This window comes from Hakea prostrata, chromosome 7 (genome assembly GCF_041222555.1).
Source record: "Hakea prostrata isolate BN-2017 chromosome 7, UWA_Hpros_2, whole genome shotgun sequence".
Classification (NCBI taxonomy): Eukaryota; Viridiplantae; Streptophyta; class Magnoliopsida; order Proteales; family Proteaceae; genus Hakea; species Hakea prostrata.
The window spans coordinates 66,930,040-67,072,022 of record NC_142606.1 but is presented as its reverse complement, the minus strand read 5'-3'; the positions used below and the strand labels follow the sequence as shown (position 1 = coordinate 67,072,022).

The following is a 141,983-nucleotide window of genomic DNA, read 5'->3' as shown; positions in this document are numbered from 1 at the left end:
CCATACAGACAAAAGAAAAAAGATAGAACAAAGCTCTAAAGCTTCTCTTTTATCTTCTGAGTTGATTTGCAACACTGGACATGGAGGGAGACTCACCCCTGAATACTGAAGAGTTCCCATCCAGTGACCAGTCTGGTCGGAGAATATTGGCAGAGCCCGAAGAGCCTAAAGCCCTGTACTCAGCAGGAAGCTCTTGACCAGAAACATCCTCATCTAAGGAAGGATGAGGATCATTCTCCGAGCTCTTCTTACTGGCCACCCTTTTGGTTGGTCGGGGAGGAAGTCAGAAGGGGTATCTTTCCGAATGCGGGAAGATGACTTTTCTTTGGCAGCAGTCTTCTTGTCCTTAGATGGAGACGCCCGATCAACTTGTATCTTACTGGGTTTGGTCGGATGATATGCCTCCACCTCTAGCATGGCACTAGCAACATCAGCAAGATCATCCTCACCGAGCAACACTGCATCATCTCCTGAGTAAGTTAACTTGGCAAAATAAGGATGAATTAAAGCAAAAAAGTAAAAACATACATCTTACCAGTCAAAAAACCCCAATGATGAAGAATAATGGGATATTCCGGACAAAATCCATTTACAGCAAGCAAGTTCCGATCTTTAGTAGGGATCATCCGAATATGATCCCTTGCTTCCTGCTCGGATGATGAAAGGGGAGGAGGAGTATTTGAACCTTCCCTAGGACTTGTTGGCCAGAAGGTCGGAAAATCAGAAGGAGAAGAAGGGCGAACAAAGAAGTATCTAGACCTCCAACCCTTAGTATTTAAGGGAAGAGTTCCTGTTCCAACAAAGTTACCCTCCCATCCAGACTGAAGGGAAGTTTGTTTGGAAAGATAGAACCAATGATCCTGCTCCTGTTTCTTATACATAAAAAACTGAAGAAACAAATTTAAGGTCGGAATCACACCGACCTCTTTTTGTTTACAAAAGCACCAGAAACAGATGATGTTGCGCCAACTATTTGGCGCTAACATCCCTGGGCACATCCCGAACTGGTTGAGGGTTTCAACAAAGACTGGGTGCACGGGAAGCCTAAAGCCACTGATAAAGGCATCCTCATACATAGCGAATTCACCTTGAGGGGGTAAATGAGCACGTTCATAAAACCCTGGAGCCCTAATCACAAAATTATCAGGAATAGCATATCTGGCTCGAATAAGCTCCAGGTCACTTTCAGTGAGCTCGGAAGGGAAGAAGCAGGGACCAGAACTGCTAGGATCAAAGTCTACATGTTCGGAAGTCTTAGGTCGAGTTCTCTCAAAGGCAAGTTCAGATGAAGAAAGACTGTCTAACCATCTTGTCCTATTGGTACTAAACCGAGCTCGAATACTTAATGACCTAAACTCATCGTCACTAAGGAAGTTCGGACGAGTACCAGGAGATAAGCTCGGATCAACAGAGGTGCCACTCTCAGTATTACTATACCCAGAGGAAGAAGCCTCACCATCCCCAGGTCGAACAGGCTCAGTCTCAGAAGACGAAGGGGCAGAAGAAGTCATAGAAGGTCTAAAAGCTCTCTTTTTAACACCCATTAATAAGAGAAAGCTACGGTTACAGTGGCTTGAAGGGGAGAAATGAAAAACAGAGTTCAAAGAGAAGAAAAAAAGAAAATACTCTCAGAATATAACACCAAGCAGAGAATAAAGTTGATAAAAATCACCAGAGGAGAAAAATGAACTTACTTGCAACAATAAGCAGGGTCAGAGTTCCTTGGAAGCTAGAAAAGAAGTCTAACAAAGCCTCTGCAACCGTCGTCTTCTCCACAGAAAAAATATGAAATCCAAAGGAAAGTAAAGTGAAAGAGGAATAGTGGGTTATTAAACCATTTTTGAGATCCTAATCTAAGGGCCCAGATTGCAACCTTTGAACTTCAACAAATGATTTCAATCTAACCGTCCCTTAAGGAGGTCTCATCTGGGCTGTTAATCATGGATCTTCACTCATGAACTCCCAAGATTCTAATCTAGAGGAGGAAGAAATGAAGCAGAAAAAACGATTAGAATTCGTGAAATATCGAAATCCGAAAAGCCATCATGACAGGCCACGTGTCCAAAAATCTTCTTATCAAAGACCGCGCGCCGTCGTTTCAGTTCAAAAACGGCTCAGCTTCAAATCAAATGACGTTAGCCAAATAAGGCTTTAATTTCTCAAATTATGAAGTCTTTGTGATCGGCAATTCGAGCATATAATCTCCAAAGACCGAACAGGTTACTATTCAGTCTTCGGAGACTAGGGGGCTTATGATAATGGAAAATATGAACCATACTAAACCAGTTCGGTTTAACCCGATCTAGTTCGGAAAGATCAACCTGATCGGGTAGACCAACCAGGTCGGTCAAATACGAACCAGACCAAGTAAGGTCGGTAAGGCAATAAATCGTACTCAGGAAGATTCGCCTCTATATCGACTTATTAAAGTTTGAGTTCCACTCAATCATTAAGAGTCGTATTACCACCGACTTACTAAAGTTTGAGTTCCACTCAATTACTAAGAGTCGTATTACCACCGACTTACTAAGGTTTTAGTTCCATCCAAACTCATACATAGAAAATCTATAAAACGGTAAAGGAGCACAGGAGAAAGGTACGCCGTATAGAATTATCACTATTCATATTATCATTGTTCATTACTTTCTTGCCTTCCTTAGTCGGATTTCTAACTAGATCGTCGGAGGTGAAAACTCGACCTCCACGGTCGAGCTCATCTTTGCAGGTTCAACCGGCTGAAGGGACGAACAGGATTGTGCAACAACAATTACAAAGTGTCATCTGGCATTCAAAGAATTCTATTAAATTCTCTTTAACACTTAACACTGACCAAACAATCTTGTGATGGTAGTTTGCATAATTGTCGTTACTCCCTTACATTGGTATTGTATGTTAAACACTCTCTTTAGGTTTTAAGAGGACAATCAGCCAGTGCCATGATTCCCCAGCGTTAGATTCTAGAAAGGCCATGGTTAACTCCGCAAGTTAGAGCAAATTTGTCAGTAATTTTCTTTATTGGAAAAGAGGGGTTGCAGGTGCTCCACACTATGTCTCCATCGTGGCAAACCAGAGACAACTCCTGATCACATATTGATCAATTGTTAGCTAGCACATGAAGTGTGGGACCACCTAAAGTTTCCTATCTTAGCACAACCAGGTAATCTTGTGGACAAAGTCATTACACTTATCACACAATGGAGACAGGATCAACATACACAAGAGCCACTGACAATTCTCACAATACTATGGCTAATGTGGAAGGCTTATACTAGTCTCTTTGATAGCCAGGAAAGACCGTCGCTTGAAAGTGTAACCTTCCGTATATGAAAAAGTTTGCAATTCTACAATCAGGGAAACATACAAAATGAGAGTACCAAGGTAGTACCATCCATCATAAGATGGGAACCACTGCAGCCAAACTTCATTAAGTTAAATGTAGATGGCTCTTTTCTTGAAAAACACAAACTGGGAGGCATAGGTGGCATAGCGAGAGATGAACAAGGGAAGATTGTTTTTTGTTTTGGAAGAGGAACACAGGTTCAAGGTATTAGCAGTACGTCAAGCGCTACAATGGGCCTGTAACTTTAATTTGACGAACATCCAAGTGAAGACTGACAACCTTGCATTAGCCAATATTTTGAATCAACACTCAACCACAGCACTTTGGAAACTCTTTCCCATAATGGTTGACATCCAGGATATCTCACCATCCTTCACTGTAATTAATTTTTGACACGTTTATCGGGAAGCAAATATGGTAGCAGATGATTTGGCAAAAGAAAGCGCCCTCACTCAAGAAGCCTTTCTTAATATTGCAACCCCACCCCCTAATATCCGTTGGTTACTTTTGTTTGATCAATTAGCTAGCAGTAGGGTGTAATAGAGGCTTTTCCTATTAGTATATAGAAATAACTTTATACCAAAAAAAAAAAAAAAAAATCTGTCAGTAATTTTACCAAAATTTACAAGGTATTAGCTATTGTACTAATTGACAGTGTTACTTTATGAAAATATAAGTTTTGTAAATTATTTTAAAAATGATAATGGATCCAGATTCAGCACTTATGCACTGCATAATTTAAACTTAGGTCCTTTGCCAATACAATAAAGATCTCTTTTACCTAATTTATATTTTTGTTTTTTTATCTACAGATGAGAAATGATTTATAGTGATTATTTATGGGTTATAATTAATAATTGAATAAGTATTGAATATAAATTATCCCCTAGGTTTACAAACTATTCTGTACACATTTCTTAGAATTTATTCTATTATGTTTATATCTTGATGTTTCAAATTATATGTCAGGTCAGACTCACAATCTGTTCTATTTTTAAAATTTTCATACTATCTTGTTTATCTTCAAATCTAATTTGATTTCAAAAGAATAAAAAATTAAAAAAAGGAAAAATAGAAAAAGGAAACGTGCAAGTATGATGGACTTTGAAGTGTTTTTTTATTTTATTTATTTATTTATTTTCTCACTGTTGAGTATATTTAGCAAGGGTACGTGCATCTTTGTTCTATTTGTTAAGGGAATATCTTAGTAATAGTTGTATGCCACTTGGCATTTTATTATTGGTTGATATGTTGTATCTTGATCTATAAATAAGAGTAAACTCCTTCAGATTTACAACTAATCTGAAGATTCTAACATGGTATCATCGAGCCGTTCCGGTTTATTGGGTTTATTGGGTTCTGTTTTCAGCCATATTCTTGAAAGTTCTTGAACTTTCTCTTTCTATCTTGTTTTTTGTCTCTGTTTTCTTGAACTCACCGTCTGCAACAAGGGTTTTCTGGTTGTGAATAGCGTCTGCAGATCCCATAGAAATCTGGTTTTTCCCATAATCAACAGAGATCTGACCTATTTCGAAGAGGTTTTTTTTTTTGATTTTCTTCAAGATCTATCAACAGAGAGTTGTGAATGGCGTCTACTTCTTCTTCCACCAATGTTTCGTCTTCTCCTTTGCTGGCATCCTCTGTCCACCATTTTTTACCCATTAAACTCTCTTCTTCGAACTATCTTCTATGGAGGTCTCAATTTATTCCTCTCTTGCATAGTTCTGGTTTAATGTTTTTAATCAATGGATCTTCACCTAAACCACCGGAGTTTCTCTCAGACTCTTCTTGTGATTTTCCCTCTGTTAATTCTGCATTTGTTGCTTGGCATCATCATGATCAAACTCTCTTGAGTTGGATTCTGTCGTCTTTAACAGAGGATGTTCACGCTCAAGTGGTTGGTTTGTCCTCGGCTTCTGAGGTTTGGAAATTTCTTGAAACCACATATGCGTCTCATTCTCAGGCGCGCGTGATGCAACTTCGCCTATCCCTTCATAATTTGCGGAAAGGATCAGATTCCATAGAGGTCTATCTCCTCCGCATGAAGAAGATTTTTGATCAACTTTCTCTGGTTGGGAAGCCTGTATCTGATGATGAGATGGTTCTGTTTACCCTTGGTGGTCTCGGTTCTGAGTATTCTTCTTTTGTAACTTCTATTACTACTCGGGAATCTCCTGTTCGCATGCGTGATCTTCATGGTCTGTTGCTTAGTGAAGAGATCCGTAATTCCACTGTTTTACAAGAATTGACCAATGTTATGGCTCATGTCGGTGTTCAAGAATCGTCTTCTGCTTCCACTACTCGTTCGAGCTCTTCACGCCCATTTTTCCATGGATCGAATGCTTCTTTTTCTACTCACGGTACTAGTTCTTACAGGGGTCGATCTGGACATTTTCGTGGTCGTTTTGGAGTTTTTAGAGGATCTGGAAATTATCCGCATAGTCGTGGTGCTGGTTCTGTAGCTCGTTTTGAAAAAAATTATGGGAATGTTTGTCAACTTTGTGGTCGCAGTGGTCATTTTGCCCAATCTTGTTTTCAGCCAGCATCATCTCCTCAAGCGAATTATGCTTCTTCCTCTCATGAATGGTTTCCTGACACTGGGGCTACCCACCACATGACTCCTAATATTGCCTCTATTCAGACTCCTGCTGGGCATGATGGTTCTTCTTCTGTTCGTATTGGAAATGGGGCAGGTTTGAAGATTCTTAACTCTGGCTCTTCTCTTGTTCACAGTCATGGTGGTTCTTTTATTCTAGATAAGATGCTGCATGTTTCTTCATTACAATTCAATCTTTTATCTGTTCGTCAGTTTGCTGAAGATAATTCTGTCTTCTTTGAATTTCATGATACTTGCTTTTATGTTAAGGATCGATTCTCGGGGAGTATCCTTCTCACGGGCCCTGTTGAAGGTGGTCTCTATCGATTGGATCTTTCTTCACTTTCTGGATCTTGTACTGCTTTGTCTGCTGTTCGAGCTTCCTCATTGCTTTGGCATGCACGTTTTGGTCATACATCTGATGCAGTTGTTAGATGTATTTTACAGCAAACTAAACTTTCTGTTACTTCAGACTCTAATACTTGTATTAACAGGACTGTTTGTAATTCTTGTCAACTTGGCAAGGCTCATCAACAGCCTTTTAGTTCTTCTGTTTCTTCTACTTCTACTCCTTTACAGTTGATTCATTCAGATCTTTGGGGTCCTTCACCAATTTTGTCTCTCACTGGACATCGCTACTATGTACTTTTCATTGATGATTTTACTAGATACACGTGGTTTTATGGTTTGGCAAGAAAGTCTGATGCGCTTACTGCTTTTCAATTGTTTAAAAGTTTAGTGGAAAATCAGTTTGGTACAACTATAAAAAGTTTTCAATCTGATTGGGGAGGAGAATATAGAAGTTTTTCTCGTTTCTTATCTTCTTGTGGTGTTCATCATAGACTGTCATGTCCACATACTTCTGCTCAAAATGGCATTGCTGAAAGGAAACATCGTCATATTGTTGATATGGGTCTTACTTTGCTTGCTGATAGTCATTTACCTTTTGAATTCTGGACTGATGCCTTCATGACTGCTGTACATATTATCAATCGTTTACCAAGTTCTGTTTTGTCTTTTCAGTCTCCTTTTAACTGTCTTTATCATAGTTCTCCTGATTACTCTTCTTTTAGGGTCTTTGGGTGTGTTTGTTATCCTTTACTTCAGCCTTTTAATTCTCATAAGTTTAGTTTTCGCACTTCTAAGTGTTTGTTTCTTGGTTATAGTCCTAATCATAAGGGTTTCCGCTGTTATAATCCAGAAACTCGAAAAGTTATTGTTTCTCGCAATGTCACTTTTGATGAGTCTCAATTTCCTGGTTTATCTTCTTCTGGTTCCTCTGTTTGTTCTTCTGATTTTTTCTGCTTTTCCCCCTTTGTTTGCTTCTGTTTCTTCTTTTCCTTCTTCCTCTGTTCTCCTTTTTCCCAAAACACTGTTGTTCCTATTAGATCTTCTATGACTAGGTCAGCAGCTCCTTCTCCTGCGGATGTTTTGCTACCTGAAACAGCAACTAAGTTTAGTGAGCCAACACATACTTTGCATAGTGATGGGCCAGATGATATGTTGTATGCTAATGGGTCAGCTCTTTTATTGGATACTACTGCATCTACTGCTTCTGCTTTTTCACCAAATGGGTCAGCTTCTTTAATGCATTCAAATACAGATGGGCCAGCTTCTTTACTAAATACAGATGGGCCAGCTTCTTTAATAAATAAAGATGGGTCAGCTTCTTTAAAAAATACAAACGGGCCAACTTCTTTAGTGGATGCAGATGAGCCTGCTTCTTCTACTTGTGTGTCTATGTCTTCAACTGTTTTGGATCGTTCACACTCTATGATTACTCGTAGTATGGATGGTACTCGTGTTCCTACTAGTCTTTGTACTACAAAATACCCTCTTCCTATGGCTCCTTTATCATCTCTTGATAGTGAGCCCAGTTGTTATTCACAGGCTGTTAAGCATCATGAGTGGAGGTGTGCTATGGATGTGGAATTTAATGCTTTACTTGGTAATGACACATGGGATCTTACCCCATTACCTTCTACTCGTCATCCTATTGGATGTAAATGGATTTATCGACTCAAGAGAAATTCTGATGGTAGTGTTGAGCGCTACAAGGCTCGGTTGGTTGCTAAAGGTTTTGCTCAAGAATATGGAGTTGACTATTCTGAAACTTTTAGTCTGGTTGTTAAAACCACTACCATCCGTTTACTTCTTTCTTTGGCTGTTTCCCGTGGTTGGGTGATTCGTCAACTTGATGTTACTAATGCCTTTTTGCATGGGTCCATTAGTGAGGATATATATATGGTACAGCCCATTGGTTATGTTAATCCTCAATATCCCGATTATGTATGCAAGCTGAAGAAATCCCTATACGGTTTGAAACAGGCTCCGCGGGCCTGGTTTCATCGTCTCAGCTCCTTTTTAGAATCGTTGGATTTTTGTGGCTCTAATACCGATTCTTCTCTTTTTTATCGGATTGATTCCTTTGGCCCTATCTACATTTTGATCTACGTTGATGATATTTTAGTCCTTGGGCCTAGTAGTGTTGCTGTTGATACTCTTTTGGCCCAGCTTGCTCATGAGTTTGCCATTAAGGACTTGGGTCCAGCCCGCTATTTTCTTGGTATTGATCTCACACCAAATGCTGATGGGCTTTTGTTGTCTCAACGAAAATATTTGCTTGGGCTTCTCCAACGTACAAATATGGTTGATTGTAAACCAATTGGTTCTCCCATGGTTTCTTCTTCATCTTTGTCTCGCTGTAATGGTGTGCCTTTATCCAATCCAACTGAATATCGAAGTATTGTTGGTGCTTTACAATATGCTACTCTCACTAGACCCGATCTTGCTTATTCGGTTAATAAACTCTGCCAATTTTTGTCTTGTCCGTCTGATGTTCATTGGGCTGCTCTCAAGCGTGTCTTACGCGACATCAAAGGCACCTTGTTTCATGGGTTACAACTCTATCGGACTTCTACTATGGACTTACATGCCTATTCAGATGCCGACTGGGCTGGTTGTGTTGATGACCGCAAATCCACTGGTGGATTTCTTATATTCTTGGGCTCCAATCTTATATCTTGGTAGTCTCGTAAGCAGTCTGTTGTTGCTCGATCTAGTACTGAGAGTGAGTTTCGAGCTCTTGCCTTGGCTACGGCCGAAATTGTTTGGCTTCAGTCTTTGTTGAGCGAACTACAACTTTCATTGTCTTCTCCTCCTGTGTTGTGGTGTGATAATATTGGGGCTGCTTACTTGTCTTCTAATCCAGTTTTTCACGCTCGCACCAAACACGTTGAAATTGATTTTCATTTTGTTCGCGACAAAGTTGCTCAAGGGGATCTTCTTGTTCATTTTCTATCTACCTCTGTGCAGTTGGCTGATGTCCTGACCAAGGCTCTCCCTACTCCTCGTTTTCTTCTCCTACGTGCCAAACTCAACCTTTTTGATGGTTGCTTGAGTTTGCGGGGGGGGGGGTGTTAAGGGAATATCTTAGTAATACTTGTATGCCACTTGGCATTTTATTATTGGTTGATATGTTGTATCTTGATCTATAAATAAGAGTAAACTCCTTCAGATTTACAACTAATCTGAAGATTCTAACACTATTTAACACTAGGCAGAGGGGGGGGGGACATTTGTAATATAGAATAAAATTTTGAGGGGTGTAAACATAATAGTTTGCAAAGGTGTATATGTATTTGACGAAAATAATTCCTAGCTTAATTATAGAAATTAATTAGTATGTTTAAATTAGAATACATGATGTAACCATGACACGAAAATAATTCTTAGCTTAATTACAGAAATTAATTAGTATGTTTAAATTAGAATACATGATGTAACCATGACACTTCATTAAAAGTCAATGATCTTGTGTCAATTAATTTATTACGGAGAGGGAAAGAAAAGAAAGTCTCTTTGTGTGAAACATGGCCCTAACCTTAACCTAGAAACTCTATTGTTTGTGGGTCCAAAGACCCAAAGTAGAAGTAGAAGTCAACTATGGGCCATATCAGTAGAAGACATGGTGTTCGACTCTGAACCCATGGAGATTGACGATGATGCCCTATACTTGAAGACCTTGATGGGATTAGAAAAGAAACTACACCTTGATGAAGAGAAGTTTGGTTGATGACCTTAGAGCTTGGTTGGACATGATTTGAAGGCATTCCTCCATGCTAGGTGAGTTATAGTTTATGTTGTGAGAAGCCCATTTGGTTTCGATAAGAGTTAGGCCCCCAATTCCATGTTTCAAGCTTTGCTGACAGCCTGGGTCGACTGGGCCAATCGACCCACAGAGATAGAATCTGTGCAAGATCCTCTATTTAGGTTTACGTTGCTATATTTATTTAGGACTTCGTATTTTTAGTTTGCCTTGCTTCCAAAACACCTAGAGAATGAAGGGAACTCCTCTCAAAGCCTCCATTAGTGTGGAAGAAGATCAACTCTTGCAATTCTCAAGTTTCCTCTTTTGTTCTTCAATCAAGGGTTAGTAATCACTTTTGTATGGTATTGATCTACTCTTACTATGATTTATTCTCTGTACTGAGATTATGAAGAAGATGTTGAATCCTTGCAAACATTTCTTGTACAATCTCCAGTCATTCTTTTATGCTATGATCTTCATATTCAATCTTAACCATGATTTTTATGTTTTCTTCATGAAACTATGATCATACTCTTGTTATGAATTCTCTAGCATTATGGATGCATCTTCATGATTATTCATATCCATGATTTACTGGGTTAATCTACTAGAATGAGATCTCATCATCTCCAGGGATTCATAGTTTGTATTCATTGAAAACTATGATTTTATCAAATTAGAAAGTATGATTCTGAATTAGAAGTATTGGTTTTTATCGTTGTTTGATGTTTAATCTATGCTAGTTAGTCTTAGATTATTGTTTTAGAGATTCCCTCCGAGTTTCGTAACGTTTCGAATCTTGTAGATAGGTTTCGGGTAAAAAAAATTAGTTTTTGGATGCGTACTGTTCACTGGGTCGACTGGACCAATCGACCCAGCCAGTCTTCCCAGCATGACAGCAAGGGATTTCTTCGTCCTTTTCGATCCGTTTGATGTCTATTCTTTTAAGACTACTTCCTAATGATTCTTTAATGCTTGTTTAGGGTTTGTTTGCTAACTTTGGATTCATTCTTTTGTCCGTCTGGAATATCTTCGAATCGATTTAAGGTAAGAACTGTTGTTTCCATATTAACATAGATTGCATGAATCCTAATTTCTAAATTGGGAACACCTAAAATTGCTATTGATATTGTAGTTTCTAATTATGATATGACCGCTGTAAGTACAGTAGGATCTTACTTTTATATACTTGATCATGTATGACTCTTACTCATATATGTTGCATATTCAGTTGATCTTGTCTTAATGTATTCTTTCATATGATGAGGTATCAGTTATGTATGTTATGACTGAATTGGGAATGTGATTGATTAGGTATGATTTGGGATTCGGGAATGTCCTTTTGACATTTCTGTCCTTGGACATCAGTGGGAATAGTATGTGATATTTCCGATAGTGCCCTTTGACACTTTCCCAGATTATTGATTGTCATATCTAGGACTTGTCTAGCAGTGTTTGGTTAGGATTCCTTATTATATTAGACCCGATTCGGAAGGGTATTGAGACCGAGTAACCCGTGGTAGCAATGGGGATTCATGGGCTCTCAAGACCGGTGAGTCATATCTGTGAGAGAACATAAGTCACATTGTGGATACTCGTAAGAGGCCATTCATTGGTAGGGTCGCATTTAGTAGACTTGGCTCATGGGCGCTCAAGATCGGTAGCCAACCTGTGAGAGGACATGAGAGCTTCCCGTCTATTATTTGTGGATGATCACCAATAGGGTTAATGAGTCCGTAGTCCGAGTTGATTGTAGCCATAGGATACGCTGACTCTAGTGTGAAGGATACCGGAAAGGATCGCCTGGGGTGAGGAATGGACATATTTGGATTTGAGTTGATATAACCAAGTAGATGAGTTGCATTTGGCTAGGCTTTATCTTGATATGCGCTAATACTTAAACCAATGGTGATGTGAGAGAGCGGTGACCTAAACCCTAGCCATGGAATGTCCGAGAAGGAAGTAGGACCCAATTATCATCGGGGAACCCAAGATACCGAGATGGTTGAAGGAGAGTGATTTGAGACCTACCCAAAGAAGTATGGTGCTATGACTTAAAGCATGTCTGCCTATAGAGACCAACATACATAGAGTTAGACTCATACATGCATTGTCTGTCTTATATCATATTGCATCATGCTTGTTTATTTTATCATGTTATTTATGTTGTTATGGAATAACTTGCCTTGTTGAGTTATCTTGAACTCACTCATTTCGTGCAAATATCTTTTGTTAGATTATTCTACAGGTATTGATGACTATGACGGCTAGTACGAGGAAGCACAAGCTGAAGAAGCATACTTCACGCAAGGTGTTGGCAATTACAAAGATCTCGGTGATGATCCCTCGTGTGATCATGCTACGTACCATGATTAGCCCTACCGTGGAGTGGAAGCGGCCGTGCTTAATTTCTGAAGTTTATGTTTATGTAGACGTTCTTTATAAAGTAGAATAAACTCTAGCGTAGTTTGATTACTTCTTTCTTTCCTTTCTTTTGGAATCGGTTGTAAACTTGTAATCTTATTCTTGACTTTCGAGCTACATTTCCGATGTAATCGTGGAGTGAGATTCCGCCTCACTCTACCTTTTGATTATATATATATTGATATTATTTCCGCACTCTGATGTTTTACATTGCTTGGTTTTCTAAATAATATTGATAATTTTGATTTAATCTTTTTCTTGATTATATTATTGTGAATGTGGGAAGTTGATTTCCTCGATACTGATCTTCGGGGTTGTGAATCACACACTCAGGTATGCCAGATAGGGTACTGGCTGGGTGGATGTGACACTTTGTATCGTAGAGTAGGTTGTGGCCAAACACATGAGGATGATATAATCGTTTCTCTTGCCTTGTTTGTTCTAGACATAGCCTTCACCTCTAGCATGGAGAATATTTTTCCTTTATAATGATTCACTATTTCTTACATGGTTAGTCCATATAATAGAGGACGAAGCAATCATCTTATTGGTATAAAGTAAGTTGAAACAACTGTAGAAATAGCGAAAAAGAAAAGTTTTTTTTTCATGGTGCCCCCTTAAGTAGGGGCTAAATACTTGACAGTCCCTTTACATGCAAAATAGTCCACAGAGACCCCCAAGATATAACCCAATATTCCAAGTTACTCCTCTTAACAGCCAAGCCTTTTGATTGTCAAGTAAGGGTTGGAAAAGACGAATATACCATTTTGTGTGCGTAAAGACAAAAATACCCCTCTGTTAATTTCTCTTCCCTCCATTTACCTTTGTCTACTCCAAGAAGCTTTTTAGAGCTCCACCGTATCCTCCTCCTCTGGCAACTGTATGGTGACATACTACCACCCCATCTTCTCTCTGTATCGAAATCGAGTTTCTAAGTTGAACTCTACACTTCAAAACTGAGATCTCTACAGCTAGCTAGATTTTTTTTTTTTTTTTTTTGGAGTTTCATATCAGCAACTTGAACTGAAAGAAATAAAATCTGCAACTTTCAGACTTCTCTCTATATTCTTTCTTGTCAGATTCTAGTTAATTATCTAGTTTTGTATCCAAAGTTGTCTAATTTGAGTTTGGAAATAGATGCTGCTGATAATTTGTAGTTTTTTAGAATTTGGCCAAAGGGAAAGGCTTAAGGAATAAGAAAACTAAACCAACAGTAAGAATTAGTTTGGGTTTACTAGGAAAGCAAGAGAAAATATGTGAAAGTAATTCAAGAAACAGAAAAGATAAAGCGGGGAAATCTTTGTCCCTCTGCTCTTTTTTTGTGTTAACGGAATTGATAGACATCAAGCAAGTTCATTGTTTGTTTGTAGATTTTCATTTGTTTGTTCAAAGAAAATGGCAAAAACGGGAGTAATTGAGACGGACTCAGGAGCAATGGCAAAGGCATCGGAGTTAAAGAAGGAGCTACAAATTGTGAAAAAGATTGTGAACGAAGATGATTCGACGACTGAAACTATTGATCAAGTCGTTAAAACTGTTTTAGCCTTTAAAGATTTGAAGTTCAAGAAGCTGCACCCTCTCAAGTTCGGTGGTCTACTTTCTTGCCCTGATCAATTTCATTGCCCTCCTCTCTAAAGAGCTCATGCATGATCTTGTCATCATTTCTACATGACAGCTGAATTCTCTTCTCATTGCTTTTCTTTTAGGGTTTGTTTATGAAGAGGAAGAGGCAATGATGAAACTTCTTCGTGAAGTTAGGGATAAATGGAGGTAATGTTAATTTTGCAAGAGAGATATTTTGGTCTTTACACACACATGAGGGTATATTCGTCTTTTTCAACCTTCATTTGACGGTCATAAGGCTTGACCCTCGAGATGGGTATGCCTTGAGAGGCGCTATAAAATATATTTTGCATATGAGGGGGGGGGGGGGGGGGGAGTCAACATTTTAGCCCCCACTTCAGGGGGCTGCATGAAAAAAACTCAAAAGAAAAAAATATAGAAGATTCATTGCATGCCAAAATCTAAAAGCGAGGTTTGCAGGGATAAAAGATCTGTTAGTACGGATGTTTTCCCTGCTCCAATTCCAAGCATGCATGTCTTTAAGATTATATAAGCTGTTCTTATCATCACTGGTTCTTTTCCTTTCTCCAAATTAATATCATTTCATGCTTTCTGTTGGATGAAGAGAGGTTTATTCTCTGCAACTGTCCCTGCCTTCCATGAACCCTATCCTCATGCGTCTTTCCTTCTCTGCAGTAACCCATAATGAATATATATAAAAACTTCTCTTCTGGAAGTACAGCTAGCTCCTCTATTCTCCTCTGCTTTCTTCTGTTCTCTTCTCCTCTTCTTCGCTACGTATGACGTGATTTGCACCGTCCTCACTCAGATCTCCTCTATTCTATTATTTTTTTGGGGTATTTTTTTTTAAGTATGACATGATCTGACACTAATTTGGCCCCAACCCCATGTTCACCTTGAAATACGTACCTTACAAGTATATTTTTTCAAGGCATCAGTTGCAAATTATTGCATCACTATTGGTAAATAGTTAATTAGCCGGCCAGAGATAAAGATGAAACATAAATAAGTATTGCATTATAGTAGTCTTTTTCAACTGATCAAGCATATGTACAAGAATTAAGATGAAACAAAAAAAAGATCAATCATTATCTTGTAATTAAAGGGTGGGAAGGAAAAATGGTATGGAATGAAGCTGCTTGATGATGTCTTCAAACATATTTTCAAGCTCCCAAGTCCATTTCTGATAGCATCAAAGGAGGGCAAGACATTAGATCGATGTGAGCATGGTTGACAGCAAAACCATCTTAGCTATTGCACCAATAGAGTCACCACCTTACTAACTTCAACCCGTTATGCTTCATTCAAGACAGTTGTGATCCTTTTCTGCTCTCTGAACATAAGGCCCTAATTTCCTTCCAAAATGAAGCATTAAAGAAACAATAGGAAAATAGAAAAGCATATCAGAGTGTTCAATGTTCTACCATGCAAATTATAGAGGAAATATATAAAATCGTATTATATGGGTTTCGTTATATGTTTCAGTTTCTTTCTCAGAGTAATGCTTTTATTGTAGTAATTTCAGTGAGGAACTTCAACTCTTGCTTTGAGAATACTGATTTGGTGGGCCAAATCTAAGATAGGGCATAACACAAAAAGCTTGAATGGATGAATGGGGTGGAGGATCTTTATTCTCTTCTTGACTGATTCAAAATCTAATTACTACACTTAGTAATAATTTACTGCAAAGTGACAGCAAGGGCAAACAGTGGTTATCAAACATAATTTGAAGATTATAATAATTTAGGGCAAAGGTGATAGCTAGGCAAACAGTCAATTCAATTAATTAAGAAGTGGGAAAAATAAAGCTTCAAATGTTAGTTGTTCTTAGAGAAGGGGGAAAAAATGCCAAAGCTGATCTTGCATGGAGGGTAAACCTATCTTAGAATGGTGTAAACAGCATATTTATCAAAATTGGGAGGACTTGAGAGATACCTTCAGAGCCAGCCTGCTACATCTTCACTGAAGATGATGGGATGGGTCACACTTAAATGAATCCTTCACGATCCAAGCCACACATGAACCCTTACTAGGTACATCTGTGTGTGTGTGTGTGTGTGAGAGAGAGAGAGAGAGAGAGAGAGAGAGAGAGAGAGAGAGAGAGGGAACCAAGTTGATGGTGGGGTGACAGACAGAGAGTGAGCACGCAGTGCTTGCAGCACGAACCTTCATGCCAGAAAAACCATGTGTGCTCACTCTCTTCTGTCACCTCCCTTGGTAAACTAGGTTAAGAAAAAGGATCCATCACCTATATATGCACCAATACAAAGAACTGAAACCATCTTTTCGTCGTCTTCCTTCTCATCATGCAAGCTTAACACACCATGAACGAGCTAGCTAGAGCTAGATGATCTGATGTGATTTTCTGAGGAACTAAGTGAAGGTTTCATGGGGTTTTATATTAGACGGTAAGAGTAATGGTGGTGGTGGTGGTGTTGGGGATCTCATCACGTTTGGAATAAATTTGTGTTTATCTCCTATTGGTTTCTATTTTAATAGTTTAATATTAAAAGATGAAAAGAAGCATTAGAAAAAGAAAACATATCTTCTGCAGCTCTGCTCTCCCTCCCGATAAAGCCTCAACCATCCTCATTTACTCTTATTCCTTTTCCCAATGTGTCTTGTAATTCTAAAACTCCATTGTCCATGCTTCTCTCACTTTCACCTCCCAAATCTACCTCTTGCATGCTCTGCATCTCTGCCTATTCAATTCAATATCTTACACACCACATGTTTTCCAGAGTCAACAATACAGTTAGCTAGCCTTTATCCTTTATCATGCACACAGAGAGAGAGAGAGAGAGAGAGAGAGAGAGAGAGAGAGAGAGAGGTCATAGATCTCATCGACGAAGAAGGTTATAGAAATGGCTGGTGACCTCGATCTAGGAGGTTATAGAACAAGAGCTAAAGTGATCTGGCCTTGCTCTCATGTGGTAAGTATATACGCTATAAGAACATAGAAGGATTAAAATTCACGTTCTCCCCACATATAAAATGGTAACAAATGTGTTTTGAATGCTAAGGTTGGATAAGAAAGAGCTGAGTCTTTCTTTAACGGCAATGAATTCATACATGAATGGTAAATCCATTCATTGTGAAGTTTCACAGCACGTTAAAAGGTATTAAAATGATATTTTAGAAAACAATACTAAAACCTTAGGGTTTCTGAACCCTAAAATGGTGCGGTCGATCTCCACCAATTGGTGTGTATCGGGTGTTACTTTTAACAGAAAAAAAGAACATTGCATAAATGCCAAATGTGGGTTTTCCTCTTAAATATATGACGGAAGAGTTGAGAGGAACACATCTTAGATCTCAACTTATTTAAGGACATTTTTTTTTAATGGAACTGAGGTGTTCAAGAATTTACATGCACCTTGATAATCCTTGGGGGTGGCTTTATATATAAGAGGAAGGGGAGCGGTAAATAACATTTTACATGTACAAAGGAAATTCAAAATTCTTGACCTCCTACTTATGAGCAGCAAATTTTCTAAACCATATAGAAAATGAAGTAGGAATTCTTTCGTTGATGACTATTGGTTCACTTGGATGAACAAAGACACTAAAAACAATTTCAACTTCCATCATATGTAAGAAAAGGACTGCAATCATCGAAGAGTTGCTTAGTTGGTAATGACCGAAACTCTTAATGTAGAGGTCATGCATTCAACGCTCCTTGTGATATATATAATAGTGGCCATCCCATAATATAAAGCGACCAATTTCCCCTTCCCAAAAAAGTAAAAAAGAAAAAAAAAAAAAAGAAAGAACTTCAAATAGTACTTACACCTTTTATTGACATCAAAAGAACTAATTGGAGAATTAATAAAGATTCATGTAACCAACTCACTTAGAATTATTCACATTATATGAATGGAAAAGAAAAACTTAGTGAAATTAATGGACAAATAGATCCACAAAAAAAGAGTTCACTTTAGAATCATTACCCTAACAAACAATAACTAAAAAGAACTGAAAAGAATATTAATATCAATATGGCTGCTGATGTCAAAGGAAGAAAACGTGATTTTTTTTTCCATAACCAAGAGAATATGAAAGAATCAGCCAACTAGAGAAGAACACACCCTTGGTAATATATGCTAATTGCCCACAAAGATTTTCACGGGCTAAAAAGTGACTTTAAAGCATATATGCTAGCTTTGTTTAAAATCGCTACAAAATTCAATTACTCCAAGAACCATTAGAATTGTAGATTGCAATCACAATATAAAGTTCTATTGTTTCTCTTTTAAAAATTAGAGATTCCATCCCTTTTATTTGGTTAATATAATAAAAAAATGTTCTAATTGTCAAAACTATTTTAAAGATGCATCTACCCATATAATATAATGGTTTGATGATGTTAATTAAACTACTCAATTATATTGTAAGATGCTTTAAGAGGTGGTAAATTTATAATCTTTAAAACACTATTGCTTTTAGATCCTCTACTTACGCATGCATGATTCATGCTTCAGAGGGATAGTTTAATTGGGTTATCCACCGCCTTGAATTCTCTATTCTTATAAGCCCAAAAATGTTAGCAATCCAATGTGAATCAACAGATAAAAGGCCTACAAAAAGCTAGTTCAGATCAACTGGTCAAACCTTGGTTTGAAAAAACTTGTTATATCAATTATACGTGTATGATTTTACTGTGAGGATTCCCTTTTCTTGTTTAGACATCAACTTCACAAAGAATCTATCTAGTTGGATACTCATAGTTTGTAAAAAGTGAGGTAAAATTTTTGCCGGATTTTAGGTAAGGATTAATGTGTTGTAAGGATTCCATTTTTCCTTTTTGGGTTATTTACTGAAAACTAGCATCACAACTGTGTATGTATGAATCTTAAATTTGTATCCTTTTAGATAACATTTAATTAAATTTAAATAATAATAGTAATAGTATCATTAGGTGTTGGCCACAATCTTCTTATCGAATGAAGGTTCAAATAACAAAGTATAAAAGTATCATTATAAGAAATTAGGGTTTTAGAGTGGAAAAATTCATCACAAGAACCCCACAATCATCAGAAAGTTATGTGTGTTTTTGTTTTCAATTTTATTTTGTGGGAAGTTATGATTGGTTAAGAATTTTCTATTAAAAATTTTGGCTCATAAATATCTTTTTGACTAATTTGTTTAATGAGAGTAATTATTGGGAATAGATTAGCATTCAGTAATCTAGAAAAAAAATATTAATAAAATAGATAAAAATGTAATGGTGTTTATATAACTTGAATAGATTTGTTTCCATCACTTGCCTATACAAATACAGAACTTTTACCAATATGTTAAAGAAAATGCCATTGCATTTGATATAGTTTATTGTACCCAAATATTGCATTTCAGATCAAATATCAAATCAAATATTACAATGTTGAACAAATGGTGAATATAGCATAACAAAAATATTTCAAATGTTCTGGAGCTACATTTCATCAACAACTATATTTATATTACAAAGTAGTTAATGCATCCATTAAAAATAAATTCTCCAAGTGTCTGAAAACCTAAGTTTTGAAAGATATAATAGAAAAACATTTCAATGATGGGCTTGTAGGTTAGTTTTGAATTTCAAAATAAGTGATTGTTGGATTTTGTTTTTGTTTTTATTTTTGAACATATGGCACTATTTTGAGTGATGAACAAAAAAATTATCAAGGGTTGTCAAACAGTAGAGGATTCAAGTCTCTTTCCTCCTCCTTTCCACTAAATTCTTAGCAATCATTGCACTTTATTAAACATAGATATTTGTCATATATATCCTCATAAAATGGGGGAGAAAATTTACTCAAGCATATATAATGCCTTACTTTAACCCACATATACCACTCCCTAGATCATATATTCAAGGGGGAATTCACAATGTAAGTATTTAGAGATGATCCCTTTATGAATTTATGATGAAGAGGACATCAGGATAATAACTATCATATACCTTTGAGAGTGGAGACTCATGATTCGATGAGTTGAGGAGGTTGGTCTAAAATATAGTCTGATCGCATATTAAAAGAATAGATGAGGCATGATGTTAGATATAAGTTGTTATTAATCATTTTAATAATTTTCTTTTGGTAATAAGTAATCTTATTAAGAAAACAGGCAAGAAAGACACATGCATCTTAGTTACTGAGATCCAGGAGCCAAGGATTAGATGTTGGCCACATTGTCTTTTGGCCAAATTGTAGGTATACAAAAGGGAAATAAAGAATTAACGAAAATTTGGAAGACGTGTTGGTGCAACCTTGAGAGGGGTGAATCGGTTGCAACTAGTGGATTGTCTCAAATTTTCGGTTTGATTGCAAATACAAGATAAATTATAAATTTCAATGAAATTAAACAATAACAATCAACTACAAGACAAATATTTTATAGTGGTTCGACTTTGCAAGTTTACGTCCACTTCTCTCCTGGCCTCAATAGAGTATTCCATTAGTGATTCTCTTTCAATACAATGGGTAGAGATTAAACAATTTACAATCTTTGTTACAGGGCAAGAGCACCCTTTACAATATTTGTTTATCTTAGAGCAAGAGCATCTTCTTTAATCTTTGTTCACGGGTAAGAACACCCACTTCAATCTTTGTTCCCGGACAAGAGCACCCAGCAAAACCAATTCTAGTCTACCTAGACTTAGAATTGAAGACAAGCAATTACAATGGATGGTTAGCGATTACCAAACAAGGGGGTGTAACACTTTACCCCTTGTGTGAGTATGATGTAATTAGAGTTATATGCCCAAATGATATGATTTGCACCACTAACGCCTTCAATCACTTCAAGCTTGGTTTCTAAAAGCTTGCTTAACACCTTGGTATGTTCTTCAAAGTTGAGTGAAGATGAGAGGCAAAACCCAATTGATTTCTTGTTATTTGAGAGCTTGAGAATACTTGGGAGTAGTTGATCAATTGACAAAGTTCAAGGTCTTAAATGGAATGAATTGGGCTTATATATATATGGCATTTGTGTGCCTTAGCCCAACCCCCAACAGATAGAAAACGTACAGATTTTAGTCCAGACTGATGTCCTTTTGAATCAGACGGAGCTCCGTTTGGGAAGTAACCGTTTAAAAAATAGCCGTTGAGGCTTAAGTTAGAACCAGATGGACATTTGTGTGGCTTGCTGTAGCCAGACGAAATTCTGTCTTGTGTTTGGCTCTCTGTGATCAGACGAAATTCTGTCTGGTGTTTGGCTCTTTGTGACTAGACGAAATTCCGTCTGAAGCACATATTACATAGTTAGGTGCAAATAGGGACTTGATTAGACTTTTGGTATTTCTAGCCAACCCTAAGCCTCATACTCTCCTAACATGTTCTAGGTCAATCTAATGACATGATATGTGTATAATTAAATGCAATTACATATGAGTACTTGTGGAAGTGTCCTAAGTTCTTAAATTATCTAAGTCTTGATCTTAATTTGATTTTTGCATCTTCTTGTGCTTTAACCTTGATGCTCATCTTGACTAAGGTTTTTTGTCCAATTTGACTTGACCTTGACTTGGGCTTGAGCATCCGGCTTTGAATTGGAGTTTGGTCCTTGCTCTCATATTGAACTAAACAAACATAACTCAATATAGCCATTAGTAAATCATGTTTGTTATCATCAAAACCAATGGAGACTGATGTGGCAATGTTGACATGACATTTCCCACCTGAGCCAATAAGAGAAGAATACGAAAAGTATAGAAGCAATAAGGAAAAAGGGGAAGAATTGTCGAGGCACATCAGTTGCTTTTCTTAAAACATATTCGTCTCCTTTGGAGTGTGCTTGAGGATTCAATGGATGTCTATTTTTCGAGATTCATTGACGAATATCGGTATACCTAGAACAAAGTAGACCGTTACGACGAACTTTATGTGCCTTCCTTCTATCACCGTAATCCTAATCGACAAGATTCTCAAACCATTAAGAATACTCTCAAAGCAAACTTAGTGCAACTCTTAAATCAAAAGAGAGAGAGAGAGAGAGAGGAAGAAAAAAAAAACCCAAAAAGAAAAACTTATCTTAATCAAGGGGAATCCCAATTTATAGTTGAGGTTTTTGTTATGAACATACCATATTACCATTAATGTCTCATTAACAAGCTTGGGAAAACAAAAAGATATTGTCATTTACAAATAAACTTGAAAAATGAAGAGCTTCGGTTATTAATGAATCAAGTTTGAGAATGAAAAGCTTCAATCATTTATTAACCAAGCTTGGGAAATGACAGTCCCATAACACTCTATTCATGAACTTTGTCTGGGAAATGTAAAGCCCAAATGTTTATTAACTTTCATGCATGAATCATCCTTGAGATTTGAAACGTTTCCCAATCAACCATAATTATTTCATGCACTCATTTCTACAAAACTCCTCTTAATGAACAAAATCGTTCACATATGTTCATTTTCTAACACTGTCTAACTTACCACAAACAAGATTCACTTGCCTAGGGCATCAGCAATTGAATTCACTATCCTAGGGATTTTACTTACAACCATAACATCCAACAGGGACATCAAGGCCCGAATATCAAGGTTTAAAGTATCTCATGATACCATACGATACTAGCCAATACGTATCCATATTTGACCTAACCGATATGATGCATCTCGATATGTCTCTCCATTGAATTACACTAAAATACAGTAGTCAGAGCGATACAATACTTGATACAGGATGATACGTTTCTTAAAATCACTTGACCGATACGAGACTCGGTACTGATACTTTAAACATTGCCGAATATCATGAAGAGAATGGGAAAGGCATGTGAATCCAAACCACGGAATGTAGCTCAGCAGAATCAGTTTCCACTTCCTTTCTAATCATAGATCCTTTCCCCTGGGCTTTGGATACCACTTTCCATCATTCTATAATGATTTAGCAAATGAGAGCACATTGAAATGAAGGGGGTGCTTCCACGCAACCCTTGGTTAATTTGATTCCTCTAGCTTTACTTTCATGGCGGTCCCCAGCTAATAATATTTCATTAGAATCTTGATTTTTGGGTCTACAATAATGCTAGGCATCTTCTGTTGGTTGTGTGACCATAAGCAACAACTAGTTGAAAATACAAATGCTATTCGATTTTTATCCATATCCATTTATGTTTATTTACTTGTATGATTGGAAGGAATTCGTATTTGAATTCAATTAATCCTGAAGATAACATATCCTATTAGAATAAATATCTAACTAATAATTAAAACAAATTAAATAACTAATGATCCTTTGAATAAAGTTCTTGAAGACTTTACAGGTTATTGAGAATGGGGAGAACAGTCCATCGTTAATTCAAATACATAGATTGAGAGTGAATAATATGGTCAACCACTATTTGTTGTTGCTTTTACTTTCTAGAAACAAAAATGGAACTCATGTTTGGTTTAAGTGAAACTGCTTTAAAAGGACTATTTATGAAATTTAGCACTCCAAACATAACAGTCTGCTTGCAGGAGGAGGACAAGGAAGGTTTAAAGTATCGGTATCGAGTATCGTATCGGTCAGGTGATTTTAAAAGACGTATTGTCTTGTATCTAGTATTGTATCGCTTTGGCTAATGTACTTTAGTGTAATTTAATGGAGAGACGTATCGAGATGTATCGTATCGGTTTGGTCAAATATGGATACGTATCGGCTAATATCGTGGGATACTTTAAACCTTGAGGACGAAAGTTGGAACTGAAGTCGGATTTGGAATTAGAGTTGTATGTAGAAGTAGTATGAGAGATTCAAACGCCTATAGATGTTGTTTTTACTTTTAGAATCAAGTTTTATCAAATGCCTAAAACATTGTTTCTACTTTTAAAAACACTTGGAGCTTTTTTTGGTGTTTCGCAAAGCAAAAACACTTGGTGGGTTATCAAAAGGGTCCCAAGTACCATTGACTTTAGGTGTAATATGTTGTCAATCAATCTTGAAGTTGCTTTCCACTGTTCTCTGTGATAGAAGGTTCTATATGGGGTTCTGACGGCAACATGCTATTAAGTGGTAGTCCCCTCAATACATACGTTGAAGAAATATTATTGTATATTTGTATCAATCTTATCAGTATCGCCGATGTCATAAGTATCATATCAAATCTCATCACTCGAATCACTTTTTCGAGAAATAGAGACAACCCAAACATGTAATTCTTATGTTAATTAAACCCCATATAACTCCAAATACATGGAGATCTACTCCTTTTTCTTAGCACATTGAAAAACACTCTCTGAAATAAAATCTTATTTCATTTAAAAAAATTAACTTCCATCAAACGCCATACAGACAAAAGTTGTATAACTTGACTATAACCCATTTCTCTCTCTTGTTTGATGGAATAGATGAACCCTTGTTTTTAATTATTTCTTTGCCAAATCCACCGACTTATAGAGCTTTTCTACTCGTGTTTGATGTGCATTTGATGAGATTAAAGAGCATTGCAGAGATGGACATCCTTTTTCTTTTATAAACTACAACCCACTCTAGGGAAGTAAAAACTTGGTAGCAATCAATGGAAAAACCACTTTAATGGCGGCTAATGCTACAAAAGTCATGGAGAAAAAGGGAGGGGAAAAAAAAAAAGTTACAGGAGATTCGTTCTTCAGTGGTCACACATGTTTTAAGCTTTTTCCTTATGTTGCTAGTTTATAGTTTATAAGAGGGAAATTAATCACAAAACAAAGAAAAGAATTACAATTTTAAGTGATTCCAGTATAAGTGAATGGATTACCACAACCTCATCACTCATCTTTCTTACCTATTATGCGATTCTGTCACTCTCCTTTCTCCACTTTTGTCTCTTTTGTTCTTTTTCCTTCTTCCTTCTTTGGGGGGATTAAAGCTAATGCTTTCTCCTCTTTACATTAGAGAACTTTTAGAAAATTTTACCACACTTTCTTTGGGATTAAAGCTTAGTCAAGCATAGAATTATTTTATTTACTCAGTTAACCTTTAATAATAATGATTTCGAAAAACGAATAAGGACCGAGGAATTAGCCAATCCAAACAATTGTTCTTCAATTTTATGCTGTTGCCATTTTTCTCTCTTTCAAATGATTAAAATAGAGATAGTAATCCATGATAATCTAAACTGTTGTAGCAATATCTTGTCCTTTGAAAGAACTTTTCTTTTTTTTTTTGGTAAACTCCTTTGAAAGAACTCACCAAACATAGATTGTTTTTATTCCCCTTTTCAGAATTTCAATTATGCTCCCACATACCTAAGGATGTTAAATGTCAGATATTAATGCAAAAAGTCCATTATGATATTTATTTTTCTAATTATAAAATTTTAGATTACACAAATACCATTTAAATTGTAAGGAATTAAAAAGAAAAAAAGAAAAACCTCTATATATCACAAATCCCCCCCCCCCCAAGTTGGACCATCCATTTATGTTCCCTTTTTGGGACCTAAAACACGGATTCTAAAAATGAATTTCTAGATCTGAAATCTCTCCACAAATATGTGCTAAACTGTAATGAGAAGCAAAACTAGCACAACAGATTTCTAGATTACTTGAAGAATAGGTAGCTCAAACATAATCCTCACAAATAAAATGATAAAAATGTCAGCAAATAGACAAAAACTTATATTCAATCTGTACCAATGAAGAAGAATTTGTTTCAAAAGTAAACTACTCCAATATTATCCAAATCCGATTAAATCCGTCCAAAAACTGATGGAACATTATCCAAAACCAGGCCAAATATAATAATAGAATACGGATAATGCTATTACCACCTCACCGATCTATGTTACTGAGATACCACATCACTGATGTCAAGAATTTACTCTGGGCTGCATGTTTTAAGTCAGTTATATATGGGCATAAGCTGCCAGTGTGTTTATGGGAAGGTTTTTCTTCTATTTCAAGAAGAACAGATTTGCTGACATTTGATTATCAACCTGCATTTTTCAGTTATGTACACAAAAAATCTTGGCACAAAATAATCGCAGTAAAGCCAGACAGACTCCAGAACAGCAGAAACTCTTACTGAACCTAATGATGAATAATTTGATTCAACTTCCACCAAGCAAATATTAAAAAAAAAAAAAAATTACACTAAAGTACAAACTGTTCACCAAATAAAAGATGTAACTTAGTTTTTGCTTTTCTTGGAGGAGATGGGTTGGGGGGTTTCAATCATACACTTTACAAGACAACAAAAAAATGGCTTATTATCATCAGGACCTAATGCCTCAGTCCTCATTCATCCTCGGGCATTAAAGCCTACAACCTAATTCTCTGGGGAAAGCTCGGTTAGACCAACTGGTGATCAATGCCATGCCAGACCAAGATGAAACTCGGGTAAAGAATCACGCTCAGGAACTTGCATAGTTCCTTATTCATGTCGCTAACAAAATTGTTCACCAAACCATAAAACTTAGAGCAACATTGACTCTGGATTCTCAATGTAGCCTTTGAATGCTTTTAGCCATTCTGCACCAATCGCACCTAACCAAGAATGACATAGCATTTAAGATTAAACATTTCCATGCATGACCAAAACTCTTGAACATGAAATAAAACTTTTAAATGTCAGACATACCATCAATTACGCGATGATCACAGCTTAGTGTCACCGTCATAAAGGAAGCGAAATCAAATTGATCAGGACCGGCCCCAGGAATGACCCTCTTCTCAGCTGCTCAAGAACCAAATTACACAGGATGAATATAAAACTAATATTTGGCCCAAACAAGCTTAACTCAAGTGTGCCAAAAATGAGCTGTAAGGTTTGCAGCTTACCAGACCCAACGGCAAGAATGCCTGATTGGGGAGGATTGATAATGGCACAGAACTGCTTAATTCCAAAAGGCCCTCCCAAATTTGACACGGTAAATGTGCCTCCCTGTAAGTAGAAACAAATAAAAAATTAGACACCGAACTGCAGAGCAACCACGCACAAAGGATTAAAGTATTGCGTATCGGTAATGTATCAATTGGGTGAATTAAGAGACGTTTCGGTTAGTATCGTATCGTATCGAAGATACATATCGATGGGTGAATAGAAATTATCATGAAAATAATCTAATTTAAATAGAAAACATTAGACTCTATCTTGAGAAAGAAAGAAAATGGCCATAAGAACAAAAAATCATTTTTAAATTGAGAGGCTTGTACGTCCAACCTATTATCTTGCCATTGCTAGTCTCACATGGCTTGCAAATTGCCCTGAAGGAGTTCGTGCCTTCAAAGATTCAAGGTTTCACCTCACATTTTTGTTCGAATGGGTGTCAAACGCATCTTCTAGTGTATGTTTAAGGCCTAAGTAGTTGTTCTCTTAGATGATTCAGTGTTATCAGTAGTGTATTTACACAAGGTAATCAACAGAATGGATTGAAACACGATATGCAACCGAATGGATTGAAAAAGAGAGCAGAGTGATAATTGGAGATTTATTCAATAAAAAGCCTAGGCTTAATAGAACAGAAGTTGAGGCAAAAAACAAGTAGAAATTAGCAAAAGAAGAATGGACAAAGGAAGACATAAGAAATGAGTAGAGGGAGATGAGTAAAGAGCAAGAGATAAAAGAAAAAAAGAAAATGAGGGAAATTCATGCTTCCAACTTGTTGCATATTCAAGAACACTGGCTTCCACATTTGATTGAGATCGTCCTTTTATACTTCCATCTAACAAAGTTGAATAGGGCTCCAAGTCTACCAATTTTTTATATTACTGAAAAGGGGTCTTGAAACATAAGACAGATTACATCATTGATCCATTTACAGCAATCAAACATCGCTTAATGTGGGATAACTAAGCGGGAACTAATACATATTTTGAGAATAGATCCTTATTTTCCAGCTCTGTGCACTGAAGACCATCTAATAGTCTTCGATACAACACATTCTTCAGTCTGAACATTAAGTTCCCCTGAGTTTTGGGGATGTGCAAATACAGGAAATTTCTCCCCATGTACAAGATTCAATGTCAATGGGCGAGCTGGTCTACTATCTGCACAAATAGTAAGAAATGCAAGAGTCTGCAACTCGTCACAAGACCAGGTTTTTTCGTCTTTTAAGCTGGATCGATACTTATGGGTATGTATCATTATGTATCACGTTGTATCGTTATGTATTGGCACATATCGGCCGATACATTAAGAGACGCGAGAGACGATTCGGAAAAACAAAAGTTCAGATACGTATCGGCATGTATCGTATCACAAGCTTGCAATACCGATACATATCAGTCAACAAAGATACTATACGATACGGATTGATACTTTAAATCTTGCGCACAACTACCACTAGTTGACGACGGCAAGATACTCTACGAGAAGGGGGTGGGGAATCACCTCATAATCATTAGGTTTCAAGCTGTTGTCCTTCGCTTTTTGGGCCAGCTGCTTGACTTCGTCAGAAATTGTGGATAACCCTTTCTTGTCAGCATCCTGCAAATACAGAGAATTGGTGTCTCAAACGTCAAGAGCAAATGAAAAAAAGAGGCATTTAAATCTGCTGAACAGTTTCCACAACCCACCCTAATTACAGGCACAAAAAGACCATTATCCGTCTGCACAGCCACGTTGACATTGACGCTGTGATACCTAGATCAGTAGCCATAGCCAGCCAATATTAAATATTAAATAAATAAGTATAATAAAGGATAAAAATGCAATGCCTCATGTTATACTCACTGCCGGATGTAATCATTGGTCCAAGAACTATTGCACTGAGGAACTTTGCGAAGGGCCATAGCAGCAGCCTGAAGGGTCAGCCCCAGAGAAGTTAAACTTATCAGGAAGTAGGACAGAAAAATACACTTGAACAAAATGAAGTAACTAAGTCGAGTAATAAAGGGGGATTTTTAGCCTATCAGACATTTACTGTTTTCATTGAGAATAATAGTTTTAGGCTTAAAGACTTTATTATTGATTGAGGATGATTATTGTTCAGTACCTATTGCATTAAGGGATTTCCTGTTGTCATTCTTGTGAACAAAAAAAAGTTCCAGGACAAACAACGCCAAGAGACCATACAAAGAGGTAACAAATGCTTCAATAACAAAGATTCTACACCAGAAAATATATTGGCAAATTAAAAGAAAACAAGGTACTCAATCTTTTAAAAAGGCCATGAGAGCTGCCTGTGATTACACCTCAACTTAATTTGAACATATCCTGGGAGTCCTTCAAGTGAAGGTATTCTTCAAAATTGACATGCTGTGAAGAAACAATCTAAACAGAAAAAAAATTTACAGATTTGTAACAATTGTATAACAAGGACACAAAGACAGGCAACCCAATAAAGGAACAATAATCATTTCTTTAATGCATGACATTCAATGGCTTTGTTTTCTGATGCATCATAAAGATCAAAACTAATGTCACTGCACGAGATCCTAATGGTAAACAATCCCAATGTGTTGAATGGCCAGACCTTTATTACGAGATCATTAATAGAAATTCGCTTTCCACCAGAAGCTTCTTGTAGGTGGTTAAGCCGGCTGCGCAAACTGTAGGAGACAAATGATGGACATCAATAATGGCTAACACCTCAGATCACAATACACACACACACACACACACACACACACACACACACATATATATATATATATATATATATATATACATATATATATATATATATAGAAGAAGCAAATACTCACTCTATAAGTTTGTCAACACAGGTGTCTACTGACAGATAATAATGAGGAATAGTTTGTTTTGACTGCAATAAGCGCAAAGCTGTGATCTGCAAAGAAAGCATAGTCAGACACTATATTTCAAAATTAACACAATAGCATGTATGACAGGGATGCTTTAAAATTCACCTTTCTTATCTGGGAATGTGGTATGTCACTGTAATCTAGTCCTGCAATGGTAGTATCCTTTGCCTTGGAAACTGATGCAGGGACACCCATTTTGCTAGAAGCTACATTATCCAAAATTAATTATAAATAGAAAAGTTGGTGGTTAAATAACAGCTAAAAAGTTCCAGAAAAGAAAAAAAGAAAGAAAATTGGAAGTGAAAATATGATCTGGTTTGATGCAAAATATTCAATAATCAATTGAAAAGAATCCATGTTCAACCAGACCTATTGAAGTGAAAGAAATAGAAGTCTCATTTAAGTCCGATTGTCACAAACTAAATGAGGCCATAAATCCTGAAAATCCATTAGTAATCAGAAAACAAATGGAGAAACTACCTAAATAATCTTCAATATCAGCTTTCACGATACTTCCATCAGGACCAGTTCCTTTGATGTTTGAAAGAGGAACCTGTTTCAGAAAGGAAGAATGTCTTAGTGAAGAAGTTGGGAAAAAAGAAGCAAATATCAAACAATATCCCCTTCAAATAAGTCGACAGGTTAAGAACCAACTGTTTAAAAGTAAGGATTAGGGATTAAATCTTCCAGTTATTGCTAAAGAAAAGAAAAAATGACCAACCTTGTGCTCTTCCGCCAAACTTTTTGCAAGAGGGCTTGCGAAAATACGATCTTTTGCAGAAGGCGCTTCAGTAGGCATAGCAATCTTCTGATCAGCTTGTCTAACAGGCTCCTCCACTGCCTCCTTTGGTGGGGGAGAATCAGATACAGCAGAGCTGGATGTTGAGGGTTTGTATTCTTTAAATTTTCCAATATCATCCTCCTCTTCTACAGTAATGGCAATCACCTAATTAAACACAAATCAGATACCCATGGTCAAAAACACAACATTAGATCTCAAAGTTATATATAAAATAATTCAAATAAACAAAAATGAACTTAAGGTCAACCACTAGGTGACCAATTACACGTAGTCTTCATTCAAACTCGTAACTTATAATTTAGGACCCCAACCACGACTATTTTTCTTTTTAAACAGTCAGACAAAGAGGGACATGATTCAGGATTCCATATGAGATCATATGGTAGAGTTTTTTTTCTCCCTCCAGGAAAAGACTAATACAATGAAGTGTTTGTTGGTTTGTCTACGAAAAATGTACTAATAAACCATTAATTTTACTGCAATGCTTTTGATGGTTGTGAGGCTTTTACATAATTTTATGTGTGCAGACTGGTGCATGGGTATGTATACGTGGGCCTCATCAGATCACAAAGCAAGGTACAATGACTTGGACTGATACAAACCCAGTTGGGTGTCAAGAAGAAGATAGACCAAGTCCAGTTTGAGTCATGGGTCTATTAGGAGACTAGGAATTTATTTTTAGGAAAAAATATACTATTCATTCAACTTTTGAAAGTGGGGTATTGAGTACGAACCTTAGGGGATTATTTCCTTGTTAAAGTTTGTTTCCAAGTTTACTAGGTTTCCTTTGTTAGTTGGATTTCTTATTTTAAATTTCAGATTCAACAGAATGGAATGAATTTATTGTTTGAATAGCTGGAGGGGCTGTTTATGCACGCTGCCCCCCAACCCACCCCCCTTGTTCTTTTTGTCCTAAGCATCTTCCTTCCCTATAACTCTGGTTGCTTTCAGGTCCTCCCTTTCTCCTAACTAGTTCTTCCCCCACAAACTTATGTACTTGAAGGTCCCATGTAAATGGATCTATGAGATGCCTAATTCAAATTTGTTACAGCAACTTATCATCTTAAGAGCAACTTACTTGGTCCTCCTCTGTAATGTGGTCTAAATCCGTCCAATTACAAGCATCCCTTGTGTTTTGAATAGTGACATCAACACCCCTGAAGGTCAACAATGTTAGCGAGGTGTTAGTTTTAAAAGACAATTTTGCCCCTTCTTCCTCCTGCTTCAAACCTTTTCCTGCAACTCCAATGCATACCACCCCTGCTGCTGGTCCCACCTCCCACCCGATGTAAATCACTTCCAGGGCAGCATAGTGCCTAGGGTTGCTCCCTCAAACCCTATGACCCCCAATCCCACCAGGGGTATTTTAGTCATTTTAGTAAACTTTGTGGAGTCCAAGTTAGGGTGTCATTGGCTCCGTGTCATTGGCTCCAGCATGTTTATAGGACCCTAAATCTACTTTTGTTCTTGAATTTAAGTCATTATTTTGCAAGTTAGTAAAGAGTCCTTGTTAGGGTAGGATTCCTAAGTTGTAAAAAAGAGTTCCCCTCAGTAAACTTCTTGTAGGTATTCCATATCTACTCTTAGTTTCCAAGTTTCATCCTTCTAGAGTGAGATATGACAGAATCCTTGTATGAGTCAGAGTCTTTAATCAAGTTTAATCAAGTAAGCATCTTAATTAGAATTGAATTCTTTAATCAAGTAAGAGTCTTAATAAGAATTGAAATGCAAGTTACAAACCGAGTTGGTTTCCCAAGTTGAGTGCTAGTCCGTTTTCCTTTTAGAGGCTATAAATAAGCAAGTGGAATTGATTAATAAAATTGAAATTGAGAGTTTGAGGCAAGCGAAGTCGTGGGTTTCCTTTGGCAAAGCTTGTGGCAGCTTAAGAGTGTGATTTTTCTGCAATCTTCTTCAAGTTCCAGCAACAGCCTTCAACTCCAACAGCACTAGTCCATCTCCAAGTGTAGAACACCTACAGCCCCTTCCCAACCCCCTTCTTCATCTTCCCTACTACCCCCAGCCCTCCCCCATCCTCTCCCACCTTCTCTACAGTAGCAATAGCACCCCTCCCCTCTAAATTCCCTAATTCCCACCCCATTACTTCCCCTTTCACTTCTCGTTGGATCGGCAGCCTCCCCTCTCCCTTCTCTTAGTTTCACCATTGAGCCTTCCTCCATCAGGTTTTGAAAATTCCTGCACTTCATCTTCAACCTCTAAAAACCCTAAATCCTAGTTTTACTAAAACTCCTATAATTCCCAAACCCTCAAGGCCTCAAACCAAAACCTCAAAACTCTTTTAGGATTAGCTTCTCCTACACTCTCTATACCTTCCCCTTCAAACCCTAACCCTTTCAGATCAAATCTGAAATTATGAAATAAATACAACAGCATAAACCCCAGAAATCTTCAAAACCTTATCAACCCTAGAATTCAGACCTTAAACTATAAGATTCAGTACTAAAATCCCAATTAAAGGAAGGTTTCAAGCTTTAAATCCAGTCTGTCAACCTTAAGCCTGGCCAAATCCTACTAGACCTACCCCAACCCTTGTCAGCCCTAAACTTCCAAAACTCAATCACTGAGGGTATTTACAGCCCTGATAGACTGCCGATTCTCAAGGAAGAGGATCCTGGAGCAAGCTTGATTCTAGGGCATTACTCCACCAACTAAACACTAAAATTATTATCATATTTGCAGGAGATATGAGCAGCTGCTAGACATGGTATTACAATTACTTTCAATCAAGCAGGAACAGGTTCACCAAGTAGTGGGGGTTCTACCATTGTATCTCAAACTGATGGGTCTAATGAATGGCAAACAGATTAGAGACTGTTGATTGCAGTCAGTTTCACATCTCAACAACCGCTAGAATGAAGAGCGGACTCTTGCATATCGCTAGAGATGACAGGAAAATGTGTATGCAAGTCACCAGAGAAGAAAGAGGTGAGATGAAGTTGAGGTTGGAACAACAGAAGGTTGAGGAAATGGGTTTGGATTTTGTAATGTAAGAGAAAAAGACTGAAGCTACAATGATGAAGAATAATGTCATTTATGAACGAGTTTGCTTTAGCAGTTTCAACTTAACAGAAGGTTGAGGAGAGGGGTTTTGGATTTTGCAATGCAAGAGTAAAAGACTGAAGCTACAGTGATGAAGAAAAATAAGGTCATTTATGAACGAGTTTGCTTTAAAAGTTTAACTTAACAGACTGAGGTACTTATAACCCCCCCCCCCCCAACATAGTCTTGGGTATGTAGAAGTAGTTGTTTACAACAGCCGGGATGCTTATAATTGGACTAAAGTACAGGAGGCCATGTAATTTAGTCATATTTTAATTAATTTCACCATGTAGAATAAATGCCATAACAATTGGAACCACAGTACTGTACATTGTGTTCTACTTTCCACGGCAAACATTGAAAAATGTGAATATGGAAAATTTACATGTAAATTTTATATGTTAAAATCTGATCTACGAAGATTTTAGGCCAAAACAGATGAAGCCATAGGTGTAGTAGTTGTGGCATTGTGGGGAATAGATGCATAAGTTAAGTAACTTAAATTCATTGACCTTGGAAAACCAGAAGACTCACCAGTTATAGAATGAGAGGAAGAGACCACATAAAGGATGGGAAATCAAATTATGTTCATTTTGAGAATGTTTTCATCCTTTATGACTTCAGCCCCCCCCCCCCCCCCAAAAAAAAAAAAAAAAAGAGGAATCACAATTCACAAGTGCCTGAAACCAACAGTTTGTTTTAGCTAGAGCTTCAACCACTAAGTACAATGCTCCATGAATCACAAGACAAGTGCCACATGAAAGATAACTATCCCACTAATGGTAATAAATGTGTTATTTCTAAAGATGACACCAAAAAAAAAAGGAACCAAAAACCAATTAAAACTCACAACACAGGTAAGAAATAAACAACAGTTGCCAGCAAATAGTTCCTTCTAGCAGTAAACTGAATACCTCCCCAACTTTAATTTCTTTTGACCCATCTCCATGAATAATTCTAGCAAGATAACCCTCCTCCATGCACTCCATCTCAACTGTAGCTTTGTCCTTTGGAGGGATACAGAAACCAAAGTAAGGTATCCAGGAAACAAAATAACCACATCAATTGTAAAATTTCTACTAGAAGGCAGCAATGAGGACTATACAGTTTCCACTTCACATAATACTTCACCAGTTGAAACTTTTTCACCTTCCTTCTTCAACCACCGTGCAATGTTACCCTACATGTCAAATGGCATTTTAATTAGGATAGAATAGCATGAAAAAAGAAATATAACAAGGAATTGCAAGCTTAAAAAGGGAACACGAAAGTTGCACACCTCTGTCATGGTAGGAGACAGTGAAGGCATTCCGATCTCCTGGTGTGGAGGAAGCCCTGAAACCAGATCCCTATGAGTTACAGCAGTCTTTTCTTGAAACTAGTACAGAAATTATTAAGGGCAATCCATTTCATTTGGAAAAACTTCCAAAGCCAGACGACAAAGCAATATGTAAAAACGCAAAGAAGCTCTTTTTGGAGCTCTAGGTCTGGAAGTTATTCAGCAGGGAGCATTCAGATTATCCAGGAGAAGCTCTATTCGTACTCCTTGCATGGAGATTGCGGATGTCATAGACTGCCTTGTACAAAATAAAGCTACTGTTTTTGACAAGGACATAAATTGTACGCTTGCTTGGCAAGGAACATATTCCTCTAACAATGATTTATATGAACTAGACCAAGTTTAATCGCAACCCAAATGCTTATGTTCTGTGGAGTTTATTTCCGCAAGGTATAGAGAACAATAACTTTCAAGAACAAAGTTCAAGTTAACCCGGTATGATTATGATTATCAGAAGAGAACACTGGTTGGACAGTAACATAGATCCACATCTTCTCTTTACTTTTTCAAAATTAAAAAGAGCTTCTTGTCTTCTCTACCCCCCCCCCCCCCCAACACACACACACACAAACACCTACACTCTGCAAAATGCCCAAAAAAATACTAAGCTGGATATTTATTTCTTCATGGTGGCTAGTGGGTAGGGGAGAAACTGAATCAGCAAATGTCAGAGTAGAGTAATTGAGAAAACATCAACATTTTCAATCCCTTCAATTGTTCACATACGCTTGAGTATATCAAAAGGAATACAGAAAATACATATCAGAATGCAATCAGGCATCTATAATCTATATCACATCTTATGTACTACAAATCCCAAGATCATACCTGAATCTGCTGCATAACCTCTTACTGAGTGTGTTTGTGAACTGATTACGGAAAACAGAAGAAAAACAAATTAAGTAGTCAAACATTTGCGGAAATAATCACAAAGAAAGGGTATGAATATATGATGAGGTCACACCATACCATGAGGAACCCAGTTTAAGAGCTGAACCAGCCACTGGGATACTCTTTCTCATTGATATTGTTGAAAATTTTCCCTTTGCTCCCCCAAACAAAGATACCTAAAAACAAAAAGATATGGTACTTTTGAGCCATACATCTACAGACTCCTACAGGCCTAGTCCAGAAAATTCAACAGAATTTAGAATAACTGAATAAAAAGGATGAGAAGAGAGTAAAACTCGGAAAAGCAAAAGGGCTTCAATCACCATGAAGAAGTTGGGATGCTGAGCTCTGCAACTGTGGTTGAATCTGTTGATTGTACTGGGACTTACACCAATAGACAAGTTACCGTCCTTCTTCCCAGACAGACAATCATGCCGTTGAGTCTTTTGAATACCTGGAAGAGGAAGATACATTAAGTAAAACGATTATATATCACAATAAAAATCTTAAAGGGAATCCAGATTCTTATTAGTAGAAAAACACATCAAGCTGATGAGAATGAAAATGTAATCATTACAAATTAATGAACGTGAGAAATAGCTTTCTGGTTCAGTTAGGACATGAGATTTCATATTAACTGCAATAATAAGAAGGCAGCAATCCACTGCACAAGATTACCATGGCCTGGAACTTGGCCCCTGTAATGTGTTCAAAGACAGGATCATGTATGAAGTTAAGAGTAATTAATAAACAAGCATGTGTAAGAAGCCCCTATCATGCAATCTCCAAGTAAGAATATCCCATTCGTTCTGTATGGGCCCCACCCAAATGCCAAATATCCAAGTTGCAGAGGAAGGAATGTCAAATTTGTAATCAAGAATCAATTATCAAAGGGAAGCACAAATTTGAAAGGGCTACTGGGTAATAAATAGGAAAAGATACAAGTGGGGATATGCAATTGCATCAATTAAAAGTCTAACAGAGACTAACCAAGGAAAGGAGGGGGATAAGAAGGAAGTAATCACAAAAGATGTAATATCATGGGGAAGGGGGTAATCTTCAACCTGCAGCACAATCAAAACTAGTAGTGAAAAATCAATCCCAATTTGGAGAAGAGAAAAAAGTTTGGGCTTTCCAACAAGTTTGCCCAATCCAACTTGCGTCTGTTTATCAATCGGGCTTTCCAACAAGATTGAACCAGTCCAATAGAGTGCTCCTGCATCACCTGGCATTCATCTATGCACTCAGAAATGCAAGCACGATGTGCAGAATGACATGCAACACTAAACACTTGCAATTGGACTGCACACACACAACTGTGTGCAAAACTACACTACAATATTCAGTTCATTCAGTTAGAATTTTAAACAAAATAGCAAATCATCACAAAATCCAAATGACGTGCAATTCTGAGAACAGCTCCTAGAAGTTGCGCAATGTTGATACTACATCTCAATAGACTGCAATCAGCTACTTACCATCTCTTTGACCAGTAGAAGGCAAAGTATCTTTAGAAAAGCAACGGACAATAATAGTGGAATCATTCCGTAGTACGCCTGAAGCATTGCGTAACTGTAAAATTCAAATTACAAGACTTAATAACGAAATAACTCAGTTCCCAAATAATTGAAAGCATCTTTCAGTGATGTGAAAAATGTTGCACATGTATCACATCAAGTTGGGGGGGGGGGGGAATTAAATAATTATATACCTATGAAAATTTTACAACTATAAATAATAAGATGAAAATTTTAAAGGCTTCAAAAGGAAAACTAGTATGAGAAAAGGTTTTAATGTCAGACATAGAAAGCGTGTTTTCACTGAAACAGTTTCCCTTCAATGATGATAACAGGGAACACTTGGAAGCAGCTTCTTTTATAGGCTAAAGCAGGTTAGAAATCCACCAGTTTATGGTAACTCCATGGTAATAGAATCCAGTTTCACAAACACGATAACAATAGAATAGAGGGAAGTGATCATTATCAGATACAAATAATGTACACAAACTACACTTCCTAGTTATGAGAATCCAAGCATATGTAAGTCCAGGAACAGAGTACGCAAGATGTAATATTAGTAATATGATTTCTTCATTAGACAAGAAACCTGTAAGACGCTACAATGAGCAAAAGCAATTGATGGAGTTGATACATGAAGCTCTGAAGAAGTTCCAAGAATGACTTAATTCCAAAAGGGTCAAAAGACCACATTGATTTCTAAGAAGCCAATTCCAAAAGAGGCATTGCTTGGACGTTGACCACTGGATGAAAAAATGTGGACTGCACATGCTCCATGAATGCCATCTATCATGAGGTAAACACAATCCCTTTATGTCCATTTGGTCATCATTCATATCTTCTTGACAAGCGTTTTGCAATACTAAAGTTTCAAAATTAACATCGAAATTTGATTGCAGTTCCTCCAAGAGATTAATCCCAAATCTAGTTAAGGCAGGCATTTCTTGGAGAGTAATAATCCGAATTTTGAATTGTTAAGGGTGGATCGAAAAATGAAACCTCACTGACAACAGCTTGGATCCTTCCAATTAGACAGATAAACTCCAAATATTTTGGATCAGACAAATGATTCTGGATTACAACGTCCATGGCGAATCAAAGGATTTCACATTAAAAGAAAAAAAAATCTCAAGATGACTACCACATCATTTTTGATTAGCTATAATTCACCCAAAAAAGAAGAAATTTGGTTTGATTAGCTCTACCTTTCTGGAGTGATTGAGAAGATGAGCTGCGTAAGTCATGTTTTAGGATCGTATACGCAGAGATTCTTCCTCAACTAAGGAGCGGGAGGAGGGAAAGAGGAAGAGAGAGACCTTGAGACGTCCAAAGGCTCTGTCTTTAGCAGACTAGGAATTTTATTTTTGACCGTCTCGAACCCTATTTTTTCTGCTCGTCCATTTTGACATTTCTTTGAGTGCTCGTTGTTTGCTCAAGACTCGACTCGACCCGACCCAACTCCATTTTTAGTGAGTCGACCAGGTCGAACCGAGTGAAGCCAAAAGGCTGTCGATGGAAGTCCTGTATGTATTCGAAACCTCACCTATATGATTAATTAATTATATAATTATTCTTTTGATAATGTTTTTTTTTTTTATTATTAGTTTTTTTAACAATGATAAATTTATATAAAGGAGCTCCAGAAGATCCATCTAGTCAGAACAAGAGACTGATCCTCAATGAAACGAGGTGGGGATGACCCCAGACACGTAAAATATGAAGTCGTTTAGCACCTGATACGAGGAAAATTGCACCGAACGTATTGAACCGAGTTCACGTCCTTCGTTTTGGTTGGACCACAATCGGGACCCACCTTAATCTAAGCTAAAACGATCGAGAGGGTGCCGCACTTGTGTTACCAGTCACGAACGACTTCCCGAATCTTGCGGTAAGTGAAGCTGACTCGTAGGAAGCAACTATTGTGTTACCAACACCCCCGAATATCTAGAGTAAAACCCTATGATCGGACAGCCACCTAAAGAGATCGAGAATTCACCCAACGGTCAAGAATTGGAGGTAAAGTCTATATAAGCTAGTGATCTACTCATTCCAGAAGTATCTGAATCGTTTCCCTACAATTCGTATTCATTTTAGACTCTGCATCTAACCAGAACATTGTGATCAGTTCATTGACGTCATTAAGCTTAGGAGGTGGCCTCCCGACCCTAGCGGTCGGGCCATGTCTAACCCTATTTTGCAGATTATCTTCATAATCCGGAGGCTTACTATTTTTTGGACGCATCAGCACCCAACGCTAAAAAATCTATTAAGCAAATAAACTGTCTATTTACATGCGTAATCTGAAAATGTTCAAAAAAATGACTGAAAATTAAAATTTCTTGAAAAAAACCCTCACGAAGTCATTCCATAGTGTTGTTCTCTCCTAAGAAGGCAAGAACCACTGGTTTGTAATCAGTGTGGAGACAGATCTGCTAGATCCTAAGAGACAAAGTGAGTTTTAAAGCATCCTGTATTGCTTCTAGCTCGAGAGCAACTACAAAAAAACTGAGGCTTGCAACAAATTTGGCCGCCAAATAATCCTCAGTTTCCATATAATACAACCACATTCTCCTTCGATGAAAGTGCATCTCAAGCCGCATCACTGTATTTGAGAATGTAGTTCAGGAACACGTAAGATAGTCTTCATCAACCTCAATCCCCAAGAATCAAATTGATACAAATTCCTTAAAGCCAGTGAATCCAATCATACTATAAACCAATTTTATGTTTAAAAAAAATGGTTACTCGCATAAGTCATGGCCTATGATTTTGACTTTGGGTTAGGTGAATGGCTCTGCGTCATGAGTCATGACTTCTTAATATGATGTTGGACGAGTAGATGGTTCCAAGTTCCAACCCCCCTGGCTACCCCTACTCCGTAGTTGGGTGAGATACCAGAAGATACACGTGTTTTCTCTTTTCTTTCCCAAGTTTACAACTGTGACTGAGATACCAGAAGATGCACATGATTTCTTTTTATTTCCTAACTTTACAACTCTGACTGGTAATTGGAAAAGTTTCAGTTTTTTTTTTTTGAATGAAGTTCATTTGGGCCAGTTTGAGCGCACCACCACTACATTTTCAAGGTGTTTTTTATATAATTAATATAGGCGAGGCTTCGCCCTTGGCCCCGAGGGGATTTGAACTCTGACTTCCTACGTGGAAGCGTTTGGGCTTTGTCAATTGAGCCACCCCTCGGGGTTAAAAGTTTCAGTTCCATGCATTAACTTTGAAGCAAAATTCTGGATCCTTAGAATTTCAACGGTCAAGACCGAAATTTTTAAATTGAATGGTTCAAAATACTTTATCGCTTGATGATCATTCACATGACTAAAGCAAGATCCCTGGTAACCACCTTTCTGCCCCTAGGCAGCTTGACAGCTCCACTTATCTTCTATCTGTGAGGTTGAGGTGTGCTCTCTTCACTCTTGTGTGCTCTCTTCACTCTTTCCACCTCTCAGCCGTAAATCTCACATTTGAGATTTATTGTAAAATTTGTCCCTTATTCATTTTATCAACATTTAAAAGTTGACTTCTCTCTGTATGATGTGATAGAAAAATATGACCAAAGCACAGACCTTAGATAGCAAATCCAAACTCGCCAGCGACACACTGGTCGCTTGTGCCATAGTTGTACTTTTTGTCACCAATACGAAGCATAGTGGCACCATCTCAGCTGATTCATTGGATCCGGACAGGTGGTCCAGAATCCAGATGGAGCGGTTGGGTTTGTTTTTTATTCGGTCAGAGTTCATGTCAAAATGACAAACTGGAAGACAGATCACAGCGATCTAAAAACCTAAACCTGTCATCAGGTCATAATATTCAACAAAGAACCAATTTGTCATTTTGCCTCCCCAAAGAAGGCTGTGTGAGTCTTGCCGTATACATGTATTCGTAATCTTCCGTTGACTTTTTGCCTTTAATTAATTTGTTAGTTGAAACTCAATGAATTTAAAATAAGAAAAATAATAATTAATTTGCCGCCTGTTAAAGAATGTTTTCAACAGACCTAACTACGTGAGGCCTGAATATCTTTAACTTCTCACTTTTCTATTTCCCTGTCAGTGTTATTCTCCTCTTGTTCGAGCCCACTAGAACTGTTCCTGTGTAGAGTGGAATTTCACAAGTGGATCAAGAGCATATCTTCCTTCATTGCAATATAAGGAACTATGGGAATTTAATGCATGATCTGTTGTGGGAGAACAGAGGGCATTAACACTCAAATCCGTATGGTTAGATCAAGTAAAAAGCAAAATGCAGAGAAGAAGCATAATCTTTTGTTACACCTGAATGCATTATGGTTATTGTGGGTTAATTTAACAGACTCTGTACATGGGAATCCGTAGTTGCTTGGCAGATATACAAAATTGCTGTTCAGAAGACTTAAGATTACAACAAGAAAGCCTCCCATAATGGGTCAGATGTCATCCTCTAAAACAAATCAGATGGCTAACCCCAGAGATTGGGTATAAGAATCAATGTTGATGGGTCAAGTTTGAAGAATCCAAAGCAAGAGGGATATGGAGGAACAGGGAGAGGTCACATGGGGAGAATGATTTTTCTATTTTGCTGAAGGATGTGTTATCCAAAATGCTATTGTGGCAGAAAGCACTTGCTGTTAGAAAAGCTATTATCTGGGCCAAAGAGAACCATCTCTCAAGTAATCATAATAGATAAGCGGCAAACGTTGATATTATAGAATTGCTTCAACAACAGTGAGAGAAATCATCTTGGAGGATCAGACACATCATTCAAGACATTCTGGATATAGCTACATCCTGCAAATTCCCAAGGCTTCAACACACACTAGGGGAAGCTAACAATGTTGCAAACACTCTGGCATCATTTGCAGTCAATAGTTCTACAACGATGATTCCCCCCCCCCCCCACTTCCTTTATTCCTTTATTGGCCTATTCTTGTAGACAATCAAGGTTGTTATTTCATCCACCACTTCATTCCTCCATTAAACCATCAGCTCAAACATGCAACAGTACATCATCTCCATTAATACCTCATTCAACCCATGTTTGGAGACAATCTAGTAGTTGGTCATCAGTCCACAGGACACAAGTTTTTTATTTCAGTGATCATTTTCATACATCTCAATCCAATAACTGGATTCAAGATAAAGTTGCAGCAGTTTTCCACCTAGATGCAGGCATCACTTAACCAGGTATTATCAGAATTCTTGTGACTAGATTGACTTAAAGGCCCTATATTCCTAATTTCTATCCTTTGCTTCTATTTTTTATTGTAGGTTATTTTGGGGCTAAGCTGTTCCTAATCCTAGATCTTCATTAACTGGTGCCATAACAAATTACCTAAGCAGAATTTCCCATAATACCAGTTTTCAGATTTCAAATGCTAATATCTAGTAATTGTTTCACAACAGCAATTCTGTCCATGAAAAACTATCAAGCCTCCCTTAGAGGCTTTTAGTTTCTTTCCTTAGTCACTAGACTCAAGGGTAAGTGTCACCAGAAAATTCCAAGGGGCAACTGCTCTTCTATAATCATTAGCTGAAATCTAAAAGATTTATAAACCAATAAAATTTTGTAAAGTGTATATACAATGACCTTTCAAGAGGGTTTTATCATGTCCCCACTCTAAAACTAAAATAAAGCAGAAATTTGTGCTGAAATATGGACAACTTATAATGCAAGATATGTTCTTATCATAATTGCTCCTGTGGGATCAGAAAATAGATGCCTGATTAGGCACATTCTCATGCGGCTTGGTGCAATAACAAACATATAAAATGCAAACATTATGAGGTCGACAGATGAAAGTGTGGAACCAAGAAAGCCCTGCCACATCCTGCAAGACACAAATCCATTCATCATTGTTCGAACATAGCATCTAGCAGTACATCTATCAGCAGTTTCAATTTCTATCATTTAGGAGCCTTTTAACTCATATTGCAACTCCATATTCATGGAAAGTTAATTATTAGTATCAAGACTTGGGGTGACAACATATCATCCATCCAGGAGTTGCAATGGGTCAATAAGTTGGTAGTTGTTTAACCCTGACAGAGGGAAAAGCAAGCAATCTTATCAGCTGAGAATTATTCGGAAAAAAAAAGGCATTTCCTCCAAACAATAAATCGAATGCTTACAGGAAATCAATATGTAGATCCCTCCAACTTCAATATAATCACCATAAATAACATTATAAGCACCACTAGCCAAAGCTATACCCATTGCTGCCAGGTCGTGATACCACTGGCAAGGTTACTACCAACAATCCACATATGCCACTAATAATAATACAGTCAATAAATCAGGAAAATCCATTAGGGACCGACACTCTACCAGCCTATCAACAAGCATAGTGCCATCCTCGACCTCTAATAAACTAGCAGGGTAGTGAACCATGTACTATGATAGAATTCCAGCAGAGCACATCTTAGAAGTCACTAACTAAAAAGAATCTGGAAAATGGTCCTCAAATGAACTGTCTGGTGCTTTCCCGATGACTGAGGGATCTAGAAACAACATATACATGAGTAAATATAAAGTATCAGACGCTGATACTTTAGATGTTCAGATGTTCAGATGTTCAAGGATCGAAATAATGTATGATTTCAAATCATGATGTGTCTATGCATCTCCAACACAGACCATTATCATTCTCATGTATCCTTTACCAAAGACTAAATACAGGGGCCAACCTGTGCCATAACTGGGTCAATATCATTTCCCTTTTTCCTTTGTCTTTTCAGTTTCCAGTACCTTGATGAACATCTAAGTCCACATAAACTGATCCGTATGTAGGTCTAGCTCAAGAGTCAAGACAAAATTATATGAGAAACACCAATGAGGAACAGTATCTGATCAGACATGATTTCCCCATGTTCCTCAGTAAAGTCTTAAAGGAGATGGACAACTAGAAGATCAATGATCAATTTCATGCAACCCAAAGCTGACCAGATCTCATGCAAGATAAAGGGATAACAATAAAGTGGACTGCGATCAGTGGTGTCAAAAAAGCCATTACTTTTTTACACCACTGACTAACCATGTTCAACTACTTGAATCCTGCTTAGGCTTTCAATTTATCTGGTCCAACGTATTCTACCAGACAAAAGTCACACAACTCCCATGTCTTTCCTCATCAAGGAAACCGATGTACTCCCTCTTCTCTTCTTTGCAAACTTCAAATTGCGTACCATATGATGAGCACATTTATGTGTGAAATCTTAGGGCAAAAAACATGCATTCTACACACTTAAGAGTGGAGATACCTTGGGTTTTATGTTGTTTTGGCAGATTTTAGGATTTTCCAGGATTTGAGCAAATATTTGGAGTTTTGAGTATGAAACATGCAATTTTACACATCAAGAAGTCCGTTCAAATTCTCAAGTGCAAAAATGCCTGATTTGGAGCATGATGGGCTAGAGATGCAATTATGGGCCAACTCCAAAATATCTTAGAAATACATAAGCCAATTTTGATCTATGGTTGAGGTTAGTTAGGATTTTTATTTTATTTTACTTTATTGTAATTGAAAAATGTATGGGCCCACAAGTAGTCAAACATTAGGATTTTCTATTTTGTTTTATAGATTTTCTAGAAGATTTTATTTATTTTCCTAATTATTTTTCTCTCTCTTTCTCTCTCCCCACTTTCTATTTTGTTTACTTTATTATTTCCTTAATAACCAACTTATGTTTTTGTTAACAAAATATATGTATTTTATTTTCTTTTTTTTTCCTTTCTTTCCTCTTTACTCTCCATGTCTAACTCAAAGAATATAATTTTTTTATTTTCTTTCCCTCCATTCATTCTCTCTCTCTCTCTATTCCTTTGATTTCCAACGAAATTAGGTTCTTTATTTTTTTCTTTTCCTATTTCTCTCTTTATTATTATTATTATTATTATTATTATTATTATTATTATTATTATTATTATTATTATTATTTATTTATTTTTCTTATTTGTAAATCATTCACCATCTCCTATAAATATCCCCTCCTCTCTTAGACCTAGTTTACACTTTATTCCTCTTTAGTTTATTTAAGTCTTGCACCTTCTATTATCTTTAGCTTGTTCTAGGTTTTCTATAAATCTTTGATTGCTTTGTGGGATTTTAGTTTCTAGATTAAATGTTTAGATTCAATTTTTATATGTAATGCAATGAATATTCAAGTTATTTAGTTTATTTTATACAAGTGTAGTTTATTTCTTTTTATCAATGCAATTTCAATTTCAATTTCAATTTTGAGTTCAAGTTTCAATTTTCAAGAGGATTTGTTTTTCTCTGGGTTTACCAATTGCAGATTTGGATCATTCCAGATCTGGTTGTTAGGGTTGGTTGAGATTCGAATCGATTGTTCAAGGTTTATTTTTGTCATTGGAGATTCAAAGATGCAAGTAGTCTTCGTTAATAATCTTCTCTCCCCCCCCCCATTCCCGCTTCTGTCTACCCCTCCATATTCTTAACTTAGGATTTATTTTTGTTTCCCTTTCCCCTTGGGTCCTTGATCAAAGATGCCCACATTCATGCCTCTCTTTGGTTAAGATTTTCCTTTTCCATTTATTGCTTTGTTATTTGTTATATTATTTACTTTTTGCATTTTTTTCTTTAATATCCGTTCCCCTGATCGGTAGACTGTAAGCTGCAACAAAGGGTCCACAGTCAAAGTCATCCTAGTTATACTCCCCTTCCCTCGATCCAGAGCTGACATTCAGATCATTTCCCATTTATTTTATTTGTTGTTTGCATATTTTATTCCTGTTTTTATTTATGTATTTATTTATTTATTTATTAGATGATGAATGGTTAGGTTATGTCCGTTTTATTTTCTCATCTCAATTCGATCGCATTAGATGTATGTGTTAGGACCGCTCAATTAGTTTAATTAATTAATTAATATTTTTGAATCATTGCACTCTCGCGTTACCATTAAGAGGATAAATTCTAAGGGGGAATATCTCCCTGAGATTGACTAGTTAGCTACACGATACCGTGCGCTTGCGATTATTTTTATTTTGCAAACACCATATCACCTTTAGTATTGGTACTCATTGATTTCTCACACAACTGAGGCACCTTCATCAATTTTGCCTTGTGTGCTTCCAAAAGCTCAGTGAATGTAAGCTTGGATACATATGTCACATAAAGGCCAGGAACCTCATCAATGTGGCGTGTCAATTTTTTTTTCTAGGTTGGGGTTGGGGGGGGGGGAGGGATCTCAAGATTTTGGGCACTTTGAGTTGAACATCTCAAACGAGGCATACCTTTATCACGGCTGATTCTCAGAGTGTTAACCATAACCCTTATCATTTTGCCTCTAGCCCCCCCCCCCCCCCCAAGAAAATTAGGACATGATATATGTTTTTGGAATACATTATTCCATTAGGTATAGATTTTAATTGCTGTATATTTCACCTCGGGTTGATGTACCATGGATCTGGGGTTAGGGGTGAAGCTGTAAACACCCTGGATTTGTGGCTGCCAAGGAAATTCCAGCAAAGAGGGATGGGATTTCTAGGGTTTCAGAGTGTAATTTTCACACTTTCAATTCAGTACAGTGTGAACAGGGTTTGAGATAATTGCAGAATTCTGGATTTAGGGTTTAGGAAGGTTCAGCAATGGTGGATTAGGGTTCTTAGTTCTAACTATGCTGGTTTTCTGATTCAGAACTAGGGTTCAATGGTTCATAGGATTTAGGGGGTCAGAGCAGTCTAAAATTAGGATTTCAGACACTCTTAAAATTCTGCAGAATCCTTCCCACAAAGAAGATGAATTGCAGGAAATTTTTGGATCAGAAAAGCAGGGCTGTAAGGGGAACTTAGTGGGTGGGTTTACTCCTAGGGGAATTGCGATCCTACTAGAGGTAGAAGGGTGGGTTTAAGGGCTGGGAATGGGGTTTTCATAATGGGATTAGGATCTTGTCACCGTGGGGAAGAGCAGAAAAGGGGGAAGGTCTCGGTGACTGTAGGAGGGCTGGGGTTTGAAGGACCCAAGGGAGAAGGGGCTTATTTGTTATGGGGTGGCAATGGTTTCCTAGGTCAAACAAGAGGGGGAGGGGCTGGGGATGCCACGGTTGCTAGGGAGGGCTTCTAGGGTTTGCGCAAGAGAGGGGGAAGGGTGGAAGGCTGTTGCTTGTTGGAATGGTTGCTTGGATGCTTTGATGATCTCTTGAGAGCTGCTGAATTGAAGAAGATAATGAAGAACATGAAAGATTTTTCACTCAACCAGGGCCTACCCACACAGGAGACCGTGATCCTCAAACAATCAATTCATTGTTTCATCCAAGACTGAATATTACATTAATCAACTATGCCATTTATAGCCTTAAACAAAAGGCTCTGTCTCAAACTTGGAATTCCTTAACTGATAAGGATCCTATTACATCTTGGACTGGACTCTTAAGAATAAAAGATAACTTCAAAACAAACTCCTAATAGATAGGATCTCCTTTGGATAAGGAACCTTATCTAAACTAACTTGGGACTCTTCAAAACAACTTTAACTCAAACTAGACTACTCCAAACATAACCAAACTCAACTCAAATTGCAAAATTGGACTCAATTAAAATTCTGGAAAATTCTAAAATTAATTTCGGAACTAAACTAAACTAAGGGCTAAAATGCCCAAAATACACCTCTAAAGAGGTTCCGCCAGGGGGTTCATGTGTTCACATCATGGGTACTATATGATATAAGGTACATATGCATACTATCAATAAAAAAGAAGATTGCAACATGAAAATCATAAATTTTATCTCACCACACACACGTACAAGAGAACATAAACATATCCAAATGTAACATGAACACATCTCATGAATGCACATGACACATCTTGAGTCTTACACAGTAACACCTCAACCATTTGACAAGTGAAACACCTCAGGAAATGCCTTGGCATTTAAAGAACTATTTGGTTGTCAGCTATTGCCACTTCCCAATTTCTAGCTATTGCACTCATGCACATCCATATTCTTTTTACTCATTCCACTGATCTATCTTAACATCCTCACCTCAACTATACACTTCTGCATTATTTTTAAATGAAAAAAAAAATCCAAATAAAAGGTTCAGAAAATCAGAAACTAACAAAAATTACGACCAAACATGTTAAATGATGGAAAGTAAGGATGCTGGCATTGTATGTGAACGTATATTTCCATGCACAGTCAAATCTGTAGTCTTTCTACCCGAAAAAAAATCCTGTAGTCAGTTTGTCAGAGGCACTAGAACAAAAGGTGGATTTACAACATAATAGTTTAAGTCATGATACTAATGATGCATTTGAATTTTTTTTTTCTTTTTTAGGAAACATAATGCATTTGAAATTTAAGTTTATATCTTCTGTCAACGGAAAATATTTGGATAAAACTTTTACAATGAACTTGAGGAACTGGCGAATTCAGAATTCTTCAAGCACTAACATAAAAGTAGAGGAACTGGCAAATTCAGAATTCTTTCAAGCACTGACATAAAAGCATTCTCATTCTTGACTTAGATAAATTACCCCTTCCATCTCATTATTTCATCTGATGTACTCTTGTACATCAGAAAATAATATGAATTCAAGAATTCTCTTCTTAACTGATTTGCAAGTTTTTTTTGCCAGGCAATTTTTCCCACGAAACCATAAATTTGCAGACAAATTTACAACCACTGCATAGAAACCAACATCTACAATTTCAGAGAAGATAACCCATGTAAGGTGTGAAAAGCTATATACAATTACAAATGTAAAAATGAAGAGCCAAACTTCAAACATACCGAGTAGGCAACCGAAAGAAAGTGTGGAAGAAAGTTCTGATGCCATCAATGTCAAACTGTAAAATTAGAGCCAATCCGAAAAGAAAGAATGCTCTCTGACGCTTCCTTTCTTGTGGCCAAAGTGCATTCCAAGCTGATGTAGAAGAAAATAATAATAATAAGGAAAGTCAAAAAAAAAAATATAATTAGTTGAAACGGAATCAACAACCAGAAACAGAAACGGCAACAAATCCCATCAAGAGTCTAACATTTTGACATACATAAGACTTTATGGATCTTTATCCTCCAATCAAGCTAGACGTGAGGTCAAACTTGATACAAGACCTAAGCTATACATGAGTTTTCTCACCAATTCCCTTATGTTTGTCCGAGCCTACCTTTTACTTAAGTTTCATCAAGTTGTATTAAATCAGTCCTCCAGAATGAAGCATATAAGTATCTCTGTTGGACTTGTCCATGCTACCTAAAATAACTTTCTCATAATTTATCATTTATTGGAGCTACTCCCATTATCCCATACAACTCTACAATCATACCTAATTTTGTCCTTCCTATTTTTGGCACTCTTCCATCTCAACATCCTTGTCAAATATCTAGCAGTGACACTTCCTAGTGTTGTGGGTTTTGGTTAGTAGGTTTAGACCTTTTAATTATTATGTCGCACTTGTGTTTCTGCGGCAAAATGTTCAGGGGTAAAATGGTCCTTTGATTATAAGAATGAGGGCTGAGATTGGGGACCTAATCGCATGCTCTCTCTTGTGGCTTCTCTTTTCTCTTCTCAGATTCTCTCTTTTCTCTGCCCTTAAGCAGGTTACAAAGTCTTGGATTCTAACATGATATCTGAGCCTCTCTAATTAGCTTGAGGAAACCCTAAATCTCTCATCTCTGCTCAGTTTTCAGTTTTGTTGGAATCTACTAGGAGTTCAATTAGAGTTTGTATATGAGTTAAATTAGAATTTGTATTCATGTAAAATTTTGTTCCTTGTAATAGTGTACTTTCCACTTAATTATAAATAGAGGGCTTGAGATCATTGATCAATAAGCCATTCTACCAATATCGTGTTTCTCAACAAATGTATTTTACTTTAGTTTCCAGCCACCTATTGCTGCCTTACCAATGTAATTTAGGTCCTTCTTAAACAATTTATGAAGTATTCTCTACCTACCTAACACTGCTACAGAAGACGCAGAGACTGTGAAGGATCTTTGGCCTATTATCTACTTCAGGTTGAGTGCTCCTCAGCCAACAGATTCTGCATGAGTCAGCACTTTATTTCTGAGGTTCAATCTGCCTTATCTTGGATTTCTGGGATGCCCTATTAGTCTTGCCAGTGTGTGGGCTTTATCTGGTTCCCAAGTACACCTTCTGCTGCCAGTAGTGCTAAGATATTTTTTGTCATTTGTTTTACACTGCTGGTGCTATTACCGCTGCTGCTATGGTTTTCTTTTTGGACAATAAATCTGTGGGTGCTACTGCTGTTATACCTTACTGCTGTCCTATTTCTTAGAATGGACACCAGCCCTTTTTCTTCTGGTAAATAGGAAACTATTACGTTGAATTGTTTCACTACTGCTGCCTTCTTACTGCTGTTCTACACTTTTTGGTTCTGAATCTCATTGTAATGGCCACTGACACTGCTGCTGCCTCTCTCGAAAACCCTACACCTACCCTCTTTTCTGGGCAACTTAATTTTCAGATTACTTCTATTAAACTTAAGGGCAGTTCCAACTACCTTTGTGGGGCCCAAGCTGTCTGAGTATATATCCTGACCAAAGGTAAAGTCTCCTTTATTGACACTAGAGCACCTTTTACTAAAGACAAAAAATATGATACCTGAACTAAGGAAAATGCAATTATTATGATCCATAATAGAATAGCATGGTACCTAATGTTGCCACCAATGTTACGTTTCATTCTACAGCTAAGGGAACATGAGATCACTTGAAGGAAACATATTCCTAGCTTCCTAGGAGAAAAATGAGTCGTAGCTACAACATTTATGAGAGACTTTTCCAGTTTCAGCAGAGAGGAAAACCTTTCTAGGATTACCATTTAAACAAATGATGGAAGAATTGAACATTTTTCAGCCCATTACTACAAACCCTGAGAAACTTAGGACTCAGCGTAATGAGTTTTTTGTTTCCAAATTCCTTGCTGGACTCTACCATGAACTTAAGCATATAAAACATTTGTTGACTGGACCCTGGAGAAAGTTTGCTCCCTCTTGCCTCTAGCGCATTGTCTCTTCCGGTGACTCTACCCCATCAGCTACATCCAAAATGAAGAAATTTAGCATTTACTACCTCCTGTGGTTGCAGTTGTAGTCGTGGCTCAGGGGGACGTCGTCCATCTACTGGCTATGCTGGACAGGACAGCATATTGATCGTGCCTCACAATAGTGCACATTTTGTGGCAAATCTTGTCATTTGGTGGGAGCTTGTTGGGCCAAACAATGGTAAACTTGAATGGACACATCAATTAGCTAATCATTTGGTGTATGATAGCAGTTCTAATGAAGTTCACTCTACTGATGCTGCACCAACTACTTGTTCAGGAGATCAATTCAGAACTCTTACATGATTATGTAAGCCAACTCATGCGATGCTTACAAAATATCATAGCATCTACGTACCACTTCATATGAAGTCTCTATATCCACTGCTACCTTATCCCATGCATGTACTCCTGCATTCTCATCTTCTGCATCCTCCACTCGGATCATCAATTCCAAGGCTTCCACTCACATGACAGTTATGTCATCACCGTTTACTTCATTTTCTGCATCCAACCATCCTTCCTTTGTTATTATCGCCAACTCCTACTTTTGGAAATGGTAAAATGTCTCCCACTCCATTGATCAGTTTCCATTAAATTTATTATTTGTCAGCCAACTAACTAAACCCTTAAACTGTGTTATATCCTTTACTCCCATGTCTTGTACTTTTCAGGACCTTCACACAAAGAGGACAACTGGTGGAGGGTATGAGAAGGATGGACTGTACTACCTAGACTATACTTTCTCCGCTGCTGTTGTTTCTGCTAAAGGAGTCCTGTCTTTTCAGCGGCATTGTGGACTAGGACATTTATCTCTTATTTGTTTACAATTGTTATTTCTTTCTTTTAGTTGTTTCTCTAGACTGAACTGTGAGGCTTGTGGGTTAAGCAAACACCACCATGTTTCCTATCCCGCTCGTTTTGTTAATCGCATTCTTCATTATTAGATTTAGTTCAATCTGATATTTGAGGTCCCTGTCATGTTACTAATAGGCATGACTTTCAGTGTTGTCCCTTTGTTGACAATTATTCTCGCCTCACCTGGTTGCACTTGTTAAAAGATAAATCATATTTTTTGCCTACTTCTCATAACTTTGTTAGTGAAATTAAAACTCTTTTTTTTTTTTTTTGCCTATTAAAGTTTTCCATTCTAACAATGCCTATTTTTTTGTGATGAAAAATGAGATAATTCATCAAACTAGCTTTATCTATACCCCACAACAAAATGGAGTTGCTTAACTAAAAAACTGCCACCTTCTTGAAGAGACCCTTGCTCTAATGTCTATATGCATGATCTTAAACACTATTGGTGTGATGGGGGTTTTGACTACCTATTATCTCATTAACAGGATGCCCTCTATTGTGGTCTCCAATTAGTCCCCTTTTTCCAAAGTTGTCCCCACCTTATCGCTATTTCCTTTACAGGCTACAGTTTTTTATTGTGTTTGCTTTGTCAGCAATCTACATCTAGTCATTGACAAACTTACCCCCCCCCCCCTGTCCGCCAAGTGTATTTTCTTAGGACACTCCCACACTCAAAAATGTTATCGGTGCACAGCCACGACAATGTCGGCGAGGACCCAAAACCGTTAGGCAAGAACCTCCCTCTGCTGAAACCCAGATTTGGGCCCGCCAACCCGTGGCGCACGCGGGCTGGCTGCCCACTCAGGTTTCCCTTTTTTGTTATTTTTTTCCGTACTTTGTCTTATTTTGGGCGTCGTTTCTTCTTGTTTGGAGGGGCCGGAGTGATGCCGAACCGTAACAATTCCTTTGGAAGCTTTCGTTTTTTTTGGTTGTTTTGGTGGGGGACCGCAAGACCCTATTGGTCTTTTTTCCGTGGCAGTCTTTCCCCTTGTGGCCTTCCCCCCCCGGGCTGTTGGAACTTTGTGGTGGTTGGGCCAGTTTTAGGGTTAGGGTTTGCAATGGAATTTCCCTAAAACTAAGGGCTGCCCAGGAATTCCAACAAAAGAGGAAGGTTATTCTAGATTGTTTTGGGTGTTCTATAGCTTTAAAAGCCCAGCTGTAATGCTTAACTCAGACTGAATTTTGACAAAATCTGAAAAACTAGGGTTTGGGAGGGCTTCAGCTAGGGCAGGAGAGAGGCTATTCTTGCTGCCCTGACTGTTCAGACCTTGTTTTAATGATTCTGATATACAGGGAGGGTCTGAATTGCAGCAGGTCTAGGTTTCAGAAGTTTAAAATTAAGTTGAAGAAAATTTAGAGGGAGGAGATGAAGTGCAGGAAGATCTCAGACCTGAGGAAACAAAGCTTAATTGAGGGGCCAACAATAGAGTTAACACCTAGAGGATGGTGCGATCCTAAGGGGAGAAAGGAGGTTATGGGCTGGGAATTTGGAAATTGCAGGGGGAGCGGTTCTAGGGCTGCCGTGGTTAAGAAGGAGGGGTGGGGGAGGCCTGCAGGTTCTATGGGAGGTGAAGAATAGGCTGGGGGGAATTGTAGGGGTAAAGTAGGCCTAAGGGGTGTTGTAAGGGAATTGGGGGCTGCTGCTGTGTTGCTGCAGCAAGGGGGAGGGAATTATGCAGGACGGGGGAGGGAATTACGCAGGACAGGGGAGGGCTGGTGATGAAGGGGCGGAGGTAGGGGATGCTTGAGTGGGTAGGGAAGAAGGGGGAATGGGGCTGGAGGTTTACTTACTTGATAGGAGCTTCTGAGAGGACTAATGGCTGCTGTGAATTGAGATCAGCTGCTGATTGTAGTTGAAGAACCCTTCAAAATCCACTGTGGCCCTCCCAAAGAAAACCACAAAGTCTTGTGTCTCACAAATACTCTTAATTTTATTCAGTCAAACTTGAGATTACAAAGGAACAATAGGCTTATTTATATCCTACTAAAAGACTATTAACATTGTGTGGGATTCCTCAACAGACAAGGATCCCACCATGGTAGAAGATCTTGCTCTTGAGGGAGATCTTGCCACCCTAAAAAACCAAGATCTCGACCGAGAGGAGATATGCCATTTTTTTGCTTCAACTCGGTGGCCCATCTCGGTGGGTTTCAAGGTCCTGGATGGGCTAAAACTTGGTATTTAGCTTATTTAAGGCCCTTTGAACACACTTGTGACCTTGAATTTGTGAGACAACAACCTCAAGTATGATTTCTAAGTCTACCCATAGTGTGAAACCGAAATGCTATAGGATTAGGGAATGCAAGGTTATACAACATGTAATACATAAACTTTAAGGCAAATAAATGAAAAGCAATTGTATCAAATACATCAAATAACTTAAAAGTCATCAAATTCCATCCATATGAGTATCACAATCTCGACTTTCAAGAATAGAATGATAAAATTATACAACCATTAGAAGTTCTATATAAGTGATTAACACATAAGCTCATAAGACAAGAAGAGAATGATTGATCTTCCTTTGATGTTTTAGATGTGCTAAGAGTAGTTACAAGTCAAAATCCAGCTGAAATCTGCAAAAAAATGGGGCAGAAATTGGGAGTTCTAATGAGATATAGGTGAGATATCCCATTTCATATGAAAAAACCAAGATATCTTGCGAGATCTCGCCGAGATCTCCCACTATGGATCCCACCACATGATGTGGTGTCTCGAATTGGAATCTAAACAATTAAAGACACATGATAAAAATAAAAGACTAATTAACTTAAGACTCTTATCTAAGGAAGTTCACTTGAAAAAGAACTCCTTGGGACACTTAACCACCAACTACTTGAAGGACAACTTCTAATTGAAAGTAAACTTCTAAAAGATGAGAACCCTCCTAAAAGATAGGAACCCTATTTTTACAACAATCTTATCTTATCCACAACCTAACCAATTCAAACACAACTCAAATTAAGAAGAAAAACTCAAATTAAACTCTAGAAATAAATCTGGAAATAATACCAGCAATATAAGAGGGCTGAAAATGCCCTAAATACCCCCACTAGGGTGTTTGGCCAACTCATGGGGCTTCTTGGAGCCATCTTGGGAGTCCCATTAAGGATTTCAGCCAGGGGGGTCACCCTAATCATGTCACATGGTCTTCTTGAGAGGGCCACGGCAGGTTTTGAGCGCATCTTCTTCAAAGTTCCAACAATTTCTTCCAATCTCCAGCATCAATTCAAGAAGCCAGCAGATCCAAGTAACTAAAGCAGCCCTAAACCCCCTAGTACTTGAGACCCTTCCCCCTCCCTTCTTCTTCCTTGTACAACCTCCCACACCTGACTTAGGTCATGTTCAACAAAACTTTTCTTGATCATACAGCTATTTTCTACGTCCAACTTAAACTGATAAAAAGAAAGTCTGTGAAGTTGACTTTCATACTCACTTTTTAGATTGTGATTCCAACAATGGATGAAGGAGTTATAACATTTCTCGTGAGGGTGCACAGAATAGAAGCAAATCAGGGAAGTTTGAAAGTTTACAAAGAAAATCTCAATTTTGGTCTTTGTGATTCACAGCAACTATTTTTGTCACACGGTTAATCTATAAATTTGAAAACTTTGGGGGCCTTTTTTTTCTAAGAAGAGTTGAGTCTTAGGGGTTGTTTACAATTCTAGAAAGTTACTTTTGTTATTCTATGGTTGAATGATGCAAATCCAAGGGTTGTGAGGAAGCCAAGCAGCAAGGTCTGATAAGGGCTCACATTGGCATGCTCCTGGTTTAAGTGCTTAAAGTGAAAAAGATCCCATCACGAGCTCTCTAGACGGTCGAGTGTATGAAGATTCCATGCATTGAAGCATGGTGGAAATGATTTGGTGTAGTGCGGTTTTAAAGATTGATCGTAGAAGATTTAGTTTAATATAGTTATATGCATTGTACGTCAATATGATGTGACCTAACAAATCTAACGGTCTATATTGTACTTGTACCCACCTCTTTAGGGGCTAATCTAAAAACTCTAGGAGCTTCTAAAGGCCATGCACTCTATCTTTGAGAATTAGATTCCATTCGGGCTTCATCCAGAGATTCTACTTTAATCTAATCAGACAGTCCCTGTACTATCCTTGCTGTGAAATCCCCCGGATTTCTACCCCTTTAACCCGTGGCTTCAAAATCGAGAAAACCGGGCCTCGAGTTGACGACAAATGTGGGCCATTCAAGTGGAGCCCGAAGGGTTGGAAATGGAAACAATGTAGGTGGATGACCCTTGTGATGACTCATCAACTCTCCTAAAGTTTAAGTGAAGAAAAAGATTAATCTCGATGGTGTAAAAAGGGTGATTTTGGAACGTCCGTAGATCGGCGATGGAGAATCCAATTGACGCAATGGTACCAAATCGAGATCGTCGGCCTTTCCAACAAGCCAAATCACCAAATCGGAGTCCATTTGAGGGTCACTTGGCCGGTTGACTGCCGGTCTACCTTTTCCGCTGGGGCGCGGGTTTTTCATGTTTAAAACCCTATTTTGAGTTTCTAACCTCTCATACTCGCATTTTAGAAGGCTAGTACGCTGAGGCTAGGAGAGAGAACCAGGGAGTAGGTTTCTAACCATTTTGACGCTGCTAACACCCGGATCATTGCGGACGTTAGGAGGTAAGAATCATCAACCGTCTTCTTTGGGGTTTGTTTTGGAGTAGTTATTCGCTATAAATGTTGGATTTGAGTAATTGTACATGATAGGTGTTTTGAATGCTTGCAAATAGTTTCATTTATGTTTCACTTTGGTTTGTAGTGATTTGTGCGAGTTGTTGCAAACAATTTTGCATTTTGGCTCTCGGACCCGTGAGAGCACTCGCGGCCGTTGGGGCTTTTTGATTGAGATGGATTAGATCATTGAAGGTATAATTAACCCTATTGCTGCCAATTAGACATTCCCGTTTCGTTTCGATTCGACTTTGAATCGATGGTGAAGTTTGATTTTTTGCCGAAACTAGGTTGAGAAAAGTGGGTTCGAAACTAGTTGGCAAATTAGGCTTTCGTTGGGTGATTTTGGAAACTTTATTAAAACCCAATTGACTTCTAATTTATATCTAATTATCCTCTTACATGGTTAGGTTTATTTTGATTATAATCACCAACTCGTAAGTGTGACTTTATGGAACTTTGAAGAGCTTATGCTAACTAAAAAGGTGAGGAATATACTCAACCTTATCTTGCATGTTTAATTATATAATTAAATTTCATTATTGATAATATTGCCTTGTTTTAATATTTATTATCTTGTGAATATGTGTGGGACTTTGCACGAATGAAAGGTAGCAGTATATTTGCTTCTATTTTCAATATTCTTTGAAAACAATATGAGAATGTATGGGATGGATGAGATTGAATGGATTGAGTGTTTCTTTTACTTTCAAATTCTAAATCATTGATATGAAGATATATGGATGATGTTGAATTAAATTACTCTTTTTATTTTATGTTTAAAACTAGGGTTGTGGGTTCGCCCATTACCCTAGTGAACTTACATGAGTATGCATCTAGACTTAAGTACATGAATGCTAAGTGTCTGAGTGTTTGGCTAGGTAACCTCACGTCTACTACCCTTCCGGGGGTGGTTGAAGCGGTTAACCCGTGATGTTGTGGTGGGTCTGGCGGGGCCCGCTATCATCATAGAGGGTAGGGTTGCATATAATGGATAAGGGCTCTGGGCGCTCGGCCGGTGAAATGATCCGTGAGAGGACATGGAGAGCATCCTGTCCATTATATGTGGCGACCACTGGGTTAAGGAATGGGATCCAACGGATGCCTCCCGTTGAGGATTCCATTCATAGGTGGAGGTATTGAACCAAGGACACTAGGCATGAGGGGAGATATCCGGACCATATGTGTCGAGGCTGTTGCTTTGCACTAGGCTAAGATTATCCTTGACACGCGCCAATCTCTTCCCGGTGATGTGGGAGTGGTGACCTATACCCCAACCATGGCTTGACGGGACTTTACCCAACAACCTCGGAGACCCAATAGATGTCTCTTGTTGAGGGAGAGTGGCGAGACCGCCCAAAGGAGATTGGTGTACAAACTTAATGCGTGTTTACCATGGAGACCTCCTGATAGAGTTAGGAGCATAATATCATAATCATTCGTACATCATATCACTATCATTAATTACATTATCGGTCTCGCTATGTGTGTGGTGTGGGATCTTGTGTACGAATGCATGATATGATATGGAAATCTTGTGGACAAATGTATGATAAGATGTTGAGTTGACCTCACTGAGTTCTGTTGTACTCATTTTATATTTTTGTTTCTATTAGAATATGCTGCATGTTATGAGGACTCCTTCCAAGTGAAGGATTCGTCATCGGCAGGCTTTCTTGAAGGAGTAACTAAAAGAGATGTAGACTTGCATGGAGCTTCATGCCCGTGCAAAGACTATTCTTATGAGGTTGGATTCCATTAGGGAATCAATTTAGTTTAATTTCCGCTGCAACAAACTATGCTTCCTTCAAACTCTGATGTCCATTTTGATTAACTTTAGATAATGGATGACTGTAACCTTTTGATCAATCAAGTTTGATAACTTTATACTTGAACTTGATTTATTCTTGTCCTTTTAATTATACTATATCATGTGTTGTATGGAATTGTCACTGAACCTAGGTCTTGTAGTGTATCACCCCCACGGGTATTCGGGTATGGCCGGATCCGGCTGGGTGGGGTGGGGTGTGACACTTGCCATCTCTGATAAAATAGTCTTTTACGGAAAAGAAGGGCTTCATGATTTTGGCTCATAGGAATGATAGAAAAACGTGGAGAAAAAAAGGCCAGAGGCATGATTTGATGAAAAGTTGGAGAAGTAGATGAAGCAACCAAAATCGGTCAGTTTTTTTGTTGAAAATTTCTTTATTCAATCTGTATTACCTTTCCAGTGGGTGCTTGTTTAATATAACTTGTTAGGGGTTGTAGCCTCATTCTCTTGTGGGTGCAAGGGTTTATATCGGAGTTGGTGTTCCATGACTTGATTGTATTAAGAGTGGGTGCTCTTTGATCGTAGTAGTGATCATCTATTAGTCGAATTGTCTGGAGTAAACCAAAGCTCCATGAGGGCATTACTCCATCAACATAAATAGTCACTCATTATGTTGTTGAACCACGTAAATCCTGCGTCTCCTATGTGGTTATTCTTTTTTGTGAAACTTTTGGAGTGCTTCTGTTTTGTAGGGTTGGTGTACACCAAAAGACCTTGCTAGGTGTATCTCTATTTTGCACGTAGTAGAGAGTTACACTATTGCACATTACTGTGTGATAGATTACTTGCAGGAATTGCAAGAAAACATTGCGGTCACTCCAACCCCCCCCCCCCCCCCCCTCAATGGCGTCTACGGACCTACAAATTCAATCCAGTAACAACAGTTTTATCTCAGCAGTAAACCAGACAAAACTATCCCTTATCTAAGTTTGGGGTTGATAATACAAATGACACAAGTGTGGAATAATCGTGATGTAAATATCTCTCTCTATATTTCACTGCCAAATTGCATGTCCATCCAAAGCCGCAAACTAGTAATCCCTCTCAAGCATTCTAGAAACCCTTCGACCCCCCCCCCCCCCCCCCTCTTTCCCCTTTCCCCCCCCCCCCCCCTCTCCTTTTTCCCTCCTTTCCCCTCTTTCGGCCCCCCTTCCTTCGACTTTCTATTTCCATGCTGTTTGTTTTGTGTAGTCAATCAAGTAAATAAACGGCAAACCTGGTGCCAAAAGCTTCCACACAAGCAGAGTTCCAGGGGGGGGGCGTCAGTTTCAATGCCTTGACCTCAGGATACAACTGCAGTTAACCAACCATTGCACCAAGGCTCACCCCTCATGTAGACAAGCAAGTGAACCACAAAACTGGAATCATGAGTCCGATGAAGAAACTGGCCAGTGAGGGCTTCTAATGTTTTACTTTGTATTTAAGAAACACATATTCCAAGTAGTTTACATGGATTGTGAAAAGATGTGGTAGAAATTGCATATTTGCAACACAAATATTACTGTTTTAGTTGGCTTCTCCCATGACAAAATGCATGCAGTACTAAGATATTGAATGCTTTCTCCGGGCAGGTAATAGAAGCCAGAATTACTAATTCTCTTTCAAGTCAGAGGTTTGAGTTTGCTCTGGGAACAGCCTTTCTGTGAAAGCAGGGTAAGCCTGCATACATTATAACCATCCCTAGACCTCACATCAGCGGGAGCCTTACACACTGGGTACACCATATTAATGATTTGAGTATCGTCATTAAAATTACGGTGGTGTAATCAAGGATCTCTATATACTCGCCAGTTGCAATAGAACAAACAGCAATTAATAGAGCTTAAAACCATTCCAATGTAACCATACCTTGCATTGAAATATTCCCAATACTCCTCCCATAAGCAACAGTGCTTTTGGAATCAATACCTTCCTTCAAAGTTCTTGCAATAACAGAAGCATAATTTGGCGCCTCTGACAAAGATCGTACAACAGAATAGCCTGATGATGATATTAAAAAACAAAAGCAACACTTATAAGATTTTCTTTAAGGGAAAAAAAAATAAAGAAACATCAGGAAAACTTGATACTTTTTACCTGTAGCTGGATGCACCATACTAGCTGCAGCACCAAATGCTAGGTTCTTTTGCTGTGTATTTGGTAGGGATCCACCGACAGGTATATAGGACCACTCCTACAAACAATGTTTACATCCATCCATTCAATCCAACTCTCAAAATTATTGTTAATAAAATGTTCTACAAATACAAACTAATATCTTTGACACATATCATCATCGGCTAGAACTAAAAAATCCTAACATCCAATTTTCTTTAAGAAATACAATTACTCTTGATAGTTTATTTAAAATGCATGCAAAAAGTACTGGTTAATAGTCAAAGATGGTGCTCCAGACCAACATCCATGACACCCAATAATTAAAACTAATTAATTATACACAGTTGAACAAGACATTGATTTCCTACCCATACACCCTCAGCAGCTAACATTCAATATTTTCTCAAAGCCATGTGAATACTCAAAACTAGAAGGAAGTGAAACATACAAAATATAGACTGCCACAAATGCATGGTGATCACCATTATAAATGCCTGGTATGCTCTGCACACGTTTAAATAATGCTAACAACACCAAAGATTTATAAAAATAAAAATATAAAATATAAAAAAAAGGCATTTATAAATTGAGACCACTTTGAAGTTTGATATAAACTGAGAAAGGAATAGCATGCCAGCAGATTCCCAGCTGCCAATGGTACATCCACTTTTTGTAAGTTAAAACAGCTTCCCCTTCTCATATTTAGGTCTCAGACAGATATCCTTCCATTGCATAATGTTGGTCCCCAACTCCCAGCGGTCTCCATATTCCATGATCTAAGACTAGACCCTTGACAGGCTCATAGCCATATAAGACTTCAATGGGAAAATTGTCTTTTGTTAGCATGATCTCAGATATAATTTAGTGACCACAACTAGGAAGATATTTGAAATGCTTTGCCTGGTGGGGACAGGTAGGATGAGCTGTAGGTTCAAAATCACACACCCCTGTAACAAGATCACAATTCACAAGTAAAACCAAAAAAGAACTTTAGTGGTTTCAAAGTAAACCAACATGGACGAAGGTCATAGTTTGACTACAGTGATGTTCTAGTGGTTAGAGTGTAAATAATAGGTGTTTCTGGTGTTTCCAGAATTAGCAAGTAAGGGCCTGTGCAATAGTACATCTATTTCTATGTTGTTTATCAATTCCAGAGGTAAATTTTTCTATTTGTATTACTCGATCAAATTTCTTAAAACATTTTTGGTAGCGTAGTAAAATCTATTCAGGGCCAAAGAATAAATGCAAGTGCATTTGTTATGCACAGTGTTGTGAGAGTGGAGATATTCCCCTCTAATTGGCACTAACACGAGAGGAGTCCTAAATGGATTATGATTTCACTTTAAGTAGTCCTATATTCTCTAATTGGGTTAGGACTTCCACTTTAAGTCCTTTTTGGCGTCTTTAGTTATGTTTTCCTATTTAGATTTGTACTCCTCTTCCTTCTCTGAGTTGGTTCTAGCTTATGTTTGTAAACCTTTAAATACCCTAATGGAGCAATAATGATATCAGCCTTTCTCAGAGCAATTTTCTCTCATCCTTGACATGGTATAAGAGCCTAGTCCAAATTTTGATCTCTATTGCTGAGCATGTAGTGTGAAATCAATAGTGGTGAAGTTTCTCCTCACATCCCAAATCGCAAAAGCTGTTTTCTCTCCTTTTTCTCTTCAATTGCGGGCTGGATCCATCTCCAACTCACTTAAAACACTCGAAGCCTCTAAAGCCCATAAAATTCAAAGTTGTTAAAATAAACACCACGAAATAGAAACAAAACGAAAATACACAGAGATTTAACATGGTTTACACAACAATGCAGTTTGCTACGACAACGGGCGAAGAAGAAGAGTTTTTCACTTTGTAGAAGAAGAATTGAAAGAGATCTCACAATCAATCATCAAGAACGGAGTTACAAGAACTCTCAGCCAAAACTCCTAATTGGAAAATCCCATATCTCTCAATAATGTGGTAGGTGAACATAAGATACACATATATAGACTCAAATCGGGTAAACGGGTCACCCACCAAAATATGTTAGTGCAGGTCCATCTTCCAAATCGGGTATAAGAATTCGAGTCAAAACATAATACAAGTTGTTACATTTTTTAGATAGAACCTAGCTGCAGAGCTTATATTACCCCCAATAATTGGGAATAGCAAAAGGGGAAAGAATGGAACACCTATTGCTGCCTTCTCTCTTCTTCTTCTTCTTCTTCTTCTTCTTCTTCTTCCATGTTCTAAAAGGGACAAAAATGTACCTGTTCAGCCCTGAACCTTTTCTACCCATACCCTAAATCTTTTGTTAGAAAATTTTCATCTATCAAAGACCTAAACTGAGGTAGATCTGGGGTTCTTTCTCTTCTGTACAGTGGCAATGTTTTACCTCATTTTACAATCACATTTAGCATTTTAATTCGTAAACACTTCAAGAATCTCTGCTTTTAATTTTTTTCTTTTCTTTTAGAAATTTGTTCTTAGGGTTATATTCTGAACTGAAGTTAGTAAAAAGTTGAGATTTATAAGTTTGTAATTTTCTCCTCATTTTGCCCCAAGTTGTGTCCTAAACTGGTTATACCTCTGCCCCAGTTGCTACCCATATACTTCTATGTTTGAAACCCTAGAATTGTGAAGAAGATGACTACATCAGAATCAACTCCTAACACAGAACCTATTTCTACTGCAACTGAAAATTCTGACAAGACTGATTAGCAGACCCATGGTCCACTTAAAATCTTAGATGGTTCAAACCATTTAATGTAGTCAAGATCTGCCTATATTACTCTTGCTGGCCAAGGACTTCTAGGACATTTTACAAGAGCTACTGCAGACTCAAAAAAACCCAGGATCAGCATAGGATCGATGGCTTGCACATGATTCTCTGGTGGTAGCACGCTCAATTAGATGAAGATCTAATCAACTAGAGTTAAACCTAACTTTTATTCTACTAGACACTGCAAGGGGGAAGACGGGGCCAACAACTAGCAATCAAGAGGGAGGCTGGAGAGAGGAACCTAAACCCCAAGTAACAACAATGAGCCTGTTCCTTGGGGTATCCAAAATAGGGGGTGGCGGATATGCTGAAGTCTAGCAAAAACATCAAAACAAATGGCTTTCCAAATCATGGCCAAGGACCTAGATTTGGGAGTCCATCTCCTAAGGTTCCACTCACACCACAGATGGTGGATAGTAGCACCAAAAACTAACTTACCAACCCAATCATGGAGGAGCCAATGAAGGCTCTCAAAATCCAAGGCCATAGCAAAACCAAAGGGGCGTCTGGAACAGGACCAAAAGGAGGGGAGGGCTTCCCCCTAAAGAGAACAAGAAAAGGGGCAAGTGAAGAAAAGGTGGTCAAGGTCCTCTGAACCACTCCAACAAAGGATGCAGTTGAGGGTAAGGAGGATGTGGCAACTAATAAGAAAGGACTGGGTGGGGAGGCCTAGATTGAGAGCTTTCTAAAGGGTGAGTGAGTGATGCGGTATATGACCTTTGAACCAAACCAAGGAAGACCAAGGAACTGGGGGGGGGGGGGGAGGGTAAGGTTCTAAGTTGAGGAGGAGGAGAAGATTTTGGAGATGGAAGCGAGCCAAATAGTGAGTTCACAAAGGGGGTTGAGGAGAGGGGGAAGGGAAGTCCAAATTTGTGTGAGACACTAGCAAGGCAAAGGGGACCAAGAATCGTTAATAATGAAGGTGGAAAGCGAGGTGAACTTAGGGATACGGGAATCATACACAGTAAGGGGACCAAGGAGGGTGTAGAGAATGGCCATCAGATGCCACGGATCTAGCCAAAAGGAGATAGAAGAACCAAAGGAGACGTGGGAGGTGATAGCAAAGAGAGCAACTATCTCAAGAAGAGGAGCTTCCTCCAGACCTAGGAAGGGTTACAGGGTGTGGGGGCAGTCCAAATGGAGTCGGACTAAAGGAGATAAGAGTAAACCCAGAAACCCAAATGGAGTCATGCTTTGAAGCAATCTCTAGATGAGTTTGAGAAGGTAGGCCATATTGATGTCCTGGATGCGGCAGGTACCCAAACTATGGAAAAAAAAAAATTCAAAGAAAACTCAAGTTTTGACTTATGAAAACAAAGAAATTTCGTGGAAACTTGGGACTTTTTCCTGCAAGTTCGATAGGCTTTAGGGGGTATTTTGAGGTGGGACTCTGCATAAAAGCTAATTAGAGTTTAAATAACACATTAACAAATTCATTTTGCTAAAAATGTCAATATAGATATGTCATTCAAAGTACATAACATCTGTTGAAGTATACATAAATTAGGAGTTTTACTGTTCACGTTCTTGTTCACGTGAACAGTAAAAACAGCTTTTACTATTCACGTGAACAGTATAAATAGCTTTTATTGTTCACGTGAACAGTATTTTGCTGTTGTTTTGATTATATTTTCTATTTCTAATGTGGGAATCTTGCTACATAAGTTTTGGGAGCTTTTTAGAAAGCATAGTTTCTATTTTAGTGGTAGTTTCTATTTTCTGAACTTTCTATTTAGAAGTTAGGAAGTTACTAAAGCTGTAATATTTTGTTTCCTTCTTCTAGAGGACAATTACTTGTCTCTCAAGTTGTATTAGATTCATTAGAAGCTATAAATAAAAGTGCTCTATGATTCTAGACTCTTTAGCTAAGAATCACAGGTCTTTTCTACTGGTTCTTCATCTCTCTTCTCTTCTTCTTCTTCTCTCTTTTCTCTGTTCAAGTTCAACTGCTATTTTGATTGTTTAAAGCTTGTTTTCTAACATGGTATCAGAGCTTTTTTGAATCAAAATAGTGTTGTTCTCAATATTCTCTTCTGAAAAAAAAAAAATTTCTTCTGTTTCCTTGGTGTGCAGCCACCTAATGCTGTATATTATGGACTGTTAGATCAGATATTCATGTGAACTGATCTTCTCTACCTATTACCTTACTCTTACACGTTTCAAAACTTGAATACCTATGTTACCTCTTTTTTTTTCTCTTATTCTGTCCTAAGGTTGCAGAATTTTTTTGTGTTCTTTCTACTTTAAGTTTTGGAAAACTTATTTGAGTGATATCTACCTCAGTTTCATGTCTTCACTTACACGTGACTCAATCATGAGTACGGCTGAATCAAAAGGATCTCAAGGAGATCATGTAAATGTTCAAATTACATCTATCAAGCTCAAAGGTAGTTCTAATTACTTGTTGTGGTCACAAGCGGTTCGGGTGTACATACTTGCAAAAGGTAAGCCTAAGTTCATTGAGGATGAACCTCCTGCTGAGACTGACAAATCTTATTTTAGTTGGATCCAAGATGATGCAATCATCAAAATTTGGATGTGGAATAGTATGGAACCGGATATTGCAGCGAATGTTATGTTCCATAAAACTGCAAAGGGAATATGGGATGATTTGCAAGAGAGTTATTCCCAAGCTAAAAATATGACTCGAATTTTTAGTATTTATGAAAAGCTATTTCAATTTCAGCAAGCTGACAAGTCTTTGCAGGATTATTACAACTCCTTTAAAGGCATGATGGAGGAGTTGAATGTCTTTCAACCTCTCACCACTGATATAGAGAAGCTTAAGGCCCAACGGAATGAATTTTTGTGTCTAAGTTTCTTGCAGGATTGAACCCTGAACTGAAATCTGTCAAAGGACATCTTCTTGCTGGTGAGCATGTCCCTAATCTAAGTGAAGCATATTCTAGACTTCAACGTATTGCCTTGCCTGAAGGGAGTTCTAAAAAAAAAGTTTTAAAGGAGAAAATCAGCCTTCACTACCTCTTATGGAAGGGGACGTGGTTGTGGTTCAGGGGGAGTTAGTAGGTCTTCTGGAGGTCGTGGTGTTCAACTGTCTGATAAGACATCTCGACTTTGTACTCATTGCGGCAAATCAGGGAACTTAGTGGAAGCTTGTTGGGCCAAACATGGAAAACCAGAGTGGGCCAAGCACCTTGCCAATCATGCCGTTTCTGATGGTGATACTGATACTGTAGCAAACAACGATAGTGGTTCTGGATCTTCTTCAGGGGACTTGTCTAAGACTCTAAGAGATGATGTAAGCCAAATCCTTCGCCGATTGCAAAATATTGAAACTGGCGCTTCCACATCCACTAGTACTTCTGTTGCCACACTTTCTCATGCAAGTAACACAACACTTCTCACTTCTACTCCCACCCCTTGGATCATCGATTCAGGGGCCTCTTCCCATATAACCGGTAAGTCATCACTTTTTAGCTCTTTTTCTAAATCTACCACTAAAAATTCTGTTGTTATAGCTAATGGGACTTCCACACCTATTCTAGGCTTTGGAAGTGTTTCTCCTACACCTTCTCTTACTTTATCATCCGTACTTCATGTTGCTAACTTTCCTTTTAACTTATTATCTGTTAGTCAATTAACTAAAGCACTAAAATGCTCTGTGACTTTTACTCCCACTTATTGTGTTTTCCAGGACCTTCACATGAGGAAGACGATTGGTAGAGGGTGTGAAAGGAACGGACTCTACTATTTGGACTATGCTACACCTATTGCGGCTCTTTCTGATGATTATGTAGATGCTCTTCAGTGGCACTGTCGTTTAGGCCATCTGTCTTTACCTAGATTAAAAATTTTATTTCCTTCTTTCAACTCAGTGTCTAGATTAAATTGTGAAGCGTGTGAGTTAGGCATCGTGCCACCTATCCTCCACGCTCTATCTCTCGTAGTGAGTCCTTATTATCTCTTGTTCATTCCGATATTTGGGGCCCTTGTAGAATTAGTAATAGGCATGGTTTTCGATATTTTGTTACTTTTGTGGACGATTTCTCCCGTCTTAATGGTTGTATCTTTTAAAGGATCGGACAGAGTTCTTAACTACATTTAAAAGTTTTATTCATGAAATTCGGACTCAATTTTCTCTTCCTATTAAAATTTTTCGGTCTGATAATGCTTTAGAATATGTGCAACATGATATATCTAACTTGCGTGATTCTCTTGGAATGATTCATCAAACCAGTTGTTCATTCACTCCCCCAACAAAATGGAGTGGCTAAACGCAAAAATCGTCACCTCTTGGAGGTTGCACGTGCTATTTTGATTCAGAAGAATGTTCCAAAGAGTTACTGGTGTGATGCAATTTTGACTGCTGGTCATTTAATTAACCGCATGCCTATGCCTTTGCTTTCTGAAAAATCTCCTTTTTCAATTGTTTTTCCCAATAGAGAACCGTTTTCAGTTCCACCCAAAATTTTTGGTTGTGTGTGTTTTGTTCATATACCACATCCTTTGGATAAACTTTCCCCCCGTTCTATTAAGTGTATTTTTCTTGGGTACTCACGCACTCAAAAAGGTTTCCGTTGTTATGATCCGGTTCTTCGCAAACAATTTACAAGCGCGGATGTGACCTTTTTTTAAGACACTCCTTATTATCTAAGTCAATCTGTGTCTGTTGAAAATGTTTTGGATGATACTCCTCCGATTCCCTCTTTAGTTCCTTCCACTAGCAATGTTCCTCTACAGGTTTATTAGCGAAGACATAAGTTGCTAGAACATATTGTGGATAGTAGAGTTCCTCCTAACAATATTAGCGGCTCTCCTTTAGTGGAGCCTGAAGCTGGCCCTACGGATGTTCCTTCTTCATCCTCTCCACCGGTGGATTCTTCTAGTGGAGATCCCACTCTGCCTTCAGATGACTTACCAATTGCTTTAAGGAAAGGTACTCGTACTTGCACTTTACACTCTAACATTGTTTATCCTGTTTCCAATTTTATTTCTACCTCTCATCTCCCTCCTAGCTTTCATTGCCTTGCTTTGTCTATGTCTGCCGTTCATATTCCAACCCATCATACCGAAGCTCTTAAAATTCATGGCTGGAAAGCTGCTATGGATGTGGAAATGGATGCTTTACAATCTCGTCATACATGTTCTTTAGTCAACTTGCCTCCTGGGAAAGATGTGGTCCGCTGTCGGTGGGTGTATACAATTAAGTACCATTCTAACAGTACGGTTGAAAGGCTTAAGGCCCGCTTGGTGGCTAAGGGCTATACACAAACATATGGTGTAGATTATTTTGAGACTTTTTCTCCCGTGGCAAGACTTAATTCCATCCGTGTCTTGATATCTTTGGTCTGTGAATTATGATTGGACTCTTTTTCAGCTTGACATAAAAAATGCATTCTTATATGGTGATCTTCATGAAGAAGTTTACATGGAGCAACCTCCAGGGTATGTTGCTCAGGGGGAGGACAGTGTTCGTGTTTGTAGGCTTCATAAAGCGATTTATGGACTCAAACAGTCTCCACAGCTTGTTTGAGAAATTTAGCAAGCGTAGTCTTTTGGTTTTGTCAGTGTTATTCGATCACTCTATGTTTGTTAGACGGCTGATTGTGTTGTCATTATGGCAGTTTATGTTGATGATATTGTCCTTTCGGGCAATGATGTTGATGCAATCCATACGGTTAAGCACACTTACAAAAATCTTTCCAAACCAAAGATTTAGGTGATCTACAATATTTCTTGGGAATTGAAGTGATCCGCATAAAAAAAGAGTAAGTTTGTCACAAAGAAGTATGTGTTAGATCTTTTGGCCGAGGCTGCATGCTTACTTCTAAACCTAGCGACATTCCCATGGATCCTCGGTTAAGTTAGGACGTGATGATGGTGATTTGTTAGATGATGTCCATCGTTATAGAGTCTTATTGGGAAACTTATTTATCTTACTGTTACTCGTCTTGATATTTCTTATTCTTTGGTGTGTTAAGTCGTTTATGCAGTCTCCTAGGAAGGCTCATTGGGATGCCGATGGGTGCTTCGGTACCTCAAGAGTGCACCCGGAAAAGGGCTCATCTATCAACCAAATCGGGTATGGACTTGGTTGCCTTTTCGATGCTTGGGCTAGATCCGTCATTGATCGCCGGTCAACCACGGGTTATTGTACTTTTCTTGGAGGAAATCTTGTGACTGGAAGAGTAAGAAACAGTCCACCATTGCTCGATCTAGTGCTGGCTGGTATGGGCTATGGCCCACACCGCTGCTGAATTGATGTGGCTTCGTCATTGTTAGAGGAAATAGGATTCCGTTCCCCCTATGAAAATGTTTTGTGATAATCAGGCAGCCACTTATATTGCTAGTAATCCAGTGTTCCATGAGAGAACGAAGCATATAGAGGTAGATTGTCACTTTGTGCGTGATGCTGAAGAAGAGCTTATAACAACTCCTTTTGTGAGCTCTCTGACCAACTAGCTGATTTGTTCACCAAAGCTCGTTTAGACCAAGTTTCGGTCTATCTCTTGCGTGGGCATGGGAGATTTGTATGCTCCAGCGAGGGGGAGTGTTGAAGTATACATAAATTAGGAGTTTCTTGTTCACGTTACATTCACGTGAACGGTGTTTTTCTGTTCACGTGAACGTATTTGCTGTTGTTTTGATTATATTTTCTATTTCTAATGTGGGAATCTTGCTACATAAGTTTTGGGAGCTTTTTAGAAAGCATAGTTTCTATTTTGGTGGTAGTTTCTATTTTCAGAACTTTCTATTTAGAAGTTAGGAAGTTACTAAAGCTGTAATATTTTGTTTCCTTCTTCTAGAGGACAATTACTTGTCTCTCAAGTTGTATTAGATTCATTAGAAGCTATAAATAAAAGTGCTCTGTGATTCTAGACTCTTTAGCTAAGAATCACAGGTCTTTTCTACTGGTTCTTCATCTCTCTTCTCTTCTTCTTCTTCTTCTTCTCTCTTTTCTCTGTTCAAGTTCAACTGCTATTTTGATTGTTTAAAGCTTGTTTTCTAACAACATCAATGTAGAGTTTTCCGACAAATACACTATAAACTTAACGACTTAAGTACATAACATTCAATATATAACTTCTAGGTTCAAACAACAAATACAAAGTAACTGACAATAAAAGGGAAGTACAACTAAATGCTAATAGGAGTGCCTCGGTGGATCCATCTTGTGAGTCGAGTAACATTGTGCATGTAACATCCTCTCCTCCTACCAATTTACATAGACATCCCATGACATGTTATGCCTATAGTTTGCATCTTTTTAAGTCAAGTCATCAACATGCCTAAGATAACCAGTCTAAGGAAATACACAATTTGTCGAAAAACTCTACATTCATGTAATGTACTTTGAATGACATATCTAAATTGATTTTTTAGCAAAATGAATGTGCCAATGTGTTATTTATACTCTATTTAGATTATATGCAGCGTCCCACCCAAAAATACCCCCCTAAAACCTGTCAAAACTTGATGTCGAAACTTGCAAGAAAAAGTCCTAGGTTTCAACAAAATTTCCCAGATTCCACTAAATTCCCATTTTCACAAGGTCAAACTTGAATTTCCCTCGAATTTTTTCTCATGAACCAACAGATCCAGCTATGTTTCGACCCAATTGGGGTGGGGGAATTTCCTAGTTTCGTCGAATTCTCCCAAGTTTCGAGGGAAACTTGGGACTTTTTTCGTTCCCCTATAGTTTTGTTTCTCATTTCCAGAAATGGGAAATTTCGCGAGAAAATTTTCAGGTTTCACGCGAATTTTTGTTCCATGACCCAAACTACCCTCAGCTTTAGGATGACAAGTATCAAGTACATATATTCTACCTTATTCTGCACACCAGCACGGTAAAACATGGGGTATATATATCCCAAACTGAATTTAAGCCAAACTTTGTTTCAATTAAGCCAGACTTCTAAAAATAACGTTCTTGAGAACTCCAAAGTAAAAAACGACTTCTAATTAGGAATTAGATCCCCTAGAGTGCAATATCCAAAAATAATCCTTTTCTATGTATAGTCGTAAGATGATTCCACAAGCCATTCAACCTAAATTTTAGAATTTCTGAAACGTTTTTAACATGATCTGGTCCCAATTTAGATCATATCCAGAAAGCTTCAAAAAAGATAATGTATAATCTAGTTATTATTTTTACCAAACTGGGTTTTGAGTGTGATTCCAATCTGTTAGTCTTACTTCTAGTATCTTATTACTCTCCCAAACAAGATCAAAATAGTCTAGAATTTAGTGGAGAAATTCCTCCATAAGTCATTTGAAACCCCATAAATATTCAAATGAAAACTCTACGCAGAAAAGGAGATATATTCATTTTCCCATTATTCAACAGAATCGATTCACAAATAGATGAAAGACCTGACGCTAACTCAATAAGGATATGGTATCTTTATCAATTCCAATAGGTAATAAAATGATGAAAAGGATAATAATTCATCTTGTAATCCCTCCTATGGTCACATGGGGTCCATCTAAGACCATTCAATAATCCCTTTAAATTTTCCATCATGGTCATAGGCTAAGAATAAAGATCATAGGATTTTACCATAGGGTTTAACCATCATCCAAGAGAGGTTAAGGAACAATTATCAATTAGGTTTCACCAAACTTGACACCATAGAACAAAGTTCCCTCGAAACTTGCAAAATTTCAACCGAAATATCTAATTTTGGGAACCTCAAAATGAAAAACTAGGGGACCGAAAAAATCCCAAGTTTTGACCAAATTTTGAAAAGTTTCGATCGAAACCGTCGAAATTTGGTCGAAACTTGTCGAAACCTGGTTGAACCCAACTAGACCAGCTGGTTCATAAGAAAAAAAATTCCCAAATTTCTTGAGAAACATGGGAAATTTCGTGGAAACTTGGACTTTTTCCCGCAAGTTTTGTAGCTTTCCCATATTTTCAATTTTTTTTGTTTCTTTCATGTTTCCCCAAATACCCCCTCCATCAAGACTTCCCTATTCAAATTGCGTATTCCCTTAGACTGGTTATCTTAGGCATGTTGATGACTAGACTTATAAAGTTACAGTTGTCGATTACCTTGACAACTATAAGCATAAAATGTAATGGAATGTCTATGTTCGTTGGTTGGAGGAGAGGATGTTACAGGCATAGTACTACTTGACTCACATGATGGATCCACCGAGGCACTCCTCTTGACACTGAGTTGTACTTTCCTTTTATTGTTAGTTACTTTGTATTTGATGTTCTGAAGTTAGAAATTATATATTGAATGTTATGTACTTAAGTAGATAAGTTTATAGTGTACTTCTCGAACAACTGTACATCGATGTTATGTACATTAAATGACATATCTACATTGACTTTTTTAGTAAAATACAGCCAATGTGTTATTTATACTCTAATTAGAGTAAATGCAGAGTCCCACCCTAAAATACTCTTTAAAACCTGTAGAAACTTCATGTCGAAACTTGCAAAAAAAGGTCCTAAGTTTCCTCGAAATTTCCCAGTTTCCCACCTAGGTTTCCCATTTTCACCAAGTAGAAACTTAAGTTTCCCTCAATTTTTTTTCTATGCTTGACTCTAAGAACCCAAAAACCATAATCATGATGGCAAGGAACCCCTGTTTAGGTGTGGGTCAGATCAAGGTCAGGTGTATGGGATCCCCTCCCCCTAATAGAAGCAACTAAAATCATGGGTTAAGGTTTAGGTTATTTTAATTTTTAATTAGCCCATTAACTGTTTTTTAAATGCTTATTTTAAGTCGTAATTCCAATAGGAAAGCTAAAGTTACTGTTCATGTGAACAGTTACCATGAATCTCTAGTCTTATGTCAGCCAATGTGGCTGCTCAGTTGAGGGGAGATTCAATTAATAACAGTTTATTTTGAGCACTGTTGCTTTGTGAGTTAGTGTTACTAATTTCCAATCTATATCCTATAATTCCTGAAGCTCTTCCATTCCATCTCCATCGAAGAAGCTCCAAGATAGCTGGAAATTCTGCACATTCAAGGATTGATTCAAGCATCCCAGGGGCTGTTCTTCAATAACAGTAAGCTCTTTTTCTTTTAGTCTTCTAAAGCCAACCCCAATTACCCATTTCCTCTCTATTTTCATTTTCCTCAAACCTAGCCACTAAAACCTATTTCTGCCCAAACTAACCAGTAGAGTCTGCTAGAAATCCATCCCATATCCTATACATATCATCCCCTTCTCCTAATCAAGAGCATACACAGAATACCATCTAAAACAACCTTTCTTAAATTTTCATACTCCCCAAAAACCCCTAAATTTCCTACCCAAATTTTAGGGGTCATCCTTACATCCCATTACCTGAGTTTTCTCCAAGTTTAACTGCATTCCAATTAACATTTTATCCCATAGCTCAAGAACCTGCCTCAACCGTCCGTACAACCCCATTGCCTTATATCTATACTATCCAACCACCATAACCTATGTTTTTATGTATCCCAATCAAAAACCCCAAAATCTTAAAACCTTGAATCCTCCAAGGATAGGGAAAGAGATCATATAACTTACTGGTTCAAGGATGGGAAGGACCTCCAAGATTCTTCTTCTTTTTCTCCTCTTTCTCTTTCTTTTCTTCCTTATTTTATTTTCTTATTATTTTTTCAAGCTTGGCTGCAAGGGGACTCTCTTCATCCTTCCCTCCTCTTCTCCTCTGTTTTATTTTCATAGTCCTCAAATTTCTTCTTTCACTTTAAGTTCTCTTCTAATCAACTCCTATTTTATCTCTAACTTCGTTATCCTAGATTCTCTCAACAATCCAACTAATTCCCTCTCAATGGTAACCCCTACTTTCCACTCAACCTCTCACTCCTCCATGTTCAATGAGATCCTTTATTTAATAGCTGCTTATTTCATTATTATTTATTAATTCCTAGTTGGATTTAAAATAGAATATAATATATTTAATTAAAAAGAATACTTTACTTGCATAGTAGAACTAACCACTAACTTCCCTAACTAAAATTAAATTCCATCAATTAAACTACATAATAGCTTATGATCAAATGATTCAAATCTCAAATGGAGAATACTTAATCAATTTAACCACAGTATTTATAAATTATAATCATACATCGACATTTATAATCCTTAATGACTGCCACTTGGGAGTTTGGACCTATGCTCAATAGTGAAAAGTCTAATCTACGCTAGCACTTTGGGCACCGGTATTACATCTTTAACACCCAAAATAGGATGCAAATCTGGGGATCTGATTCCTATCCCCAGAATCTCAATCTTACCAAACTCAAGTCCAATTCAGTCTTCATCAAGCTTGGTGAAAAGCAGATGAAATAAAAAAAAATTAGTTGAAAAAGAAAAACAAAGAAGAAAAAGGAGCATTGGATTCCCACCAGAAATTGTGGTCCAGAATCACATTGATCCCAAAGATTTCCCACCCTTGACTATGTCTGTGAACATGCAGACTTTCTCGTCAGCAAAAAAAAAAAAAAAAAAAAAGGGTCAAGCCACAACTTCATTAAATAAAATTTGTGAGTTACATATTTATATAGATGACTCAAAACAAACACTATGAAGGAATAGCCTCACCTAATCATAGACTAATAAGATACATAAACTGTCTCAAAACAAAAGAATCCTAGTCTAGCCTAGCTAAGACACTTGAATAACAATCCAATCTAAAGAAATAAAGATGCTTCAGTAAAAATCATGTATGCCTAGCCTCCATCCACATTAAAAGTGGATTATAATGAGAAATCAAGCAATCAAATGCCCGACATACACATAACATGACCCAACGTTTAGTTCTAACAAAATAAGCCCATGTGGGTATACTTGCATCGCTGCCTCACCTCTATCAATATGCCAAAAGAGCCAATGGAGGAAACCTTAGGGACTTCAGTAGAAGAAGAACTTGAAGTTAGCCACTTAAAAAAAGGAAGTACAAAAATACCCTCACATTCCCCTATTCATGTCTGATGTGGGACTATTTTTCATTTTCCATATGAAACCCCCAACAATGTTGCCCTCCATGTGGGAGCATGAAGATCTTTCTTATCTCCCTCTCCACATGGGATCATCCAAGATCACACCAAGTTCCCATGCCCTGGCTTTGCCCCAACTGGACCCTGCCACAACCTTTGCTTATCTTCTTCATTTTTTTTTCTTTTTTTGGGGGGGGGGGGGGGGGGGATGAATGAAATAATCATTAACCAAAGCCCTAGAGGAGAGAAAAAATGTACAGCAGAGGAGAAGAGAAACAAGAAAAAGGAAAAAAGGGGAGCCAAGACCCTAGGAGACTACAATAAGCCTATTCCATGGGGTATCCAAAACTAGGGGTTGGGGGAGTGACTGCAATCTAGCTGAAACATCAAAGCATGGTGGGAGATCTCGGTGAGATCTCGCGAGATATCTCGTTTTTTCACCTTGGTGAGACAAGATGGAGGGCAAGAGCAGAGAGTTGGGATATCTTGCTCGAGATCTCACCATATCTCACTATATCTCGCCATATCTCGCCCTGGAACTCTCAATTTTTACCTTTTTTTTGTGGATTTTGGCTGAATTTTCACTTGCAACTATTCTTAGCACATCTACAACAAGGAAGATCAATCATTCTCTACTTGTTTTATGAATTTATGATTTAATGACTTATATAGAACTTCTAATGGTTGCATAATTATTTTATTCTTGAAAATTGAGATTGTGATACTCATATGGATGGAATTTTGATAACATTTAAGTTAGTTGATGCATTTGATATACTTGATTTTCATTTATATGCCTTAAAGGTTCTATATTACATGTTGTATAACATTGCATTCCCTAATCCTACTACATTTTGATTTCACACTATGGGTAGACTTAGAAATCATACATAGGGTTGTTTCTAACAAATCCAAGGCCACCAACGTGTTCAAAAGGACTTAAATAAGCTAAATACCAAGTTTCAACCCAATTGGGACCCTAAAACCCACCGAGATGGGCCACCGAGTTAATGCAAAAAAATTGTATATCTCGACCGAGATCTCTCTTTTACAAGGTGGCGAGATCTCTCTCGAGAGAGCGAGATCTTCTACCATGCATCAAAGTAGATGGCCCTCCAAATCAAGTCAAGGGAATTGGATTTGGATGTCCATCTTCTAAGGTTCCGCTCCCACCAAAGGTGAAAGATCAAAGCATTGAACACCAATTTTCCTACAACATCGCAAATGGTGGAGCCTGCAAAGTGCCCCAAAAACCAAATCCAATCTCTAGAGACTTAGGTAAAACTCATCCTCAAAAGCCAGCCATTAGCGAGAAGGTGTCCAAAAAGCCACAACCTTTGCTTTGGTATCCCTGGTCAGAGACTAATGTAAACTCATCCTCAAAAGCCAACCATTAAGGAGGTGTCCAGCCTATAGATCCCCCCGTCCAACTCCCCATTCATAATATTCACCTTTTTGCATGGAACTCCAACATGCAGCAGGACAGAATACAATAACAACAACATGCAGCAGAGACAGAATACATTACACTCAAATTATTTTACATGTTCTAATTGCACTATAGTGAAGAATAAAACAAAATCATATTAAACGAAGTTTGTCTAACATACAAATTGATGCAGAATTAAATATAACAAACAAAAATAATATGAACAGAAAAAGGAAATGAATAAAACCTATTCCATCTCATCCCAAGAATAAAACAGTGAGCATTACAATTCAAAGATCATATGAATACATTGTCAGCAAATATGCCACCATATTCTGATGGGTGGAACCCTTTGTTTTAAAATTCGTACCCTATAATGTGATTCAAATGGTTTACAATGTTTTCATACTATTTTAAGTTTTTTAAGATAATATTATCTAAGAGGAAAAATCTAAAGTATCTATACCTTTCATTTTTAGAATTAAATTTGAAGGCATAAAAAATACCACTCTTTGCGTATTTATAAAAAGAAACACAATATAAATATTATGTTACCTCTTCATAAGTCTTTATAACTCGGATACCCATCATTTCCAGTCTAGACATCAGCTTTTTCTTCAAAAGCTCAAAGGGTATGGCATCTTTTGAAGCTAAACAAGTTTCCTGCAATATTATTTGAAACATAATAAGAATAAAAATTTATTCATCTGGAATATATATATATATATATATATATATATATATATATATATATATATATATATGAAATAATTTATGAACCCAAAAACCTCAAAGAAAACTCTTGTTGGAGACATGGGCATGGCATAAAGAAATGTCGGATATTCTGCTTCCAGACATTGAACTGCTTGTTTCCCGTAATCTCTATAGTCCATGAATACCATTAGGCTGGGATCATATGGGTTGTTTTCCACCTGAAATAACAGAACAAGACAATTGGTGCAACAAGGCAGCATGAAGTTACAACTTCAAAAAAAGCTTATTAAGAATATAATATTGTCAATACACATCTTCTCAGGGTGGGCAAAACAAATATAAATAACAATTACACCATTTTTCAACTCAAACATGGTCCAAGTTTCAGTATACTGCAAACAACAGAATAATTTATTGGGGTTCAGGAAAGGAGAAAAATATAATATAAAAGAGAAACAATATTTCATCTCAAACTGATCCAAAATGACCCTGAAATTGTTCCTTTTATCTTGAAGAAAGACATGCAAAATTATTATAATAATAAAGGTTTCAAAATTTCATCAAAAAAAAAAAAATTATCTCTTTGTTAGTTGAATTTTCAATTACTAGCAAAATGTCAAAGAGACCTTACAAATCTGCATTGAGAATTCAGGAGGCCTCAATATCTCACTACTTTAAAAAGGTGATAACTCTACAAAACAGAGTCAATTCTAGTGCTTTATGCTTGAGATAGATAGCTTGATTTATGAGTGATTTGTCTTATTTTTAGTGAGTGTTCTTACTTAATTGTAATTTAGAGAGTCTTAGTATTATAAGCCTAGTATGGATCTTTTTATGTTGTTTTTGTATTAATTTTATTTAATTAATGGATGGAATTGATCAATCCTAGTTTTCTTGTCACTATAGGAAGTGAAGAGTTATATTGGAGAAAGAAAAAGCATGAGTTATGGAAAGTAAATAGGGAAAAAATCTTCCAAGTTGTATAGAAATGTTGCAGCATTGCTGCAGCATAATTTTCCAAATTTGGGTGTCAAAGCACATGTGGCACACATCAAATGAGATTACCAAAAAAGGCTAGATGATTGGATGTACATTTTGTCATTACCTAAGATATCTCAACCACTGATTTCAAGCAAAAATGTTCTAAACCTACAGCTCCTACTTACCCTAGAACTTAAGGAAAGAAAGGGGACAGCCAAGATAAGGGACGAGTACAAAAGGAGGCAAGAAGCAGAGAACGTAAAAAAAGGAGACTTGGCTAGGAGGAGGAAGCCACTGGAGAGAGAGCTGGAGCACTGTGGAAGCATCATCTGGCTCTCCATTTGGTTATTTTCTTCCTAGTCTTATGTAAGCTAGTTGTACTCCATTAACGGCTGTAATAATTTCTTTGTTCTTGAACTTCAATATGAACTAATTTCTCAGTAATGTTAGGATGATAGTAGGATGATAGAGTGCCTAGACCTGTGATTTGAGCTTGAATGTTCAGTTTGCTGTTAGCTTCTTGTAAATTTGTTGTAGCATAGTTTGTTATTAGAGTGTTCAATATATATGTTTCTATTTAATTTTATTTATTGACAGGACCATCGTTGAATGAATGTTGCTGGAAAGTTAATTGGAGCTAGACAAATATTGAACAATGTGTGTTAGCTCGATCCTCATGTGGATTAAGTTAATTAGTAGGTAGGATAAGGATAGTCACTTGCTCACATAACCTCCGTTGGGACCCAAGCATAACTCAGCATATCCTTACTTTAATTCCCCATAGGAATATGATGGATTTAAAATAGGCTAGTGAATGCATAAGTGGATCGACAAATTCCTATGTATAATGTTTTTCCGGGTTCTCTAATATGTTTGTTGTAGCATTCAAGCTCAAATTTAGGAGATGCAAATTGATTCTAACATCCATACCACCGATTGAAGTTCTTTTTACTGTGTATAGTCTGATTTAGGATCTCTAGTTTATTACCTGTCTTTCCTTTAATTAGTTTGTCAAACCATATATTCTTATTAAATTTTGCTATAAATTAGTATTCCTTTTACATTAAGAGCCAAGGATAATTTTCTCCCTAGGAATGATAATCTACTTACTCTTTATTAATTATTACTTGATTGTGACACAGCACTTGCGTAGCATTTTTAGATACAAGCAAACAAATGGCAAGACAAGATCAATGGTGAATTGAAAGCTAGCCTAACTCACAATATATCTTCATCATCTCCAGGTCCAATTATATACCAACTCAACACATAAAAGGACCCATAACTCGCTGTGACGAGATATATTGCCCTAGATAAATCAAATTCCTATGATTTTCCCTAGAAATTCGCCAAAAGTTGCCCTCACAAACGATTTTTTCCCAGTAGGCAAGTTTCATGTACAAAAGAAGAAATATCTATGGGAGTAGGAGGCCTCCTAGGATCATATCTTAGACATGCCAAAATCGGGGCATAGTGTCTCAAACCAAGCAGGAAAAGCCCTTCACTCAAGAAAACAGTAATAGGCAACAAAACCCTAACCAACAAGCACAGGTAATTCATGTAGTAAAAATCCCTTCCACATATCAAAAGTAATCAAGACCTCAAGCTCCTAAACGAACTCTTCTTGTCAGATCAATGATGCAGGTCCAAAGACTTGCACCAAGTGGAAAGCTAAGATCCAAGACAACCCCTAGAATTGCTGCCCAGCAAGAAATCAGCTTATTAATGGCCATGGGTATCCTAATACTTATTGTATTTTAATCTTAGTCATTTCAGTCACTCCGCCAATGTTTGCTGTCAGTCCCAAGCCTAGGTAAAGGAGGAGGATTTGTGCGTTAGATCGACAACTGGCACGGAGAAAAAAGATCTAGCCAGACCCTTTTCATGGATTCGACCTTATATAATAAACATTATGCTAGGGCCCCAACAAAAGAAGCAATGTGCCACACTATAGCCCGGGTGTAGTGATAAGTGGGCAAGGGTTAGTTAGGGCATCCCCCTAAGTGATGCGTTGCATTGGCGTCCGGATGCGATGATAAGTGGGCAAGGGTTCCCACGTCATGGACGAGTGTGGGTAAAAATAGCTAGTCCAGAAACATAGGATTAGATAGGCATCTTGGATTATAGGGTCTTTGACAGTTAAGAGCTTAGAATTGATAGATGTCATGAAAAAAATAAGGATATAGTTTGCATTCAAGAGACTACATGGAAGGGTTCTAAAGTGTTGGACGACTTTAAACTTTGGTATATTGGGGATAAAACTAATAAAAGTGGAGTAGGTATAAACCATATAATAGTGGACAAAGATTTTGAGAATGATGCAATGGATGTTAAAGAATAGATGAGAGGATTATTACTATTAAGCTTGTAATGGAGAAAGAGATCATAAATATAATTAGTGCATATGCACCTCAAATAGGATTGGATGAAAGTCTAAAATCAGAATTTTGGGAAAATATGGATGGATTAATTCAAGGATTTCATCAAGGAGAAAAGATTATCATAGGGAGTGATTCAAATGGAAATATTGGGAAAGATCAAAGAGGCTATGAGAGTGTACATGGAGGATATGTCTTGGAGAGAGGAATGAGGAAGGGATCTCTATTTTATGTTGTTAATTTTGATTTATTTATTGTAAATACTAACTTCAAAAAGAGAGAAGAGCATTCAATTACTTTCAAAAGTGGACACTATGGAAGCCAAATAGATTTCTTCGTAACTAGAATGTGTGATAGAATGTTGTGCACAAATTACAAGGTGATACTAAGGGAAAGCTTAACCGCACAACATAAACTAGTGGTCTTGGATATGTGCCTAACTCCAAAAACTTATAAAAGGTGCAAAGTTAACTACCTTACGATAAGATGGTGAAACTTAAAATGAGAGTGCTTGAAATAATTCGCCAATGAAGTAGCCAAACAAGGAAAGTGGGATTTTAAAGGGGACACTTATGATTTGTGGAATGAGATAGCTACATGTATCAGGGAGGTGGCTAAAAATGTCATAGGTGAATCAAAAGGAAATCTCCATTCTTATAGAGAGATTTAGTGGTGGGATAGTGAGGTTCAAGTAGCCATTAAGAACATGGTGGGAGATCTCGCGAGATCTCACGAGATATCTTGCTATTTGACATAGCGAGACGAGATGAGAGGCGAGATCTGCGAGATGGGAGATCTCGCCACATCTCGCCGAGATCTCGCCATATCTCGCTAAGATCTCGCTTATATCTCGCTGCAACCATAAAAAATTGCCAGAAACTTGATTTTTGTTGGAATTTGTTGGGGATTCAACTTCTAAACATCTTTAAAACATCAAATTATCATCATTCAAGCCTATTTTAACTAGATCTACAACAAAGGTAAGATTTTCCCCCAAATTTGAATTTTTCAAATAGAATATTCTACATGGGTGTGGAGTTTGTGTAAAATATGTTGATCCACAAGCTTTGATCTAACTTTCATGGAAACCAATTTAATGTGACATTTAAACCTATATGTGACATACTATAATGATGAGTTGACTTGGGAGTCATATGTGGCCACTGTTCGAATCGGTTGATGCGGATCTGGTGATACTCTTGCTGTCTTGTAGTCTTGTAATCTTATTACTCACATACTCTTGTGATTGTGAACTTATGGATTATGATTTATGACTTACGAAAAGTCTAAAACTTCTTATGGTTGTAAAATTTTGAAGCCATTTAAGTTCTTTGATAGTTTGATGTGTAATGTATTTAATACTTTATAGTTGATAACATGAATTACTTGATATCTCTACATTTCGGTTTTATACATAGGGTTGACTTAGAAGACATAGTTAGGGTTATTTTCTCACAATTCTAAGGCCACCAATGTGTTCAAAAGGCCTTAAATAGACTAAATACCAAATTTCAGCCCAACGGGCCCTAAAACCCACCGAGATGGGTCATCGAGATTCGCCAATTTTTTGGTAGATCTCGACCGAGATCTCACCATCTCGGTCGAGATCTCTCTATTTTGGAGTGGCGAGATCTCCCACCATGATTAAGAATAAGAAAGCAGTTTTAACACACGACAAAGGACTAGGATGTTGAGGATCTTTAAAGGTATAGGGTGGCTAGCAATGAAGCTAAGAAAACTATGCAAAAGCAAGGGAGAAGTATGAAGAGTTATAGAATAAGTTAGGCACAAAGAAGGGAAAATATCTATTCATAAGATGGCTAAAATAAGGGATAGGAAAACTAAAGATGGTGAAGTACTAGTACATGATGAGGACATTAAGAAGAGATGGGAAATTTATTTCTATAGTCTACTAAACGAGCATACTTTAGGCATTTGTGATTCGGAAGATTACACCATCCACCAAGGCACTAATTTTCCAACATATATATGGAGAATTTCGATGTCCGGAGTAGAAGAAGCACTAAGGAGGATGAAAATAGACAAGACACAAGGTCTATATGAAATACCAATAGAAGTATGGAAAAGCTTAGGAATCTACGGGCTAGCTTGGTTGACTAAGTTGTTTAATAAGATTATAAGTACAAGGAAAATGCCATATGAACGGAGGAGAAGCATCGTAGTTCCAGTTTTCAAAAATAAAGGAGATTTTTCAAAGTTATAATAACTATAAAGGCATTAAACTCAATAGCCATAATATGAAATTATGGAAAAGAGTAATTAAAATCCACTTCAGACACTTAACCACAATAACAGAGAACCAATTTTGGTTTATGCCGAGAAGATCTACAATGGAGGCTATTTATCTAATTAGGAGACTTATGAAAAGGTATAAAGAGTGTAGGAAGGACCTTCAAATGGTATTTATTAACCTAAAAAAAGCTTATGATAGAGTTCCTAGAGAGTTAATTTGGCAAGTACTAGAGAAAAAAAGTGTTGCAAGTAAATATGTAGACAAAGTTAAGGATATGGATAATTGTTCAATAACAAATGGAAGAACAATGAGGGACAAAGTAATGAATTCCCAACTATAGTTGGGCTACATCAAGGATTAACTTTAAGCCAATATTTATTTGCACTTATAATGGATGAATTAACAAAAGATATTCAAGACGAGGTTCTTTGGTGTATACTTTTTTCTGATAATATGTGTTGATGGATGAGACAGATCAATACCAAGTTAGAATCAATCATGGGAAGCAGCCTTCGAATCAAAAGGTTTTCAACTAAGTAGATCAAAGATAGAATACCTAGTTTGTAACTTTAGTATGATCGGGCAGACAATGAGGTGGTGAAACTTGATAAGAAGGAGATTCCTCACAGCGACTGTTTTAAGTACCTTGGTTCAATAATAAATAAAAAGGGGATATAAAGGATAATATTTCCTAAAGAATTGAAATAGGATGGATGAAATTGAGAGGCGCGTCTAGGGTCTTGTGTAATCGACGTATTCCTTTAAAGCTTAAAGGTAAATTTTATAGGACAATCGTTCGACTTGCTATGACGCATGGTATAGCGTGTTAGGCTGTTAAAAAGAATCATATAGATAAACTCAATGTAGAAGAAATGAGGATGCAAATATGGCTGAGTGGCAAAACTAAGAAGGATAAGATAAGGAGTGGTTATATTAAAGTTGGTCTAGGCGTAACACCAATAAGAGGTAAGCTATAAGAAAGTCGTTTGAGATGGCACGACCACATTCAATGGAGGCTTGTAAATTCCCCTGTACGGAGAAATGATATAATCCAAATAGAAGGAACTTGAAGAGCTAAGGGCAGAACTAAGATAACCTCAAGAGAAGTGGTGAGAAAGGATATGCATAGATTAGATCTTATATCTAGCATGGCCTCAAATAGAGCTGATTGGAAGGCACTAATCCATGTAGCCGACCCCATTTAGTTGGGACAAGACTTCTTCTTCTTGTTTTTGTTGATGTAATTTCAGTCAAGGAAGCTATTCCTCATTAGAGTTGATGCATGTTATTTGATTCAGTATATTATTACAGTTTTAAGTGGTAGCAAGCAGCCCAGAATGGGGAGTCCATGTAAAGGTTGATTTATAAAACCCAAGCCAAGTTCAATTGTTTTATTAGTTGTGTAAGACTGTAGGTATTATTTTCATTAGGACTTTAGTTGTAACACTGTAAATACAACCCCCCTCCCACCACCCCCAATCAATAAAGTAGAACACCTTTAGTTATTTGAAATTATGGTGGGAGATCTCAAGGAGATCTCGGAGATCTCGCGAGATATCTCGCTATTTCTGCATAGCGAGACAAGATCTCATGCGAGATCTGAGAGATGGTAGATCTCGCTCGAGGTCTCGCCATCTCGCGAGATCTCGCCAACGGCCACTTTTTGGCTGCTTAAGGGGCTTTAAAAAGCCCCTGTCTCGCTCGAGAGAGGCATATCTCGACTCTTTCTAGCCTCTCTCTCGCCCTTCTCACGCTGGAGCTTCAATTTTGGCCGGAAAACTCGATTTTTGGCTGGAATTTGTTGGGGATTCAACATAGCAACATCATCAACTCATCTACAACAACAAATTCAAGCATATTTCAAGTGATTCAAGCCAATTTCAAGTGATCTTCAAGAAATGTAAGATTTTCCCCCAAATTTGAATTTTTTCAAATACAAGGTTCTACAATGATTGTATGAGTGTGGTATAAATATATGTTGATGATCAAGCTTTGATCTACACTTTCATGGAAAAAAAAATGTAATTTTCTGTTATTAAATTTTTTTTTTTGAATTTTCGTATTTAAAAAATATATTATTTAAAAAATTGAAATTAAAGATTATAAATAAATACTTATGATATGAATGTGATTTTTATTTATGTAAACTACATTTAGAGGGCTACAATCTCATGTATTAATATTTTGATTATCATGCTTGCTGTATTTATTTTTATTTTTTTATTTAAATTAAATAAAATAATTATGAAAAATAATATTTTATTAAAAATTTATCTTTTTTTTTTTTAAATGATGCTCATACTATGTAGTTTATTTTAAAATTACAAACATGTCTTATTGAGCATTGTATATATGTTATCTTAGAACAAAGTGTGTGTTTTGTTGTTTTATAAATTATTTTTACATACAATAATTATAAAAAATAATATGTTATTAAAAATTTATCTGTTTATTTTTTTAAATAATGCTAATATTATGTAGTTTATTTTAAAAATACAAACATGGTTGTTTGAGCACTGTATATATGTTATCTTAGAACAAATTGTGTGTTTTGTTGTTTTATAAATTGTTTTTACATGTTTTTATATGTCTAAAAATTATTCTAATGATTATTTGAGAAAATTCATGTATGTATTTCAAACTTTTAGTGCTGTACATTTGAATCTTAAATGGCAACTAGTGGGAGTGGCAGCACTGGTAGTGGGACTCAGGACATTGCTTGGCAACATGGGGATCCACTGACTGCTGACAAGAAGAAATCCCGATGCAAGTATTGCCTCAAGACTTTGAATTCTGGTGGTTCAACCAGATTAAAGCAACATTTGGCTGGTGGTTACAAAGATGTTTCCAAGTGTCCCAAGGTTCCTGATAATGTGCAAAAAGCAATTGCAACAACTTTAAGGGGAGGGAAACAAAAAAAGGACGAGATGGCACAAAAGCAAAGGGAATTTGAGGATACAGTGCTATCTAGACCTATTCTTGATGTTGATGAGGAGTCAACCGACGATGAAGAGAGGAGGGTTATGGGTGTTGAGTCACGAGCCGAATGGAGATAGATGAAGGCTGCAATGGAAGCTAGCAGACAGTCCTTACATGTTGAGAGTGTGAGGCAATATGAACAAACAAGGGGAGCAAGTGGTTCGGGGTCAGGGGCATCCATGCCACCTAGACATAGTTTTCAGGGAACTGAGAATGAGAGGACCGAAAGGAGGAGGAGGAAGACTAGACATTATGATTCCACATTTGACTAAGACCGTTCCCTCTTCAACCAACAAGACATCTATCAAAGAAGCATTCCATATATGTTTGCTGGAGGTAGAGAAGGCAGTAGGGAGGAGAAAGCTAGGTTGGCAATCAGCAAATTCATGCTCTACAACAACATTGCAGCCAATGTAGCCAAAACACCATACTATCAGGGGATGATCAATGTAGTTGCTCGGGCAGGTGTAGGGGTTAAAGGCGCAAGTGCTTGGGAAGTAATGAATAAATATTTACCTAAGGTAAAGCAGGAGGTGGATGAATACACTAGTTCATTAAAGAAAAATGGAGTACATATGGTGTTACTGTGATGGCTGATGGATGGACTGGTCCTACTAGACAGTCCATCATTAATTTCATGGCAAGCTGCATTGGAAAGACAGCCTTCCTTAAGTTAGTGGATGCCTCAGATAAGATCAAAGATGCTGACTACCTTTACAAGCTTCTTAGGGAGGTGGTCCTCGAGGTAGGGCCAAAGAATGTTGTCCAAATTGTCATAGATAATGGTGCTAACTTAAAAAAAACTAGTGAAATGTTGATCAGGAAGAAGAGCAGCGGGATCCACCTATTTTGGACACCATGTGCGGCTGATTCGATTGATCTTATGTTGAAGGACTTGGGGAAAAGAAAGTCAATCAATACTATGGTTGAGAGGGCTAGAAGGGTAAGTAATTTTATTTATAACCATGGTTATGTGCTGAAGATGATGAGGAACCACTGTAAGGGTGATCTAGTCAGACCCGGATTGACTAGATTCGCCACCAACTATGTAGCTCTGAAAAGCTTCCACAAGAAAGTGGTGGGTCTTTGGCACATGTTTGCAAGTGAGGAGTGGTTTGGTTGGCATGGATCTAGCCATCCTGATGCAGTACTAGCCCAACAAACCATTGCTGATGATTCCTTTTGGAGGCAGCTGAATAGGACACTGGGCATTATAAAGCCTATTGTGTTTGTTTTAAGGATGGTGGATTCAGAGAAGAAGCCCACAATGCCCCACATATATGCTCCCTCCAACAAATGAAAGAGTTGGTTAGAGCTGCTGCCCCTAGCTCCTTCAAATCCTACGAGAGAATCATCGATAATATATAGGAGATGCACTTGATGCATCCTTTGCACTTGGCTGGTGAGTCACTTTTAAGTCTTTCAGTTTTTGTTGTATACTTTAATTTACATTCTTTATTTGTTATAACTTATAATTTATAAACAAGTAAACAACCAAATCATTAAGTCACTAACCAAATTTTTTATTTCCACAATGCAAGCTTACTACCTCAACCCAAAGTACCATTACAAGAATGATCTGGGGCTTGATGTAAAGTTGATGATTGCTGTGCAAGACATGGTGGAGAAGCTTGTGTCAAATCCCGTCATGCAAGGGACAATTAATGGAGAGGTGAGAACTTATTCAATTGTTTCTTCAACTTCTTGCTTTAGTGCATTAAGCATATACATAATACAATAATTGAAGAATTGGTGTATAGATCAGGGAGTTCAGGGATGCCTCTGGGAGTTTTGGAAAGCCTTCTGCAGTTGCAACTAGGCAAAAAACTGATCCTGGTAAATAGTCCACTACTCTATAAGTCATTAAGTCTATAAGTCTATAACTCTATAAATGATAATTGATAAGTTATATAAATATAAAGATTTACTTGCCTAATGCATTCTTATTTTTGGTTATGCAGCTGACTGGTGGGTGCTATATGGAACTAGTGCGCCAAATCTCAGGGATATAGCAATTAAAGTACTCTCACAAACTTGCTCATCCTCTGGTTGCGAGAGGAACTGGAGCACCTTCTTGCTCATCCATACTAAGGTATGGAACAAATTGGGGAGTAAGAGGCTCGAGGACTTAGTGTATGTGCATTACAATATGAGATTGAGAGTAGGGCACATACAATAAGATATAGATGACGACAATCATGAACCGATTGAGTTGACTGATGTATTCCATGAGCCCCCCGCAGAAGATGAGGAAGATGATGTCATATATCAGTGGGTTAGGGATCAAGGTGGCCCAGTGCTGGATGGGCCAGGAGGGCAGCCGCATCCTACCATTACTGCTGCTATAGGCCCAGATGCTGTGGCTGAGCATGTATCTTCTGATGAGGAATAGGCTGCTGTAGTGGCATCAAAAGGACGACCAACTGTACCATTTGAGGAGCCACCTGGTCGACTTAAAACAACTGAGGTGACAACTAGTAGTTGGGATGCAGATGATGCCGATGATACCAGAGGACCAAGTGGCCCAAGTGGCCCAAGTCAGCCATCGAGTTCAAGTCATGGAGGCAGTCAGGCTGGTTGTCTTTCTGGTGGAAGTCAGCGTCAACAAAGGGAGTCACCTCCACCAGGTCCAAGTCATCTGACACATGCGACCCACAATTCCCCTATCTCTCGGACTTATGCTAGGAGTAGGAAGAGTAGATCAAACCAGGGGCAGGGGCAAGGGCAACCGAATGATGATGCGAGCATGCATGATCTTGAATTCAACATGGGAAGCATGAGCCTAGATCATGGTCAGAGTGATTCACAACAGCAAAGTTTGGACAGTTGCATGTCATCGGTACCAATACGGGGATCACAACACCGGGTCAGATTACAGTGGGTATTCTTCTTATGGAGGTCATACTATTCCTCAAGACCCTGCACCTGGAGTACACATATCAGAGTGAAGGTGGGTTGTTAACTGAGTGGTTTAGAAACCCCTACCCACATACTCAACAACAATATGAACAACAACAACAACAATTGCTCTTTCACCCACCCACGATTGACAGTTATCCCAGAGTGCTATTCCTCCAGTATTCTGACATGGAGACATATCAGTTCCATATAAACCGATATGTGACATACTACAGTGATGGATTGACTTGGGAGTCATATGTGGCCACCGTTCAGAATCAATTGATGGAGAATGCTGAGTGATACTCTTAGTCTTAGTCTTAGCTTTGTAAGTTGTAAGTTGTAATTTTGACATTCTTAGTCTTAGTCTTGTAAGTTGTAAGTTGTAATCTTCTTAATTCTTATGGTTGTAAAATTTTGAAGACATTTAAGTATTTTGTTGAGAAATATGAAATTGGTAGAATGGCTTATTGATCCATGATCTCAAGCCCTCTATTTATAATTAAGTGGAAAGTAGACTATTACAAGGAATAGAAGTTTACAAGAATGCAAACTCTAATTTAACTCCTATACAAACTCTTATTAGACTCCTAATAGAATCCAACACTCCCCTCAGTTGAGGCATGGATAACACACTGCCCAACTTGACCAAAAAGTATAAAACATCCGTCCGGTAAACATCTGCAATTTGATCTTTAAACTTATAGATTACGTCTGCCTTATAGACTTCCATTTGCTTTGTCCTCATCTTTCCGCCTTTATGTCTCCAAGGAAGAAGCCAGAAAAGGTAGAATCTTCAAATGTTGAGAAGACTAAATTTCAACGCAAATCTGAGGGAAAATATATTTTTTGGGTAACAATTGCTGGGGTAAAACAGCCAAAGTGAAACTTTTAATTTGTAGCAATGTTAGATCTTTAAAGGAAAGTTTGCCAAGGGACAATCTCCAAAGGTAATAGAGATCGTTCTGCAAGGTCAACGACAAATCTTTTGCAGGTTAGATCTCCGAAGGGAAGATGTCAGTTGGGGCAAATCTCGGGTTACGAGATCAAGTTCAGGTAGTCAAAAAGATAGCTCTATAGCAATGTTAGATCTCCAAAGTAGAAGATTGCGAAGGTGGGACAAACTTTCAAAGGAGTAGAAGATTGCGAAGGTAAGGGACAAACTTTCAAAGGTAACAAAGATCAAATTCTACATAAGGAAGTCTACATGAAGGCATTGAATTGTAGACATCTTCAATCTCCCCCTCACGTGTAGCTTTACATGTGGGAAAACAATAACAAAGGAAAGGAGAAATTGTAATGGTAAGATAAAAGTATCATGAAAAGGTATGGATAGAATCGGGGTAAGAAAAAATCATTACCATGGAAAAACTATTCTAACCCAAACGAAAAGAGCACAATGGACAAATCTGGAGAATGACAAAATTTGAAAGGGGTTGACCGAGCCTACGGTGCCACCGATGAAGGTCTGATTTACCGAATGGACCGGATTAGAAGATGTAGTCAAAGCAAAAGTAGATCCTCCAATCGGCTCGAGCAAATAAAGTCCATTTACTACGACCAATCTCCTTCCCGGGGACCGATCCTGGTAGCTGGTAGGAGTTGGTAGGGTAGTAGAGAAAGCATGGTCGAGGCTGTACCGGATGAAGACTGCAGAATATGTCGAGTAGTGAACTCCTCCCGTGAAAACCAACGTCTGCAGAGGGTGTGGTGGAAACTGTCTCGTAAAGATTAGCCTTTGGTTTTCCCCGTCTTTGTGCTTGTTTTTGCTCAAAATCGCGGCTTCCCATGCGGTTTCCAACAATTTTCCTTTGTATGATATGGTTTGTGACGGTGCTCACACTTGACAATCTCCTTAGCCGGATCAGATTTAGTGCGAACAAATTGTAAGCTGATTTCTCCATATGGAGTATGAGCATGACTAATCGACGACTTTCCTCACACCGAACAAGAGCATAAGACTGCTCTAGTGTAGGAGGAGAACGACTTAAGACTTGCACTCGATCTGATCGTACTCCACGTTCAAACCTGCCAAGAAGTCATATACTCGAATCTTATCAATGTACTTCGTATATGTCGCCACATCATCTGGATTAGTGGGGTGATAATCCCCATAATGATCCAACTCTTGCCAAAGAGATCGCAACTCAGATAATAGTGGGCCACAGTTAGTTCCTTTTGGGTAGTCTCATGAGCTTCTTTCGTAGCTCTAAACCTGCATCATTCCCCAACTGTCCATATGTTTCAGTAGTAGCCTTCCAGATTTGGGCTGCAGTATCAAGTAATAGGTAACCCCGGGCAATATTTGGATGCATGGAATTCAAAAGGAATGACATAATAAGAGAGTCGTTTGATATCCATTTATCCTGTAAAACACTTGCGGTAGTGGGTTTGATAGTGGTGCCCGTAATGTATCCAACTAGTCCTCTTCCGGCAATAGTCAGGTAAGCAGATCGAGACCAGATCAAGTAATTTGTGCCGTCAAATGTTACCAAAAGAGAATGAAGAGTGGGAAAATATTCGGATCTAGTGGGAGCAGTAGTACCATCGATAGTGGCCATGTTGAAAAAATTGTCTGCAGTTCTTCAGTCGTCACCTTTTGAAAAAAACTAAAACGTCGCGGAATGCAATAGCCAAACAATGATATGATCAAATCTCCTTTTTCCCCCTTTTTTTTTTTTGGTGTTACAAACAAGTCCCTGGAAAAGCTGAAATCACAAATAGGTCCCCGAAACTATTTGAATTTACAAATAAGTCCCTAAAATTATGGGAATTTGCATGTAGGTCCCTAGGAAAAAGTAAATTTACCAAAGAAGTCCCTCAACCATTGTATTCTGTTTCTTCCCTTTTTTTTTTCTTTTTTTTTCTGGGCAAATAGAACGGTAGCTAAGGGAGAAAAGAAACTAGGAATAATTTGATACAAGTTGGGGCTTGATTCGAGGTTCGAAAGAAATAATCAGATGAAAAAATTTTACGGAGACGAAGAGTTTCAGAAGAGAAAAAAAACCAGAAAAACTCACTGTGATTACGATCGATATTCTCGATTTGGACAGCGATGGGCGAGGTTGTATTCTGGATTCTCATGAAGAACGTTAATCTCAGATGAAGAATCGATCCTCAATCGCAGGCTTAAGAAGAACAGCCCCTAATCGAAGAACCTTAATAGCAAGTTTCAGATGAAGAACTAGGCTTCAGAATCGCAGGCTTCAGATGAAGAATCAGAGAGAAAAAAAATTGCAGGAGCAGCGGAAGTCTGCAGGCAGCAACGGCGGAAGTTGCTGAGTTCTTCTTTCTCTTCTTCTTTCCTCTGTTTTCTGTTCTTATTTGTCGAATCGAGACGGAACTAAATCTGCAACAATTCAGAAAATTCTGCAACAATTGGAGAAAATCTGTGATGGGTTTTGTAGAGAAAAAAAAGGTCCTAATTGAGGCTGGATTTCGATGGATTTTGACACTCTGGATTTCGAGGCAGCCAGAAAGAAAGGGCGATGAAATTGGTAGAATGGCTTATTGATCCATGATCTCAAGCCCTGTATTTATAATTAAGTGGAAAGTAGACTATTACAAGGAATAGAAGTTTACAAGAATGCAAACTCTAATTTAACTCCTATACAAACTCTTATTAGACTCCTAATAGAATCCAACATATTTAACAATTTATTACTTTGAATCTTTGATAGTTTGAACTTTGATCACTTGTTGACTTGAATACTTGATGTGTAATGTTATTGTATTAGATACTTGATCGTTGATAAATGATAACTCATTAACTTGAATTACTTGATATCTTTACATTACAATATTACATGTTGTCTCTAAGACTAAGTTTCTAACCTTGCATTTCACAGAATTTCGATTTTACACATAGGGTCAACTTGGGAGACATAGTTAGGGTTATTTTCTCACAAATCTAAGGCCACCAATGTGTTCAAAAGGCCTTAAATAGGCTAAATATCAAGTTTCAGCCCAACCAGAGCCCTAAAACCCACCGAGATGGGCCACCGAGACTACCGCCATTTTTTGGGTAGATCTTGACCGAGCGAGATCTCGCTTTTTTTGAGTGGCGAGATCTCGCTCGAGAGCGAGATCTCCCACCATAATTTTGAATGAGATTCTCAACTTTTCTGCGTATTCTTTTGTTCACTTTACTCTTCTAGTTAGACTAGTGTTCTCAGCTTGTAAGGAAATTCCAAGGTCCAATTGAAGGTTCTTTGTGAAGCCAAGGAAGATCCTGATTTGATTATGGCATTCAACCTACACCAAACATGTCCAGCTGTTCCATAATTCAACAGGAGGCTTCTCCATCCATGTAAGTGGCGGCCAGCATTCCCCATCCCCCATCTCTCTTCCCCTTTAATTTTTGTATTTCACCCTCACCCCATTTGATCCCTCCTCTACTCAAGATGAAGAAATCCAAGAACTCCTAAACCAGCCATCAATTTCATCTCATATATGATCTACACAAGCCGATTAGCCCTCTATCCATGTCCCATCAGTTTCTGACCAGTCATATCCTGCATAACTCAGATCTTGGTTTGAAACCCAAAAATCAAACCCCAAAGACCAAGAGTTTAAAACATCTTGAAGTTAGCCATTATAGTTCAACCAAACATGGTGAGGATCTCCTAAGGATGCTGTTAGAAGGACCACTAAGAAATCATGAATTGAAACAAAAACAAAACGAAAAAGACAACAAAGATTTAACATGGTTCACACACCAATGTGTTGTGCTACATTTTTGGGCGAAGAAGAACTTTCCATTCAGTAGAAGAAGAAAAAAATGGAGACCTCTCAACCAGAGGAACGGCATTACAAGAACTCTCACCCAAAATCGTAGGGCAAAAAATTTTAAATCTCTCAATGACCTAATAGGCGAACATAGGTACATATATATAACCTTTAATAGGGTAAATGGTTCAATCAATCGGGTCGCGGGCATTCGAATCACCCACTAAAAATATGTCGGTGTGGGTCCATTTTCAAAGTCAGGTACAAGAATTTGGGTCACAACATAACAGATACCACCTAGGTTCAATTAAAATCTAAGCCCAAAGAGACAACCCCTAGGCCCCTAATACAACTTCAAGAAAATCATCCCATATCAACCATGGGTTTAGTATCTATGAAACCCAACCTTTTTTGTTTGAAACCAAACCTAATCACCCAATATGAGATGAATGGGGATTACCACATAAACCAAACACAACCTGTACCATTGATTTTATCCCATCACAGACCACATCACAAAATACCCAACCACCCCATCCCCCACGCTGGCCACAGCCTTAACCAAAATTACTTCAACCCTACCTGATTTGAAGCTTATACTTGCCCAGATCTTGGTTGTTAGTCCTCAATCCATTAAGGCTACATCAGAGGGGGTATCAAAGCTATAGATGAACCAGCCATCATGAGAATACTTGAGAACATACAAAAAGGACAAGCTGAGGTATCTACTCAACCAAAAGGTGTAGAAGCAACTTCAAATGACTAATCTCCTCGAGTTGAACATACTGAGCACCAGGTTATGATCAACCTCAACCCTAGAAACAGTTACAAGCTCGTGTTGTTGTCCTTTCTACTAGTGAGACCAATTTGAGTGATGGAAGCCATAACAACAAAAGCTACCAGCAAGAACGCCCATACGTGAGTTCTTATAGGTGAACAAAGAGAAAAGAATCACAAGAACAGGGAAACTCCAGCAAGCATGCCCATCATAGAGAATCTGGTGACAAAATAAAAACAAAAATGATGGTCACAGAAACAAGATTGACTAAATTAGAGACTCCAGTTATCTAAACCCTATTTATGGGAAATAAGATGGAAAAATAACCTTTCAAACCCAAGATCCTGTAACCAGCTTAAGAACAAAGAAGCAAGAGAAGATCTAAGGAGTATTGTAAGACAAGAAGAGGGCTTATGATTAATCACAGGCATTGTTTTATACATGGAACAAACTTCGCGTGAAACCTGGAAAATTTCGCTCAAAATTTCCCATTTCTGGAAATGGGAAATGAAACTATAGGGGAACGAAAAAAGTCCCAGCTTTCCCTCAAAACCTGGGAAAATTCGACAAAACCATGTGAAACTGGGAAATTCCCCCAATCCGGGTCGAATCCTGGTTCAACCTAACTAGACCAGCTGGTTCATGAGAAAAAATTCGAGGGAAACTCAAGTTTCAACCTTATGAAAATGGAAATTTTTGTCAAACCTTGAGACTTTTTCCTTCAAGTTTTGACAAGTTTAAGGGGGTATTTTGGGGGTGGGACTCTGCATATAAACTAAATAAAGTATAAATAATACATTAGCACATTCATTTTGCTAAAAAAAGTCATAAATATGTCATTCGAAGTACATAACATCAATGTGGAGTTTTTCGACAAATTGTGTATTCCTTTGGACTGGTTATCTTAGGCATGTCAATGACTAGACTTATAGAGATGCATGTCATAGGATGGGACGTCTATGTTCGTTGGTGGAGGAGAGGATGTTACAAGCACAATACTACTTGGCTTATGGGATGGATCCACCGAGGCACTCCTCTTAGCACTAATTTGTACTTCCTTTTATTGTCAGTTACTTTGTATTTAATGTTTTGAACTCAAAAGTTATATACTGAATGTCATGCACTTAAGTAGTTAAGTTTATAGTGTATTTTTCAGAAAACTCTACATTCATGTTATGTATTTTACATGACATATCTACATTGATTTTTTTTTTATCAAAATGTATGTGCTAATGTATTATTTAAACTTTAATTAGCTTCTTTGCAGAGTCCCACCCCAAAATACCCCCTAAAACTTGTCAAAACTTGATGTCAAAACTTGCAGGAAAAAGTCCCAAGTTTCCATGAAATTTTCCATTTTCGTTTTTCACAAGGTCCAAACTTGATTTTCCCTCAAATTTTTTTCTATGGTTTTATAACAATTAAAAAATAAGAGTAATGTCTATTATGCCCCACATTTAATGAGCACAATTAGAGGACAATCCTAAATTAAAAAGGAAACTATAGGACAAATCAACCATTTTTGCTTCACCACTAGGATTAGAAGTCTTGCTATCACAGGGCTTCAACATACCCCATAGAGAAATGCCTCATCAAAATACAACTCAACTTAACTTTGAGGAGTACATGAGATATGTCTTCGATAGAGGGAATGATCAAAGGACACAAGTAGACACCCCTAAAGTCTACCTCGGGATCAAGAAGTTGAATGGCTCCTTGAATCCACAACCTTTTGTGGTTCAAGAGCTGCCTAGATGACTACTTTGACAGGTTTGCCCAATCTAAGGAGAGGAAGATGAGGCTAGCTCAAAGCAAACTAGTAGGTCCTACTAGGGATTGGTGGAAAACAACTAAGTATGATATGCACTAGAAGGGTAAAGAGCAAACGAAACTCAGATGAGAAGAGAATTAACAAAAAGGCATATACCCAAGAATTTTAAAGCCCAACTGTATGAGCAGTTTCATACCATTAAGCAAGGCAATATGTTTGCTGCTGAAACAAGCATTTTGACTCTCTAACATTTAAAATAGGGACTGATAAGACCCTTCTAATATCTTAGAAAATCAATACAAAAATACAAGATTAACAAGATAGAACTGGTTTTAACAGTGCCAATCACCCCCACACCCAAAGGTGTCCCTCAGCCTACGGCTGCCCAAGAAACTCTCCAAAACATTCCCCCCACTTCACTCAATTGTCCCTCTATTTATTACTCCCTCAACTAACCCTAATTCTCTCTCCTCCACATGGCCTCATCCTAGGGTCCTAACACTACCAGCCCCTCGAAAATCACCTTGTCCTCAAGGTGATGGAAAATTTGAGGTTTGGTCTTCATGCTCCACATGCTTGCCATAGGAAGGAAAAACCTTGAAAATTTGAGCTAATGGAAAGAACACACGAGGAGTATCCATCCGACTAGTAATATTCACGAAACAGGGGTTTTTCGATCGACCGTCAAACTCGGGGAAATGGACCCAATCTATCCGTAAGCCTCCACCAAACCCTTGTGAACTGGTTCTGATACGTTACCTTCGAGATGATTCATCACATATTGAAACAATTTTGGTAATCCGGAGAGCAAGCCTATTACAGAGCATGCCTGCACCCAACCCCTATACTCGTGGCCATCATCATAGTAACCCTCATCTCTGGCTGATGGAAAACTCACGATTGGCACCAAAATGGGTTACCTCGAGGAGGTCTGTATGGCGTTTACACCCATCGGTGTCATTGTCAACTAGGAGGTGTAGGACCATCGTCGTCGGAACTTGCAGGTGATTGGAAGAAGATCGTCGGTGGCAAATTTGCTCAGCTGCCACTAGTGTTGTCATTGCGACTCGAGCCTCACACAGCATTGGAATGGAGATAGAAGAAAGAGGAACAATAATGTTCCTTAAATGCCCATGGCCATTTTTGCTTTGTCAATGGGTTATTTCCAAACTAGGCCACTATTGACAACACCCAAAATATAAATGTTGGGCTGGGCCTGAAATTAAAACCAATAAGAGCCCATCTGCAAACCTTACTTCCATTACTCAAATCCAATGTCTTCAAATTGTGGGCTTTAGTTGGGTCTTTTAAAGCCCATTCCATCATCTTAATGTATTGGAAAAAGGTCTCAAACCAGCCCATGGACCTCATGTATTTGACCCACACACTTGGATCGGAACCGCCAGTCCACCCATACCCAAATTTGAACCGTTTCGTCCCAAACAAGAGCTGCGATCAAAACCCTCATGTTCCATTCTTCTTCTTCTTTTTGTTTTTGCCGCCAATAGTGATTCCTCTTCCATCACTCAGGCTATGGAAAATCCCGGTGAGTACGCCTTATATTTTGCCAGAAAATCTAGTAAGATAACCTAATCTCATAGCCATATCACACAAGGCTTCCGCCGTTGTTCAATAGGGAACCTAACGACCCCTTCAACTGCAGCTTCCTCTCCCAGCCAAGGAAGTTTCATTGGAGCTCGCATCATCCCTCCAATCCTATCGATTTTACCTTCTTCCTCTGTATCATGCCTCACCTCAGCATTTCTTTTAAGAACTCGGTATTCAGTCATTGCAAGATCATCCTTCAGTAACCTTCTCTCCTCTGAATCCGCTGCAATATTTCCTCCATCTAAAGCTTCATTCTTCACAATGCCCGCTGGGATCCTAGCCACACCAAATCCTGTGACCAATCTTTTTTGTTTTGCAACCTCTTCTGGTATTAGAGGTTCATTGTTGTGCCCCCATTGTCTTCCCATCACCAAAGTCTAGTTGCAAAGCATCCTTGAAGCACATCCAAGTAAATTCCATCCAGTTCTTGCAATAAATCCAATCGAGTGCCTCTCCTTCCAAATGTTGGATCGCCACCCCCAACCATTGTTCTTCCTCAATCTGGTTCTCCAAACAAAACAAAAGAACCTCTAGAATCCATATCTGAACTTTTCCTTCACCGAAAACAAGTGACAATGTCATCTCACCTCCTTAGGATCGACACAACTCTGATGCCAGTTGATAAGACCTTTAATATCCTAGAAAATCAATACGAAAATACAAGATTAATAAGATAGAACTGGTTTTATCGGTGCCAATCACCCCCACACCCAAGGTGTCCCTCGCCTACGGCTGCCTACAAAACTCTCCAAAACATTCCCCCCACTCCACTCAATTGTCCCTCTATTTATTACCCCCCCCCCAACTAACCCTAATTCTCTCTCTCCTCCACATGGCCTCATCCTAGGGTCCTAACAGGGACTAGGGAAAACCGAACCCTAGATTATGACCAGATTCAAGCTCGGTCTAAATGACATTCAAACAACTCTAGTATTGCTGATTTTAATCCCAAGTAAAAAAAGGTGCTATCAAGGATGATGTTTCTCAACGAATTAAAATAGGGTGGATGAAGTAAAGTGGTGCATCCAGAGTCTTGTGTGATCAACATATTTCTTTAAAGCTCAAAGGAAAATCTATGGGACCGTCATACGACTAACTATGATGTATGGTGCAGAATGTTGGGCTGTTAAGAAGCATCAAATAAATAAACTCAGTGTAGCCAAAATGAGGATGCTAAGATGGATGAGTGGCAAAACTAGGAAGGGTAAGATAAAGAATGATCATACCAGAGCTGGTGTGGGAGTAGTTTCAATAAGTGATAAGTTGCGAAAAAGTCATTTGAGGTGGCACGGCCACATTCAACAGAGGCCTATAAATTCCCCTATATAGAGAAGTGATTTAATCCAAATTGAAGGAATTAGAAGAGCTAGGGGTAGATCTAAGACAGCCTTAAGAGAATTGGTGAGAAAGGATATGCATAGCTTAGGCCTTGTATCTAGTATCACCTCAAATAAAGTTGACTAGAAGGTAAGAATCCATTTAGTTACAAAACGCTTTTGTTTTTGTAGGGATTTTTTTTAAAAGGACCTGTGTCACATCCACCCAGCCGGTACCCTATCTGGCATACCCAAGTGTGTGATCCACATCCCCGAAGATCAGTATCGAGGAAACCAACCTCCCACATTTATGATAACATAATCACGAACAAGGCATAATCAATGTTATATTACATAAACAGAGGGGTTAAGATAAGATTCAAAGTCAAACAACATAATCGAGTCTCTGAAAGAATGATACCAATATAATAATCAAATGTAGAGTGTTGAGGAAAATCACTCCACATAACACAGCGGAATAGTAGATCGAAAGTCAAAAGAAAGATTACAACCGATTTCCCAAAATGAAAGGAAAAAGAAAGAAGTAATCAAAACTATATTAAGGTCTTTTCTAACTTATAAATACAACTTCTAAAGGTATAAGTCTCAGAATCCAAATAACGAGTAATTAGCACACGAGTACGACTAATCCTAACGCGATACATCGTCACCCATGAATTCTTCACTTTCGTAGTCACCGTAGCCACCAGCTTGGGAGTAGTATGCATCATCAGTTTGTACTTCATAGTCATCAGTACCTGCAGGATAGTCTAACAAAGATATTTGCAAAAAGGAGTGAGTTCAAAAGAACTCAGCAAGGCAAGTTATATCCACAGTAACATAGTAAAACATGATTTCAAAGCATACATGATGCAAGATGATATGAAACAGACAATTCATGTATGGATCTAACTCTATGCATGCTGGTATCTATTGGTAGACTTGCTTTAAGTCATAGCACCATACTCCTCTGGGTAGGGTCTCAAATCGCTCTCCCTCAACCATCTCGATATTTTGGGTTCTCCAGTTGGCAATGGGTCCTGAAACCTTCTCGGACAACCTTAGCTGGGGTTTAGGTCACCGTTCTCTCACATCACCATTTGGTCTGAATATTAGTGCATGTCAAGGTTAAGCCTAGCCAAATGCAAGTCTTCTACTTAGTTATATCAAGTCAGAGTCAGATATTTCCATTCCTCACCTCGATCCTTTCCAGTATCCTTCTCATTAGAGTCAGCGTATCCTATGACTACAACCAACTCGGACTACGGACTCATCAACCATATTGGTCATCCGCAAATAATAAACGGGAAGCTCTTATGTCCTCTCACGAGTTAAATACCGGTCTTGAGCACCCATGAGCCCAAATCTACTACTTGCGATCCTACCAATGAATAGCCCCTCACAATGTGATCCATGTCCTCTCACAGGTTGGTTACTGGTCTTGAGCGCCCACAAACCCACATTGCTACCACGGGTTACTCGGTCTCAATACCCTTCCTAATCGGGTCTGATATAACAGGGACATCCTAGCCAAACACCGCTAGACAAGCCCTAGGTATGACAACCAATAATCCGAGAAAGAGTTAAAGGGCACCATAAGAAATGTCTCATACCACTTCCACTGATGTCCAAGGACAGAAACATCAAAAGGACATTCCCCAATCCCAAATCATACCTAAGCAATCACATTCCCAATTCAGATATATATATATATATATATATATATATATATATATATATATATATATAAACATGATCAATTAAATACGAAAATTACATGAATAAGACCTACTGTACTTAAAGTACTTACAGCAGTAATATCATGATAAAAAACTATAAAAACAACAGTGATCTCATGAAATTCCCAAATTAGAAACTAAGATCATGCAATCTAGGTTAATATGGAAATAACCGTCCTTAACTTAATTAGCTTCGAAGAAATTTCGGAGGAATAAGAGATCAAGTCCAAAGTTAGCAAATAAACCCTAAACAAACATAGATACATCATTAGGAAAAAGCCCTAGAAGATTAGAAGTCAAACGGAGCAAATCGGACGAAGAAACATGCTATTGTCAGCCTTGGCAGCTTGCTTGGTCGATTGGTCCAGTCGACCAAGTGAACAGTACACAGCAGAAATCAGAATTTTGATCTGAAACTCATCTTCCAGGATTCAAAACACTCAAAAAATTCAAAGGAATATTAGGAATAGTAATCTACGACTAACTAGCATAGATTAGACGCCAACAATGATAAAAAAACAATACTTATTAATTTGATCAAAAACATGGTTTTCGATGAAAACAAACCATGGATTCAAAAGAGAAACTAGAGAGAACAAGGATTCACTCTAAAAGAATATCAGCAGTAGATCAGAGATAAGAACTAACATGAGAATGGATCTATCATGCTAGAGAATTCAAACAATAAGATTAAATCATGCTTTCATGAAGATAACTATGATCTCTTCAAAAAATCAAATATGGAGATCATAGCATCATTGGAATGAATGGAGATTCATTCTCCACTTTGGAGATTGTAGAAGAGGTGTTTGCAAGGATGCAATACCTTCTTCATAATCACAATAACAAGATTAGATCAGTACAAGAGTAAATCAAAAGAAAGTTAAGAGATTACTAACCTTGATGATGATCAAAAGATGAAGAACTTGAGAATTTTGCAAGTAGATCTTCCACAACACCAAGAGAGACTTTGAGAGGGGTTCTCCACGTTCTCTAGAGGTTTTAGAAACAAAAGAGGCTAAAAATCACGTAGTCTATTAAATAAAGCATCAAAACCCTAAACAGAAGATCTTAACAGATCCTGTTAGCAGTTAATTGACTGCTTGGTCGACTGGGCCAGTCGACCAAGCCTGACAGCAAGGCCAAAACAGGGACTTCAAGGCCCAAACCTCTTCTAATTCAAATGGGCTTCTCTCAACTCAACAAATGACTCACCTAGTATAGAGGAATGCCTTCAAACCATGTCAAACTATGCTTTAGGTCCATCAACCAAGCTCTTCTTCATCAAGGTGCAATTTCTTCTCCAACACTGCCAAAGTTTTCAAGTATGGAACACCATCATCAATTTTCATGGGTTCTAGGTCAAACACCATGTCTTCCACTGAGATGGCCCATAATTGCCTTCTTCCTTCACTTCAGGTCTTCCGACCTACAAACAACAGGGTTTCCCGGTTAAGGTTAGGGCTGAATTTCACAACCTGGGGTTAGAAACTCTCTTAGAGAAGATACCATGGTAAAAAATTCAAGGGAAACTCAAGTTTCGACCGGGTGAAAATGGGAAACTTAGGTGGAAACTTGGGAAATTTCGAGAAAACCGAGGACTTTTCCATACAAGTTTCGACATCAAGTTTCGATAGGTTTTAGAGAGTATTTTGGGGTGGGATCCTGTAATTAAGCTAATTAGAGAATAAAGAATACATTTGATGATTTTGCTAAAAAAATCAATGTAGATATGTAATTCAATGTACATAACATCAATGTAGAGTTGTCCAAAAAGTACATTATAAATTTAACTACTTCAGCACATAACATTCAATATATAATTTCTAACTTCAAAATAGTTGACAATAAAAGGAAAATACAACTTAGTGTTAAGAGGAGTGCTAAGAGTGGATTCATCCTGTGAGGTGAGTAGTACTAGGCCCGTAACATCCTCTCCTCCAACCAACGACATAGACATCCCATGACATTTTATGCCTATGGTTGTCAGGTTAATCGACAACTGTAACTTTATGAGTCTGGTCATCACTATGCTTAAGATAACCAACATGAGGGAATACGCACTTTGGATAGGGAAGTCCTGATGGAGGGCGTATTTGTCGTGGGTATTTGGGGAAACATGAAATAAACAAAAAAAATTGAAAATTTGGGAAAGCTACAAAATTTACAGGATAAAGTCCCAAGTTTCCACGAAATTTCCCAGGTTTCCACGAAATTTCTCAAGTTTCCACGAAATTTCCTAGGTTTCCAAGAAATTTCCCAAGTTTCCACGAAATTTCCCAAGTTTCCCATGAAATTTGGGAATTTTTTCCCTCATGAACCAGCTGGTCCAACTGGGTTGAACCAAGTTTCAACGAGGTTTCGAGGTTCAGTTTCGAACTCCTCAATCGACGAGGACTTTTTTCGGTCCTCATGAGTTTCGTTTTGCATTTTCCAAAATGGGAAATTTCGGTGGAAATTTTGCAAATTTCGACGGAATTTTGTTCGATGGAAGATACAACAACAATGGCATTAACTACAAGAGGATCACTTCACTAAACAATCTACAACACAATCTACAACATCATCCACCCCCTCCACGAAGCCCAAATCCACCCAAATATTTACAATTCCCTCACAAATATTCCACCTTGTTGCTAAAGTGCTAATGGATCCTCATCCTTTGTGGTGCCTCTAAAGGTGTTGCTCGAAATCATCATATTCGTGGAAATTTTGACCCCACCGGATATAGAATACTTTTCTAGGATACTTTACCATAAAGTAGAGAGATCAAATATTACCATCTTCCATTAAGATAACTATTAGTTAGTATATAGGTACAAATGTGATTTGAGAGACAGAGGCATACATTCTAATTTATGCTCCTCTTCAAGGAGAGTCTTCAGGTAGCAACTGTTGATTACTTCTCTAATGTTCCCATAATAGAATACAAAGCTTGTGGATAGAAGAACATGATAAGGAAAAGGGCAATCTCAAGAGCAGAAGAGTAGGAAATCTGGTACAAGAGGAATACGGCACAAATAATAAGGAGTTAATAGCACCCCAATCAGTGCATCTGACCGTCAGTCCCCGAGCCAGGTCCTCTTCCTATATCTCCTCGTAACTCCCACTTGGATCCCAATTTAGATTTACCAATCGCTATTCGCACCCCATTGAACTTGTCATCAATATCTCATCTTCAATGTTGTCTCTTTTGACTCACTTTCTCCATATTTATATGTTATATCTCACTTTGTCTTATGCTTCCATCCCTCTTACTTGACAGGAAGCAATAGCAGGTTCAAGATGGAAAGATGCAATGGGTGAGGAAAATTTGGGCACTAGGAAAAAATGATAACCAAATGTGATTTAAGTCTTCCTATATTAAAGAAATCAGTTATATGTGAATGGGTTTTCACTGCCAAACACAAAGCTGATGAAATTATGTAATGATATAATGCAAGATTGGTTGCTAGTCAAACACGAGGCTCACACTGTCAACTTTTTTGCTCCTATTGCAAAGACGAATATCTTCAAAGTTATCATCTCATACGTAACCAATCAAGGATGGGATCTTCAACAACTAAATACAATGAATGGTTTTCTTTTAGGGAACTTTAAGAGGAAGTTTTCATGGACATCCCTTCAAGTGTCATTGATATAATAATAAAAGTGTATCATCTCAAGAAGGCTTGGTATAGTTTAAAACAATCCCCAAAAGCATGGTCTCATTGCTTCCATAAATGATTGATGTCAAACAGCTACAAAAAAGGTAATGCTGGCCATACTTTGTTTATGAAAAAGAATGGTCAGCTTATCAACATGCTGACTGTTTTGTAGACTAACATCCTCATTATTGGAAGCAATCTTGACAAGATGAAGAAGTTGGTAATCTATTTAGGGAAGGAAATCTCAGATCAAGAAACTAAGAAAACTCAAATATTTTTTCAAGATTGAAATTGCTTATTTTGCTCAAGGCATCTTCCTACCATTACAGAAGTATACTTTTGACCTATTCCCTAAACAACACTGTGAGGGTGTAAACCAACGCATACTCCCTCTAAACCAATCCTCACCCAAAAAGTAATGATGGAGACTTCAGGAATTCAGGTAGATATCAGAGATTAGTTGGCCAGTTGATATGCCTGTCTCATTCATAGCCTAATGAAACCCTTGCGATTAGAATGTGAGTTACTATATGTGAAGGTGCAAAAACAAGTCTTTAATAGTTGCATCGACTGACAGAGTTTCTCGAGATCTTGATATCTCAGTGCATCCAAGCATTTTCCTTTTCCCCATTTTAGAAGGATGTTTTGGTGGGCAAAGATAGTTGGCTCCAATACCTAAAGACAAGTTTGTCTCAAGCACAAGAAACTTATTTTACCATTCCAAAAGGAAGAAAAAAGAAAAAAACTAATTTCGTGTTCAGGTTTTGTATCCTGGGTTGGTAGAAAATGCTGAACCCTGAAATTTCCTACTCTTCACCTTGTTTGGGTGCTATTAGAACCTATGCAATACACATACAAAGACATGTCTTAAAAATATACGTATTTAAATCACTAACAACCCAAAGTGCTGAAGTACTTTATGGTTACAGCTTCGCTGAAAACCAAAACACTTATTTTTAAAAGAAAATAAAAAAAGGAAGTCATACCTCAACCTCCAGACCATAAGCTGTTTGGACAGAAACACGGGGACCTCCCATCTCATATTGCAGGAGTTTCCCTGAAGCTGCTCCAGAAGCCACAGTAGCAAGCCTATGGAAGCACTTACAATGTTAGATGTGAAAATTAATAGTCAAAACATGGAGTAACCAGTTGTACCTGCAAGGAATAGAAATCCCCCTCTCACAACCTACAAGACTATGTCCATCTGCAGCTTCACTGATGCATTCCACTTTTGAATTAAGGTATGAGACACCTGACTCGACACACCTAGAAGAGATTAATAGGCATCACAAATTTATTAAATTAATCTATTTGTTCTAAGAAACTTGAGTATGCAACAAAGGTGAAAAGAAGAAAGAAAAAGGCCATTTTACCTTTTCAGTAGCTCTTGTTGAAGCAAGTCTCGACTGACCCGTCCGTAAGCACGACCAATTTTAATTGGGTCATCAGTGTCAAGATAAACAATGGTATCCTGCCAAACATGCTCAATACACCCTTCAAGCCCAAGATCTGAAAGGAGAAACAATTAGCTTTAACTGAAAGAAACTAAAATCAGTCTAATCTCTTCAAATCACAATAAATAGAAGACAAGTGGGATTTGATTCTCCTTTTTGTCTCAACACCTTATACAGGTGAAGGCAGGCAGATCTGTGGATGACACTGTTGGGAGAATAGCCTTACATCAGTTACCCTTGAGGCCTTTCATACTCTCATACTTGTATCTCCACCCAATCATTTGAGCTTTTGGCATGGATATTTACATTTACATGGTATTAAAGCAATGATTTGGCAATCAGACTTTCCATAGTACTAATCATGGTACTGGTCAGAGGTATATTTTGGACTTCTCTGGTCTAGCTTCAGCTTTGAGTTATGACCCCAGCACTATCCTGGGTTCAGATTTGTCTTTGATAATAGATCTATATTATTACTTGATTTGAGTTCTGATCTTGGATTTATTGGAGATTTCTGGTTTGATCTTGAGTTTGAATTAACTGCTACATTTATCTCTTTGATTCTGACAAACCAATAACCATAACCTTATGCCAACCAAATGGGGTTGGCTACATAGATCAAAAGGAGGTTGAGACAGTAATAAAATAAAGGAAGTAAAAAAGAATTACAAAAGGAGTAAAAGATATTAAAAAGAAAACAAGTAAAGGAAGAAGAAACGCATCTTGATGTGTAAGACTTAAAAAAGGAGTAGAAGAGATTAAAAAGGAAAATAAGTAAAGGAAGAAGTAAAACATGTTGACATGTAAGTTTACTCTGACCTTCCCAAATAGTTAAAACAATTTCTTTCTTTTTCCAAAGGTTTACCAAGATCCTAGTTCTATCAGGTTGACTGGTTTGTGACGGCTTTTGTCTGTTCCTCCTCTACTTCACTATGGATTCTAGATGCCGGTGCTTCCAATCATATAACTAGTGTGTTTCCTTTTAACCTTATAGTAGTGGTCAACAGATATTATTGCAATAGTGAAAAGTTACGCAACTTTAGTACTAGACATCCCATCCCCTTAAGCTATGTCTTTGTTTTCCTAAGCTTATTGCTGGGAATTGGGATTAACACAAACGAAACCGTATCAACAGCAGATTAGTTTAAAACAATCCACACCTTAACAACCTAATGAAAAGAAAAAGAAAAGAGCAGACAGGCTAGTACAAGAAAAGCAACAAACAAGATTCACATATTTGGCCAGGAATCTACCTATATCCATGAAGATATTTCCTGTTCTTCACTAGGAGGGGGGAAATAGTACATCGGCTTGTTTAAACCACAAATCCTTTGTACACCCTGTCTCAGAACCCAGGAAAATCCACTCTCTCACAAGCCCATCTAGACACCCTCAATGTATATAAGTGGAAAGCTTGATGGGAAGCACAAAGTGCAAGCTTTCTTCTCTTGAAATCAACTCCACCAAACTTGACCTTCAAGCCAGTCGTGTTAAAAAGAACACAACAAATAGAGCCAAAACCCAAAACTTGCCACCTTAGTTATTTCTATCGTGTGGCTATTGTTGTATTCTTTGTGTTACTTACCAAAGCAAGTTCCCTCCAATCATACTGCAGGTATCTCCAGGCCTGCCTCCATTGATCCATGCACATATATGCAATTTCACCTGCCTACAAATGAGTGGAGTGTTGGGACTTGGGAGAATATTCCCACATCGATTACCCATGATCCATTCCATTTCCTCATATACCCATGTCCGTCTGCCCAATAGTTTCAAGCTTTTGGGATGGATACTTAAACCTGACATATCTTTATCAAGCTGGCTACTTTTTTCTTCTCATCCTCATCCCATTAAAAGAAATCAGTGAAAGGCTAGATAGTAGCTATAGACCTTGTATATGAAAACTTTCATGCCAACAAACAGTTAGGTCATGCCTTTGAATTCAAAAATATCTTTGACTATGCCAAATGATCCAATTTATCAATTGCTACACAGGGTTTGACACCAGGTTCCATAGTAGAGAGACAAGACTTGGCAATGTCCACCTCTTGCAAATATTTTGAAGAAAGCAACTGCTAGGGGTGGGGAAGAAACAATCTAGTGCAGAGTGATTAACAACCAACTATTAGCACAAGCAGAAACACAAGAAGAACATTCATCCTCTATAAGCAACTGACATTAAAGAGAAAGATTCACAATCTAAGCTCTCAAATAAACTGACAGGAACAAGCCCCCACGTCGTCATTTGGAATTGATTTGAAGGTACTAAAGAAATCATGTATACAATGACAAAATGCAATTATAAGATCTGACTACTCATTTTCCAAGAGAAACACTCACCTTTAAATTCATCTTCCCACACACCATAATTATTTGTGAATGGAAGGTCAGGCCCAATAAGGCCAACTGTCAAGCCTAATTTAGCTGATTCTGAAGCCAAAGAGAGCCCAGCTGGACCACAACCTATCACCACTAAATCTAGCACTGAGTCTCCATGAGCTATTGGTGGCAACTGCATTATGAATAAGTAAAAGGAATATCATCAGAAGTGACCAGAAAATATTAAATCCACCAAAAAAAAAGAAAAACATGAAGTGTAGGGTATATGTAATAGCTATTAAAAATGAAGTGTCAAATAAAAAGGATTGACCTTCTACAGTTCTACCTCCTCATTGCTATGGAGTTTTGATTCAACAAAATAGGAATCGTATGGCTTACTGAAGGTAATTATGAAATATGTAAGCACAATCGAGTGAAAATGCTAGACTTTATTATATTCAATGACAAACTTACAAGATCAGTTTTTTCTGGGAAAATAGAAATCTTCCTTATACACCAAACCAAGTACATGCACAGACACACCGAGCAATGAATGGACCCTTAATCATTGACACAATAGAACATTCAGGCTGCAGATTTGTTATATGGACCAACAAATTATGATCAAGTCAATGGCTCCACAATATGGGTGTACACAAAAATGCAGAAAAGAATCATTTTTGTTTTTTTCTTACAAACTTATTCTGCTATCTATCTTCTCTAATAACTAACGAACCTACAATTCTCTCTTTCTTTCTTGAAAAATAAATTAATTGGGAAAGAAATGTGAAGGTGGAAAAATTAAAGCATGTGTGCCAAGGATGAACAGAAGGAGTAGTCAGTCTCACTCACTATTATCTCTTAAACATCCTACAAAGCACAATGGTTCATGCCTTTTATAAGTCCTTTAAGCTTTAAAACAAGCCAAGTTTAAATTAAATAGCTTTTATTTTGCTGTCTTTTGGGGGTTTTGGTGTTTTTTGCCCCTCAAATCTCTGGAAACAAAAGCAACAATTAGAAAGCTCCTACTTTTTCAAATACTAGACCAACATAAGGCCTTATCAGTGATTTGATCATAGTTGCTATGTTGTAAGTCAAAAAAGGTAGTTTTCTCTTGCTAGGAGTTTTATTACTTTTAGTCCCACATCAGGTATTCTTGTATTCTTCACTTCAGTCTATTATTATAAATAAAGGCCTGCAGTGTCACAATCACATGTAAGGATTCATTCAATATTCCAACATGGTATTAGTGTCAACTCCATTTATCCCACCTGGATAATTGACTCTAGGGGCAACTAACAACATGACAAACTCATCTTCGTTATTTCATACTTATTCATATATTCCATTTGGTCAAGATGTTAGAACAGTTGATAGATCTCTTTCTTCTATCTCTGGAAAAGGTTCCATTGTCTGTTCCCCTACACTTGCCCTTTCTTCTGTATTACATGTTCCAAAATTTTCCACTAACCTTTTGTCTATTAGTACCCTTACCCATGATATAAACTGTAAAATAGCATTCTTGTTGAAAGAAACAATTGTGGTAGAATGGCTTATTGATCCATGATCTCAAGCCCTCTATTTATAATTAAGTAGAAAGTAGACTATTACAAGGAATAGAATTTTACATGAATGCAAACTCTAATTTAACTCCTATACAAACTCTTATTAGACTCCTAATAGAATCCAACACTCCCCCTCAGTTGAGGCATAGATTTAGTCTGCCCAACTTGCCTATAGAGAAATCTCTTCTTTCAAACCCTTGTGAACTCTGCTCTTGGTCTCCGGTCTTCGGCTCGTGCCCTTGTTCCTTTCCTTTGAAAACTCATTTCATGTGCTTAGTTTGATTGTTGTGGTTTTGCTACTTGGAGCTTGTTGTTTCTCTGGGTTTGGACTTGGACTCTTCTTGTGGCCTTTCCCTGTAGCTCCACTCCGCCTGCTCTTTTCGCTTCGGTCTGTGCTCCCTTCTGTTTCTTTTTTCCGTCTGTTCCTCCCGGTCGTCCTTTCTTCCGTCGGTCCCTGCTCGTGTTGCTTCTCTTTGTTTCGGTGGGTGTTTTCTTTTCGTTCCCTTCTTTGTGTATTCTGTCCTTCTTGCTTTGGTCTGCTTTGGCTCCTTCCCTCTCGTTCGCTCGGTGTGGGCGTTGCTTCCCCCGCCTTTGGTTCTTCCTTTGTCCCTGGTTCTCCCTCTTTTCTTTGTTTGTCCGGCTTCTGGGTTCCTGCTTTCCCCCCTTCCCCTTCGTTGTCTGGCTCTTTCTTTGGGATGGTTCCTTTGTTTGTCGGCCACCTCTCCCTTCCGTCTTCCCTGTCTTTTTTCTTCTCTCGCGGTCTTTCCTTTTGTTTCTTCACCATCATTCCTGTGTGCTTTGTCTCTCTGTTGATGTTGTCGACTTCTTACTGTGTATGATCGGCATTGCTTTGCTTGTACCCACGAGTCATTGCCTTCGAAGGCTCCAAACCAAGATCTAGGAGATTGTTTTAACCCATATATTGACCTCTTCAATTGCGACTTTTCCCATATTGTCATCGGAAAAACCATGTGGGATTTCCATATAGATCTCTTCTCTAACTCCCCATGTAAGAAGGCATTCTTTCGTCTAGTTGGTGCAAGTTCCGGTGTTTGTTCACACTACACAACAGGAACTCGATAATATTTAGTTTCACAACAAGGGCAAAGGTCTCCGATAATCAATCCCATAGGTCGGGTAAACCCCTTTGCAACTAGTTTAGCTTTCAACTTGTTGACTGATCCATCCATATTTTGTTTAACCACAAATACCAATTTGCGCCCTGGTTTTTTTCCGAGGAAGTGTAATCGGCTCCCAAGTGTCATTTTTCTTCATTGCCCATTTCCTCTACCATAGCTTCCTTCCATCTCTTATCAACATAGGCTTCGCCAACTTTTAGGAGCGGATCGGATGACGAGAGGATATAAAGTCGGTGGAGTCGGACAAAGAGTTATAAGAAACATATTTAGCTATGGGATGTTGGTACAGATCACCCCTTTTCTAACAGCAATAAGAAGATTGGAAGAAGATACCTCGGTAGAATATGATTCGCGGAGGCCGTGGTAACGTATCACCTTTCTCCACCGCTTTGGCCGGTTGTATTTCTTCCCCCGATAAGTCTACACCTCTTTATTCTAGTCAATCTGGTTTTGAAAGACCCCAACTGTGTCTCCGGGGTGGTCTCCCCCGGCTGGGTTCTTCACATGGTTCAAAAAACGAAGAGGGATGATTAGAGTCCTCAGTTATACTAGCCGAAGTCTCCCCGTGGTCAAGAAACTCTTCCGGGACTCTTCGGCATCGAGCCTGTTTGATTAGGAGAGAGAAAAAAGGAGAAGCAAATCTCTCTCTCTCGTCGAAGACCACCTCCTTTGTTCCAAACCCATCTTAATTCCCCGATTTTTTTTCAAAAACCATCGCCCCATTGGCCTTTTTTCTTTCTTCTTTTCGCGCTTCCATCCTTTCTTTCTCTCGATCTTTGGTTCCACTTCCTTAGGTTCGATTAAGGAAGACTAAGAAGAAAAAAAAGGAAGAAAAGAACAAGAACCGTTCGACTACTTCTTGTTGCTTCCCTTCTCCGATCCTTATTCGCTTCTTTTGATTAGAAGAATCGCATTCGTCTTCCCCCGCCCCCTTGCGATTAGGAAAGAAAGGCATCCGTTACCAACACATTTTTGACCCATCAATCATCTGATTTTTCGCATCGCTCATACGTCATCGATTCTCTTCTCAACGTAGTTTCCTCCGTTATTTTCATCTAAATTCTTCTTTCAATCCTTGAATTAAGCAACTCTATTTCCCCCCTCTTTCCTACGGTTCTATTAGCCCCAAAAGGAAGAAACCAAAACCGATGTTTCGGGGCTTATTTTGTGAATTCAATTAGTTCGGGACCCAACTGTAATTTCAGATTTTTGGGACTAATTTGTAATTTCAAAGTTTCTGGACCTATTTGTAATTTCGATTTTCTAGGGACTTATTTGTATATAAAAAATAAATAAATAAAAGGTAGACTGTTTGGGTTGTGTGGCTTTGCTTCTGCACATTTGTTACTTCGAAAGGGTGAAGACTAAAGAACTGAGATAATTTTGTCAACATGACACTATTGATGGTCTTTGCCACCGCTTCCTCTCTCCCATCCAACACCTACCTTTCTACTTCGGGTAAACCTTTCGCTTTCGCTTCTTGGTTTCTACTCTTTGGATCATGATCGGAGCTACAGATCTTGCCGTTTATCCTCCTCTTCTTACAATATTCTCCAACTCGGAAAGGATAAAGTTCAATTCTGATGGCTCATATTCTTCCATTCGGGAAATGAACCATTCGGCATTCTCCATCACTTTCTTTGTCTAAAGTTTTACATGTTCCCTCTTTCTCTACTACCTTGCTCTGATACCATTTTGATAGAAACAATTGTGGTAGAATGGCTTATTGATCCATGATCTCAAGCCCTCTATTTATAATTAAGTGGAAAGTAGACTATTACAAGGAATAGAATTTTCCATGAATGCAAACTCTAATTTAACTCCTATACAAACTCTTATTAGACTCCTAATAGAATCCAACAATTCTTTTTTAATCATTGTATTTTTCAGGACATGGAAACAAGGCGTAAGTTTGGCAGTGGTAGACAGAAGAGAGGACTCTACTTGTTGGAAGGATCACCATCAATTTTTTCTGCAGGCTTTACATTGTCCCCTCCTGCACTTTCGTCATTGTTACAATGGCATAATAGGCTTGGCCACCTTCCTTTATTTGTTGTGACTAGTTTATTTCCAGACTTAGTTAAACTATGTAATTTGAATGACTTTCGTTGTAATGCTTGCATTTTAGCCAAGCAAACTAGACATGTTTACCCTTTTTTGATGATCGTAGTAAAGTGCCTTTTTCTATTATTGATTTTGATGTGTGAAGTCTATCTCAGACTGTGTCTGTTTTTAGTCATCGTTGGTGTGTGTCTTCTATTGATTATTGCACTAGGACTACTTAGGAGTATTCTCTTCATCAGAAACATGATTTTTTTTTCCAGGTTCTGAAAATTTCCATAACATAAATTAGGACCAAGTTTGGTGCTATTGTGAAAATTCTTAGGACTAATAATGGGACTAAATACTTGAGTGGGCCTTTTCCCTCATATTTTGATACTCGAAAGGATTATCCATCAAACTAGTTGTGTGGATACTCCTCCCCAAAATGGGATGACTGAGCACAAAAATAGACATCTCATAAAGGTAGCAAGATTCCTTATGTTTACCATGAATGTGCCTCCCTGTTTTTGGGCTGATGCCATTCATATTGGTTGAGTTCTACTAGGAGTTCGACTCTATTAGAGTTTTTGATCATGTAATTTTCTATTTATTGTTACCCAAGTAAGGGTATTTATGTAATATTGTTCATTCCACTTTACTATAAATAGAGGGCTTGAGATCACACTGATTAATTCAAGCCATTCTACCATAGTCATGTTTCTCAACATGGCATCAAAGCCTAAGTTCAACTAGGGAAGAAAAACAAGAGAGAAAACAACGGGCTCTCTCTTGATTCGCTGCACCACCTACAGCCTAATCACCGTCGCAGACCTGAAACCACCATCACATCAACTTGTATTTCATTACCACTGCTGCTACACCACCTGCAACAGAACACCATCGCAGATCTGAAACCAAACTTGAAACCACCATCGCACCTGCACCTATACCCATTCCAGCCCTTAACGACTCACCTCCAACTCATCACTATACCTGCGACCCATCGTTTTGCCTCCTAGACCACCTGCAACTCACCTATAACTCACCTACAACCTTCTTGCGACCCCTTGCAACTCATCGTTTTGCCAACCAGAATAACACCATCATCGTTCTCTTGGTTCCGCCATTGTTGTCGAAAACCAAATAACCTTTTTCAGCCATTGTCCCTTTGTTTTTTGAATTGGCTTCATAAACAGCCTCTTCACAATCATTGAACCATTCAACTAAAATTTATGGACCAAACCAGACCAGGGGTCTAATTGTAAATTCGTATATGCCGGGGTCTCTTTTGAGAATTCACAGATCTCTAGAGGCTTATATGCAATTATCCATATTTTTAGTGGTCAATCTATAATTATCCATATTTTCAGTGGTCTATCTGCAATTATCGGCCTAATTGTAATTTGGCATATATACGGGGGTCTATTTGTTATTTCTCATATATCCAAGGGTCTCTTTTGGAAAAGAATTAATGGTGTTATTTATACTATGGACCCTATAACTCTGTACATTTGTTTAGGTGGTCCAGATATTCCATTCTACAACATTTTAATTGTTTTGAAAGGGTGAAGACTAAAGAACTACATATATTTTTTTGGCATGGCAACTACCGATGGTACTACTGACTCCATTGGCTCCAAACATTACCCCACTCTTCATATTTGATGAAACAAATTATTGATCTGGTCTTGATCTGCCTACTTAACTATTACCGAAAGAAGACTTGTTGGACACATTATGGGCGCCACTATCAAACCTACCACCACAGGGGTTTCATAGGATAAATAGATCTCAAATGACTCTTTTATTATGTCATTCCTTTTGAATTCCATGAATCCAAGTATTGCCCATGGATTCCTATCACTTGATATTGCAACACAAATTTAGAAGGCTACTACTGAAACATATGGAGAGTTGGGGAATGATGCACATGTTTATGAACTACGAAAGAAGCTTCATGAGACTACCCAAAAGGAACTGATTGTGGCCCAATATAATGCTGAGCTGCAATCTCTTTGGCAAGAGTTGGATCATTATGGGGACTATCACCCCACTAATCCAGATGACGTGGCTACTTATAGGAAGCATGTTGATAAGATTCGGGTATATGACTTATTGGCGGGTTTGAATGTGGAATATGATCAGATCAAAGTGCAAGTATCGAGTCGTTCTCTCTTTTCTACACTCGAACAATCTTATGCCCTTGTTTAGTGTGAGGAAAGCTGTCGATTAGCCATGCTTCATGCTCTTATTTTGGAGAAATCAGCCTTACAGTCTATTAGCACTAAATCTTATTCGGCTAAGGAGATTGTCAAATGTGAACATTGTCGCAAACCATATCATATTAAGGCCAATTGTTGGAAGCTCCATGGGAAACCTACTAATTTTAAGCAGAATAGGGCACAAAGAAGGGGAAAACCGAAGGCTAATCTTTCTGAAACAATTTCCACAACACCCTCTACAAACGTTGGTTTTTCACAGGAGTTAGCTACTCTGCGATGTATTATGCAATCTTCTACTGCCAGTACAACCTCTACTACTACTTCCTCCACTACCCATACCAACTCCTACCTTGCTACTGTAGGTAAAACTTTTACAAGCTTTCATGTTTCTTCAGTTTCTGTTCCTTCGATCATTGATACAAGAGCCACAAATCATATGATAGGTTTATCCTCCTTTTCTTACATTATTCTCCAACTTCTAAAAAAGATAAAGTGTGAATTGTTAATGGCTTCTATTCTTCCATTGTTGGAAAAATGACCATTCAGCATTTTCCATCACTTTCTTCATATAAAGTTTTACATGTTCCCTCTTTCTCAACTAACTTGCCCTATATTAGTAATCTTGCACATAACTTGAATTGTAAAGTGACTTTTTTCCCATCTTAATATGTCTTCCAGGATCTTGTAACGAGGAAGGAGATTGGACGTGTTAAACTAAACAATGGACTTAATCTGCTAGAGCCAATTGGAGGATCTACTTTTACTCTAACTACATCTTTTAATCAGGTCCATTCGATAATATTAGACCTTCATCAATGGCACTATAGGCTAGGTCACCCCCCTTTAGGAACTTTTAAGAAAGTATTTCCTGATTTAGTTTCTTCTTGCAACAAGGATGAATTTCTTTGTGAAGCCTGCATTTTTCCAAAGCAAACTCGTTCCACTTATTTACCTTCTCTTCATAATAGAAATATATTTCTTTTATGCTAATTCATACTGATGTGTGGGGCCCCTGCCAACATGTGTCTATTACTGGGCATAGGTACTTTGTTACTTTTATTGATTGTCACTCTTGTGTTTATATGGATTTACCTTTTAGAACAAAAAAAATGAGGTTTTTCGATGTTTTTGCGATTTTCATAATATGATTAAAACTCAGTTCAATGCCAACTATGAAGATCTTTCGCAGTGACAATGGCACAGAGAATATTGATGGTGAATTTCATAAATATCTCTCTGACTCTAACATAATACACCAGAACAATTATGTTGATAAGGCTGCCCAAAATGGGGTTATCAAAAGGAAGAATCAGCTTCTTTTAAAGATAGCCCATTCAATTATAATAGCTATAAATGTCCCTAACCAATACTAAAGCGGCGCTATACTCACTGCCTCTTACCTTTATAAATAGGATGCCCAATAGGATACTTGGTTTTAAATGTCCTAATAAGATTCTCCAAGGAGCCTCTTCTTTCGTTATTCCCCCAAAGGTTTTTGGATATGTGTGCTATGCTAGAATCACAGCCCACCAAAGTAAGCTAGCTCCCAACGGCCCATGTTGCATATTTCGGGGTTATTCTGCTACTCATAAATGGTATAAATGTTATCATCCTCCTTTCAGGAAAACCATTGTTTCCATGGATGTAATTTTTAATGAGTCTTACCCTTACTATACACCTCTCCAGAGGGAGAGTCCTAGCGGAGAGGTGTTCTTTCCAACTCTAGACCTCCCTATCGCACAAAGACTCCCACACACCACCACAACACAACTTAGGAGTTCAATAAAAGTTTCCTGACTAGAGGGAGACTTCGGCGAGTATACCCGAGGACTCTAATTCTCCCCCTCTGTTTTCTGAACCATGTGAAGAACCTGGTTAGGGGAAACCACTCCTGTGAGGCACACTATTGAGGTCTTTCAAAACAAAATTGACCAAAATAAGGAGGTGTAGACTTATCAGAGGAAGATTTACAACCGACAAAGCAAGTGGAGAAATATGACACGTAGCCACTTTAGTCTCCTGCTCCAGAATCACTATATTGTTTCCCCTGAGGTATCTTCTTCTAATCTTCCTATTGCTGTTAGAAAGGAGTCAGATCTTGTACTCAACATCCCATAGCTAAATATGTTTCTTATGACTCTTTGTCTGACTCTTACCGTGCTTTTATATCCTCTCTATCATCTAAATCTGTTCCTAAAAGTTGGCAGGAAGCCTATGCTAATAAGAGATGGAATGCAGCTATGGTAGAGGAAATGCATGTGATGAAGAAAAATGATATTTGGGAGCAAGTTACACTTCCTCCAAGAAAAAAACCCATGGGCTGCAAATGGGTGTTTGTAGTTGAACAAAATATGAATGGATCAGTCAACAGGTTGAAGGCTAGACTAGTTACAACAAAGGGATTTACCTAGACCTATGGGGTTGATTATCAAGAGACTTTTCCCCCTATTGTGAAACTAAACACTATCAAAGTTTTGTTGTCTGTAACTGTGAACAAAGACTAGAACTTGCACTAACTAGATGTAAAGAATGCCTTCTTACATGGGGAGTTAGAGGAAGAAGTCTATATAGAAATCCCTGATAGTTTCTCCGATGACAATAATGCAAGGAAAGTTTGTCGGTTGAAAAGGTCAATTTATGGGTTAAAACAATCTCCTAAATGCTGCTTTGGTCGCTTCTTGAAGGCAATGACTTTTATTGGGTACAAGCAAAGCAATGCTAATCATAACAATATTTATCAAGAAGTCAGGTATTAATATCACACTCCTCATTGTTTATATGGACGACATTGTCATCATAGGGAATGATGGTGAGGAAATTCAAAGGTTAAAGGACTTTCTTGGCAGCGAATTTCACATTAAAGATCTAGGGAAGTTACAGTACTTCTTAGGGATTGAGGTGGCTCAATCAAAGAAGGGTATATACCTATCCCAAAGGAAGTATGTCCTACATTTATTATCAAAAGTGGGAATGTTGAGGTATAAAGCAGTTGATACCCCTAATGAAGCTAAAGTTAAACTTAAGGAAAAAGAGGGAGAAACTGTGGACAAAGGAAGATACCAAAAGCTAGTAGGGAAGCTTATTTACTTGTCCCACACCAGGCCAAACATTGCTTATGCCGTGGGGATACATAATCCATATTTAGCTCATATGAAGGCTGTTACTAGAATACTGCAGTTTTTTAAGGGAACTCCTGGAAAATGAATATTTTTATCACCCACTAATAATCTAAGAGTAAAAGCATACACTGAAGCATACTGGGCTGGATCTCCTGACCGAAAATTAATTTCAGATTATTTTACCTTTGTTAGAGGTAATCTAGTTACTTGGAGAAGTAAAAAATAGAATGTGGTAGCTTTATCCATTTCGAAGCTGAATATGGAGTTATGGTTCATGGAGTTTGTGAGCTACTATGGTTGAAAGGCTTGCTAGAAGATATCGGAGTCCAAGTTTCAAACCTTGGGATGCTATATTGTGACAACAAGGTTGCCATTAGTATTCCCAATAATTTTGTGCAACATGATCGAACTAAGCACATTGAAATTGACAAGTTTTTTGTCAAAGGAAAGTTAGAACAATGGCTCATCTACATGCCTTTTGTGAGGTTTGGAGACCAAGTGGTACATATTTTAACTAAGGCTTTGAAGGAAGGAGATTTCCTTCTTATTGTAGGTAAGTTGGGCATGAATAATATCTATGCCTCAACTTGAGGAGGAGTGTTGGTTGAGTTCTACTAGGAGTTCAACTCTATTAGAATTTATGTTCATGTAATTTTCTATTTCTTGTTACCCAAGTAAGGGTATTTATACAATAGTCTTCTTTCCATTTTATTATAAATAAAGGGTTTGAGATCACATTGATCAATTCAAGTCATTCTACCATAGTCGTGTTTCTCAACAATTCAAATTGCTACCTATCTGATTAACAAAATACCCTCTCGCGTCCTAGACCACCGTTGTCCTCTTAAGGTTCTTTTAGGAACTACCAACCTTATAGTCCCACCTAAGGTCTTTGGATGCATTGCTTTTGTTCTTAACCATCTCAAATATGGTAAGCTTAATTCCCAGTGGATTACGATGTATCTTCTTAGGTTATTCACTTACACAGAAGGGCTATAAATGTTATCACCCTGAATCTCATAAGTTTTTTGTCTCTATGGATGAGGTTTTTCAGGAGCAAGTCTCTTTCTATTTCCTTCCTCTTCTTCAAGGGGAGAGTGTTAATGAAGAAGCACGGGTATTTCTTAAGATTCCTCCCAAAGTTTCTACTATTGAGTCCCCTTTGATAGATTCTCCTTTAGAAGATGGAGTGACCAAGCAAGAATAGCCGATGGATGATGTGCAGGGGGAGCATAGGCCCCTGAAGACCTACAAAAGGAAGAAGAAATTCCCTTCTGAACCAAACCATTTGGAAGCACCAACTCTGAAGTAGAAGCAATTCCCCCTAATAAGTTTGTCTCTGACCTAGATCTACTTATTGCTTTGAGAAAATAGCCACACAAATGCACTAAACATCCTATCTCTAATCATGTTTCATATTATTCCCTATCCTTCAAAGCTTTATTTCTTCTTTGTCCTCCACCTCTACTCCTAACTCCTACCAGAAGGTAGTGTCTCACTCAAATTGGAAGAAGGCTATGGATGAGGAAATGCAAGCAATGAAGAAAAGAAAAAAACAAAAATGTGTGAGTTTGTGTCTTTGCCTGCAAGGAAGAAGACTATTGGATGCAAGTGGGTGTTTGCAATAAAGCATGAAGCAGATGGAAGCATTGAGAGGTATAAAGTGAGAGTGGTAGCCAAAGGCTTTACTCACACTTATGGCCTTGACTACTAGAAGTCATTTGCTTTAGTTGCCAAGATGACTACAATTTGGACCATTCTATCATCTATTGCCTGACCCAGAGGAGGTGATTAGGTTGCAACTAGTAGATTGTCCCAATTTTTCGGTTTGTGCGGAAATACAAGGTAAATTGAAAATTCAAATGAAATTAAACAATACAATCAACCACAAGACAAGTATTTTATAGTGGTTCGACTTTGCAAGTCTACGTCCACTCCTCTCTTGGCCTCAAGAGAGTATTCCACTAGTGATTCTCTTTCAATACAATGGGTAGAGATCAAACCCTTTACAATCTTTGTTACGGGGCAAGAGCACCCTTTACAATCTTTATTTATCTTAGGGCAAGAGCACCCTCTTTAATCTTTGTTCACGGGCAAGAGCACCCAACCAATCTTTGTTCATGGGCAAGAGTACCCAAAACCAATTCTAATCTACCTAGACTAGAATTGAAAACAGTTCAAGAGAAGGATGTTACCTTAACAAGAGGTGTGACACTTTACCTCTTGTGTGTGTGTGATGCAATAAGAGTTGTATGCTCAAGATATGAAATGCATGCACCACCAAAGCCTTCAATCACCTCAAGCTTGACTTCCACAAGCTTACTTTAGCACCTTGGTATGTTCTTCAAGGTTGGAGAGAGGGTGAGAGGCAAAACCCAATGGCTTTCTTGTATTTTGAGAGCTTGAGATTACTTGGGGAGTAGTTGATCAAGTGTGAAGTTCTTACCTCTCAAATGAGGTGAATTGGGTTTATATAGAGCACCTTTGAGTGCCAAAACCCAATCCCCAACGGATAGAAAACGGACACATTTTAAGTCCACTTTTCAGCCCAGGCGTCCGTCGATCATCCGTCTCAAAAGAGCCGTTGATTGGGAGATATCTCGTTATACAGCTGTTATAGGCAAATACGAAGCCGAACGGTGCATCCGTCTCGAAAAAGAGCCGTTCAGACTAGCCGTTATGGCTTAGTTAAACCAAAGGAATCCGTCTCGCGGACGGTCATCCATCTCGACGATCAGCCGTCCCCGGTCATCCTTCTCGGCGGAAATTCCGTCGAGTCTTCGTGACTTGAATCGGAATCATCTCGAAACCTGACGGATCGCCGTCTGAGCTCTGTTTTGCTGAATTAAGTTGGGGCTGGGACATGGCTTGGGTTTTTGGACTTTTTGGTCAACCCTAAGCATTGTACACCTCACTAACATGTCCTAGGTCACTCTAGTAATATGAATTACATATAATTGATGCATTTACATGAATGTGTATGCGAGAGTGTCCTAAGCCCTAATTCAGCCTAAGTCTTGATCTTCGACTTGATTTTGTGCAACGATCTTCATGTCCATCTTGGCATGGTCATCTTGACTTAGACTTCATGTCTATCTTCATGTCTATCTTGGCATGATCTTGGCTTTGACTTGAGCATATGGCTTTGACTTGGAGTTGGTCTACTTGTTCTCATCTTGAACTAAAACATCATAACTCAATATAGCCATTAGTAATTCATGCTTATTATCATCAAAACCAATAGAGGCTGATGTGGCAAATGCTGACATGGCATTTCCCAACAATCTCCCCCTTTTTGATGATGATAAACATATGAATGATTGAAAGATATGAATGATAATTAACAGCAAATAAACACTCATTCATATGCATGTTTTTCCATGGTGAATTCTAATTATGTTTGTTATCATCAAAACATGGTGAATTCAAGTTTCATGTTTGTTATCATCAAAACCAATGGAAGCCGATGTAGCAAAATGCTGACATGGCATTTTCCCCTTTTCTCTCTGGGGAGATTTTAGTTTTTTTTTTTTGTGTGTGGCCATTTTCTTTTTTTTTCCCCAGAGCATTTGGGTGGGTGGGGAGTTGGGGGGGGTATTTTTTAAAAAAAAAATATCCTGCGGGTTTTTTTTGGGGTTTTTTTTTATCTTTTTTGTCTCTGGGGCCCAGAGACAAAGCGCGGCCCATACCCTATTTGTTAAATGGGATGGTTCTCATATTATAGTTCTTCTAGTATAAGTGGATGACATAGTCATCACGGAAGTAGTGGGGAAGAAAATCTCACCTTGAATACAATCTTGAGGACAAAGTTTAAGGTAAAAGACACGGGCAAGCTTAGGTACTTTCTTGAACTGGAACTGGCATATTCACCTAATGGTGTTTCTCCATCTCAAAGAAAGTACAAATTAGACCTACTAAAAGAGAGTGGGATGCCAGGGTGTAAACATGTTGAGATCCCAGTAGAACCAAATCAACATTTGAAGTCAAAGGAAGGAGAACCTATTGATACGACTAGCTATCAAAAATTGATTGGGAAGCTGATTTATCTCAAATATACTAATCCTAATATCACCTTCGTAGTTAGCTTTGTTAGTCAATACATTGATGATCCCTAATCTTCACATCTAGGTGCAGTATACCATATCTTGAGGTATTTAAAGGCCTCTCCTGGTAAGGGCATCGTGATTTCTTCTCATGAATATCTTATAGTGGAAGCATATATAGATGCATTTTGGGGATGTCATTTTAAAGATCAGGTTTGGGTGTACTTAGGTCTAGGTCCCCTTGGAGATATGGAGGAGCAAGAAATAAGCATTAGTTGCTCGACCAATGCGACCCGGTTCAAATCAATTTTTATTTTATTTTTATGCTTATTATTTTGCAAGTTATTTGAGGCTATTTTCTAATAGCAAATCAGCTATAAGTATAGCATATAACCCACTTTAGCATGACAAGACCAAACATGTAGAGATTGACAAACATTTTATCAAGGAGAAGGTCAAGTATGGGCTGATTCAAATTTCATTTGTCACATCTGATAATCAACGAGCTGACATCTTCACCAAAAGCTTGAGTGTCAAAATAACTTGCAATGGATAAGTCGAATCGATGAATAAAACTTCTGAGTTAGGAGGCAAGTTGTCGAGGTATTCTTGGGAGGGCACGGCAGATTTGAGTGCTCTTCTTTTTCGAGTTCAGCCCTTGGCCTTCAACGTCCAGCATTAATTCAACCAGTCCAGCAGCTGCCTACTATCTCCAAATAAGTACAGCCCCTCCCTTTCCCCATTTCAGCCTTCCCTTCCATTCCCTAGCCCATCCACAGGCTTCTCCCTCTCATCCCTGAGGTAGCAAACCACCCCCTCCCCTAGAAACTTCACCAACCTTAGCCCCTTCACTCACCCGTAATTGGATCCCACCACTCCCTAGACCCTAGTCCTACTCCTAGAATCCCCATTAGGTTTCAGAACTTTCTGCAATTCATCTTCTCCCGTTAAAAACTCTAAACCCTAATTGACTTAGAATTCCTATGTCTCTCCAACCCCAACCCCAACTCCCATCACCCTGCCCTTTTAAAATTAGCATCCTCACCCCTTCCCTAACACTCCATCCAAACCTTAGCCCAATCCAAGAATCACAAACGCCTTATGACTCTTTAAGCTTATCCTAAACAAACTAGAACTGACCTCAACCTATCCTACCTGACCTGAAATTACAAACACTAACAACAGCCCCTTCCCAAGCCCAACCAAACCCTAAAACTGCATCCCTTAAGGCCCTAACCTGGAATATCAATTCTGGAGTTACATTACAGCAACCACTGAAACCCTAAGACCATTCTATTCAGCCTTAAAACTGAAACCTAATCCTATATTAGTTCCCAGGTCTGAAACCCAATTACAAACCCACATTCCTTCAACCCTCAAGATAGCCGAAACCTCCAAGATCTAACCTAACCTTTGCCACCCTATTTCCTCCAAGATATCCTCAATTGCAAGCCTCTACAGTCCTAGAAGACTGCTGGTTCACAGATCGTGTATCCTGGAGTGACCCAATTTTGGGGTTCATAGATTGTGTATCCTGAAGTTTGGTTGAGGGATTTGGGAGTTATAGGAGTTTTAGTAAAGCTAGGGTTTAGGTTTAGGGTGCATGAATTTCTAAAACCTAATGGAGGAAGGTGTAGGGTGCATGAATTTCTAAAACCTAATTTCTAAAAGCTAGGGTTTAGGGTGCATGAATACCTATTCCCCCTTCAACCAAAACCCTAGCCGACACTCCTAGAATCCTAATCCAAGTAAGTGACCTAATTTCTAAACCCTACAGATGTAGAACCAAATCTGGAATTACACAAGAGTAACGGTAGCATTAATTCCAGCCTAGCCGAACCAAGAATCCATCAAGTTTTTCAATTTCAGTTTTGAAATCTCAGTTACAGCAAGGTTTCAAGCCTGAAACCCTAAAGTCCATCAACCCTAAGCTGACCAAACCTTACTAGACCCTTGCCTAACCCTTGTAAATCCTAAGCCACCCAAACCCCTTCAACCGAAAGCATCTACAGCCTTAGAAGACTGCTGATTCTCAGGAAAGAGGATCCTGAAGTGAGCTCAACTCTAGGGCAATATTCCAACAACTAAACCGAAGAATCTGATTCACATCGCTTTCTCTTCCAAAAGTTTCAGTATCTATCATTATGAGTCAATGACATGCAACAAGTTTCCACCCTAAGTAGCTGGGTTCCCAAACCTTTCCAATTTAAGCTAAAGGAACAAAAGTAGGAAGCAAAGAACTACTATGATACAGGTGAGTAGGCTTCTCCACCCTTACTCTTCCTTCTCCTTTGTGGTTAGATTTAGAATGAACACCAAGAAATAATGAACAAAAATGTAACAGATCAAGGCAGCACGGAGTCACGGAGGTCTAACGTGGTTCATGCAGCAACACAATGTACTAGGCCTACGGGATAAGCTGAAGAAATTTCAGTGTGTGTGGAAGATTATTACGATGGAGATCTATCAAAAACTCTCAAAATCTGCATGACGGGCTCCCAACCAAAAACCCTAAGTTGAAAACCCCAAATTTCACCATCTTTACAACAGAACAGCAACCCATATAAATAATAATCCAAACGGGTAAAAAGGTCATGTCAGGTCCGGTCATACACTGATCTCAGAAATCAGGTCATTTGTGCCACCAATATATGGTGGGGCAGGTCAATCAGGCCAGACACAAGAAGTTAAGACACAGACAACAGAATGTTAACACCTCCTGACGTGAACACAAAGACCCCCTGACCAAAACCCCTCATGGGGCCCACTGGATGGCTCCAAGAAGACCCCTTGATCTGGCCAAACCCCCTAGCAGAGGGGGTATTTAGGGCATTTTAGCCCTCTTTAGAGAGTTGGAATTAATTCTAGCTCTATTTCTAGAGTTTTGAGTTTTGTTTATTTCTTAAAATGAGTTCGTTTTGAGTCCTTAAGTCATCAGTCTAGCACATGTTATTAGGGTTCTAAATAAATAGAATTCAGCATGTACTAATTAGACTTTTATATTACTTAAAAGTTTTATTTCAGCAGGTGTCTTTTTAGTGTCCCTTAGATCTTATGTTTTCGATGGTTGAGACTAAATCATGTGGCGGGATCCTAATCTATAAAGGAATTCCACCTCGAGTTAAGGCCTTTAATTAATTAGATGATGTATCTAGCCCCCCCCCCCCCCAAAAAAAAAAAAAGGGCCCAAGCCCAACTTTGAGTCAGGGAGGCTGATTCCATCCTAGGGTTAGAATGGTCAATTCATACCCCTAGATCGAGCTATAATGAAGACTGAAACCCAGTAAATTAGTTTATTTAGAAGTCTTGAGATTCAAGTCACTATTCATTTCTTTTTGTCTTGAAGTTTCAATTGGAAAGAGTCATAGAGTTGTATTAACTAGAGAAATCCAAATGCTTTTCCTTTTCTGAGCTAGAGACTCACCTAAGATTAAACTTGAGAACCGATTTCTGAAGTGAACTTTTCCAAGATCTTTCTCCAAGTCTCCAAACCCTACGGATCTGCATTTTTCAGGTGAAGTGCTTGCCAAAGTTCCTCTGACAATTTCAACATAACGAGGTTTCTCTTCAAAGTGAATCGAAGGAGGTCGGCGACCTGTAGAGGAGCGCCAAAACTAGCCGTGATCTGAAAAAGCGACTTGCCTTTGGGATTTGTAGCGGCTATTCAGGCAAAAGTTGGTGGTCCTCCATCTCTACATCTCTCCTCCTCCTCCTCCTCCTCCTCTCTGATGTGGTATTGTTGAGTGATTCTGGAGGCGGAGAGACTTAGGTCGTCCGCCTGTGTCTCTCCACCTCCTTCCCTTCTCACTCTCTCATTCTCCTTCCTTTCTCTCTGTTTCTCCTCCCCTAGATCTCATCTCCTCCCTGTTTCTCTTCTCTGGCTTCCATCTTCTCCATGCTTCTCATCTCCTCTTTACCCTGATTTTCCTTTCTTTCTCTCTACTTCTCATCCTCTCGATCTCATCTCCTCCCTATTTCTCTACTCTTGCTTCCATCTTCTCCCTACTTCTCATCTCCTCTTTACCCTCTACTCTCTATCCCCCAAAAAAAAAAAAAGAGATTGGCCATTTCAGGGTTCCATCTATGGTCGTTGAGGATTTTTATTTTCAATGGTCTCTCTAGTTTTGGGGGAAAGCCTTGAGGACCACTGTTGCTGATCTCTCCAGTTCTGTTTCAAACCCAAATATGGTCTCATCTCCTTCCTCTGTCTCTCCTTCTCTCTCCCTCTCCACTTTTTATGTTTATGGTTTCAGCTTCTTCGTCAAGGGTTCTAGTCCTTAATGGCATCTCTGGCGTCAGGAGAAGCCGTGAGGGCCATTATAGCTATTTTCTCCGAATCAGATTCACTCTCAAATCCAAATGTTTCTCTCTCTGTTTCTCCATCTCTTGCCCTCTCACCTTCCTGTTTAAAGGTTTCGTTATGTTCATCGAGGATTCCAGTCTTCGATGGCCTCTTTAGCTTTGAGGGAAGCTATGAGGGCCATCATTGTTGAACTCTCCGAACTTTTTCCAACTCTGATATGTTCTCTTCATTTTTGTCTCACTCGTGTTGTTACCAACCCTTTTCTCCCTCCGTTTCTCCTTCTTTTCCCTTCCTATTTCTGGGGTTTGCTTCAATTTGTCAAAGGTTTAGCCATTGATGGCTTCTCTGGCTTTGGGGGAAAGCCATGAGGGCTATCATTTTTGAACTCTCCAATTAATTTGGAGTCTAATATGTTCTCTTCGTTCTTCGTTCTTTATCTCAATCTTGTGTTGCTACCTTCCCTTGTGTATGTGGTCTGCTGCGTAGGTCCATGTGCTTTGCGGAGATTGCATTGGTTTAGCTGGGGCCCCTTTGGTCCAATTCCATGGTTATTTCTAGTTTGATTGTATGGCTATGGGCCACTTGTGCTGTGTAACTAGTTTACTATTTTCATTGCCCTTAAATAGTTGCTTGGCTTGATGTCTCTTAGTTTGCTTCTTAGTTTGGCTTTGGGCCACTTATGCTTGTGTAACTAGTTTGCTTTAATTGTTGCTCTTAGGTAATTGCTAGGCTCAATGCCTCTTAGGTTGATTGTTAGTTGAGGCCTCTTTCTCGCTTTGTCTAGGCTCTGTCCCTTGTGCTATTGTATTTTCTTTTATTCTCTTTGGTAATGAATTATTTTATCATCCCATAAAAAATTTTAAAAATAATAATAAAAAAAACAACTTAGGAAGGAATTGTTTTCTTTTTAAGAAGTCCTACTTTTAAGGATAAATTTGGAAGAATTATTTCTTTCTTGGGTCCAATTTGTTTGTAATTTGGTTATCTAATTAGCATTAGGTGACTAAAAAGTGTTTAAGTGAGATCTCAGATCAAAGGGATGAGATAGCATAGTAATTCGATTCCTTTAGATAAGTGTTTCAGAGTCCAAGTTAAGTTTTGATGGGACCCTAACAGTTAGGGTATCCCAGTGATGAGTCGAATCCTTAGTTCAGGCTATAAATAGCCTTTTTGGTGTAAGTTATTTTCAGTCTTGATCATTGAATGAAAATAGAGTTTGAGAATATTGGTTGTGAGAGTCATGGGATCCTTAGAGGACACCCTACGGCTGGTTAGTGAATTGTTTCTTCAACCTCAAGGTATTCACTCACTGATTCAAGCATTCTACAAAGAGTTTGCTGCAGTTCTTTCAATTTACAAGTAAGTTTAACCGCATCCCCAACCCCAGCCTTCTTCCCTTTCTGTTCGCAGCCCCTCCCCTTCAGTTTCAGACCTTAGGAGCAGCCCTAATACCACCGCAGATACCCTCTCACCCCTCCCCTTTAGTTTTCTGCAAATTCCAGCCTTTCCCTAAGCCCTGAAGCCATCTCCCATCTTCTTCTTCTTCCCCACATTTACAGTCCTAACCCTAACAGGAAACCCATATTCCCAGCCCCAATTGAACCCTTTTTCCTTCCTTTTTGGTCGCCCTTAAGCCTAGAACACGGTCCTAATATTATTTCCCCCAATTCAGCCTTATTTCTGAAGTTTAACAAAAACCTGCAATTCATCCTCTTCCTTGAACTGCAGAATTTTCAGAATTTTCCAGAAATCAGAATTTTATTAAGTTTTGTCGATTACTCTAGTTGTAGAAACCACAATAGAAGGCAGTCTGATGTGCCAAACCAGCAGGCTTAAACCCTATGGTTCCAAATTAGAAGATCCTAAAATCTAACCCTAAACTTGGGTTTACATCATTAGATTTCAAATCAAGGGTTTAGGTCAACTGGTGGGATACTTTCCTATTAAGGATTCCCACATAGGTTCCAAGTCCTTAAAGGCTATAAATAGCCAAGTTTTCTTTGTAATTCTTCGGTCTTGATTGAATAAAGTTATTGAGTTTAAGGATCATGGTTTCCTAAGTTGAGGGGGGCCATTGTTGAGAAGGATTTTGTTCAAGTTCAAGCAACCCACCATTGATTTGCAGCCTTTCTTCTTCAGTCAAGCAAGCTTAAAGCATTCCACAAGCAGCCAATTGTCATTCCAGCAGCCATCCAAGTAAAGTTTGGAGTCTTCCCTACCCTCCCCCACCTCCCTCAGACCCATTGCACCTATCCCCTGCCCCTCCCTTGTTCTGCACAATATCCATCACCCCTTGCCCTTGCCGCCGCACCTGTGCAGCAGCATTCCCAGCCCCCCACGACACCCCCATTCCCTCCCCTACCCTACCCTGACCCTATAAGGCCCCTCCTGCACGCTGGCCCTGCCCTAAGACCCTCCCTCCCCCCCCCCCCAACCCTCTCAGTCTCCCTCTCTCTGCCTCTCTTTCTTGAGGCAGAAAAATGAAACAGAAAAAATAAATAAATAAATAAAGAAGAAAGAAGACTGAAGAAAAAAGAAAAGAAAGAAAGGAGGAAGAAATAGAGGAGATCCTTACCTTTCAAGATCCAACCTCATCACCCAATTTGGGTTTGTTAAAAAACTAAAAACCTCCCCCCCACCCAATCATGTGTCCTAGAAAAATTTGATACTTTCCATACTTCTTTGTTAAGCCTCAAACTTAATTCCCTTCCATCCCATATAGTTTTGTTAAACCCATATTTAGATCTTCATCGTTATTTAACCATATTATCCATCCCCCATTATTTTGTTACATCCCATGTTGATAAAACAAACTATCCCATCCTAGATTTGTTAAAACTCTAACCTTCCGTAGTTCTGGTTAACCCAATTATTCAACTAAAATTTAACCATATTATTCTGGAAGATTCTGGGCAAATCCCAAATTCTAGGAGATCCTCTTAGAAACCCCAACCCTAGCATTGGATTACCATCACCTCCATTTTATAAACTAGATAATATCGCCTCTCTAAAGTATGTTCCGCTATATTAGTTGTCTGTTTGTAATCCCACATTGATTAGGTATGTCACTGAATGCTTTTCCTGTTCATACAGTCAATCAAGAATACCGTTTTGTCCACCTAGAAACATTATATCTTCAGTACCTCTACACTTTGTATATATTGGTATTATAAGTTAAATAGTTTCACTCCCATTTTTGATTTCTCCTCCTTTAATATGTTAAGTTTAAAGGCATACTAAACCTCAGACAAGTGCCAAATATTAACAATTTAGCTTCTATATGATCTTCAACCATCCTACTACACTAATATCGTCAACCACCCAATTGCACTAAGATTGTCAGCCATCCAATGGCACTAAGATTGTCAGCCACCCTATAGCAGCAAGATTGTCAGCCATCCTATTGCACTAACTGTAGACCTATCATTGTCATTAGACTCATTACACTTTGAACCCAGCTTTCTAGTTCCAAATGATCCAACTTTTGTTTGGGGGGGGTTAAGTTTTTAGACAAATGCTAGTCAAAAAAGGTGGACTATGCTGAAAAGCTAGGTACCTTATACAGTATCCACTGAACTATCATTTAGCTAAGGTTGCATCACCAGCCAGACTCTAATGTACGGCAACTGTCAACACAACAGAACATGAGTATGGGTACAGGATATATATCCCAATACAAATCCCAGGCAATGGGACATCCGGATACGGAAGTTAGAAGCTTACATCTTCAGCTTTTTAATGCATCTAAGTTAAACCCTCCTTTGACACATTCCAGCTAAGGCCTTGACACCATTGTTCCTTCCATGTTGCGATATATCAGATCAATTCAACTCCTCAATCCATTATCCAGTACCCAAAGCCATGTAACAAAGGTTTTAGTGAGACAGTTGCTTTGTATAGATGTTAGGGGGGGAAATTGATATATAATTGAGCCAATATTAAATAGTTGGCACATGATTACTTGATTGTTCTGAATTCTACATTCACCTACATTACGAAGAAACAGTTTACATTGGTGAAGTACATCAAAGTGTTTTCTAGATTTTCAAGGACTGTGGAAGAGCAATTGACCAAAAAAAGATATAGATATTTCTTGGTTACTTGGAATTGAAAATTAAACCTTACCTTACCTAACCCATTCCCCCCTTCCCTAAACTCCAGAAGAAAAAGTTAAACAAGAAAATGCCAACTAGGACTAGCAGAACTTGATCAGTTCAAATGCCTAAGCAACGCAACCTTGGAAAGAGGAGAATAAGTGCCTTATGTCAAATCAAACCCGCAGGACTCTTGACAAAATGTGTGTTGACTCAAAAATGACACAAACTGTTGCTCAATTTTCGGATGTTCTTCACCAATTAATGCGACAACCACTGATGTAGCCCTGACTCCCCCTCCCCAAACCAACTCTCGCACACAACCACATGTAGCAAGGTTGTGCTGTTTGTCAAGGTCGGTTATCGGGGGGAACAGAGACAACATGGTTCCTACTCTGGTCAAATTTATACAGTTTGTAAATAGCGAAATATTCAATTCCGAATATTTCAAAGCCATTTGCAAATACAGATAAACTAAGACCAATGTTAGAGGAACTCATGCATAGACAATCGAAGACAAACCAAACATCGAAACTTCTATCCAGTAAGCTCTATCAAGCTGTATTAACGTCACTGGCTTGTGATAAATCCAATGAGACAATGTTAAAAGAAATTAAAGAATAACATGAAGCAAGAAGAAAAAAAGGCAACAAGAAAGGCACCTTATCAGAGATCTTTGGCTGGTTCTTCATGCCCTTTGTTTGCTGCATTTGAACGAAAAGAATCTCTGAACCACCAGCTTTAACATAATCCTCTTCGTCCACGAAATCTTCCTTAACAACCATGCAACTGTCCCTTCCGCCACTTGGACCTGCTCGTAGAGTAGGTAAACAAGAATGGTAACGATGTATTTGCTTAGAGGAGCGTCTCTGGCTCAATCTTCTCGTTCTAGATCTCCAACCAAAGCAAGGAGCTGCTGCCATTGCTGCAATATTTCGAGCTCCAACACACTCCATCACTACCACTTTATCTCCTGTATTCTCAAGCTTATCAGTTATCACTGCCCTTCCTTTGCCATTACCGCACTTCGAAACACTCAAAGAAGAGAGCTGGAACTGTGTTCTGCTGTTGGGAACTGTGTTCTGCACTTCTGCTGATGGAGTGTTTTTACTGTGTAAGGTAAGAGGTGTGACAGAGAAGGCGACACGGAGGAAGAAAGCTCACACTTCTGGTGTGGCTCACACTTCTGGTGTGCTGAAATGAGCGGTTAATATCCCATCCTGAAGTTATCCACATGGCAACTTCTCATTGATAGGAAATGCGGAAACATTGCACAACCGGATAGTATTCTCTTTATTCATAGAAATGAATGAGGTGACGAATCCTACCAAAAAAAAGAATAAGGTGACGAACGAAACGAGGCTCGCGTGGGCCCGGTTGCTCTTTGTTTTCCTTTTTCGGGTCGATAATTAGTGGCCCCCGGGCCATGTAAAATCTAATATTTCCCTCTCACGACAGTCTTTCCAATTATTTGTATCCTTCTCATTTTTTATAGTTGTTAAATTTCCTATTTATACACTCATTTTCTTATCATAATTAATCGAATGAATTTTCCTTATCAATTCAAATTAAAGATCCTACATGAAGAGGTTTGTTCTCTGTCAAATCCGCATATCATCTACTCAAAAATGAAAGTAAAGTAAAAGTAACCAACAACCTTCTACTTTAACATGAAATGCTTGGGCTGATGTAGCAAAGGAGGTGTGGAAGAAAATTTGGAATTGTCACACACTACCTAAAATTAGAAACTTCATATGGAGGGTGGTTGCTAATGGGGCTGCATGTGGTGAAGGTTTTTTTGAGGAGGAATTTAAATATTGACCCTTCATGTAGTTGTTGTGGGGAATCTTCAAAGACCATGGATCATTTTCTACTCCATTCATCATTGGCTAGAGCTACTTGGTTTGGCAGTTCCTTAAGTAAAATATGGGTATGGACTCAAACATGATAGTAGCTTAGTGGGTTGCACAGTGGAAATTTTTCTCGACAAGTGGAAAGGTTGAAGGGAAGCAATCCGAATGTTTAGCATCCTTTACACTATGGCAATTGTAGTTGGCATGAAATGAGAGTCTTTACAAGCCATCATACCCACCCGATAGATGTGATAGCAACAGCTTCATGGTATGCAAAGGAATTTTTGGACAATAACTCTATCAAGAATGGATCGTGGAGAAGGGGGCTACTAGTCAACGAACCCGTCTCATGGACTCCTCCTCCACAAGGTACCATTAAGGTAAACACAAATGCTGTTTTTAGTAAGACCACAACCAAAGCCAGTCTAGGTGTTGTTATAAGAAACGAGGAGGGTCAATTTTTGCTTGCAAAATCGGTTCCTGTGGAGTTTGTGGATATTTTAGATGGTGAAGCAATGGCAGTTTGTGAAGGGCTTCAAGAAGCCTTTGGGTTGGGCTTCTTGATATTGGTGATTGAAGTAAACAACAAGGAATTGATCTTAATCCTAAATAACAGCAACAAACTAGCACCTTTAAATGCTCAGCCTATAGTTTCATATGTTTTTTCTCTAGCTTCTCAATTTGAGAGTTGTAATTTTCGTTATGTTTCTAGAATGGCCAATGTTTTGGCTGATAAACTAGCAAAGGTGGCCTTGTCGATTCCGAGCTCAACATCACGGCCCATTACCACTCCGGGGCTAGAGGACTCTTTTGCTGTCCCCACGAGCTTGTCTCGGTCTTTTGGTCTTTGAATGAAGGATCTTTATACCCAAAAAAAATAACGATCCTACAAAATTAACTCTTAAATTTTACCATAATATGAATCTGCATTGGATCTCATCATAGGCAAACGGCTTAGTTTTTAGGTCAGAGATCTCATCCACACTAGTTCTACATGGTGATTCTTCTCCTTCCCCAGGTTCAATTATTTTTATGAGCTCTTAACTACTATAGATATATTAGTAATCATCGGCTTAGTTTTACAGAAGTTAATATTTTTCCCCTTTTTTGTTATCTTTCTTGAGATCAGTTAGCACATACAAGTATTATTGCGAGTTGTAAGATGCAATTCTGACATTGTTAAAACATTGACACTTTATGTTGTCAAAATTTAAGCCTGTGGGGTTGATGATCATTTATGATGTTTTGTTATACCTTTGGAAACTCCACCAATGTCTTGCTGCCGATCCCAAACCCGGGTAAAGGAGGAGGGTTGGTGCGTCAGGTTGGCAGCCGGCATCGGAAAAAATCTAGCCAAACCCTTTTCATGGATTTGACATTATATGATAAAAGCTATGCTACGGCATTCCCAGACAAAAGAAGAGACGCGCTACACTATGGCCCGGGTGTAGTGATAAATGGGCAAGGGTTAGCTAGGGTGTCCCCTATAAGCAATGCGTCACATTGGCGCCCGGATGCGGTGATAAGTAGGCAAGGGTTCCCACGCCGTGGACAAGTGCGGGTAAGGAAGCTAGTCCATATACGTAGGATTAGATTGGCATCTTAGAACACAGGATCTTTAACTTGTAAGAGATTAGAATTGACAGATGTAATGAGGAGAAGAAGGATTAATGTAGCTTGCATTCAAGAGACAAGATGGAAGGGTAAAAAAGCCAAAGAGTTGGATGACTTTAAACTTTGGTATACTAGGGATAAAACAAATAAAAATGGAGTAGGTATAATAGTGGATAAAGATTTAAAAAATGATGTGGTGGATGTTAAAAGAGTGGGTGATAGGATTATTGCTATCAAGCTTATAATGGAGAAAGAGTTCGTAAATATAATTTGTGCATATGCACCTCAATTAGGATTGGATGAAAGTTTAAAGCTAGAATTTTGGGGAAATATGGATGGATTAATGCAAGGAATCTATCAAGGAGAAAAGATTAGCATAGGAGGTGATTTAAATGGACATATTGGAAAATATCAAAGAGGCTATGAGAGTGTACATGGAGGATATGGTTTTGGAGAGAGGAATGAAGAAGGGATTTCAATTTTAGATTTTGCTATTGCTTTTGATCTATCTATTATGAATACTTACTTAAAAAAGAGAGATGAGCATTTAATTACCTTCAAAAAGTGGACATCATAGAAGCCAATTAGATTTCTTCCTAACTAAAAGGACTGGTAGATTGTTGTGCAAGGATTGCAAGGTGATACAGGAGGAAAGCTTAATTGCACAACATAGACTTGTGGTCTTTGGATATGTGCTTAACCCCAAGAACACATAAAAGGTCAAAGGTTAACTATCCTAGAAGAAGATGGTGGAATTTGAAAGGAGAGTGCTCGAAATCCATCGTTAATGAATTAGTCAAACAAGGAAAGTAGGATTTTAAAGGGGATACCAATGCAATGTGGAATGAGATGGCTATGTGTATTAAGAAGGAGTCTAAAGATGTCCTAGGTGAATCAAAAAGAAAGCTCTATTCTTATAGAGAGACTTGGTGGTGGGATAGTGAGGTTCAAGCTGCCATTAGGAATAAGAAAGCTAGTTTTAAGGCATGGCAAAGAACTGAGGATGTTGAGGATCTTCAAAGGTATAGGTTGGATAGAAATGAAGCTAAGAAAATTGCGGGAAAAGCAAGGGAAAAGAAGTATGAAGAGTTATACAATAAGTTGGGCAACGAAGGAAGGGGGAAATCTATTTATAAAATAGCTAAGATGAGGGATAGGAAGGGTAGAGATCTTGACCATGTTAGATGTATTAAAAATGGAGATGGTAAAGTAGTAGAATGTGAAGAGCGATATTAAGAAAAGATGGAAATCTATCTCTCTAGTCTACTGAATGAGCATACTTCAAGCACTTATGATTCGGACAATTACACCTCTCACCAAGGCACCAATGTTCAAACTTATATACGTAGAATTTCGATGTCAGAAGTAAAAGAAGCATTAAGAAGGATGAAACTTGGCAAGACACAAGGCCCTGATGAAATCCCAATAGAATTATGGAAGAGCTTAGGAACCCACGGACTAATTTGGTTGACTAAGTTGTTTAATAAGATTACGAGCATAGGGAAAATGCCAGATGAATGGAGGAGGAGCGTCGTGGTTCCAATTTATAAAAATAAACGAGATATTCAAAGTTGTAATAACTATAGGGGCATTAAATTGATGAGCCATACTAAAATTATGGGAGAGAATAATAGAAACCCGTTTGAGACACTTAACTACGATTACGGAAAACCAGTTTGGGTTTATGCCAAGAAGATCTACAATGGAGGCTATTTACCTAATTAGGAGACTTATGGAAAGGTATAGAGAATGTAGAAAAGACCTTCATATGATATTTATTGACCTAAAAAAAGCTTATGATAGAGTCCTTAAAGCGTTAATTTGGCAAGTACTAGAGAAAAGAACTGTTGCAAGTAAATATATAGATATAGTTAAGGATATGCATGATGGTTCGGTGACTAGTGTAAGAACAGTGGGGGGACAAAGTAATGATTTCTCGATAATAGTTGGGCTACATCAAGGATTAACGTTAAGCCCATATCTATTTGCACTGGTAATCGATGAATTAACCAAAGACATTCAAGATGAGGTCCCCTGGTGTATGTTTCTTGCTGATGATATTGTGTTGATTGATGAGACCCAAGTGGGGATTAATACCAAATTAGAATCATGGAGAGTAGCTTTGGAATCAAAAGGCTTTAAACTAAGTAGATCGAATATAGAATATCTAGTTTGTAACTTTAGTCATGATCGGACAAACAATGAGGTGGAGATACTTGACAATAAGGAGATTCCTCAAAGTGATTGTTTTAGGTACCTAGGTTCAATCATAAGGAAAAGAGGTGATTTAGAGGATGAGGTTTCCCAAATAATTAAAATAGGGTGGATGAAGTGGAGAGATGCGTCCAGGGTCTTGTGTGATCGGCATATTCCATTAAAGCTTAAAGGAAAATTTTATAAGACCATTGTTCGACTAGTTATGATGTATGGTGCAAAGTGTTGGGCTGTTAAAAATAATCATATAGATAAACTCAGTATAGAGAAAATGAGGATGCTAAGATGGATGAGTGGCAAAACTAGGAGGGATAAGATAAAGAATGATCATATTAGAGTTGGTTTGGGAGTTGCTCACATGGTTTGGGAGTTGCTCGCATAAGTGATAAGCTTCGAGAAAGTTGTTTAAGGTGGCACGACCACGTCCAATAGAGACCTATAAATGTCCCTGTACAGAGCAGTGATATAATTCAGATTGAAGGAGCTTGAAGACCTAGGGGTAGACCTAAGATAACCTTAAGAGAAGTGGTGAGAAAGGATATGTAGTGCTTAGGCCTTGTATCTAGCAAGGCCTCGAACAAAACTTATTGGAAGGCAATAATCCATGTAGCCGACCCCATTTAGTTGGTACAAGGCTTATAGTTGTTGTTGTTGTTGTTATACCTTTGGAATTTTTTATGCCATGAGTTGCGTACATTGATGAACTCATTAGATCTTATAAGAACCCTTTTCAGGAGTGTTGTGGGTTTGTTTTTGTGGAACAATCATTGTGTGGACACAATGTAAATGTAAAGACTTAATATTGAATGCTTTAAGAATGATCAAATAATAAATTGGTCACTTGATTTTTCATAATATTGCTTAAACATGTGAAAATTAAGAAACTTTAGTTATTGTAAGTTATTTCGTTTCAGATCAAGAATTTTCTAACGGTATTAATTTTCTTTTATAGTCTTTCTCTCTCTTAAATCCCATGTTCAAGTGCCTCCAAGAGGGGGAGCATCATTTGAAGCATGGAGGAAGGATGCAATTGGATATTTGTTCTCAAGGCAATTTCCTAGGGACAATGATGAGCCTTCATAAGGGTGAAACAACATTCCTATTGTTTAATATATTTTTATAATTGCCAAATCTAATGCCCCAAATCTTCTCCAGGTTCCTTCTAATTTTTTCTAATACAATTTCGTCTCTTAATTTGCTTCCCCATCATGCTAGCCTCCCACTAGTGGACCACTATGCCAAAAGCAACAAACCCCATCCCTTCTCTTTCTCTTTTACGCCCCCATGTTGCCACATGAGAGAGACATGGTAACATAAAAGGGGGATCATATCAACTTGTTCCGACCTAGGATAATAAGCTCATGAGCTTGGTATTACTTCACAATCGAGAAATGAAACCCAACAAGCATTAGCTCTCCCTGAAAAGGAACTGATCCTACCGCACCTTCCAACACGGCTACCTTGTTACGACTTAACTCCAATCACTAGCAGTTTTATTTGTCTCTCACATTCTCTCTTGTCCTCATTAGTTTCTCTCCCCCAATTCAATGTGAAGACTGATGGATTGTTGACATTCCAATAAAGTATTAAGTAAGAGGAGTATTATCTTTACTATGTCCCCCCCCCCCATGTTTTTTTTTCTCCTTCTTATTCTTTCTCTTTTTTCGTTTAAGTCCTTTTAATTTTTCTTAAACACAAATTTCATGTTAAATGCAACTAATATCTACTATTGAAATTCTCACCTGCAATGAACTCGAGAACAACAACAATAGTCATGACAGCCTAGATAGCATTCTCTATCATTCCTTCAAAAATTGGCTCCAAGAGATATAACAAGGACACTAATATCAATAAAAACCCAACTTTGAAGAGATGGATAATCCTTTGTGAGTCTTCTTTGCAAACCTTCAATGTGGTTACCTTTCTTGGAAATCTTCTCAGACCTCCACACTTTTCTTTGCAGGTACAATACCTTCAGCCGTATCACATAACCAAGTGAGAAACAACAAAGACTTCCAAGCTAATCATATCGGGGTTGCCATCTGAACAAGGTAGCCTAAGTGTCTAAGGTTGGTGGAAGTTCAAATTTAATTTTCCTTTGATAATAACAAAACTTTCTATATTAATTAATTTTCTCAATTTGCTATCGCATACCAAAAAAAAAAATCATATACTAATCTAGCTAGCAGAAAGTACAGGGTCGAACTATGGAGAACTAAAAGGCTAAGTTACTAATATTGAATTCAACAAAACTAAATTTAAAATAAATTTATTAATTAATGCAAAAACTTTAACTATGAATATGTGAAGATCTTTGGGATTTTGAATCCCCAATGCTTTTTAGTAACCGTATAACTCTACACTTCAAAGCAAATTAAGGATGGTCTTCCTAGGTATGCCCTATCTTCACAAGACTATCGTCCTTCGCCGAAGCTTGGCACGCTTATTTTGTTGAGCTATTGAACATCTTTGGCCAAATTCAAACACAATCAACTAGAAGATATAGAACAACCAAATCAATGAAATAAGCATGGTTCATCCCAGAGAAAAGGAACTAGCTACTCATTATAACAAAGTTCATAAAACAAGATGAAATTTAGAAGAGAGAGAGAGAGAGAGAGAGAGAGAGAGAGAGAGAGAGAGAGATGTGGTCTTCTTCTTGAGCAATGAGAGAGATAAGAGCCAAAATCCGCGTTCATCGTCTTCCCTTATTCTCTGTGGCTGTCTTCTCCTTTTATCCCGCACACCATGAATTTCGTCCTATTTACCCTTCTATTTGACCTTTATTCGTTCAGATTATGGAAAAAATCAAAACTAGAAGTTGTAGATATTTTAGTTATCTTTCCATAGCATCTTGAATCACCTAAATCCGAGTTCATACGAAAGAGATATGTCCAAAACACTTAAGGTGGGTCTATTTATTCGATTTTCAAATCTTATTACCAATTTTGCTCCTTGGACCTCCACTTGTTTCCAATTTGGCTAAGATTCATGCTCTCCTTGCATAAATTAAGTTGAATCTTAGCATTCATGATTTCTTGGGCAGCAAAATTGAACCCCATGATTTTAAAATCCTCAAATATCTAATATATCTCCGACTTTGCTCCACATTATCCCTAATAACCAAAATCACCTTATTCCTGAAAAATACACAAAAATAATCAATTAGCTCTCTTTTAATTAACTAAGTATGAGAAATTAAATCAAATACATAATGATAAATGCATACTTATCAGCTATTTTTTATCTTATGGTAGGAACTTAGTTGGTTTTCAAAACCTACATTGAAGCCAGCTAGAGATGTCTTGAATATCCTTTTACCTAAAAGACTAAGGACAATATCATTAACAGAAGTCTTCCTCCTATTTCCAAGAAAACTGAGTCAAGTCTTCCTCCTTTTTACAGGACAAGTTCACTCACGAAAGAGTTATATGGATACATCAACCATAGAGTGAAAAAGAAAAAAAGACAACTTGGAAAATTAAATAATATATACCTCAATGTGGTGTTGATGTCATTGGTGCCATGTGGATCCAATGAAAAAATAGATTTGAACTTCCACCAACGTTAGACATTAATGATGCCTTGTTCAAGTTGCGACCACTATACAACAAGCTTGAAAGTCTCTGTCGTTTCTCACTAGGTTATGTGATATGACTAAAGGTATTGTACATGTAACGTAAAGTATGGATGTTTTGAAAAGATTTATAAGGTTTGAAAAACCACATCAAAGATTGGTAAAGAAGACCCACAAAGGATTATCCATTCCTTCAAAGTGGGGTTTTCATTGACATTAGCATCCTCGTTGTATCTCCTAAAGCCAATTTTCGAAGGAATTAGTGTTACAGGGGATATCATGATTATTGTTGTTGTTTTCAAGTTCACTACATGTGAGAATTTCAAACAGTAGATATTAGTTGCATTTAATGAGAGATGAAAAAAAAGATAATTAAAATACCAAGAATATAAGGGATAATTACTATTACCCCCTTGTACTTTGGTTTTATTACTAATTAAACCTCTTTCTTCATGAAATTACTATTGCCCCCCTCACTTTTAACGGTGTTAAGTGGCTATTGATATCAAATATGTAATGTCTATTTTGCCATTCATTAAAATTAAAAAGTCAAAAATATAACATTCCCCTCATTTATAGAAACCATATTGAATGTCAATTATGTCTTAGAATCAATTTTGGATTTGATGGGACCACACACTTATGATTGTTAAAACTCTCATGTTCCACTGTTGTAAATATGTTTCAAACTTATTAATGTTATTTTATAGAAATATCTGTTTTAATTGTGTCTTTTATCCATGGTTTTATTTAGTCCCACATCGGGTTGAGAGGATCTGATTATATGATTTATATATAGTAAGGGCCCATGTATTATTAATTTGGGCGACACGAACCGAGCCTGAATCCTCCTGTGACCCTACCAAGATTTTATAAATATTATTAAATCTATATGACTTAGGACTTGGGACTTGGGACTTGATTCGGAAGGCCCATTTTGTCATGGGCCCTATTCTGGAGAGCCCACTACTGGGTAAATATGTGGAGATGCCATTAGAGAGGCACTCTCCTGCAATGAGGTCAGCTAGATAGGTACCTTCCTAAAGGGAGTTGAGCTGAAAGGTACCCTCACAAAGAGAGGTACCTTACCCTTTCACCCACAGTCCTTTGGGGCTCTATATAAACTCAGTTTCGTGTTCATTCTGGACACTGAATTTCTCCTCCTCTTTCTTTCTCTCTCTCCCTATTGTTGTTCTGTCAAGCAATGAACATTACTTGATACACCTTAAGTAACATTTTTGGGGTGCAACCTTAAAGGTTGGGCTGATTGATCTTGGGGTGAAGACACTGTAGAACCCGTATTGCACAAATCGGGGTGTCTAAATACTTTAAAGAAAGTACCTTTGGTACGTTTCAGCTCTCAAGAAGAATTGTAAGATCAAGTGTATTTGCAGATTCCTCAACAACGTTTCAACATCCACTTACAGAATTACAATGATGGAAGTTTTACAAACAAATTAGTATATAAGATGCTAATTGATAGGAAATTTGGTAACATGCATAATGGTCAGCATATATTAGGTGATTTTCAATTTTCAACTTTGAATTACATTTGATATTTTCTAATATTTTAATTTTTATTTTAAGTTTAATTTATCACATATTTCCTTTATTTGGTGATTTCTTTTTAGAGAAGAAAAATCAAATCTTTCCTTTATTCAGAGGTTTCTTTTTAGAAAAGAAAAGTTAAATTTAAAGTTAGTTTATTTCCCATATTTAAT

The 141,983-nt window shown here is 38.1% G+C and overlaps 3 protein-coding genes across 3 annotated transcripts; 1 reads left to right on the top strand and 2 right to left on the bottom strand.

The window, feature by feature from the left end:
* Positions 1–25,817: 25,817 nt before the first annotated feature.
* LOC149011775 (dihydrolipoyllysine-residue acetyltransferase component 2 of pyruvate dehydrogenase complex, mitochondrial-like) lies at positions 25,818–38,694 on the bottom strand. Its single transcript, XM_089161495.1, has 19 exons — positions 38,505–38,694; positions 37,261–37,354; positions 36,106–36,236; positions 35,861–35,958; positions 35,720–35,760; positions 34,832–34,887; positions 34,658–34,732; positions 34,467–34,559; positions 30,415–30,639; positions 30,174–30,246; positions 29,799–29,899; positions 29,634–29,719; positions 29,402–29,477; positions 28,660–28,727; positions 28,503–28,569; positions 28,318–28,413; positions 26,766–26,868; positions 26,566–26,661; positions 25,818–26,471 (listed from the first exon to the last, which is right to left on the bottom strand). The coding sequence occupies exons 1-19, from the start codon at positions 38,541–38,543 to the stop codon at positions 26,401–26,403; spliced, it is 1,689 nt and encodes a 562-aa protein (XP_089017621.1). The 5' UTR covers positions 38,544–38,694; the 3' UTR covers positions 25,818–26,400.
* A 4,075-nt stretch (positions 38,695–42,769) lies between these two features.
* LUT2 (Lycopene beta/epsilon cyclase protein) lies at positions 42,770–132,218 on the bottom strand. Its single transcript, XM_089164010.1, has 11 exons — positions 131,667–132,218; positions 108,498–108,669; positions 106,077–106,212; positions 105,859–105,969; positions 105,690–105,792; positions 77,701–77,844; positions 77,468–77,575; positions 60,787–60,883; positions 60,559–60,690; positions 49,046–49,178; positions 42,770–43,120 (listed from the first exon to the last, which is right to left on the bottom strand). Exons 1-11 carry the CDS (start codon positions 131,958–131,960, stop codon positions 42,955–42,957), a joined length of 1,596 nt encoding a protein of 531 aa, XP_089020136.1. The 5' UTR covers positions 131,961–132,218; the 3' UTR covers positions 42,770–42,954.
* Positions 132,219–133,066: 848 nt separating this feature from the next.
* On the top strand, positions 133,067–133,708 carry LOC149011773 (uncharacterized). The gene has a single exon (XM_089162761.1). It carries the CDS (start codon positions 133,067–133,069, stop codon positions 133,706–133,708), a length of 642 nt encoding a protein of 213 aa, XP_089018887.1.
* The last annotated feature ends 8,275 nt before the right edge of the window (positions 133,709–141,983 follow it).

Excerpts from the sequence above, each read along its gene's own strand:
- LUT2 (XM_089164010.1), bottom strand. The coding sequence starts at position 131,960 with ATGGAGTGTGTTGGAGCTCGAAATATTGCAGCAATGGCAGCAGCTCCT. Across the intron at positions 77,576-77,700 it reads CAACAAGAGTTTTCTTTGAG|GAAACTTGTTTAGCTTCAAA; the intron begins GTTTTTGGGTTC and ends ATAATATTGCAG. Across the intron at positions 60,884-77,467 it reads TTATAAAGACTTATGAAGAG|GAGTGGTCCTATATACCTGT; the intron begins GTAACATAATAT and ends CATTGTTTGTAG.
- LOC149011775 (XM_089161495.1), bottom strand. The coding sequence starts at position 38,543 with ATGACTTACGCAGCTCATCTTCTCAATCACTCCAGAAAG. Across the intron at positions 36,237-37,260 it reads TTCTACTGGTCAAAGAGATG|GTATTCAAAAGACTCAACGG; the intron begins GTAAGTAGCTGA and ends TTCCTCTTCCAG. Across the intron at positions 26,869-28,317 it reads TGAAACCTAATGATTATGAG|GGAGGCACATTTACCGTGTC; the intron begins GTGATTCCCCAC and ends TTCTACTTACAG.
- LOC149011773 (XM_089162761.1), top strand. The coding sequence starts at position 133,067 with ATGAGAGTCTTTACAAGCCATCATACCCACCCGATAGATGTGATAGCA.